The sequence below is a fragment of the Dama dama genome, chromosome 21 (genome assembly GCF_033118175.1).
Source record: "Dama dama isolate Ldn47 chromosome 21, ASM3311817v1, whole genome shotgun sequence".
Taxonomy (NCBI): domain Eukaryota; kingdom Metazoa; phylum Chordata; class Mammalia; order Artiodactyla; family Cervidae; genus Dama; species Dama dama.
Genome location: NC_083701.1, coordinates 3,806,625 through 3,927,275, shown reverse-complemented (window position 1 = coordinate 3,927,275; position 120,651 = coordinate 3,806,625). Strand labels below are relative to the sequence as shown.

The window sequence follows — 120,651 nt, the reverse complement described above, 5'->3', positions numbered from 1 at the left end:
ATATTTTCCATTTCCATGCTAATTCTCAGTGATCCAGAGCAGGAGTTTGGGAAAGCTACCTGAAGTAAAAGATCAGCTTTTTTTTCCTTCCAATCCATGTGAACTGATACTTTTGTAAAATGCAACAAAAATAAATTATTAGAAATAAGTGATTAACAGATAAATGTGTGTACATGCTCAGTCGTATCTGGCTCTTTGCAACCCCATGGACTGTATAGCCCACCAGGCTCCTCTGTCCATGGGATTCTTCAGGCAAGAATACTGGAGTGGGCTGCCATTTCTTACTCCAGGGGATCATCCTGACCAAGGGATTGAACCCACATCTCTTATGTCTCCTGCATTGGCAGGCAAATTCTTTTCTACTGTGCCACCTAGGAAGCCCAATTAATAGATATATACTACTGTATGTAAAATAAACAAGACCTACTGTATAGCACCAAGAACTATATTCAATATCTTGTAATAATGTGTAATGGCAAAGAATCCAAGAAAGAATATGTACATTTTTCCTGTTCTTCCAGTCACCAGTATAAACAATTGGTATCTCTTTTGATATGTAGTGCTTCTGCATCCGTACAACATATGTGATATCTGCATATACTCACATCTACACATTTAGGGTAACAAAAATGATGGAATATGGCAAAATAGTCTTCAACCTCTCTGTGAATCATTGTGAATACCACGCTGAGATGGGGAGATGATCGCACAACTCTGAAGGCACTAAAAGACATTGAATTATACTTTTTCAGGAAAAAAAGAGGGACCCGACTCACTTCAGGTCCTGAAACTGCAGATTCAGGCTGACGAGGCCTGACTCCACCTTGCAGCTCCAGGTTCTGGCCTCACATAGTTTTTTCGTTGTAATAGCAAAGTGGTCCCCCCCCCCCCCCCGTCCCCTCAGCAAACTCTGGAAAAGAGTCAGCCCCTTTTCCTGTAGTTTCAACCCAAGTCTCAATGGCTCTGGCTGGCCAGGCTTTGCCAGGTCCCATGCCCACCATGGAACTGAGAGCAAGCAGCCTCGCTCAAACCAGACCTAGAGGTGGTGCGAAGGGAGAGGCTGTGAGCTGGCAGAACAACGACTGTGTCCTCCTCTCCCCTCTCCTCCGATTATAGGACCCCGCTTGCCCCCCAGGACGTGCACTGCCCACATTTCACATGGTCCAGGGACTGTGGTACCCCCTTCCCGGGAAGGTGTCTGTCTCCCAGGATATAGCCCTGGCGTCCAACAGAGAGGGAAGTAGGCCCAGCCTAGGAGACAGTTCACTGCTGACCAGCCTGCTGCTCCTCTTTCAGTTTTGCAGATGTGCTGCTCACGCCTCCCTGACGTGAGCCAGAGTCAGCATATAAAATTATGGACACACAGCAAGCCCTCAATTAAAAATAAATACTAACACTACTGTCTCTTCCCAAAATGTCTTTTGACGTTATTTCCTCTTTGGGTCTGATTTTTAGAACAGTTTTAGATTTACAGAACAATAGTACAGAGTTCCCATATGCCCTGCACCCAGTTTCCCCTGTTATTAGCACCTTACATTAGTATATTTGCATAAATCATTAATCAACGTTGATGCATTGTTATTAACTGAAGTCCATAATTCATTCAGATTTCCTTTATTTTCTCCATTTTTCTGTTCCAGGGTCCCCTGTGGGAACCCACGTTGCATTTCGTTATCATCTCCTGACACTACACTGGAAACTTGAACTCAGCCGTGGTGGGAATAGTTCAGTTCAGTGGCTCAGTCGTGTCCGACTCTTTGTGACCCCATGAATCGCAGCACGCCAGGCCTCCCTGTCCATCACCAACTCCCGGAGTTTACTCAAACTCATGTCCATCGACTCGGTGATGCCATCCAGCCATCTCATCCTCTGTCGTCCCCTTCTCCTCGTGCCCCCAATCTCTCCCAGCATCAGGATCTTTTCCAATGAGTCAACTCTCAACATGAGGTGGCCAAAGTATTGGAGTTTCAGCTTCAGTGTCAGTCCTTCCAATGAACACCCAGGACTGATCTCCTTTAGGATGGACTGGCACCGTGAAAATTAGCAAATTCTACCAGTCAGGGTTCTCCCCTTCCCAAGAGCCTGTAATTGAACACTTAGAAGCACACCACTCTCTGTGTGTACGCTGTTTCATTTGATGAGATGATATTGTCAGGATTTGGAAACAAATAAGACAGGATGTAAGAAACAAATAAGACAAGGATGTAAAAAACAAAGCTGCTTTTTAGTCCAACAAAACAAAATTCATTCTAAGCACCTATACCTACTTTTTGCTTGCTCTTAGTGAGCCTCTTAATAATCATGCTACAATTTTGAGCATCTGTTAGATACTAGGCATATGAATCCATATCTCTTATCATCACTTTCAAGTTAGATGTTATTATCATCCCAGTTTATGGATGAGAGAACAGGCACAGAGAGGTTATGAAACTGCCCAAGGTCAAATCTGCTCCCTGCCACAGGGCCTCCCATCTGGCTTGGCGTGTACCTGCCTCTTTCTAGCCTGAAACAACCCAAAAGTCGGCAATGAAGTCATCGGACATGTTGACGCTCTGAATTACAATGGATCTTCATACCTACCTCTTCTGCTTTTCCTGAAATGTCATTTATCCTTTGGTTGGGGCTCTTTTCCTTTTTGTCAGCTCCAGCTTTGTGCTCTTGCATTTAACTGTGACAGTGATAACGGCCTTTTCTGTAAAGTTATCAAGCCAAAGTCAGTGGTATTCTCTAACCTTCAATGGATAATGAATGTGTGTGACAATTCACAGGCCCTGCACACACTTCAGCAGCGGGGTTGGAAGGCATTCACAAGCATCAGAGTGAAAACTAAGGAACAGGAGAAAGGCCTGCCCCCACCCTCGGAAGACATGCTCCACAGACGTCATCCCCTGGTTCTTACAGCCTCCTTGTCAACAGTATAGGTAGGTAGTGAGGTCACTCTGAGCAGAGGCCAAAGGCCGGGCAAGGTCCATGGCTCCCTGAGGGCATCAGCGCATTAGCACCAGAGACACAAGGGGGATGAGAGAAATGGGCAAAACCCAACCAAGAACGGGGATCACTTCATGCTGAACCCAGTCTTTCCTGAATGACCGAATGAAGGCTTCCCTAACTACTCCCTTCTCCCGTGATTATGGACACGGTTGTTGCCTTTGATGCTCTTTGTATTTCTCAACTTGCCTAAGCTGTAAACGGCTTAGCAGAAGAGACAAAGTGACTTGAGCTTCCTAAAAAGAAAATAGAGTTCCTCTGTCTTCACAATGCAGACCATTGTCCCAGCTGCCTCCGAGGGTTGTTGTAACGAGTGGACCACATGTGCACAGGAAAGAACTCCTGGCTTCCTCATGGTACCTCTCGCTTGCATGACATCCTCTGATAGGTGGTGGTTTAGTCGCTAAGTCGTGTCTGACTCTTGCGACCCCATGGACTGTAGCCCGCCAGGCTACTCTGTCCATGGGATTTTCCAGGCAAGGATACTGGAGTGGGTTGCCATTTCCTTCTCCAGGGGATCTTCCCCCTGGGTTGATCTTCCCAACCCAAGAATCGAACCCGGGGCTCCTGAATTGCAGGCAGATTCTTTACCGACTGAGCTATGAGGGAAGCCCTCTGATAGGAGGCACCTAAAATACCTGTTGGGTGGACACAGGATTGCTCAGTGTTAGCAATCATCATTTTTGCTTTACTGTGTCCATAGTTTGTAATTCATCCACAGCACCCAGGACTCTGACCACCTTCTACAAATGGGCTCTGAGGATACGTTTTGACATGGAGAGACTCATTTGGCAACCCAGAGATGCCTCCACTAGAGGCTGAGGAAATCCAGGCTCGCCCAAGGTTGGTAATTGCCATCTCCACCTGGAAAAAACCCTGGTGACTCAGCTGGGTGGAGATGCCACCTATGCCTCGGGGACAGGAAGAGAGCTGGGACCTTGGCCAGCTCCGGGTGGAGGAGGCAGCGCCCTGGGGATGTCAACGAGGGTTCCCCGTGCCTTGCAGGAAAGAGCACAGCATGGGAGCTGCCAGCTGCTTCTCCCGCCTGGTGGTCTCTCAGCCCCCGTCTGTCCGTGGACTTCCATGAGCTCCAGGGCGCTGGGGGGGGGGGGGGCAGGCCTTGAGCTCTGCAATCCTGTGAATTCACAAAAGGGTGACATTTAGTCTGTGACAGGCATTAGCAGTCCCCCACAGGGAGCTCTCCGGGGGCAAGGACAGCCTTGTTCTCACACAAATCACAAAGCCGGCAGTGAGTGCTCCATAAATAAGCCATTTTGCCTGCTTGAAAACAATGCTCTAAGAAAATTCCCACACCTCCAGCGGACTGACTTGTGGCAGCGGGCAGATTTCGAGGACAAACAAATCACGAGGCACTTGATGTTACAAACCAGCTGAGGTCTTATGTAGATTAGACCAGAGCCCCAAATCAGTCAACGAGAAGGCAGCCTTGACATGGGCATCTGGAACAAAGGATGCCGAATTAGGACTGTGGCAGGCCAGCGAGGCCATGAATGAGGGATTGTGGGAAGGACTTTGATGTAAACCCAGGCAGAACCGTGTGTACTTATCTCCCAGGGGATCCACCCACTTTGATGCAAGTGGGTGGCCTGTATTTAAATATGGGGATTTGTTTGTATTTCTCAAGAGAGAGAGCTTTGAGAGATGGAGGGATGTGTCATCCAGTATCTTCTCTCTGGGCACCAATATGCCAGGTCGAGGGTTCCCGTTCACATCAGCTTGGTTGTTTGCCTTGGAGGGTTGGGACGCAGAAACTGTGACCTCAGAAGACCCCAGGCACCACTGAGACATCGCCTTCTGTGTCATCCTTGAGGTCTGTCAAACCTGGAGCAACTTCTGCTTCCAGCTCTCCTTCCAACTGTTAAATCGAGCCACAAACATTCATTGAGCACCTGCTAGGTGTGAAACGCTAGGCTGAGTGCCGTGGAAGGACAAGGAAGTCAGATGCCAGCAGTGCCCAAGGCCTATGCAGACCACAGAGGTACCAGCTGGTGGGATGGGGGCAGGCAGGAGCTGCTTCTAGCGGTGTGGTCCTAGGCCCAGCCCCTCCCCCTTCATTCTGTGGTCCCTTGTGGATTCTCACTCAGCCTCCATGGTCACCCTGGATGGATGAACCTCATATCGACACCTTGGTCTAGGCTTTTGCCCAGAATGCCTAGCTGGGGGTCCAAGGGGCATATCAAACTTGACATACCCCAAAAGGAAGCCCTCTTCTTGTACCAGGTGGTCCTTGCTCCTGGAACAGCCTCTCTTCACAGCCTCTGTGCTGCATCCCCACCTCCTCCCTCCGCCCCAGTTCCCTCCACCCAGCCCATTACCAGTCTCTTTCTCTTTTGCCCCCCAAATCTCTTCTCATCCATCCTGCTGTTTTCATCCCTAGGTGGTCAGCCACCTGGTCCCCAGGACCAGTGTGTTTCCTGGCCTGGGTCTTTGCATCTTCCCCTGACATGAGGGCTAATCTGTATCCATCCGCTACACTCCTTTTGCACTAAAATCACCCAGAGTCCCTTTCTGTTGCCTGTGCCCAGATGCCCAGAATCGGCTGCCTCTCAGGCCCCCTGCACAGCGAGCCCTCCCCAAGCCTGGCCACCCAGCAAGTCGCCGTGTCTCCTGGCAGATTCAGGGTTCCCACTCTTTGCCTCACTCTTCCTCCTGCTTCCTTAGGACAGCTACAGTCACTCCGTGTCCATGTCTCAAAGGCAGAAAGGCTCCTGGAACTCAGTCTGATCGACTCAATGGGGGACTCTGCCTCCCAGGAGCCCCGCAGGGCCCTCCAAGGACCTCTCCCGTCTGTGCGCAGACATGCCGAAGGCGCGATGGCAGCAGATAAACACCGTCACCTGCACCCACCTCGTGCCTCACAGAGCATCAGTGCCCAGGCAGATTCTCCCAAGGAAACGGACAGTCCTTGCTGCTGGGTACCAGTTACTGAAGCCACTGCCTCCCCCAGAACCATAGCTAACCGGCCCTGCGCAACTGTCCATGGAGCCAGAGTCAGCCTGGCAAAGGGGAAGAGTGCATCTTGACTCCGTTGCTTCTTAAATGTGTGACTTTAAACAGTCACCTAAGGTTTCTGAGTCCCGTGAAAAATTAGTGGCACTTCCTTGCAAGGCAGTTATGAGGAGGGAGCAAGGAAAGTCATATGAGGTGCACAGTAGGTGTTTGATAAATGACAGCCGTGAGTGGTCCTTGGCAGATGGGAAAAGTTCCCCATCGTCTGCCTCCTACCCCTTGCCCTTCATCTGGGCATTTGAAAGAAGGGCTGGGGCAACTCTGGCCTCTCTACAGCCTTTCCCAGAGTGGGGAGCGAGGAGACTGGCCTCTGCATTGAGCAGGCTTGGTTCCCACTCTCCTCGGCCTGGCCCACCCTGCTCTCTGGTCACAGGAGACAGAGGAGTGGACAATGCAGGGTTATAGGACAGGCCCTGGCAAGCCTGGGGAGTGGTCAAGTGTAATTTGTACCGGGGTTTATGATGGTGGCTGTGAGTCAAGCCTTCTTCTCAACGTTCAGTCTTATTCACAATAAACCTGCTATTTGAATCTCCAGTGTCTTTCTCACTTGGTCTTGAACTCAGGAGGGAAAGAGGAAAGCGTCCCTGATTTAGCAACTACTTGGATAGCGTTAATGTGTACCAGGCCCTATTCCAAACACTTTACCAATCTTAACCCATTTTTGGCCTATGAGGTATTAATGCTGCTGCTGCTGCTGCTAAGTCACTTCAGTCGTGTCTGACTCTGTGCAACCCCATAGACGGAAGCCCACCAGGTTCCCCCGACCCTGGGATTCTCTAGGCAAGAACACTGGAGTGGGTTGCCATTTCCTTCTCCAGTGCATGAAAGTGAAAAGTGAAAGTGAAGTCACTCAGCTGTGTCCGACTATTAACGACCCCGTGGACTGCAGCCTACCAGGCTCCTCCATCCATGGGATTTTCCAGGCAAGAGTACTGGAGTGGGGTGCCATTGCCTTCTCCAATGAGGTATTAATAGTACTATAACCCCCATTTTACAGATGAGGATGCTGAGGACCAGAGAGGGCAGCTGGCTGCAGGGCCCAGAGCTCATAAGTGCCTGAGCCAGGGTTTGAACCCAGACAGTTGTGAAATGGAGTTATTTCCTGTCATATCAGTAAACAAGGATGTCACAATCATCAGTGATTCCAAATGTGAATTCCTGAGCCCGGAGGGCACTCTGGAAGAATACCTGCACTATCTGACAGCCAGCCCTCGGGCTGCAGCCACTTCCTACGGTGAACCCCGGGGAACTCAGGATGTGAAAACACACAGGATACTACCTCGGATACAGGTAGCCGAGACGCATATGCTTGTATGAATGTTAGCCACTCATTCATGTCCAACTCTTTGTGCTCACATGGACTGTAGCCCGCCAGGCTCCTCTACCCATGGAATTCTCCAGGCAAGAATACTGGAGAGGGTTGCCATTTCCTCCTCCAGGGGATGTTCCCAACCCAGGGATTGAACCTGGGTCTCCTGCATTATAGGCAGATTCTTTGCCACCTGGGCCATCAGAGAAGATGCATATGAGATGACCAATTTCACTAAGTCTAGACTCTTGCATCTTCCCATACATAGAAAAGCACTAAATTCCTCAACTTGAGATATCTGGTTTTCTTTAATTCACAAAATACTTTTGATGTTCAGACTACCTGCCCTTTGTTGCAAACTTCTACGTAAACTGACTCCTCCCCCGCCTCCTCTGAGCAGTTCTCTCAGGGCCACTTGAGATGCTATCTCCCAGACTTGAAGTCCTAAAAATTCTCACCAAATAAAACATAACTCTCAACTTTTGTTAGCTGCTCAATCATGTCCGACTCTTTGTGACCCCATGGACTGTATGTAGCCCACCACGCTCCTCTGTCCTTGGGATTCTCCAGAAAAGAATACTGGAGTGGGTTGCCATTTTCTTCTCCAGGGGATCTTCCCGACCCAGGGATCAAACCTGGGTCTCCCACATTGCGGGCAGATTCTTTACATTCTGAGCCACGAAGGAAGCCTACGACTTTTAGTTTGTGACTATTCTTTTAGTTGCCAGGCCCAGCTCCCAAGTCCACTCTCTTTGCCGCAGCTTCTCTAACATTGATTCAATCCACCAGGCACTTTGACCTGTAGAATACATTAGTCTTATATATATCCCTCTTTTAAGACAAAGCAGAGGCTGGGAGGAAAGAGATAAGGAACACGTGTTTCCTGGAGTTCTGGGTCTGGCAGACTCTGCCATCAGCGAGGATCAGGGTAACTCTGAGCAGGAGACGGTAGGCCCCGAGAGAGGGGTCACAGGAGCATGCGGGTGTCCTCCTTTGTCTGCACCCCTGGAGGCGGAAATGACGGACCGGACATCATAATACAAGCGCCACTGTGAACAAATTTAATAAACACGTGGAAGTACAGCAGAATAGGAAAGGGGGGAAACGTCACTGCAAGCCAAAGGCTGGCAGCAGCGTGAGCAGGGGCCCGGGACCCCGCGGTCCTGGGAGGAAGCACCTCGGAAACCCTGATGCCGCGGAGACAGGTGCGCTATTCAGAAGTGTGTGCTCCTTTTCCTCTCAAACAATTAATGTAAATCGAGCAGCCAGGTGCACAGGCCCAGGGAGGACTAGCAGCAGCCTCTGCAGCGAGAAGAAGCTGTGCTGTGACCTCACCAGCCAGGAGCCGGGTGGGCCTGGAGCGCAGAGATGGGCAGGTCTGACGGCTTTGCCGCTCCCGGCTTCATGACCAGGAACCTCAAGTGTCTCCATCTGGGGGAAAGGGCCCTCTAGACCGTGGTCCACATCGCCTGTCATTGTGGCCTCACCGTTCCTGCAGGTCTGGAGGGTGTGGTTCGTGGGGCGGGATAGAATCCGGTCAGACTTGGTGGAGATATGAGAAGTGTTTCCAGCAGGACCTCAGACTCCCTGGTTGTTCCCCTGGAGCCAGAGAGGCCCAAGCAAACAGTGACCATCTTGAGCATGTGGACGAGCCCTCACAGAGCGCTGCGGGGGCCTGGCCACTGGCCTGCTGCTGCCACGCTGACCGATGGGCAGGGCCACGGCCCCGGGAGGCGGGCGGCCCGGCCCAGGCCCACCCTGTCTGGGCAGAAGGCTGGTTGGAGGGCTGGCTTCCCGGGCGTGGGACCGGAGCAGTCCCAGAGGGCCTCACTGAAGGGGCACTCATGCCTGGGGTTCAAAGCTCTGCAGTCACCGTGCTGAAATTCTTAGTAATTTTATCTTTGAACCTGTGTTTTGTGAATGATGTCCAGGGATAACGAAGCAGGCCCCAGGGGAGAGGCTCACACAGCCAAACCCCCCCCCCGCCCCGCGCCCCGGGCCCCACACTTCCCCAGTCACCTCCCTGCCTCTTAGTACTCAGGGCCCAGTCCAGCCGCATCCTTCCTGCCTGCCCCCCCCGCCCCCGAGTATGGGGCACTGTGGTGGCTGTCCCTGCCCTCAGCTGGCAGTACCATAGTGTCCCCCTCTGCTCCAAGTACCAAACGTGTCCCCGTGCTGAGGGTACCTCCTGTGAGGGTTGGGGTGATGGTCCATGGGATGATCAGAGAGGTTTCCTGACTTCATTTTGCCCTGGGCCCTGCAAATTACTTAGCTGGCCCAGTGTGGCTGGGGCGAGACAGAGGAGTCACCACCTTAAAGGCGGCTCGGTGCTGTCCCCCGCAGGAGGGACGGCTCGCCCTCTGCCCCTCCACAGGGCAACAGCGTGGCTCATCCCATAAAATTCTCAGCCTCCTCTTGTAGCCACCATTGGCTGATGTCTACATGCAGAAGGACGCTTCCTAGGGCCTATGCAGACTACATTACAGCTTCCAGGAGGAGTGCCTGGCTGGGCTGAGAAAGGTGCTCTCCAGGCTGAAGAAGCACTTGCTATGATTCTTAAGCTTGGCACCTTCCTGGTGTTTAGGGGATCCAGTGCTGGGCTGGACCAGACTGAGGCTACATGGCAGGGGAAACTGCTGACGGGGCGGAGGAGGACAGGCCCAGACTGCGTGGCCTTACACAAGAGGCACAGAAGTTTGGATTTTATCTTTTTGGCCAGTTCTCAAACTTCATCAGCCGCCCAGGAGCAGAGGCCAAAGTGGCTTTATTGAAACAAGACATTTCCTTGAAGTTTCATAACGTTTCCTGACAAATATGTGAGTGGTATTGCATAAGAGCACCAAGCTTTGTTTTATTATAAAAATATCTGGAGGGACAGAGTGATGCAGGTGCTCCAAAGGAGAAAAATCTTCCTCTCCTTTAGGAAACACTTCCTCTGTTGGGGGAAGCCCAGGGAAGTATAGAGAGAGGATGATGGATGGATGATCGGCATAGTCAAGAAATGGTGGATCAGTGCAGTCATAAGTAGGTGTTTTAAAATAAGTCTGTGGATGTGCAAAGATGTATAAGACACAGTCTCTCCATAAGATGCTGCCATTCTAGTAAAGGAACAATCCCACGTGTGCTAATTATATTCTTTTCCTACAGCTGCCGTAACAAAGGACCATACATTTAGTGGCCGAGAGCATCACAAATTTATTCTCTTACAGGCCTGGAGGTCAGATGTCTGATATGAGTCCCATGGGGCTAAAATCAAGATGCTCGTTCCTTCTAAAGATGCTGGTTCATTCCAAAGGCTGCAGAGGAGACTCTGATTCCTTGGCTTTCCGGCTTCCAGAGGCTCCTGCAGTCCTTGACTCGTGGACCCTTCTTCCATCTTCCAAATGCATCGCTCCAGACTCTGCTTCTGATCACATCTCCTTTGCTGACTGACCCTCTCACCTCCCTCTTATAAAGACCCTTGTGACGACACTGGGCCATCTGGATAATCCAGGGTGATCTTCCCTTCTCATGGTCTGTAGCTTACTCTCATCAGCAGAGGCACTTTGTTCATGTAAGGCCACATCTCCACATGCCCAGGGATTAGGACATGGACCTCTTTGGAGGATTATTACTGTCTACTGCACTCAGGATGACAAACAAGTCAAAGTATCAATGTGGGACAAAGGGATTTAGTGGTCCAAAACGGGAGCCATGACATTTGACTGTGGCGATCTGGGAGGACTCTGTGGAGGAGGTGGTCTCCAAGCTGAGATGACAGAGTGGCGAGCCTTCTGGGCAGGAGGCAGCCCACGAGCCGAGGTGCGTGCGGAGGCAGGGAGGGCAAGGCGCTGACTGCATCGGGAGAGTAGAGAGGATTCGCAGGCACGCCCATCATGGTACCTGTCAAAGCCCCAGCTGGCGAGAGCAGGACAGGGTGGGCAGTTCACGTTTGGGGACAAGCCCGTGGGCTGGCCATGCCGCCAGCCTGATGTACCTAGAGCTGTCCCAGCAGGCCGGCTGATCTGTCCCAGGAGCTTAGGCTGGAGATATGGAAACAACGCTGGTGCTGGTGGTAGGAGCAGAGTTCAAAGGCTCCACAGCAAGCAACCCTGAGGCAGGAAGGGCGGATAAACCATGAGGAAGGAGCAGGTGTAGGAAACCTGGGGTGAGAAGGCCAAAGCTCCTGCTGCTTTTGGCAGCAGGAGCCCTGGAAGGAGACAGAGGGACCCTGAGTGCCCCTGAGAGGGTGGGTGGTCAATGGAGGGCCTGCTGACTGCTCTGGAGAAGCCAGACCCAAAGGCTCTGTGCTCTCCTCAGCCTCCTGGTGTTCCTGTGTCCTGTCCTGGCCCCAGTCTCTTGTCAGCCAGAGTAGGGCGCTCGTCCTGGCGACCCGAGACACCCAGTGAGCAGAGCAGGCCAGGAGGGAGAGCAGGGGGCCCACAGGGCAGGCTCGTCCTGACAGCCTCCCCGCCCCCCCCGACTGACAAAGCTGTCCCTGCTGCCTGCAGGGACCACCAAGTCCCTCACCTCTCACGCCCTTGGCTCCACGCTCTGCTCCATCCCTGGGCGTGTGCGTGGTACCTCTGGAGCTGAGCCATGCTGGAGCCCGTTCCTCCAGACAAGGCGAGGGGGCTGGTGAGCGCTGTGCGGGGGCCTCCGTGGGTGCTTTAAAGCTGCCTTACTGAGTAGTTACACTGTCCCCGGTTTACGGGCTAGGAAATCAGCTAGGTGACTCTCCCAGGGCCACGTGACCATAGGGAAATCTCTTTCTGAGGGACCTGCCCGGAAACCTGCTAACTGTGATTTCAGAACATGCCAGTTCACTACTCTCTATTCATCCAATGTTATTAGTGCCTACGACGAGCTAGTCATGGAGATAGCTACACACATGCTACACAGGAGCTTATGTTTCAGATACTACAAAGTGCTATAAGAAATGGCAAAGGACCCTGGTGGGGACTGACAGGCGGTCAGGAAAGCCTTCTCTCAAATGATAAGTCTTTTGAGCAAAGTCCAGAATATTGAGAACAAGCCAGCCATGTAAAACTCAGAGACAGGAGTATCGCAGGCAGCTCGTTAAATGTTTATTCGTTTATTTATTAGGGGCACATGTTAAATCAGTGGTATTTAATTCCTGGGCTGCATTTACAGTGACTTTGGGACAATAGTCGGAAGTGGCTGTTGAGGGAAGGACCGCAGAGAACCGCAGAAGCCAGAGAGGGGACCTGGGCCTGGCTTCCCAGCCCCACCGGCCTGTGTGGCAGAAGCTCCCAGCGTGCCTTGCAGCCCCCCCTGCCCAGGGCACCCTCCGCCTCCATGCGTCTCTCCTGGTTCCGAGGCATCACCCCTCCTTCCGCAGCTCCGGTAACACAGGTGCAGGGCCCAGATCGACTCCCTCCCACACTGCACGCCTCCTTCTTTCTCTCTGCACACAGACTTCCCACCACCTGACTCAAGGCTCGGGATGAGTGTTCCAGAAGCTGGCGGGATGCGGAGTTGTCTCCTGCACACACAGACACCATGGCAACCACAACTCCGTGACAACAGCAGAGGAAGCCAGGCTGGAATTTGCCAGCCCAGAGAGCGGACCATCTGGGAGGCCAAGCCCTCCACATGCTGCCCCATCTCGGTGCTCACGTCCAGGGAACTTCTGCACAAAGCAGAGGTGACATTTCAGCGACATAAGAATAAACAGTGGGCGTCTGTGAAATCCCTTGAAAGTGTATTTACTGTCCCAGAGTGACAGAAAAGGAAGCAACAGGGACGAGATTTGCACTGATAGGCAAGGTAGGTTTTAGTGATGGAATTTTGTGTCATCTACAAGGGGAGGGATTGATACCATACAAAAATATCGGTCCAGTTCGTTTATCTCCAAGATTCCATTTTCAAGCCCATCAGCCCCCTACTTTCATCTACTTTCCACAGAGGCGAAAAAAATCTGTGTATATTTGAATCAAAGGCCCCAATATATTCAAACTTCTGGGGCTCCATAGGCCTGCCCTTCATTCTAACAATGAGAATCATTTTCCTACAGAATATATAGCATGTTCCGGAAACTCCAAGAGGCCCTTCACATGTATTATCTCACTCTTTGCAATGGACTTATGAGGAGGAACCACAATTATTTTCTTTTTAAAGATGAGAAAGGGTGCTGCTGCTAAGCTGCTAGGGTGCTAAGAGATGTTAAATCCCCAGGCTCATCCAGCTGGAAGGAAAGGGAAGAAGGAGCTGAGGCAAGCCCACCCTGCTCTAGAGCGTGAGCCCTTGACCGACACTAAGGGGTCAAAGCAATCTGACTGATGTACTGGTACAAACGCACCTCTGAAGTTCTCTTGTGTGTTGGGAGGACTTCCTGAACCACGTGCTGCTAGGGGGCCCTGCTGCGGATGGGAATGCTGAAGTCCAGCCTGGCAGACCCCGAGGCTGTAGCACACACTGTAAGGGGATGGAGAGAGAATGCTAGGGTGGGAGTCAGCTGGACGGCACTGTGGACGCGATGCCCCGAAGCAGTGACTTGCTCTGCATCAGGTTGCCTGCCCCTTCACACGTGGCTCTCCTGGAGCCCACGGGCCAGCCCAGGCCCTACTCGGCAGTCTCCCCCTTCACCCTTCTCCAAGCCTGAGTCCTGCTTGAGCTGCCAGAGCGAGATGAGACAGAGGCTGGGGGAAGGTGCAGGCTCCCAGGGCTCAGTCAGCTCCTTGTGCAAAAACGGGTGAGTGAACGTGGGAAAAGAGAACCCCACTTCTGTGTGCGTGACCTGTGACCCCATCTGCTGGGAAACGTGGCCCCCAAGCATATGCAACCCAAACCTGAGAAGCACCCCACAGGCCCCTTCCACAGCACCTGGAGACTGATTGGATAGCAAGGTCTGGAGCAGGGGGTTGAGAATGACCCTGAAGTTGGAGCCCAAGGGCCTGCAAGTGTCCACATCCCTCCCCTTGGCTGCCCCACCTGACCCAGAGACAGGCCAGGGGCAAGGGTGGGGAAAGGTCTTGGGAGGAACTGGAAGAGGGTCTGGTGAGGACCACCTCCGGGCACCAAGAGTGGGTGGGGCAGCCAGCCGGAGCCTCCTGGACTCCAGGACCCAGCAGCGGGGAGCCCACAGCCAAGTCCAAGCCCAGGGATTGAAAGGTTCTCACTCAGCACTCAGAACTTTCTGGAAGCAGGACAGAGGGAGACATCCAGCAAGGACTGTCTTCTCTTTGTGCGTGTTCAGTCGCTTCAGTTGTGTCCAACTCTTTGCAACCCTATGAAACTGTAGCCCACCGGGCTCCTCTGTCCATGGGAACCTGCTCCGAACACCCTCGCTTTGGAGATGACACTGGGACCAGTCATAGTGAGCCCCGGGGGCAAGGCAGCAAGTTCCCCTCTGTTGGCAGAAGCTTAGTTGTGGGTTTAGGTGCAAAGAGACACGCCCTGCAGGGCTGCGAGGCCCAGGTCATCTCCCCACTTCCTCCTGGCTCTGACCGCGACCGCAGACAGCACTTTCACCAAGATTGCTTCCCTTCGGGGTGGGCAGGTCTGCAGAGGTGAGGAAGCGGGGGCAGTCCAGCTCAAGGCTCTCTTAGCTGCAGCTGCACCAGCCTGAGCCAGCTTCTGTTCCGTGCAAGGAAGGGAGCTGAAAGCGGGGTCAGGAACCTGCATTCTGTCACTTGTTCGCAGCCTGGTGACACAGGAGTATCCATCCCCAAAGCTGCTGTAACAAACCCTGAGAACTGTGTCCTGCCGCTGACCTAGAGGCCAGAATCTGAGACCAAGTGTGGGCAGCACGCTCGGGCTCGGGACTCAGGCTCCAGGGTGGGCTCCTGGCCTGCATCACCTCAGCCTCTTCCCCGTCTTCACAGGTCTTCCTCCCTCTGGGTCTGCATCCTGCCTCTTCCCACAGGGACACCCATCGCTGAATCGAAGTTTCACCCTAAATCCAGGACCGTCTCAAGATCCTTAACGGACACAGGCTTTTTCCTGCACAGGCTTTTTCCATGTTCATGGGGACTGGGGGGTGGTTAGGACTTGAACGTATCTGTGGGGAGATGCACTTCAGCCCACTGCACGTGGGGACAATGATCTGATGCCTGGAGAATCCCACGGACAGAGGAGCCTGGCAGGCTACAGACACGACTTAGTGACTAAACCACCACCACGACCGAGGATGGGGAGGGGGCAGGGCGGGAGAGGTGAGGCCGAGAAGCAAGAGGACTGCTTTGTACTTACGGGAGGGAGGGGCTCAGCGTCTCCCTCCCCCAACAGCAACTCCCCCCACCCCCAACCCAGGGTCGTGCACGGATCTGCCTGCCCTGCTTCTCTTCTGCCTGTCTCTCTGCACAGAAGGCGAGCTCCTGGGGGGTGGGGGGTGAGGGTGCATCTCCAGGCAGGTCTGTGCAGGGGGTGGGGGGTGCGGCTGTGCAGGGGCTCCAGCCCCACGTCTCCCTGCTCCACGCTGTCCGCCTTCCTTTGTAAATTCCCGGCTGTTTCCCTCCTCCCTTCCTCGCACCCCCGCCCTCTCTCAGCTCCCCTTCCTGGCCTCTCCCCTTTTTCTTACTCCAGGCAGAAGGTGAAGGCTGTCCGCTGGGCGCACTCTTGGGAGGACCCCAGTGGTAGTGAAGGGCAGAGGGAAGGTCAACCTGTCCTGAGCTTCCAGCCACAGCCACCCACGGTCCCCAGGATGCTGTGGGCTGGGCTGGCCTCGACCTCACCGAGGCGCCTCCTCCCTCCATCGGTGCACCCCCAGCAGCTCCCTGCCAGCTCAGTGACCCTCTCCTCCTGCCTCAGCCCCCACTTCAGACCTCAGCCCCTGCCAAACGCTCCCACTCCTTCCTTGCACCTGTTACCCAAGCAGCCTCTCCCCTCCAAGCGGTCTGTGGAGGCCGGTGACTCCACTCTTGGGGTGTGACTCCACCCCGCTTCTGCCCCTCCAGGCAGGACCCATGGCTCCTTCCCGGGGGGCTACCTGGAACGCAGGGACCCATCTGGTTCTGAGTCAGAACTTCCACTTTCCAACAACAGAATCAGTCCCTCTCTGCCTCCTGACTCAGGCTCTCAATTGAGTCAGAACGCTGAGGGGAGGCGGGGGGAGTATTCACCTCCATCAGCCACCCCACGTTGGGGTTCACTGCTGTTTCTTTTTCTGTCTCTGTTTATTTTTGTCTGTTTTCGGCGTGGAGAAGGAAGAGGTGCAAGAGGGTAGGCCTGGATCTGGGCGATTTGGGGTGGCAGCGCCTAGATGCACAGTGATCGCGGGGTGACGCCTGTCCCCTTCAAGGGGAGGTAGGGTGCAGCCAGGGCCGCGGGGCCACACAGCCCTCAACAGGGGACTGCGCATGTCCCCCACCCTCCTGTGCTGACTCTGACCTCCAGGCTCAAAAGAGTCAACGCTCCACAGGACGAGGGTGTCCTTAGAGCCCTGGGGAGGGGGCCGCCCGCTGTGGCCTTTGGTGCTCAGGGCCAGGGGTAGTGGGCATCCAGGATTCCCCACCCTTCTGCCTGTCCTTCCGGGCCCCTCTCCAGCTCGCTCCAGCGGAAGCCCGCACTCCCCTTCCTCGGGTATCACTTCCTATGGAGGAAGCCTGCTTTGTCCGCGGAGGTGCACATCCGGCTGGCTGCAGGGAGGCCTCTTGGGGGCTATTGTTTGGCACTTCCTTTTCGGCAGGGGGCCTGGCTTGCAGAACTGCCCAGGGTCTGGACCCTCCCAGAGGCGCCCAGGCGGGGAGTGCACTGTGGAACCAGCCAGTCGGTTAGTCAGTCAACACACAGGCTGGGCACCCTGAGATAACTCTGACTCAGTTCCTGCCCCCATGGAGATAAGGCTGTGATGGAAGACCCTGGAGCGAGATCACTTGGAACCAGTCCAGAACTACTCAGGGGCCTCTTCCCATGTCCACGTCCACAGACTCTCCACACCCACAGAGACCACCAGGGCTGTTGTTGCTTTAATTGTGATAAAATACAAATGACATAGAATTTGCCACTTTAACCATTTTATTTTATTTATTTATTTATTTTCATGGTAAAGGCTGCTTTATTGGTGGCAACTAGTACAAGTCAATAAATATTGATCCCCAAAGAACTCAGTTATGTATCAGATTACTGGTCCACAGGGAGTTGAATGGAATTGAACCAACTGATTGCTGGGAGGATAAACTGAAGTCAGTCCTGCTTCTTGGGAAATGAAGCCACAGCCAGTTCATACATGGCATATGCCGTCCCACCAACTGTAAGAATTATGGTGGCTCTATACAGGAGGGCATCAGCTATCCCACCCTTCAGAAGCACTGGATTCCATCATCCTCCTGAAACAGCTTTTGTTCCTCCGGAACCTTATTTTCAAACTGTCTGCATGAAGCAGTACTTATGGTCCTCTTAGCAATCTGACGGAGAGCCAGAAGATTCCATAGCATCTTGGCTCAGTTACTTCCCACCAACCGCGACAACTGACCGCCAGCAATGAGAACTCCACACGCCGGAACCGGAACTACCCATTTTAACCATTTTGAGTGCCCAGCTCCGCGGCACTGAGCGGGCTCACCTCATGCATCGTCACCAGCCTCCACCTCCAGAACTCTTCCATTTTCCCAAACCGAAGCTCTGTCTCCGTTAAACACTGGCTCCCCACCTTCCACCAACGCCCAGTACCCCCATCCCCTTTCCTGATTCCACGAATTTGTCTGCTCTAGGCACCTCACAGAAGTGGGATCACAAGTATCAGTCCTTGGGTGACTGACTTATCTCACTGAGCATAGTGACCTCAGGGTTCGTCCATTGTTGTAGCAGGCAGCAGAATTTCCCTGCTTTTAAAGGCTGAGTAACATTCCTTTGTATGGACCACCTCTGTTGAGCCCTGGGCACGTGTGTTGTTTCTACCTTTTGGTTATTTTGGATAATGCTGCTGTGAACAAAGGGGTGCATGTAGCTTTGAGACTCTGCTTTCACTTCTCTTAAGTCTGTACCGAGAAGTGGGATTGTTGGAATGGATTGGGAGACAATGACACAGACAAAGATGGAGAAAGACAGACAGACAGACAGACAGATGATGGCCTTTCTGTTGGTCTGGGAGGTGCTGGTGAGAGAATAATTTGAATATTAAAAATAGCTTTGTTTTTACCTTAAGCTGGTAGATTTGGTTGAACCTATTTAAGTAAGTAAATACCTCTTGGGCTTCTCTGCTGGCTCAGATGGTATAGAATCTGCCTGCAATGCATAAGACCTGGGTTCGATCCCTGGGTTGGGAAGAATTCCCTGGAAAAGAGAATGGCAACTCACTCCAGTATTCTTGCCTGGAGAATTCCAGGGACAGAGGAGCTTGGCAGGCCACAGTCTTGGCAGGTCACAAAGAGTTGGACATGACTGAGCAACTAACACTCTACCTCTCTACTTTTAAATACCCCACAGGCTGGTGCAGGAATTAAGTCAAATGTTGACAGCAACATCACAGTGCCTGGCCCGAGAGGGCACCCAACACACTTTTTCTCTTTAATGTTTATTTATTTGGTTGTGTTGGGTCTTAGGATCTAGTTCCCTGACCAGGGATCGAACCTGAGCCCCCTGCATGGGAGCACAGAGTCCCAGCCACTGGGTCACCAGGGGAGTCCCCACATTTGTTTTTTTTCCATTTCTTTCTTGGGCTTCCACTACCTTGAGCATCCAGTCTGTGCCCCCAGGGCCGAGCCAGGGCTGACACACAGTAGGTGCTCAGGCAGTGTCTGTTAAATGAACAGCCAGACCGGCTCCGCTCACGAGGGAGAACAGAGGGGCCCTGGCTGGTCACCTGGAGCGGCCCTGAGCCGGGCCTGGCTTTCCAGCTCTTGCAAGTGCAGCTGCAGAGAGAGGAGAGACAGACAGATGGAGAGAGACAGAGATGGAGAGAGCGGGAAGGAGACGGAGTGAGAAGGGAGGGAAGGAGGGAGGGAGGGAGAGACGGACAGAGGGTGCCCCGTCCCTGTCCCTCCGGACTGCAGGCAGCGGACCAGCGCGTGTCCTCCCAAGCCCCCCTTAGGCAGCCTCGGTGGAAGTTTCCTTGTTTTCCACTCCCTCACCTGTTGAGCCCTGTAAAGGCCTCCTTTAAGTCTTGGGGTGGAAGCAAGCGCCAAATGCTGACATACAAGGTGATGATAACCACGTTTGGTTCAAAGAAAACAACCTAGAGGAGCCTGGCTAGTCCTCAAACCAGCACCAAGTCACTGGGTGTGGACTGGCTTGTGCTTCAGGTTGGTTTGGGCAGCTTCCAAGGGCAGTTCAAGTTGCTTTGGCTTAAGAGACCTGCTCATGCCTCTGTGCGTGTGCATGTGTGTACGTGTGTGTGTACTACGTGTATATACACGCGACAGGTGCATCGTGCGCATGTGTGCTGTGTGTATGTATGTGACGTGTGTGTTGTGTGTGTGTGCTGTGTGAATGTGTGTGGGTTGTGTGTGTATATGTGATGTGTGTGTGTTGCTGTTTGTTCAGAATAATCGACAAGGCTCTGGCCCCACAGCCCTACGGGGACACTGACAATTACTATGTGTCCGGCAGCTTTTTGTCTCCAAATCTTTCCATATTGATTGCCTCATCTGAGCCTCAGAACCCCCACGAGATGTTTTGTAGATGGAGAAACAACTGCTTACAGAGGGAACTCAAGGTCATAGCCCTGGGACAGGGAGGCCGGGACTAGAACGCAGGCTCTAGGAGTCCAAGTCCTTGGCTCCTTCTTCCTCACCCATGCAAACATCCCACCAGCACTCAGCTAAGAAATAAGGGGGCTACCCATGCCGGCAGGATGGGCCTGCCCCTTGAGGGTGGTGGGTAATGTGCACCAGATTCTCTGAAAGGCAATGTACGTTAACTGCGATGGGGTCAGAGCCAACTCCATGTGAGAAGGACACAGAACACAGGATGGGATCTGCCAGGGGAGTCTGGGAAGACTTGCTGGAGGAGGTGTCCCATGAACTGTCTTTGTGCCAACTAAGCGCTTCATCAGCTACATGTACCAGCAACTGACCATAGTGGCTTAAATCAGCAGGGGTTTATCTTTCCTCACAAAACAAGCAGCCTGGAAGGAGGGAGCTCTGGACTGGAGCCGCCCCCACCCAGGATGGCCACGGACGTGGGGCCCCTTGCTTCACACCCTACCATCTTTACAGCATGGCGCTTGTCCACACAACTGCAAGGCAGCAGCTCAGGCTTTGGGTTTGCAGTCCAGGAAGGAAGAAGGGGAGAGGTGAAGGTCAAAAAGCAAAAGGTCAACCAAGTCAGCGCCTCCGAAGCCCCACCGAGCGGCGGCAAGGAGTTTTCCCCCAGGAGGTGGTCCCCAGGAGAGTGTCACTGCTCTCAGTGAGATGGTCAGACGGGGCAGGGGCAGGGGAGGGAGGGAGGGCCCGGAGCAGAGTCTGCAGCCTCCGCTGGCTGCTGGCTGCTGGCCGAGGAGGGCCGGTGCAGGTGGAACAGGTCCCCTGTGGTCGGGGGAGTGAGCATTGCTGTGTAGGCACGTGCACGTGCATGTGTGTCTGGACACACAGTCACACTTGAGTGTGTGAGTGTGAACACGGTTGCCCGCCTGTGAGGATGCGGTGACCGTGACAGGGTGAAAAATGAGCTCCATCGTGGAGTCCTTGTGAGGTTCAGATCCATGTCTTTGGGAGAGCCTCTGACCTCTGTGGGGGTGGCTGGTCTGGGTCTCAGCAGACCAGTCCTCTCTCTGGATGAGAGGAGCCTGAGAGAGAGAGCACGGAGACACTGGGGCGGGGCTGTTAGGATGGGCAGGGAGGAGCCACAGGGTCAGGGCCAACAGTATTCTCAGCCACGTGGCCCCAGGAGGGAGGACCAGGAGCCTTCTCTGCAGGTGGGCTGGGACAGGGAGGCCAACCTGGGACCATCACTGCCTCCTCTGTGCCTGGTTCTCCTAGTGTGTAGAGCACATGCAGAGAAGAAAAAAGACAGAAGGAGGAACGAAGGAAGGATGGGAAGGAAGGAAAGGAGGGAGGAAAGGAGGGAGGGAGGAAAAGTAGTTAAAATAATATCAGACAGGGAATTTCCTGGTGGTCCAGCGGTTAAGACTCCTCACTGACAATGCAGGGGACTAAAGTTTGATCCCTGGTCCGGGAACTAAGATCCCACATGCTGTGTGGTGTGGCCAAAAGATTAAATAATAATAATAATATCAGACAAAAGTTGTGCAGACTTGATTATGTTATCAATATTGGCCTTAAGAGATAACGAGGGGCATTTCAAAATAATACTGGGGTTATTCCATGACCCAAGATTAAGATGTAAAATCTTACATTTTCACTCACTTGATAACATAGCCTCAAGAGACATAAAGAAAAAACTGGCACCCTAAGCTTAAGGATTAGGATATAGGATTAGAGGAGCCAGCAACTAATTGCCAGGAGGTTAACAGAGGCTTCACTGAGGAGGAGGGGTTTCAGCTGGGTCCTCAAGGCTGAGCAGGAGTTTTCTAGGTGGACTTACAGCAGGAGTAATAAGGACTATGTCCTGAATCCTTTACTTACACAACTTCGCTCAACTCCTACGACAATGCTATGATGTGGGCTTGTTAAATTCCCAGCATTTAAATGAGGATGCTGAGGTAGTTTGACTAAGATGATGAAGCCAGTGAGTGATGAATCCAGGGTTTGGACTGAGATCCGTCTGCTTCCAGAGCTGGGTGCTTTACCTGGAGGCCACCCTGTCTCATGCGTAAGAAGCGGCATGTTTGCTTGTTTTAATCACTTGTTTGACTTGTGTCTGAAGTATTTATTTGAGGAAGACAATTGAGCGGCCTCGATTGGGTTATCAACTGTAAAGAAATTCTCCAAAACTTCGAGCTGTAATAGATAACTTCTTACCCGAGACAGGGGCAAAACACACACCTCCCAAAATACGGATATGCCTAACGCCAACTAGTGGCAGCATATATAATTGCAAGGAAAGCGCGTGAGAACAGTTTTTCCCCCGTGTAGTAACCACAAACCTCAATAGAGAGACGGTAGACGTTGGAACCTGGCATCAAGTTGTTCAGTAAATATGAAGAGATCATTGACAAGTTGTCTGCCACTGGTCTTGTTTCACAGTCCCCATGATTTCTTTTTTCCTTATTTTAAAAGTAAGTTGTTTTCTTTTAGAAATTAAAGGAGGGGGGAAAAAAAGAAATAGCAATCATCCATCATCTCAGTACTCAGTTTCCACTATTAATTCTGGTTGACAAGTTTGACAAGTTTCCTTCCCATCTCTCTTTTTAAGGAAAAAAAAGTCACATTAAAAAATAAGTGACAGCTGTTCATTATAAAGAAATTAAAACACACTGTAAATCCCAAAGACAAATAAAAAACCAACCCAAATCCAACCAGCTGAAAGTAACCATTAGAAGGGACTTCCCTGGGGGTCCAGTGCCTAAGACTCCTTGTTTCCACTGCAAGCGGCACGGCTTTGACCCCTTGTCAGGGAGCTAGTACCCTGAGTGCTGCGTGGCATGGGCAAAAAAAAAAAACCCATTAACATTAGATGAACATCATTTTGAACAACTCCACAAATACACAAAAACCAGAAGGGTGAGTAAGGGAGAGATGGGTGGAAATGACTTTATAAAACCAGAAGACTCATATCTTGGGTTCTATTTTTAATCTAATTTTACTTCACTTGAACAGAAGAAAAAGAAAAGGGAGTTCATAGAATTGCTGAATTCATATAAATATTCCTTCTATAGAAGAGATATTTTCCCTTAAACATCCCTCTGAATTTAAGAAAGGAAATTGTGGAGTTATTAAAAGGTTGAAGTCCTTTATGACATCTTTCAAGGTCATATTTCTATTTCTATTTGTATAGACTCACTGCTTGCTGTAAAAGATGAGCTAACTGGGCCAGGCACATGGGTACCAGCACGCAGTTCTGAAGATCATGAAGTCCTTGTGTGTGCCAGTTGGGAGACGTGGGTGGTGGACTCTCTCCCCAGCGCTCTCCCTCTGTCCTGGCCACCCTGATCCCACCCCCAGGACCAGTCCCAACCCCCGTCTCCCCAGGATCCAGAGCTACAGAGCAAGTGGGCCTCTGGATCCTTCTCCCAGAGCCCCTTCCACACTCCCACCCCAACCCAAATACCTTGGTTTTCATCTGTTTCAAGGGGGTTGAAAGCAGTTGGAAAACCACTCCTCTGGGCTAGCACACAGGCCTTGCAGCTTTGCGTGGTCCCTGAGTTTCAGACAGCAGAGACCTTTCTGCCTAAGCCCACGTAGCTCATTAAGAAGTGGAAGAGTATGTCTGTAATCACGGTGTAATTACCTTGCCTCCTAATTGGTAGCAGACACAGGCCTGCGGGTATGGAAACTCCCCAGTGAGCTGGCTCCAAGCAGATGAGGCAGAAGGTGCAGGTGGCCAGGAGAGTGTGGAGGCTGAAGGAAGGGGGCGAGCTTTGCTGGGGCTCCTCTCAAGGTCTGGAGCGGGACATGTCCCTCCGCTCAAGGTCTTGAGCCCAGGTCCTTACGCTCAAGATCTCTGGTTCCGTGGGAGGTGTCCGCTCAAAGCTGTCTCTGCTGTGAAGCCCTCCCTGACTACCCCCACAGGCACATCTTGCACCGCGTTCTTCGTCAGAACCAGTTGCCTTATTTTGTGGTTTGTGGTCCTCGTGCTTGTCTCTCCATTAGACCAGTGACTTCTAGGGGGCGGAGGCCTAACACAGAATCGTGAAAGAATAAATGGTGGAAGGAATAAATGCATGGCCGCCTTTGAGTCTGGGGCCTAGCTTGGGGGATGCACTTCCACGAGAGGTGGAGGGTGGGGGGAAGGCAGCCTCTCTGGGGCTTTGTCATGACTGTCTCAAGACGCAGAAGCTTTCAGGAGAGGCAGACACCTTGGGGTCATCGGATGTTCATTTTCTTCTCATCCCTGGTGGCTCAGACGGTAAAGAATCTGCCTGCAATGCAGGAGACCGGGGTTCAATCCCTGGGTGGGGAAGATCCCCTGGAGAAGGGAATAGCAACCCACTTCAGTATCCTTGCCCAGAGAATCCCATAGACATAGAAGCTTGGCGGGCTACAGTCCATGAGGTCGCAAAGGGTCAGACATGACTGAGTGACTAACACTTTCACTTTTTCTTTTCAATAATAATAGTAATAATGATATATTCTTGGTAAAATTCAGATAGTCATAGAACTGTGCAAAGTGAGTACTATATACTGTCCTTTCCTCCCAACCCTGGTTCCAGTTCTGTCTTCAGAGGCGACCTCTGCTGGACCTATTTGTCTTCAGTGGAAAGTCTGGGGAGACTGATGGGTCTGACCAGTTCTGCTCCCCACTTGAGATGGGCCCAGCTTGCAAGAGGGGCTCCAAGGTGCACACATAACACTGTTTGCCTTGGCCCACGTGTCCCTCTTAGCGCTGGCCGGTGCCACGGCCAAGGGCTTCTGCACATAACCTGCTCCTCCTCTCCAGGTGGCTGGCGCAGAGTCTGCTCGTGGCCAGGGACCTTGCCTCCCTGACCCTTGGTCTCGTCATCTGTAACTCCTCAAACTAACTGCCGGGGTGGTTGTGGGGGCTGAGAGGCACTGGGTATTAACACTCAGCTCAGACCTTGATAAATATCCACCTTTTACTCCCTTTTTCCACCTCAAGCCCGCCTGCGACCTATGATGGGCTTGGGAGTAGCAGGCCTGCTTGTGCTTCAAGTCTCGAGGTATTGACGAATGCATGCCTTTACAGAAGCCTTCCGAACCCAGCAACGGTCTCAGTTCAGTTCAGTTCAGTGGTTCAGTCCTGTCAGGCTCTTTGCAACCCCATGGACTGCAGCACACCAGGCCTCCCTGTCCATCACCAACTCCCGGAGCTTGCTCAGACTTGGGTCCATCGAGTCGGTGATGCCATCCAACCATGGCAACAGTCTACCACCTGTTGATTCCACCCTGGACCTTCAGGGAGCAGAGCCCAATGAGCTGGGACCAGGGAGGAAGCTGTCGTCGGACACAGAGGGGTGAGATCTGTGCTGGGAAGTGTGAGGGGCAAAGGTGAGCAGAAGCAGCCTGCCTGGGTGAGCCCGTGTGAACGTGGGAGGGTGACCTGATGGACTTACACCTCCCCGTCTCCCCTGCCTCTTTCCTGCCTCCCTCCCTCCCTCCCTCCCTTCTTTCCCAGCTTGTGCCTTCACTGAGCATCTGCCTGGCCCAGGGGCTGGAGGTTCAGGAAAAGGCCGACTTGGAAGTTTGTATCCCTAAGACCTCCCAGCCCCAGGGGAGCGTCAGGTCCATGTGCAACAGGGAAATGGCTGTGATGAAGGCGGGTGTGGCAGGCAGGAGCCCCGAGACTCAGGGAAGCCAGGATGAGGAAGGGCGTTGCAGGTGGAGGGAACTGCAGGCACAGAGGCCGGATCAAGCCCGCCTGGCCTGCAAACTGCCCACGGCTCTTCCCTGTGAGCGGGGGTGGGGAGTCCGGCCAGTCTGGTGGGGGCGGTTAGGGGGCTTGTCTGGAGCCCTTGGTCCGGGAAGGGCTGGGCGGGAGTCCTGTGACTCACGTCCGGGACCCTCCGCTTCCTTGACCTCCCGTGCTCCCTGGCTGCTTGGGGAGGAAGTAGCCAGGCCTCAGCTGACAGAAGGAGGCTTTGATGTTGGAGAAGGGAATGAGGAAGGAGGGGCTGGGGTGAAGTTCTGGAAGCGTTTCAGGAATCTGCTCCTCCTCTGACACCATGGCAACCAGGCGCAGCTGGGGGAGCTGCCTGCGGGGCTGGGAGCCTTGGAGCTGCTTGGATGGGGGAGAGCTGGGCTTGGGGGGCGAAGACCTCTTGCTCTCACTCCTGGCCCACCCAGCCCAGGGAGAGGGAGAGGGCAGCTCTTGGGGCTGGGCATGGCGCTCCCCTTGTCTGAGCCTCAGTTTGGGGGTCTGTAATATGGGGGTAACAATGCAGTATCCAGCCCAGGTCCTCTGGGAAGCAGACACCCCAGCCGGGTTAATTAGGGGAGCACCCCGAGCGGCCCTTCCCCTCCCTGAATCTCAATGTTGGGGGGGGGCGCATCGCCATCAGGGAGACGTGGTCACACAGAGGTGGCCAGGGCTGCCCGGTCTCCACACCAGCTGGGCTCATCTCTGAGGACCAGGAGCCCAGGGGAGACGGGGCCGTGGCTTGAAGGGAGCGCTGGGGTTCAGAGAGGGCAGGCGGGTCCCGGTCATCCACCCACAGTTGGAGGTCTGAGTGGGGGTCTCCTGGCTGCCCCACTGCCCAGATCCGCCCCCCTGGCCAGAGTACCAGGACTTGCTGTTTCCAGAACTCAGGCAAAGTGGCTGAGGAGATGGGAGAGGGGTGAGCCCTGTGTCTGTCCCAGGGCTGCTGAACGAATGCCTGAGACTGACTTGAAAACCCAGAAACTCCTCCTTTGGAGGCTGGAATCTGAACTCAAGGTGCCAGCAGGACCCAGTTCTCTCCAGAAGCTCCCAGGGGACGGTCCTTCCCGCCCCTCCCTGCTCTGGTAGCTCCCCAGGTCCCCGTGGCTGAGGCCGCCTCACTCGAGTCGCCGCCTCCGTCCTCACGTCCTCATGTCCTCACGTGGCCTCCTCCCGCATCTCTGTCCCTCCCCTTTTTACAAGGACACCGGTCCCTGCATCCGGCTCCCGCCCAACCCCATCTGACCTCACCTTAACCACTGACATCTGCCAAGGCTGTTTCCAAGTACAGTCACATGATCATGAATTGTGGGGGCACACTCTTCAACCCACTACAAGCCTCATTTGGGCAGCATGGATGGGAGCCCCAGGCCAGTGTGAAGCCAGGGTCCTGAGGAGGGGCCTTCGGGGTGATGATCAGGGGTCCCAGAAGGTGGGCTGGAGTCTGCTTTTTCAGGTGTCAGTGAGTCAATGTGTTTATGAGTGGAAAGAACTGGCAGACAGAAGGTGGGACTGAGCCAGGAGGGTCCCTGTCCCCACCTCTCCCCACCTCCCCACCCTGCCACACACACTCGCACACACTCACGCACACATGCACACACATACACATGCACACACATGTACACACACACACGAGGCACACAGGGCAGTGTCATTTCCCATTTTGCCCGCTGTGGCCTAGGACCTCCCTCCTGCTGTCCCTGGAGGCTCCTCCCAGGCCCCAGTGAGTGACCCTGAGGCCCAGCGTGACCCTGGGCCCCAGAAATGCAGGTGCCTCCGCTGGACAGGGGGTGGGTGACAAGGGGTGTTGCCTCCTCAGTGAGAAAGGGTAACACTGTGAGGGGTTGGAGGCTCCGCAGGGGCACTGGGGGCGACTCCAGTCCCGGAGCAGCGCTGCTCCAGGAGGGATGAGGGACGCGTGAAGAAGCTGGGCCCCCTGAAGGCTGAGCAGGCAGAGCCCCGGGTGCAGCCCCTGGCCCTGAGGCGCCCCGGGGCCCCTCTGTGAGCCTGGCTCAGGGGAATCTGGCTTCCTGGTCCCCACCAGCTCTGCACACACACTTACTCACACACTCACCTGCACATGTAGATGCCCTCTTACACTTACGCTCACATATAACGCTTACACATGCAACCACACACATTCACACTGACCACTCCCTGGGGTCATTCAGCCAGACCTGCCGGCAGCAAGTACCGAAAAAGCCCCTTCTCAGAGGCCCAGCCTCCCCTCCACTGCCCCTCCCCTCCCCCTCCTACTGCCCTTCCCCTCCCCCACAGCCCCCCAGTCCCTCCCCAGCCCTACCCCGCAACCCCTCCCCTCCCCTCCCCTCCCCTCCCCTCCCCTCCCCCAGCCCCTTCCCTAGCCCCTCCTGCTCTCCTCCCCTTCTGCATCCGGGCCTCTCCTGCCCTCCCGCCCTCCTCCTGCCCCAGTTTCCGGGTCTTCCCAGTGGAACTCTGAGAACAGGCAGCTCCCGGCCCACCCCACTGCCTCCTTTCCTCCTCCTTTTCCAGGAAGGTCTGGGAAGGAGGCGGAATGAGGCAGGTAGGGCCCCCGTGAAGCCGGGCGGACGTGGGCTGCACACAGTAGGACCACAGGAGTCCAGCTCCCGGCTGCCAGGCCCCTCCCAGACCAAGTTCATTTGGGGAGGTCTGGGGCACCCCAGGTTGTCACCTGGCTTCCCACAGCCTCCCCACACCCAGCGCCCCCTGCACAGCGGGCCCTCCCCTGGCCCCGGGCCCCCATCCCCGTCAGCGCTATTCTGACAGCAGCCCCTACCAGGGCCCACCGCTCAGCCCCCAGCGCTCCGTCTGGGTCCTGAGACGCTCTCCTTGGTTCCTGTGCAGGAAGGCGGTGGCCAGGGCTGGGCGGCCTACGAAATCCAGACCAGGGTACCGCTCCCCACCCACCCGGAGCTGCACTGTCCTAGCAAAGGGGTACTCCGGCCCCTGACCGCCGGAGCAGGGGGCCTGTGTGTAGGCCTTAACCACTGACAGTTTGGCGATATTGGGGTGCTGGGTCAGAGCAGGCCTCGGCCTGGGCCCGGCAAGGGGAGCCCCTCCCTCACCCTGGCACCTAGGAGTCTGCCCTATGTCCCGCCCTGTCCCCCCAGCTGGTGGCCTTGGTGGGGCCAAACTCTGGTGAGGTGGGGGCCTCGCGTGGAGACCGCCCCCCTTCCCTCTCCATCTGTGGCTCAGATGAGGAAGGACCATTATTTATTCTTTGGCTTCCGCTTGCCTGCTGCTCTGGCAGATTTTTTTTTTTTTTTTACCTTGAAAAGAAGATCGATGCTGGATCCTGCACAAACCACCCAGCTGATGTCCTGCACTGACTGAGCAGAGCTGGCGCGCGGTGGGGCTGACAGCCGGCTCCCTGGAGGAGCCACAGCTCCTGCGGGGAGGGAGAGGGCGGGATCCGCAGACGAGAGGGTCCCCATGCCTTCTGCTCCCCGATCTCATTCCCAGGGCCGGCTGCCTCCTACCCCTGGAGGTCCCCCTGCGGCCTCTCACTAAGTTGCCCTTGGCCGACCTCTGTCTCTGGTCACCAAGAGAGGCCTGACCAAGGAGCCTGCCGACGGCAGCTGGAGGGTCCAGCGGCTTCTCTGTCCCCCACCTGGACGGCACTGGCCTTTTCACTGGTCCTCCTGTCTCCTCTCTGGCCCCCTCCAGTCCCTCTCTACCCCGAGGCCACAGGGAAGGTTCCAAGCCCAGCCCTGACCTCTTCACCCCGCTGTGTTCAGCCCTCCAGCGGTTCTCTGTGACTGGCAGCCTCTGCATGCCCCCTCCGGAGCCTCCCCCTGGGGCAGCAATTCTGAATGACGTGCCCCTCTGCCCACGCTTTCATGCCTCTGCGCCTCCGTTCATGCGGTTCCCTCTGATGGAACACCTTTCCTGTCCTCCTCACCTCCTTGCCTGTCATCAGCGCCTGTCCGAGAAGCCGGGGCCACTCCTACAGGGTATAAGGCAGGACGGTGAGCGTGTGGGTGCCGCCACACCACCTGTGTGCTCACCCCAGCTCTGTCCCTTACTGCGTGATCTCAGGCAAGCTCCTACACCTGCGTCTTGGCTCCTCATGGATACGTGCGAGGATGACTGCTCCCACGGGCTGCCAGGCGGCTGCAGTGAGAGGCGTGTGTCGGCATGTGGGCAGCTCTGCAGAGCACCAGGTGTTGTTACCATCAGAGCCTGTGGCCTGATGCCCCTGGGAGATGATGGCCCCAACAGCGACCCCCTGGAGGCAGACCCTCGCCTCCCCCAGCACTGTACTCAGAGCCTGGACCTGAGGCCAGCAGCACCCCAGAGCTCAACTGGGACCTGTCCACACGTGGCAAGGCGGGACGGGCCTCCCAGGGCAGCGCAGTGACCGCCTGACTCCAAACCAGTTTTCAGCCTCCCATCCCCTCCCCACCCCCAACGGTAATGTTGCGGTTTCCACCCCCACAGCCCACCCGGCTCCAGTCTCTCCTGCTGCAGCAGGGACCGGCGCCCCCTGGTGGCCAGTGCTCCTTACTGCAGAAGGTTTTCACAAATGAATAAGGACTTCGGCCAGATACCCTCATTTCACAGGTAAGAACCAGGCTTTAGAGCGGCCAGCTCACTCAGTTGGAAAGTGGCAGAGCCTGGGTTTGGAATCAGGACTGATGCCTCAGCTGATATGCAGGGTTCCTGTTTTTGCTTCTCCAGGAGGCTCTGAGTCCCTCTGCCTTCCCTGTGTGCTAAGTCTCTCCAGTCGTGTCTGACTCTCTGCGACCCTATGGACTGTAGCCCACCAGGCTCCTCTGTCCATGGGATTCTCCAGGCAAGAATACTGGAGTTCACTGCCATTTCTTCCTTCAGGTATCTTCCTGACCCAGGGATTGAAGCTGCATCTCTTACGTCTCCTGCATTGGCAGGCAGATTCTTTACCGCTAGTGCTGCCTGGGGAACCCTCTGGCCACCCTTCCTCTTGCCAAATGTGCCCATCCCCAAGGCCCCACCTGAGTCACACCCCTGGGCTGGCTGTGCACAAACTCAGGCCGATCCAGGGCTGCTAGGAGCTCCTGGGGAGTGGGGGTCAGTGCAGCCAGAGATAAATGAGGTGCTGTCCTGCTTCTGAGGCCACACTCTGGTGAACAAGTTGGGGCAAAAGTCACTCAATATGCTGGCCGAATGAATACATGGCTAAGTAAGTGTACTCAGCGACTGGCACACAGCTGCCGTTTTTTCAGTTAGAAAACTCTTACTCATCTGTCAAATCCCTGTTCAGGGTTAGCTCTTCCAGGAAGGAAGCCTCTTCTGAAACCCTTCGTGTAGGTCACCGAGCGCACTTCACTCTAGGGGAAGACACTGCAAACAAAGTGCTATGGGGGACAGTCACTTGCAGAAACAGCAGTGGAGGAGGAGGGCTGAGGATGCTCAGGGGAGGCTTCTTGGAGGAGGAGGTGGGTTTTGGAACTAACCTGGAAGGGGGAGTACTGGGAAGGGGGACATATTGGAGGGTGGAGATGCTGTGGAGGGGACTGGGTAAGGGTACTGCTTACCTCGGGTTGCCCTCAAAATGCCACAAACCAGGTGGCTTAGGACAACAGCAATATTGAGTCTGAAACCAAGGTGTTGGCTGTTTTCTCTCTGAAGGCTCTGGGAGAGGATCCTTCCTTGCCTCCTCTCAGCTCCTGCCTGCTGCCAGCGACCCTTGGTGTTCCTGCCTTGGAGACATCACTCCACCTTCTCTCTCCTCCCTGCGTGCCTGTGTCCAAATCCCCCTTATAAGGACAAATCCACCTCCTAGGGTCCACCTAATTCCAGTCTGTGTGTGTGCTCAGTCACTCCATCATGTCAGACTCTCTGTGGCCCCATGGACTGTAACCCACCATCTGCAAAGACCCTACTTCCAAAGAAGGTCACATTCAAGGTACCAGGGGTAGGACTTGAATGTATCTTTTGGGGGGAGGGGACACAATTGGACCCGTTACAGTAAGTGAAGATGTCGAGGTTGGGGAGACTAGTTGACATGTGAGAAGAGTGGGGGTCAGATTGGGGAGTAGGTGAGTGAAGATGCTGGAGATGTTTGGGGGTCATCACAGAGGGCCTGATGCCCTGGGGCTGAGGCACTGGGGGGATGGGGTCAGCTAGGAGCCTGGAGAGGTCAGACGGGGTTGGAGCAGCCCCAGGGCTTAAGCCCTGACTCTGGCGGGCTTCAAGCTCATCGGTCACTTGTGTCTCCTCATTTAACCCTCATGACGGCCCCCTAGGTGGCTGTTGTTAGGCTCCAGTTTACAGAGAATGGGGCTTCTCCAGTGGCTCAGTGGTAAAGAAGCCACTTGCAGTGCAGGAACCACAGGAGACCTGGGTTCAATCTCTGGGTCAGGAAGATCCCCTGGAGAAGGAAATGGCAACCAATGCCAGTCTTCTTGCCAGGAAAATCCCATGGACAGAGGAGCCTGGAAGGCTACATACAGTCCATAGGGCTGCAAAGAATCGGACATGACTGCAGTGATTTGGCATGCACGCATGTACAGAGGAGGAAAGCTCACGGGCCCGCACCTAGAAGTGCTAAACTAGGTTTGAACGCGCCGAAACTCCAGGCCAGTGTGCTGTGTCATACAACTGCCCGGAAAAGGTTAGGATTTCACTTTTGATTTGAGGACCTGTATCCTTCCACAGCCTTTGCTTCTCCTTGGTTCACGGACCTGAAGATGTCGTTGGAGACAATGGCCTCTTTGAGTTCATATCCCATGACTTGGTTTATACACCTCAGAGGTGTCCCACGTGGTCGGTTTATTGTAAGCCTGCTTTGTGGGCATTGGTTTTGTCTGGCTGACTGAATTTTGAAGGAGATTCAACAAAATCAGCAGCAGCTCTGGTCCTTGGCAGTGAGGGAGCCGGCTGGGCCCCTGCACACACCAACTCGTTTAAACCTCCCAGAGCTGCCCAAGGTCGGAGGACCAGCTCCTGGTTCCAGGTGACAGAGCTGTGCGCCAGGGTCGGTGTGATGCCAGGTCCATGCTCATGGTCCGCATCCCTACAGACGACCTCTGACCAGCTGAGCCCGGCCGGGCAGAGGACAGTCCCAATCCCCTCCTGCGAGGATCCAGGAGAGCTGCTCTGTCTGTGAAGCCCTCCATATCCCTCGACTTCACCGTGGAAAGCGGTATGGGAATTCTTCAAAAAATTAAATGTAGATCTACAGACCCCCCTTCTGAATATACACCCAAAATCATTAAAAGCGGGGACTCAATCAGATGCCTGTACACCTGTTGATAGCATCGTTATTCACGATGGCCCACAGGTGGAGACAACCTGTGTATCCATGGAGCAATGAATGGATAAACACAGGGGATCCACACACACTAGGAGATGTTACTAATATTCAGTCTTTAAAAGACAAGTTCTGGCACATGCTACAGCCTGGATGAACCTTGAGGGCAGTATGCTCAGTGAGATAAGCCGGTCACAAAAGGCCAAATGCTGCAGGATCCCACTCACATGAGGGACCTAGTGTGGTTGTTCATGGAGACAGAAAGCAGGCTGGCGGGGGCCGGGGGTGGGATGCGGTGGGGCTGGGGAGCTAGTGCTTTACAGGGACAGAGTTCCAGTTTGGGAAGAGGGAAAGTTTCTGGAGCAGGATATGATGAGGGTTGCAGAGCATGTGGATATCCTTTTTAAAGTAACAATAAGAATATACTTAATGCCATTGAGATGGATACTTAGACATGGTTAAAATAGTACAGTTTGTGTTATGTGGGCTTCCCTTGTGGCTCAGCTGGTAAAGAATCCACCTGCAGTGAGGGAGACCTGGGTTCGATCCCTGGGTTGGGAAGATCCCCTGGAGAAGAGAAAGGCTACCCACTCCAGTATTCTGGCCTAGAGAATTCCATGGGCTGTATAGTCCATGGGGTTGCAAAGAGTCAGACATGACTGAGCGACTCTCATTTTTTTGTGTTATGTATATTTTGCTGCAATCATAATGAAAAAAAGATCCACGGGTTTCAAAACCCCATCTGAGGCTGACTTTTCCTGAGGCTTGCAACGGTGAACCAAGCCTCTCACCTGCAGAGTGGGAAGGTCCCCAGGGCCGACCTGGGCCATTACTTGGAGCCCTGACCTTGGGGTAATGACCGAGAGGTAAAGGAGATCAAAGCCTTCCTCCCAGGCCTTGGTGGGAGGCGGGGGGCGGATGTAACTCACCCCCAGGGTTATGAGCATCATTCACCTTCTGGAGTCCCCTCCTGGGACCTCCCCTGAGAGCACTCTGCCTGGCCCCACCCCCTGGCTGTTGGCCCCCACGCCCGCATCCAGGGGGCACTGCTGGGTACAGGAGCCAAGACCTCCAGCGCAGCTGCTTGGCATGACGTTATTTCCATTGTGCTGACCTGACTCTGCTTATTCATTCGATGAAAACCGTGCACACATGTCATCTCCATCACGCGGCCCGTGTGCCTGTGTACATGCTTTCCTAGAAGCGGGATGGCAGGGTCAGAGGGGACTGAAAGTTGGGCTGTGGGGCTCAGAGCTGAACGACCCCCAGATTCACGCAGCCGGGCTCTTCTCCCCAATCCCACCAGGGGGCGCAGCCTCCCACCGTAGGAACGGTGGGGGGGGGGCGGGGGGGGGCGGGGGGAGCGGGGGCTGGGCGGGGAGGTGGGCCGGGCTTCTCAGAGCTGGAGAGACGCGCTTGGTCCCATTCTTTTGTGCGCGCCTGTCTTGGGGCGACAGGTCTCGGTACAAGGTTCGAGTCCAAGAGCTGTCCCTCCTCAACACCCTTCCGACCTGGACCCTCCCCTGGTCTACTGGGCAAGATGGGGGCCGAGTCCTCCCGCCACCCCAGGAGGGCCAAACCCAGGGTCTGGGCTCTCTGGGTAGTCCTCATCCCATCCCTTTTATTCCTCCTGACTTGTCGGCCTGTTTTAAATTTGCTATTTAGTGCTGCTCTAAGTAAAGAAAAGTTAAAAACTTACATCGTTGGCATTTTGAATAAATACCAATAAAATCAATGATGCCAGTAACACAAAGTCTGGAATTTTTTGCTGTTCGTCTGTGGTGTGCTGTGCGCACTGTGTAGTGCAAAGTGTTTGACTTGTACATGGGCTCGTCAGAGTCACACCGTTTGTGCTGGTCTGTGTGCAGATGTACTTCATTTTCACCAGAAGTGCACAGAACTCACTCCACCGCTTCTCTTGGCAGGTACAGGTCCTACTCCCAGGTGGATGGATGGAAGGTGGTCAGGTGGGTGCATGGATGGATGGATGCTGGAGACGAGCGGATGGATGGGCAGATGGTGAGTGCACCAGAACTCTGCTCAGACACCAAACGCACACAGGGAAGGAGGCACCGGAAATAAGCGTCCTGCTGGGGCATCGCCTGCTCCTGTGCCCCTTGCATCGTCCCATCAGACTTCACTCATGAAACACCAGGTGCGGGGTGTGGGGCCAGTGTGACTGGGCACACTACTGCATCTCCATGAGACTGGTCCTGTCCCGAAATGTCCAAGAGGAGAAACTAAACATATCCTTATACAGAGGGTGCTGGGACTCAGTGGAGGGGTCCACAGAGGGATAAACATGTGGGAGTTGATGACGTAGATTCAGTGACAGACTCCAGAGAAGTAGGAAGGGTCTGCGCTTGAAGTCAGACCCTTGCCAGCTCTGCCACTGACAAGCTCATAGAGGCAACTCTCAGCTGTCCATTCATCTACCCTCCATCAACCAAGTCACCCTTCCCTACCTATCCGTCTACCGACTCATCCGTCACCCTTCCATCCACCTGTCTATCTACCTTTGCGTCCATCTTCTCTCCACCCACCTGTTCACCCACCCATCCACCCATCTGCCCACTTATCTATCCACCCATCCATTCATCACCCATCCATCCACCTGAATATCCACTCATCCATCCCCCCACCTATTCACCACCCATCTAGCCACTCATCCACTCACCTTTCATCCACTCATCTATCCATCCATCCACATTTCTGTCCATCCATCATCCATCATTCATCCATCTACCAATTCAACAAATATTTTTCAAAGTCTGTTAGGAGCCAGACACTGTGCTGACCGTGTGATAAACCTGGTCTCTTCTGTAAGGTGAGAACGGCTTACCTACAATGATATCACAGCAAGGTCATGCTGTAGGATATCTGCCACAGAAAAGGCTCAGAGTGGGAGTTTAACGTGTAGATGGGCCCTGACTCTCCAAGGTACTGCCTCACAGTTACTCTTTTCTCCTAAATCGCTAAGCAGTAACACAGATGCTCCCATGATTCAGGCCTTTGATTTCAGCTTTGAGAGAAGAGCACAGCCCCAGCCTCGCTCCGGGCCAGCTCAGGGCCTTCTGGAAAGGGGTGGGGGACAGGTGGGCAGGGCTGCAGAGGCAAAGGTTGGAGGCAGAGCTGCTGGCTCTGCGTGGGAGGGAAGGAGTGGGGACAGACGGTCCTCTGGGCACAGCCACATGTCGGAAGAGTGAGCCCTGTCAAAGCCCTGGGAGGCAGGCCCTGCTGCGGCCACTTTCAGAGGGCGCAGTACCCACTGCTAAGTGACAGAGCTGAGACCCGGCCCCAGGCTGAGGGGTGAGCCCCGTTCCTGGCCGAGGGCCCTCGCTCCCTGGGATGCCCTTCTCCTCTGCTCATAGGGCCAGCTTCAGTGCTGGCCTGTTTCAGGTGCCATCTTGCAGCCGGTAAACAAGCACCAGCAAAGTCTTGCTCAACCCTGTGAGCAGCGAGGCAGGAAAAAGGGAAGGAAACGGGGCCGGCCTGAAGACACGGTGAGTACTAAGCCCAGGAGGGGAGCCATCACTTCTCATAAAAGCCAGAGGTCCGTGCCTTCACCCCATTCTACAGGTGGGAAAACTGAGGAGGCTCCTGGAGTTAAAATGAGCTGCCTGGACCCCTGCATCTCTTGCACCCCCATAGCCCAACACCGCTGTGACCAGCTGCACCACCATCCTGTTCTCCTTCCTGAGTTGAACTGATTGCCCAGCGATGAGATAACTAGAGAGGAAATGGGAGAGAGAGAGACGAGAGAAGAGAAGCTCCACCCCAGTTCCCCGCTGCTTGGTTCTTTCCGGGCCCTGTCCACATCCAAGCCACGTGTGGAGGTCACATTAGTCATTGTGACCGTAGGTTGCAGGACTGCTTTCAGCCAAAAGCCCCTTCATTTCCCTGTGGCCTCACCAGCTGTGTAGGTTTTGCAATAACTGCATTTTTTCTCACATTAGAAATTCTATATAATTTTTGCAAAAAAATACTTTAAAGCAAAAATAGTAATAATAATAATCGCTTATAATCCCACTGCCACCCAGTGGTAAAAATCCTTTGTTCATTTACTTATCCATTCAGAGTTTATCCACATTTATTGAGGACCTACTATGTGCCGGGCATTGTCAAGTCTGGAGGAGATGGCAATAGAAAAAACAAGCATTCATTTACAGAGAGGGGCTCTGGGATGAAATCACCTCATCCAACAACATGTTGTGGTGTGCCGCCTGTATGCATGCGTGCTCAGTCGTGTCTGACTCTTTGTGACCCCACAGACTGTGGCCCGCCAGGTTCCTCTGTCCGTGGGATTTCCCAAGCAAGAATTCTGGAGTGGGTTGCCATTTTCTCTTCCAGGGGAATCTTCCTGACCCAGGGATCGAACCCGCGTCTCCTGCATCTCCTGCATTGGCACATGGATTCTCTACTGTTAAGACACCTAGGAAGCCTGTGGTTGCCTTGCCTGCTGCTGCCACTAAGTGGCTTCAGTCGTGTCCGACTCTGTGCGACCCCATGGACGGCAGCCCGCCAGGCTCCCCCGTCCCTGGGGTTCTCCAGGCGAGAACACTGGCGTGGGTTGCCATCTCCTAGGGTATCTCAAAGTGGAAGGGCCCCAGGCACCTCCCTGGGTGGGTGTTGTTTAGACAGGGCCAGGAGGGGCTACCACGTGGCAGATTTCCCGGCCCAGTGCACCGAGGCGCAGTCCCATCTGCCCCGGAGCGAAGCCCAGCTGTCAGGGTGAGTCTGGGGTGTGTGGGTGACACACTGCCCTCCTCTGGGCTCTGGTTCCCCATTCTGAGGCCCTCCCAACTTTGGCCACCCGAGGGTACCTGCTTCTGTGGTCAGGGATCTCATCTTCAGAGGCGGTGGGCTGCCCCCCGCCCAGGCCTGCAGGGAGGGTGAGGGGTGGCCCAAGACTCCCCTGCAGACCCAGGACAGGAGGGAGGGGTCAAGGCCTTTGCCCAGGCCGTGAAAGGTGGCCAGCTGGGGGCTGTGTGGTTATGATCGCGCCGGGGGAAGGGGAGGACCGGTGTGGCCCCAGCCCCCGGGGCAGCTTTCCCAGGGGGTGTTCTGGGCTCGCAGTCACAGATGCAGAAGCGGGCCTGGGGTCCGACTGTGTCCTGGCGATACTGTCTGCTCCCTCTGGGCTCAGGGTGCGCCCCTCAGGAGAATGCATGGGTGAATGAATGAAGGAGTGGGCTCCCTGCGGGCCTGGCTCTTGTGCCACAGCAGGAAGGTGGCCGGGTGCCAGGTCCGCATGCCCAGGTCTGGGAGGGGTGGCCGCTGAGCGGAAACCTGCTCTCTGCGACCTCGGTCACGTTACCCCACTTCCCCATCTGGCAGGCCGCCGGGTTCTCAGGATGATTGAATGAGACGCCCCCAAGGCCCCAGGCACAGCGCTCCTGAGCGGCGGGTGCCCTACTGATGCTCATCTGCACCGTGTCGGGGGCCGTCCACGCAGCCCCTCCAGCACGAGGCTGATGGAAAGCTTGTGCGACGCCCTCGTCAGGCATGGAGGAGCCCAGAGTGAGTAAGGTGCAGACCAGGGGCATGAGGGAGCATCCCCGGAGGGCCAGTGCCAGCCCTGAGATCAAGTTCCTGAATCCCGCAACCAAGCTTGCCAACACGTCTGTGAAAATGCATGTGTGCACACGCACACATGTGCACACAGGCAGCCACATATGTATACACACACACAAGAAATAAACGCACACACATAGACACACATGCACACACACTGCCAGATACACACAGGTGTACATACAGGCACACACATAGGCAGACACATACGTATACACACACAGACACATATACATATACACACAGATACAAATATGTACACACTTACATGTGCACACACAGATACACTCCTCTCTCCTGCTTTACTTTTCTGCTCTGCACGTGTCACCATCTAACACACTGTTATTTTACGTATTTTTCACAGACTCTGGTTCACACCTCCTGGGTTCATAGGCTGGCTCGGGCACTGCTGCTGTAACAGAATGCCACAGACCTGGTGGCTTAAGCAACAATGTTTGTTTCTCCCGGTCCTGGGTAGGAGCAATCTGCAGTCAGGGTGCCCTCATGTCTGGGTTTGATGAGCCCCTTCCAGGCGTGCGGACAGGCTGGCGCCTCCTCTTCTTTGGTAGAGGCCCCACCTTCCTGACCTATGACCTCCCCAAATTCCCACGTCCTCATACCATTCCATGGGGGCAAGGGTTTGGCACAGAACTTAGGGGACACAAAACTTTTGGCACATATTTTTGGCACAGACTTTAGGGGCTTCTCTGGTGACTCAGCTGGTGAAGAATCCACCTGCAACGCGGGAGACCTGGGTTCTATCCCTGGGTGGGGAAGATCCCCTGGAGAAAGGAATGGCTACCCACTCCAGTATTCTGCAAAATTCCATGGACTGTATAGCCCATGGGGTCACAAAGAGTCAGACATGACAGCGACGTTCACTTTAGGGGACACAGCAGGCAGGACATAAGAGCCATGTACCAGCCGTCCTGGGCGCTCCCACGCTCCGGGGCCTCATCCCCCAGCTGCTGAGTGGGGACAGGAGTGCACCCACTTACTGTGCTGTGGCAGCCACAAGTCTTGGTATAAACATCCTCCCGCTGTGAGCGCTAATGCCGAGTCTCTCCAGTCGTCTGTCTCCCCCACCAGGGCGGGACCCTCAGCCTGCTCTCCGCGGCCCCCTCACCCTGGGAAGGCCCCCTCACAGTTGATGCAAACGCAGAATTTGTGGAATGAATGGGTCACCCCTGGCAGCCTCTTGGGCTTGAATTTAGAGTGTGAGGGGCCCAGGTAGCCCTAGGTCCCCTCCCGTCCAGCAGGAAGTCAAACCTGGCTCAGCCTGGCTCAGGCTGCGAGTGTCAAGCTGGGTCAGGCCAGACCCTGGGGAACTGGTTTGAGAGGCTCTTCCTGTTCCAGGTCCCTAGGGAGGTTCTCTCCCCTAAACTCTGGAAGCTGAGCCCTGCGGCCCGCAGCCTCAGTTCCACCTTGCTCCCTCCGTAAGTGGCAGCAGGCACCTTGTTCTGACCCCAGTGCCCCCGTGGCCTGCCCAGACCATGAGACCACATCTGGACCAGCCAGGAGGCAGGCTGGGCCGGGGGACGGGGCTCAGCGGACACATGGGGGAAGCTCCTGGCTCAGAGAATCCCCAGGTCAGACCTCAGCGCCCCCGCTTTCTTGCTGGGTGATTGGGCAAGTCGCCAGGCTCCCCGATCTGTCAGACAGAGGCAGCCCATCCTCCGTGGTCGTTAGGGGGGTTTCCAGTTCTGCAGACATTTCTGGGGAAAGCTCTGGGGCTGGACGCCACGTGGGTGGTTCCTGACTTTGGCGCTTGTCTCAATCCCTCTGGGGTCACTGCTGTGTCCTAGACTCTGCCCCAGGGGCAGGCCATGGGGTCTGCTCAGACGTCTCGCCTGTCTGGGTCTCACCTGTCCTGGCTGACAAATGTGGAGATGGCCCTGTCCTGGTCACCTCTGGGCACACGTCTGCATGGGGAATGACTGTGTGCTCTGGGTGGGACGTCGAGGCCCCTGTAGGCTTGCTGTACCCCTCCTGAGTCCACGGGGACCTGTGCTCTGTCATGGTGATGTTGTTCAGTCACTCAGTTGTGTCAGACTCTCTGTGACCCCATCGACCACAGCCCAGTAGTTTCTTCTGTCATAGGACTGACTCTCCAGGCAAGAATTCTGGAGTGGGTAGCCATCTCCTCCTCCAGGGGATCTTCCTGACGCAGGGATGGAACCTGGGTCTCCTGCATTGGCAGGTGGATTCTTTCCCACCTGAGCCGCCTGGGAAGGCCCCAGATACAGACGTGACTCAGGCCTGGAGTGAAGGCCCTGCTTCCCATCCGCCCTTAGTTTCCTCCGGATTCTCTGCTGTGCTGTCACCAGGGACTTGGCTGGGGGCGGGGCGGGGCTGGCCCTGCCTCTGCTGGAGCATCCCGGGGATGGGTGTGGAGTCTGGCACACACAGGTCTCATCCATGGGTCCCTGCTGAGCCTGCAGGTGAGAAGTGGCCCTGATTCAACTCTTCCTCTCCCTGTGAGTTGCTCTGTCATGCCTTCCCCAGGCCGGGAGCCTTGAACTCTCACCCCAGCTGTAGCAGATCCGGGAAGGCTCGTGGGTGCAGGAAGTCTGGGGAAACCCGTGGTGGTTAATATCTCAAGAACATCAGCCCATTTATAGCACCGACTCAGAAGTGGCCAGAGAGATGGGGTGACAAGGCTCAGCCCAGGCACTGCTCCTGAGGGGCCCGATCCCTCAGTAGGGGTCCTATTCTCATTGAGCGTGGGAAGCCCGTGTGGATTCTGAATGGGCGTGGGGTGCTTTGCTGGTCCAAGGAGAGAGGGCGCAGAGCCTAACTTGGGCAGTGGCTGGGGGATGGGGTGTCTGAGTGCACACTCAGTAGGGAGGGGCCGTACAGTCTGAGTTACTGGGAGAATCGGGTGCCTCCCCCACCTCCATCCTGGCACAGCGCCAGGCACATAGTAGGAGCTCAGTAAGTGAGGGACGCCTGCTGGCTCAGTCGGTGTCAGGCGTGGTGCAGGTGCTTTCACAGCCCACAATGTCATCTCTGGAGGCAGAGTCCACCTGGCTTCACGCAGCTGAGGGTCCATGGCAAGTTGCTCCACCTCTCTGAGCCATCCCTGCAGAGCGATCAGGGGGAATAAATGGCAGAGGCATCTGAACTGGACAAGTAATTAGCTAGCAAAACCCAAAAAAGAATAGTGTTTATGAAGAGACTTGGCCAAAGACTTCCTCGTGAGCCCCAGATTACAAGTAGGTCGGAATAAGTGTAGGGTTTTTAGGTTCTACCCAGGAAGGGAGGTTCTGGTCCCTCTGATCTCAGTTTACCTAAATCTGTCTGCGGTTTCACCACCCACCCCAGCCTGGGGCAGCCTGGGAGGTGAGTTGACCGGGTTTTTCCAAAGGAGACCAGGTCTGCATGTCAGGTATTTACATCCATGTGGTAGGAAGGAGGAGGACACGAGTGGGCAGCTGACGGGCCTGAGAGCGGGTGAGCCCCAAACGACCGCCTGCAGTGCACGTGGTCGCGAAGGGACCCATCTGAGGACAGCCGCTGGAAGCTCAAGGGGCCTTACCCGTCTGAAGGCAGGTGGAAGGGACTGCAGGGAGGTATGAGGGCTGGGCCCCCGCAAGCCCCCAGAACTGCCGGGGCGCCCTCCAGGTCAGGGTCCATACTGACAAGAAGCTGCTGAGACAAAGTCAGATTGAGCAGGACAGGGACCAGAGACATGAAGGAGGAGGAACAGTAAAGGAGGGAGGGGAGCAAAGCTCAGCAATCTCAGAGAGTGGGGGGCCACGTTTCCAGATGCCAGCTGACATGTCTTGAAGACTCCAGGCTGGAGAGGGAGCTGCCCTGGGCCACAAAGATTAAAAGCTTAACAAACAACTAACATCACACAAGTATGAGCAAGACGAAAGCACTAAGATAAATCCCACACAGAGTTTAACCTTTTTTTTAAATTATTATTATTTTTTGGCCTCGAGGTGTGGGATTTTAGTTTCCCATCCAGGGATCAAGCCTGCACTTCCAGGAAGTCTCTAGAGTTATTTTTTAAAAAGGTAATTAAGGACAGAATAATATCCCTAGTAAATAATGATAGAATTCCAGGAAGACACAATAGATGAAAATTGTACAAAGTTTGCAGAATCTGAAAATACTCTACATAACATGAGGAAAGCAAAAAAGTAGCCATCTCTCGAAAATGAGCTAAAAGATGTTAAGGAAATAAGAAAAGGCAGGAAGGAACAATGTAAATCAGAAATGGGAAAAACCAAGACACAAAGAGAATTCAGGGAAGACTTAAAGGAAATGGAGAAATAAAGACAACACCAGAAAGAACACAGTAGATAAAGCCTTAAGAGAAATTTAAAAGGTGAACGGGAGGAACATTTTTACAAAGAGAGAGACACAAAGACACAGACGAGAAGAGAAAGCTAACCCCTTGCCTATTGAAGTTTGGCAGAAAAGATCAAACACTTGAATATTAGAAGTCCCCAGGGAAGACAGTCGTGGAGAGGGATAGACAGACACTCACCACCGTAATTCCAGAAAACCTTCCTTAACTAGGAAGGTTTGGAACTATGTGTTTAAAGAGCTCACCATGTATTTGAGAATCTCCAGCCAGAGTAACCAACACCAAGCTATGCTCTAGTAAAATTGCCAAGCTTTAAAGAAAAAGAATCCTTCTGGAATCTAGGTAAAGAGAGCAAAGAACTTATGAAAAAATAAAAATTCAGTTGTCCTTAGACTTTGCCATAGCAATGCTTTCTGCCAGAAGATGTAGAGAAACATTGAACACTCAAGAAGGAAAACATGAGCTGAATACTGTATAGCTGGCAAAACAGACTTTCAAGCATGAGTCACAGGCAATGGGCAGCCTGTAAGAAATCAGGAAATATTATTGTAGGGTAAGGGAGTTAAAGAAGGCGAGGTTCGGCACTTTACAGGAACAGATCACCTTTAATGAGGCGAGAAGGGGCAGCAGTCAGATTAGTGAGCTGCTGCCCTAACCCAAGAAAAGGAGTGAGTATATACAGGCTTGTATGTGGAAAGCTACTGTCTTAACCGGGCCTGTTCTTCTCCAAAGTTGTTCGGAGTAGTTATCTCTTAAACAGCTGGGGCAAGGAATTCTGGAGATCACCAGAGGCTGGACTGGCTGGAATCTGGGCCTAATCAACCTTAATGTTTTGCATAGAATGGTGGGGAGCACCCGGAGGGGAGTTTTAACTCCAGGCTATTTTGAGCCGTATAACTTTCCTTCAATTATAACCATAATCCCAGGGTACTGAGGATTCCATCAGAGGCTGAGTTTCAGGCAGTGGATGTAGACCCGAGGCTGGGTGAACAGAGAGCAGCGCCTGACAATGTCAACTCAGACGAGACATGGAAAGTGGAGGGAGGAGGGAGAGAAGGGAGAACACGGGGGGAAATGTCATCGTTTCAGCAACCGTATTTGTGCTGGTGATATTAGTATCATCATCGAAGACTGTTGAGTGTGTGGGTGTGGGATAGAACAGATGAATAATTGTGAGATAGCGTATATTTGTATATTTGATTTTATATTTGTATTTATTGTATCCTAAGGGCCAGAATTCTAAATGTAGAAGATAAATGATAGGGGTATAATGTAGATGACTTTAAGTCAAAACGCTGCAGTCCTCAGTTTTCCACTGGAAGTATCAGTTTGTTCCCTGCATGCAAGGCAGATTCTTAACTGCCGGACCAGCAGGGAAGTCTGGCACTTTATATTTAAAAGAAATATTGATATATTTCCTAACTCTGTCTATGAAAAAAAAAGCCTAAAATAAAAAAACTAAACTAAGTCAGCAGAAATTAGAATCCCGGGAATCTACATTGTGGTCTTGAAATATAATTTCCTACAAAACTAATAATAATTTCCAGGGCTTTTTGGAGAAATGGTTGGTTCCAGGGCTAGGGTAGGAAATATACAAGATGAGCCTGGACCATCTTGACACACCAGAGAGAGAAAAAACTGCCAAAGACTAGGGTCCCGTAGGAAGGATTCAACCTACAGGGCTGTCCACTGGCCAAAGATGGGTCAGGGTGAGCCTGGAAAAGGGCAGTAATTGCAATCGATTAAAATTTTCAGATGTGCTTAAATCCATGTGTTCATAGTAATATTAAACAAAAACCCTGATTGGTAAGCTGTGGAAGTTGAAAGGCAGAAAATTAATTATCCTAAAAACCAGTCAATAAAAGGAAAGACAAGTATTTTAAAAAAGCAGGATTAAAATATATTGCCTAGAGATGGATATGGGTGATGAGAATCACCCATCACCGTAAAACAAGATCCATTGTGAAGCTATTTCTGTGAAAGTTAGGATGGTGGTGACTAAGGGCAGGCGGAGCTATTGTTATGTGGCCTGTAGGGCAGCTCGGGGGGGACGAAGGTCTCTCTGTGAACAGGATTTGGTTGAGACCATTGGGTTTAGACTTCTCAACCTTGGTGCTACTGAAATTTGGAGCTGGAGAATTCTTTGTTGTGGAGGGGCCGTCATGTACCTTGTAGAATATCCAGCATCACCCCTGGCCTCTTGGATACCAGAAGCACCCCTACTTCCCAGTTGTGACATCAAAAGCGTTTCCAGAAATTACCAAACATCCCCTGGGGACAAAATTTCCCCAATTGAGAACCACTGGTTTAGAGAACCATAAGCAGATGAGACATGACTTAGAAACCAGGAACTTCTTGGAGGGTCTCTGCTTATAGGAGCCTCTCTCCTTTCTTTAGATTTTGGGCCTGTGAGAGGCCAGAGTGGCTGCTGGCCCAGGCCTCACAGGAGGCTGTTTCCTGCTCGACCTTGGGCCTTCCTGCAGGCGTGTCTGGAGTCCGGACCAGGGCCCCATCCCCTCGAGAGCCCTGTGACCTTGGCTGTGGCCAGAGTCAGGATGAAGGCTGGTCACCGACATGCACCGGTGTCAGAGCACGTGACCGCCCCTCCCCAGGCTGAGGAGGAAGCTGGGCTGGGCAGGGAAGGGCCCTGCCCGCATCACCCAGAGGTCAGTGGAACCAGCGCCTCTGGCCGCGGCCACCAGCTTCAGGATCAGCAAGGCCCTATGTGACGGCAGGCGCCGCGGTGTCATTCTCTGTGGGGAGGCTGAGACCTGGGGGCACCTGCAGACACAGCCCGGGTGGAACTGGGGTGTCCTGATTCCCAAGGAACATGTGACTTCCGAATCTTCATTACGCACCTGGGCTTCCCTGGGTGCTCAGTGGTTAAGAATCGCCTGCCAGTGCAGCAGACACGGGTTTGATCCCTGGGTTGGGAAGGTCCCCTGGGGGAGGAAGTGGCAACCCACTCCAGTATTCTTGCCTGGAGAATTCCACGGGCAGAGGAGCCTGGTGGGCTACACCAGGGGTTGCAAAAGCGTTTTTGGGGTTGCAAAAGCGTTGTTCAACATAACTGAGTAACTGAGCACACATTAAGCACCTATTGTGTCCTGAGAACTTTCTTTTGTTTGGCCCCATTGAGTCCCTCCTGCGTGCTTAGGCCTAGGCTCAACCCACCCTCTACACCACTTCCCTGAATTCTAGAAAACCCCATGAGTGGGTTCCTTGTGGGCAAATAACCAGAGGAGTAGATGGCTGGGCCAGCCTGTGTCCTGGGACACCTGGGACAGATTGCAAACCAGAGGCTGGGCAGGAAATAGTAGACAGCTGCCACTACCATGATGACTCTGGCTGTTGTCATCAGCTATTTCAGGAGAGACGTGAGCGGTCCCATGGGCCCAGACCAGGGAGACCTGTGTTCTTGGGGCCCCCCAGTCCCCCTGCTGTCCCAGGGTCTGAGAAGCAAGACAGGACAAGGGAAGTTTGCTTTGGCCTCCCCACCTGAGCTCCACTGGGATTTACCTGAGCTTTCATTTGAAACAAAGAATTGTACTGTTTAGAAACAAGTTATCAAACCACAAATCTAGATCATTTATGATTAAGCCAAAATGAGTACTAAAGGTAGCTCCTGTGGGTGCTCACAGGAAGATGGATTGGGCCGGGGAGGCCTGGAGATGACGGGGTGGGGAGTAGCTGATGCAGCCACAGTACATGGCTGTGTGTGCAGAAAGCCACCCCAACCCACCGCCACGTTCTGGTCCTCTTGGAGCCTAGGGGTTGAGACTTTGGACAGAGCTCCCGGGGACGGCTTGTCTCTGCTCCACGAAGCCCAGGGCCTCAGCTGGGGCTTTGGCTGGGACGACTCCAGTGACCGGGGTGACTGGGGTGACTCCGGTGACTAGGGTGACCCAGGCGGCTGTAGGCTGGTCCGTGCCGGCTTGGGTGACCCAGAGACTAGACTCAGCTGGGACTGTCCTCTCCCGTGGCTCCCCTTGGAGCTTGGGCTGGGTTCCAAGGGGGAGCGGCCTGAGGGGAAGCAGGTGATGGGCTCTGGGATACTCAAGAACTGGACAGAAGCCGCAGGGCCCCTCGTGACCCGGCCTCAGGGGTCACGCACTGTGACCTCTGCTGCATCGGTCAGAGTACTTGCCAAATGGCTAGATTTAAGAGGGGGTGCACGCCCCCCAACGGGAGGAGTGTCAAAGGTTTTTCAGTCATTTAAATAAACAGCCACGCTGACATTTATCAAGCCCTTATTCTGGAGGCCCTGTGCACACTCATGAGCTTACACAGCTGTCCACACATTCCTCCCAGGAATGACTGCTAAAGGCTTGTGAAGCAGTGATGAAGATCGGTCTCCTCTTACAAAAGAGGAAACGGAGGTGCAGAGAGGTTAAGGAGAGCCCAGCCCAGGACCAGCAGCTGGAAGAGGCCGTGACCAGACCCATGTTGCTCTGCTGGCTGAGAACCACCCATTTTTTCAGCTGCACTCAGATTAAACTTAGCCTCCCCACCCTGCCTGGAAAGACCTTGAATCACCTGGTCCCATTGTCCATGCTTACTGCCCTGTTCGGCCATGCAGGACCCAGCAACCCCCACCCCACCCTCCCAGCCCCGTCAGGGTCTTTGCCCAGCAGTTGCCTCCTCCAATAGCCCTCTTCTCAGGTCTTCTCCTGGCTGCCCTCTTCTCATCGTCTGCATTTCTGCTCAAGGGTCCCCTGCTCAGGGGTCCCCTCCCACTTTCCACTGCATCCCAGCCCTTGGTACAAACTGAGACTATTCCATTGCTGTGTTTGTCTTATTGTTGGCTTCCAGCAGCTAGGAAGTAAGGTCCGTGAGGGAGGAGACTGTATCCTTCTCATTTGTTGCTGTTCTCTCAAGTGCCTAGGCAGGCCTGGCATACAATACGCGCCCAGCACAGAGCGGGCGCCCAGTGAGTAGAGATGAGCGAACATCTGACTCAGCGCCCAGCCTCCCATCCACTTTGGAATTCTGCATTTGCCCTGCCTGCCTCCATTCACTACCTGTCAACGTGTCTTTGCAGACTACTGATTTTTATCTATTTTTGATACTATTTTAGACAGATAGAGCATGTACACTTATAGAACTTCAAGTTCATAGTGTCCAGTTTTCACCATGGTCCAAGCTGGTCCAACCTGCTCATTAGACAGATGGAGAAACTGAGGCTGTGACTTGCCCGAGGCTATGTGGCTGATCAGTGGTGGCCCCAAGACCATCACTGGAGCCCCCTGGGGTTCCTCGGGTCCACGCACTTCACCACTATCTCCTGTTTCCACATCCTGGTGGGAAGGGCAGGTCTAAGAAGCCAGTGACCTGAGTGGGGTCCCTCGGGTTGTAACTGCAAAGCTGGGGCCAGGACCTGTCCCTTCTGTGTTCCTCCAAGGCCTCCCAGACCCTTCCCTCCAGACTCGGTCCCCCTGACTGTACTAAGAGCCAGCCTGTGAGAGGCCCAGGTTAATGGGGCCTGAACTCCAGGAATTGTCCCCAAGAGCAGCCAGAATTGCTTTAAAGAGAAAAGAACTCCACAAGAGGACCTTCGGCCCCACACTAGTGTTTCCTGTTTCTGGAGCAGCGCAGGCCAGCGCTGTGTGTGAGCCCCTTTGGAGCAGCAGCTGAGCGAGGTGCTCTCAGGGGATGGGCAGGTCCCTGGCCGGCAGGTTCTGCAACAAAGCAAGGAAACGTGATGTCACCAGAGGGAGATAAACAGAGGGGCGCTTCCTCTTTCACTTCCAAGGGCTCCTGTCTGACCCAGAAGGTTCTCAAACTACAGAAAAATTTTCCTCCCTGCCTGGACAGGGTTTCAGTTAGCATTTCTGGAGTTGTCCCTTTGTGGAAAGGGGAGGGTTCAAACCAAACCAAACCAGCGGGAAGTCTCGGATTGTGCTGGAATCCCAGAGGTGGAAGCCAGGAGGGTGTCTGACACCGGCCCCACCCCCAGTCCCACTTTAAAGGTGGAGAAGCTGAGTTCCAAAGGGTTCAAGTGAATTCTGAAAGAGGATTCAAGACCATGGTGAACAGACAAGCCCTCAATACTGTGGCTTTGCAGGGGAGGGGTCAGAAAACTACTCATCCCAAATGGATCTGGGCCAGAGTGGGAAGGGACCAGGGCTGGAGAGCTTCAGCTCTGCCCTGGCTCTCTATTAGCCAGTCCTCTTACCTCTCTGAGCTCAGACTCTGTGCCTATCCACTGGGATAGTGGTACCTGCCTCGTTGAATGACTGTGAGAATGAATGAGACAATAGATGTCACGATCCCAGCTACCTACTCCAGTATTCTTGCCTGGAGAATTCCATGGACAAACCTGACAGGCTATAGTCTATGGGGTTTGCCAAGAGCCGGACACGACTGAATGACTAGCACTTCAATTTTGCACACACATCCCAGCTTGGAGACTGGCCCATACTAGGTCCTCAGTACTGTTTTCTATAAAATAAAGACAAGAGTGATAGCTTCCATAGCCATTAGGAATAGATTAGGCAACACATGTCAGAAAATCTCAAATAACAATAGTTGAAGCAAGATAAAAGCTCTCTCATGTTAGAAAGATCTGGAACTACACAGTCCGGGGTTGGTGTAGAATGCCACAGTTATCAGGTACCCAGGTGCCTTCTAGCTTTCTGCTCTGCCATTTTCTCACCTCGTAATGCAAAGTGGCTGCTAGAGATCCAGCCACCACATCCCAGCTCTGGGGGAGCAGGAAGAAACAGGGTAGTGCATAAGAACTTTCCTAGAAGCTGTACCCAATGGCGCCTCACTCACTCTTTTCAAAGAAGGCTGGGAAGTTTCCTTTTTCTGGCTGGGCACTTTGCCATCCCCAGTAATTGTGACTCACTGTAGTGTACACTTGTAAAGGTTCTGCTAGTAAGGAAGTAGGGGAAAGGAATATTAGAATGATCAACAGCGTCTTATGTACCCTCCTTACTGAGTGGTTTTGTGAAATAGACATTATTGTCAAAATGGCACTTTATTACCTGTACTCATGAGTCAAATATAAGGAATAGTTATCTGAATATCAGAAAAAAATTAAAATAGGTTTTTTAAATGACCCCTTTTTCATGAAGATGGCTCTGAAAAGCAAAGAAGGAAGTGCCTCACTGCCCCAAAACCACAGCAAAGGCTTGGAAGGCCCAGGACGCAGAGCAGAAGGGCTGCTCGGCCACAAAGAGAAGAAAGGTCTGCAGGACACCCACCTTCGCAGCCCAAACCTCTCTGCAAAAGTGCACCCAGGAGCCACACCTTTGAGCCCTGGGTGGCGAAGGAGGGCTGGAACGATGGCTTATAAGGACCTGGAGAATTAGCTGCTACTGAAGCCACTCAAATTCAGTGGGAGGTGGGGGTGGGCAGGAGCTGGGACTGAAAGGCCAGTCTGCAGGGGGGAGCTGGAGCGCCTTGCTAAAGGGGCTGCAGCAGCAAATCCCCCTGAGCAGGGTGGTGAATGACAACCCCGTTGTGTGCTGCCCCAGGGAAAGCGACCGGGGGGGGGCTGGGGCAGAGGAGGGGCGGAGAAAGACCAAGGGGCTGGAGGGCCACCGCCCCCCCGACTCCGGCCTCCTGCTTTGCCGGATCGGCCCTGAGGACCCTTCCCACAGGATGCGGGGGGCTGGCCCATCTGCCCGTGCAAGGCTGTGTGTGGAGAAACCGCACTAGGGGCCCGCCTGGCTCCCTGGGGCTACAGTGTTGGCTCGGGATGGCAGGTGAGGTCAGGCCAAGGCCCCTAAGCTGGTTGCCCAGGGGGCTCCACCCGGCCAGGCTGGGCAAGGAGGGCAGCCTGGGGGTGGTTACCGGTAACCATGGACGGGGGCAGGTGGGGCCCCTGCCCAAAGGCCAGGTAAACACAGATGTTCTGAGCTGAGGTGGTGGTGGGCCGGAGACATCAGGTTTTGGTGGTAGCAGATTATCTCTTCATTCTGCTGCACTGGAGGGTTCCCTGGGCCTCCAGTGGACTCCCAGCTCCACCGCCTGTGGGGCTCCTCCATGCCTGAGTTTTATCAAGTAGGCCTGGTGAGGATCTTGGCCCACAGCACCATGTGGGGTCTACAGAAGGAGGTGAACTAAGATCCCACACGCCATAGGGCATGGCCAAAAAAAAAAAAAACCCAACAAAAGGGACATTCGCTCTTATCTGGCAGAGTGTGGTGTGGATTCAGTGATAAAGGACGGAGATAATTCTAAAATGACAAGGGGTACGGTTATCGACCTGCAGATATCACTTCAAACACCAGTGTTTAAAAAACAGCTCTGTGAGCAGCTTGTGGCTGCCAAGAGGGAGGGAGGGAGACGGGTGGACTCGGAGCCTGGGGTTAGCAGATGCAAACTATTACACAGAGAATGGATAGGCAGCAAGGTCCTACTGCACAGTGCGGGGAGCTATGTTCAACAGACTGATAAGCCATAGCGGAAAAGACTATGAAAAAGAATGGATATATATATAACTCAGTCACTTATCAACTAAGTTAAACAAAATTAAAATTTTGTTTTACTTCAATTAAACAAAAATAGGAGCTCTGCTGTTTTGCAAGTTGTGGTACCTTGTGTATCTCATATATATGATAAACATATTGCTTATGTGTATATATATTAATAAATGCTCAGCCATGTCTGTCCAACTTTTTGCGACCTTATGAACTGTAGTCCACCAGGCTCCTCTGTCCATGGGATTCCCCAGGCAAGAATGCTGGAGTGGGCTGCTATTTCCTCCTCCAGGGGATCTTCCCCACCCGGGGATCAAACCCACGTCTCTTGAATCTGGTGGATACTTTACCATTGAGCCACCTGGGAAGCCTATATATATATATATAAAATTTACATGTTTCTCTCTAATTTTTCCCAATTAGAATACAGTTGAGCATCTGTCAGGCCTGAACGAGCCAGGAAGTGTAACCAGGGCATGGATGCTCTACTTTCATGATAAGGTGACAAAAATCAGAGTATAAATGAGACGGCTTTCCTTTCCGAAAAACCATCCCCCAGGACTCGGGATCTCTCGCCAATGGCAGCCAGCATGGTGATGCGACAAGATGGCCTTTCTGACTGGCTTGGGTATTAAACAGACTTGGGGAGACATCATGGCATGAGAGGAACTTGGTCTATTCAAGAAAAGCTTATTTTTCATAAACGGATTTTAGTCTAAATAAAGATTTCACCTTAAGGGAAAGAGCAGAATTGCATGTTGACTCGGCACCTTCATTTACATGTCTTTATAAAGCGCTCAATAAAAATAGGTTCGAAATGATTGTAAGAAAACCGCCACAGTGCACGCTGAACTATAGGCGCCATCTTTAGAATTCCTCCTCCCGCTTCTATGTTTGGTGGGATGAGGTTCCGGTCCATGGCCCAAGGTGCTGTTGGGTGCTGGCCCTGGGAACGTGCATCACCCACCCCAGCTCAGGGTCCCCGTCAGCCACTGAGATGGCCACCCTGTTGGACTTGAAGAGAAACACAGAGGCACAAGACAGCCACTCAGGAAGGGAGAGGCATAGAGGGACTTTGCCCTGTGCCAGCCCGTCTCCAAGAAGGAAAAGCAGACATCCACACTGAACAAGACTTCAGCACGCTTGGGGGCAAGCATGTGGAGCAGCCCCCGAGATTTGAGTCTGAGTCCTGGGCCCCCACTGTTTTGGAGCGTGGCCTCGGTTAGGTACCTGGCCCTCTAGGGAGGTTCTGGAGGGTAGGAACCCAGCTGGCTGGTGTCTGCGTTTCTGACACATAGTAGGTGGTCAATTAGTATCAGTGTTATGTGCATGGATGAATTCACCTTCCGAATTTCCAGGGATCATTACAGATTAGGGCTGTGCAAGAGAAACAGAATGCCAGCCACAGACAATCCTACAGCCGCGTTAAACACAGTGAAAGGACACAGGTGACATTCATTTTAATAGTTCGTTTATTTAACTCAACTTATCTAAGGTATTACCATTTCAACTGGGATCAATGTACAGATTAGTAAGGAGGTGCTTGATATTCTTCTGCCGTGCTGACTTTGAACTCGGGAGCAGCTCCCTTCACCTCTGCCCGAGGCAGTGCTGGCCCGCGTGTGGCTGGTGTCCTTTAAGCTGGGCAGCGCAGTACTAGAAAAACCCAGCACCAAGTACCAGCGAGCGTGGGCAGAGGGGCAAGGGCAGGGCCGTGTGTGGGTACCTCATCGGCACAGAGCAGCAGGAGGCAGACCTGCCAGGCGGGGCCCCCTCCTGACCCCCCGGAGCTCCACGCCCTGGCCTGGAGGCCTCTGCTCCTCTCTGGTTCCAGGACCTGGTCCAGGGCCTGGCTTGGGGCAGGAAGCAGCTGCTGAGGCATTTTTGCAGCGAGAACAGCAGGACCAGCTTAAAGGACCCTTCTGGGGCCAGAGGTGGGTGAGGGGCGGGCGGCTGGGTACTGCAGCCATGCCCCCCTCTGTCTCCAGGGCCTGGCACAGGAAGGAGCTCCCCAAACGGAACCCACCGTGGGGCAAGGGTTGCGTCTCAGACAGTGACATTTTAAATGAACCCACCCTCGGCTGACTCTCCCCAGGCCATCATCTGAGGCCGATGTCACATCCGGCCCTCCCCGACTCTCCAGTGGGGAGCATTCCTAGATGTGGGAGCGGCTCTTTCCTTCCGTGAAGACCTGTGTGTATTTCCTTGAAGGGCTCCAGGTGCTTGGAAAGGATGTCTCAGCGGGCCACCCTGGTGGGTGGGGGCCGGGGCCAGGGAGACTCAGGTCCAGGGTCCTCCCTCGCCCTGGCCACCCTCCACCAGGTAGCTGTCAACACCCCCAAGCTCACACACACACCCACAGACACGCACACACACCCAGAGACATGCACGCATGCACAAACACCAGGGAATGGGTGCCGGTGGCTCCATGGGTGGCCAGCTGAGACGGAAGTGAGGCAGCAGCTGGGCCTCGGGCCACTGCCCCTCCCGCCCGTGGGCTCAGCCTGGCTTGGGGTTTGGAGGTGAAGTGGGACGGAGCTCGGAGCTGACCCGAGCTTCCCCGGGAAGACGGAGGCATCTGTGATGAGGCTAGAACTGCCCCAAGAGGCCGGGCAAGCTGGGCACCCTTGGAGAAGGCGTCCTTCCCTCTAGTGGGCACAGGACCAACCTCCGGCCCCGTGCAGGACTGGCCTCCACAGGCTCCTTAAGAGCCTCCCTGGACTAACTCCTCTCTCGGGAATCTGTCTTGTGATGGGAAGTGGGTGCTTCCAGGTTTGAACTCTCACTGCCCTGGGAGGTAAGAGTTGAGTGGGTTTGGCCAAATGGTCTGAAAACCCTAATGACAACACTCCAGCGTGTGAGGCCCTAATAACTTCCAAGCAAGCACCACCTGCTGAGGGGCCTGCGTAGGGCAGGTCTGCCCCCGGCAGGGGCCTGGGCTCTAACAGCTGATCCACCCAGGGACATCTGCCTCCCCACGAGGACTGCTGTGTGCTCGGGAGTGAGGGGTTTACCTTGCCGGGCCGTGGGTCCTTCTGCCAAATGAGGTGACACCTGGTCATGGGCAGTAGGAGTGATGGATAAGAAAACACACTTGTGCACATAAAGCATCAATTAGGTCTGTAATCAGCGGGGCCATTGGTGCACCATTGCTGTGGGTGGTCTCTCGCCTCCCTGTGACCTGGCCACGCTCTGCAACGTGCTGGGGTTCCCAAGGAGGGGAGAATCTGGGGCAAAGTGGGGCGGGGTATCAGCATTTCCCAAGGGTTCCCTTTGCCCTCACCCCAGCCTCTCGGGGTTGGCTTGCCATCACCCTCACAGATAGGGAAGGATGGAAGCTGAGGCTGGTCATGGGTCTTTCTGCATCCAGTGCAGGTAACATTTCAGTCTGATGGGTGCTGGGCAGGACCCTGTCTCAGGAGAAGTTCCCTCGTGAGGGGGCTGACCTGGGGCTCTGGAGCCGGAATCAACCAAGAGGTCAGGCTGGTTCCAAGGTTGGAGCCCAAGGGCAGTCACAGGGCATATAAGCCTCATGGTCAGAGGAACCTGATGAGATTTCTCAAGAAGTAACAGGGTGGGGAGGGCCGTCGCCCCAGCCTGGGTGCAGGGAGCAGGGAGGAAGGGCTTCCTGGAAGACGAGGCATCTGAGCCAATGAAAGGTAAGTCAGAGTTATCAGAGAGGAAGGAGGGGCCATGCATTCCAGGGCAGTGGGAGCAGCAGGTGCAGTGGGAGACAACCTTGAGTGACCTTGGGCTTCCCTCTGGGGCCCCGAGTGGGCTGGTACCTGACTTCTCTTTTCCCACCCGTTTACTGTCAGCTGTCTATTTTTATTTGTCTTGATTCCTAGTCCGGATGAGTTAAGACAGCTCTCACATCTGCCACCTTCCTCTCGCCCGAGCACACAGAGGCAGCCGGACCGCAGCTTCCTGTCTGTCTTCGCGCAGAGGACGAGTGCTGTCACCCAGCCGTGCAGGCCCGGAGCCCCCGGGCGGCTCTGCACAGCGGCTTCGGCTCTGCAGCCGCAGGCGTCGACGCAGGCTCCTGGCACCCGGGCGTCAGGTTCCTGGGTCTTCCTTCTACCATCCTTTCCTGCCTAGAATTTTCTTTAAGGGAGACCCTTCTTGGGGGGCGGTCTAGTTTCAGAGTGGACATCCCCTGGGCCACCATCCTGCTGGGGCCCTGAGACAGCCCAGGAGGCAGCGGACTATCTTCCCTGTGTCCTTTAGAAGTCACTCGTTTCGTCTTCCTTCTGTCCTCTCTCAGCCTTTCCCTAGCTCCAGGCCACCTCCTCAGGGACCGGGGGCTGGGGTAGTTTCTTGGTGATTGAATTTAGGGCAGTATCTTTACTGCAGTTGTATTTTGTTAAACACAACAGAGTTCCAGAAATAGATGAAACCATCGACTTTCTGTTTCTTTTCCTGATGAGCTGTTTACTAAGGACACGTCCATCCATCCTCATGCAGACACCCCCAGCGCCACCCGCTGTAGGAGCGCAGACCCAGCCTGTCCCTGCGCTGAGTCTGCTGTCAGCATACCCTGCCCTCCAGGGTTTCCTGACGTGTGTGTGTGTTTTGTCCACGCTCATTAAATGACATCATAGTGTATATTTTCCTGTGACTGTTCTTTCTACTCACTATTGGGTCAGTGAGTCACTGCTAAGCATCACCCCACTGACCAGGTGGACCCTGATCAACGGTCAGCGGAACTTCATTCTTTTATTTGTCAAATACTCCTTGGGCACCTAGTACTTTGTGCCAGACACAGAGCTGGGCACCGGGAACTGACATGCCAGGGTGAGAACAGTGTGCTGGGGTCATGCGGCCGTGAGCGCTGGGCAGGACCCATGTCAGGGCAGATTCTGAGTCAGCACTTGGTCGTTGTTCAGTCCCTGAGTCCTGTTTGACTCTTTGTGACCCCATGAACTGCAGCGCTCCAGGCTCCTCTGTCCTCCATTATCTCCCAGAGTTTGCTCAGATTCATATCCTTTGAGTCTGTGATGCCATCCAACCATCTCATTCTTTGTTGCCCCCTTATTCTCCTACCCTTAATCCTTCCCAGCATCAGAGTCTTTCAATGAGTCAGCTCTTTGCCTCAGGTGGCCAAAGTATTGGAGCTTCAATATCAGTCCTTCCAATGAATATTTAGGGTTGATTTTCTTTAAGATTGACTGGTTTGATCTCCTTGCAGTCCGAGGGAATCTTCAGCTTTGCTACTAGCCAAAGTTGTTGCGCATGGCAGTGGTCAGCATATGGTTGGCACAAATGTTTGTTGAGCAGAGCTAAAGGTTTTTATTTGTAGGAGGGAAGTCTGTTACTTCCATTTTGCAACTGACAAAATGTAGCATCAGCCCAGTGATTTTGAAGCCTGGCTTAGGTCGCTCAGGGTGCCTGTAGGGCGACAGCTGCCTGGGTTGGGCCAATGCCTGGTCCTCCACAGCTCAGGGAAGGGCCTGGCAGAAGGCTTTGTTGAAACGTTCCATGGAATCCTTTCCTGCAGCCAACATGAAGAGACTGTTTGCACTCTGCAAAATCCCACAAGATGCTGAGGGCAAACTGGGCAGTCTCCACGTGGGCCTGGGCGGTCTGCATTCCCAACACACGGCTTCCTCTTATTCATTAGTTTTTAAAGAGGAAGCAAAGTTTAATAATGGGGTATGGCTGGTTGGGGCAGGAGTGCGCTGTCTGGGCAGGGCAGGGTCACTGGGCGAGGGGGCCCTTCCTGCAGTGTGGTTACCCTGACGACCAGCAGCGCCTGCGCTGTCTGCTGTGACCCCATCACCCCACATCTCTCCGTGATGTGGGCATCACCTGACACCCCCTGTCCAGAGCCTACGTGCCGTCTGTCATAACTGCCCTCTCTGGCTGTCTTATATTCTCCTATCCTATCTTCCACAGGAGAGGGAAGAAAGGGCCCAGACCCAAACACACACACACACACACACACACACACACACACACACACACACACACACACAAGCGGCCTGCAGGGAGTCCCATTTGATGTCCACAGGCCTGCCAAAGTCTCCTGTCCCAGAGGCTCCTCCCGCCGCCTGCCTGTTCCTCGTGTGGTCTTCCTACACGAGTGGGAGGAAGTGGGGTAGGGCAGGGGCAGGTCAGGTAGCCTGCAGGGAAGCCTGAAAGTACTACGCATCTGGGGGGATGCAGGCAAATCTGTGGGAATGCAGACAAATCTGGGGAGCACAGGAGGGGCACAGTCAGAGGCAGGGCTGGAGCAGGCCCCCAGGGTGGATGTTTCATCCAGGGGTGAGAGATGGCTGGCCTGCCTGAACAGTTTCAATGCCCACATGCTGTCATGTGACAAGACCCTTCCTACTGATGACCAGATCACTGATTACCTATTTTCTCCCTTCTTCAAGGGATAGAGGGATGTTGCTTTGAGAATGCTGAGCATCTCACACATTTGTCCCCTATGTTTGTGGTTGTTACGGCAAGGTTTTTTCATTGGAGACCATTTCACTTTCATATCAACCACCAAGTCCTCATAAACTGGTTGCATTTGCATATTTATATCTACATAAGAAGATATTACATCCTATTACATATGGCTCTGAAGCAGCAAAGGAAAAAGTAGAGAAAGCTGTGTATCTGGGCACTAAACCAGCTGGGGAGACGTGTGAAATAGAGTGAGGTCACAGCTTTTTTACCGAAAGTAAAAGAATATCTGTTTATCCATCCATCCATTGATGGACGTTTGGGTTATTTCCACCTTTTGGCTATTCTAAAAATGCTGCTAAAGACATGGGAGCACAAATACTTGAGTCCCTGCTTTGAGTTATTTTGCACAGCTATCCAGGAGTTGAACTGCTGGATCAAATGGCAGTTCTATGTTTAATTTTTTGAGAAACAGCCATATCATTTTCCACAGTGACTGTACTATTTTACATTCCTACCAACAATGTACAAGGGTTCCAGTTTATCCACATCCTGGCCGAGAGCAGTCCTTTTTTATTTTATATTTTTATAGTAGCTATCCTAGTGTGTGTGAGGTGGGGTTTGATTTGCATTTCTCTAGTGCTTAGTGAACACATTTTCCTATACTTTTTGCATATCTTCTTTGGTGAAACATCTATTCAATGCTTTATAAATTTTAAAAAATTGGGTTGTTTTGCTGTTGAGCTATGGACTATTAATCCCTTATCAGATACATGATTTGCAAACATCTTCTCTTATTCTGTGGATTGCCTTTTTGCTTTTTCCACATTGCCCTCTGTTGCACCAAAACTGTTTAGTTTTGATGAAATCATCTACTTTTCTTTCATTGCCTGTGTTTCTGATGTCAGATGCAAATCACTGCTAAATCCAATGCTATGAAGCTCCCCCATCATTCCTTATATTTTTTCAAAAGAATTGTAGTTAACACCAAACCCTTGCTAAAATGCCCAAAGAAGTGTTGATAGACTGCAGTCCTTATAAATGCTATTAAAAAAATAACTTATGGAAGCCAAATTCCATTACAGAAAATTAACCATTTCAAGGTAAACAACTTAGTGTCATTTAATAAATTCACAACGGTGTGCGTGCCCCCTATTTCTGCATTAGTACTTTACGGTTCAGAAACATTTTTATACCTATTTTCCCACTTGATCTGCACAGTAATCCTGAGAGCTGGACCGAATAGTAAACAAACTACACAGACTGGAGGGGAAGGAGGGGAAACTGTTTGTGAAAGACTGTTGCCAGGCAGGTACTGTGCCAGCAAGTTCTTTAACTCATCAAGTTAAAGAACTCAAGTTCTTACCCTGACTCCGATGTGATACCCACCCCGGCGGTGGGCTTGTCAGCTAGGCTCAGCTCTTCCCTTCCTCCCTCATCTGCATGTCAGCCTCTAAGTGATGCTTACACGCGCTGGTGATTTTGATTGCTGGCTACATCCACTTCTATCTCCAGTCCATCAGCACTCTCAAGAATGGGGCAAATCTTACTGCAGGCACTAGGAAATCCCTAGGGAATGAGCTCATCAAAAAGCAAGAGTGAGGTGCTAGGAGCCCCTTCAAGGTCACCTGGTCCCTTCTCCAGGGCTAAGGATGAGGAAAGGAAGGCCCTAGAAAAGGGGGAATTGCATAGCCCTGTCTACAGACCGGCAGGACTTTCCAATTCTGGAGCTCCCTTCCTTAAACCCTTCCACCTGTGGGAGGAAAAGGGACACCGGCGCCTGTGTGAACCTTACCGGGTCCCCACCGAGATCGCTGCCTCGTGTTTACCTCCTGAGTCCTGGCCACACCGGACAGCGTTTGAACAGACAGGAAGCTGAGGTCAGGGCGGCGAGGAACGCAACTGTCACACAGCTTACTTGGGGCAGACGCCGGCCCGGGTCCCTGCAAGCCCACAGCTCTGCTGTGCACACCTCCAGCAGCGTCTGTGAGCCTCCTGAGCTCTGAGGTGACAGACTCCACCCTGCCCTCCACCAAGGCCGCCAACAACCCGGACATAGTGGAGAGAGCCAGACCAGTGTGAGCAAACTCTGTCTTTCTTTTCAAGTCAGTGGTTGCCACTACCGGTCATGGCTTACCGAGGAAGGCCAGGGATGTCGGGCAGCTGCCAGACCTGACTCACGATCTTAGATGACTTAACAGTGAAACACAAATCCCATGTGAGTCACGCTGCAGCTGGTGGGGCCTCACCAGGCTGGAAAGGTTGAAGGAATCCTTTGGCGTCCGGATCCACCCCACCCCCCAACCCTGTTTTGATTTTGACCTTGCTTTGTCGTTATTGTTTGACATTATTATTAAGTATTTCAGATTTTTTTTTTTTTTAAAAAGAATCATATATTATTAGAACTAGAAAAGTTCCTTTGCAACCATTTTCCACCCGGTTTTACAGATGCTGCCCAAGGTCTGCTGGGAGGCAGAGATAGGACTGGGGCCTGTGTCCCCTCCGAGTTCTGTGCCAGTGACCAGGCCCCGAAACCAGCCTCTTGGTCCTGCCTATGGCTGGGGAGGATCACGGTCCACTGGGAACAAGCCAGGCCTGCAGCAGGTCGTGGAAGAGCTCTGTCCATCCCCGACCCTCCTCAGTCCCCGCGCTCCCCAGGTTCTATTCTAGCACCGCCCACCCTGCCCCCTTTCCTGCTGAATTTTACTCAATCTCATAGCAGACTTGGGCAGCCTTAGGTTAACCGGGCAAAGTTATTAACCGGGCGCCCTTGGCTCGCTGGCCTTTCCTGCCCTCCAACGCCCGGCCAGGCCAACTCCACGGCCCTGCTTGCAGGAGGGCTTCCTGGAGTCGGCGGCGGCACGAGGTGGCCCTGGCCTTTTAGTCCTTCCCGGGTTGGGCTCAGGGACTTGCAGGAGACTCCCGCACCCGCGGAGCTGGTGGGCTGCTCCGAGCCCACCTGGCGACCCTGCCCACCTCTTCCCGGTTTCCCGGGAGCGGAGGCGGCCGGCTGGGAGAGGAGAGGCTGGCGGATTGGGGCGCTGGGCTCGCAGACGTCGCGCACGCGCCGGAGGCAGCGGAGCCGGTGAGGAAATGACGAGCTCGCGCGCCAGGCCTGGGGGGCCGACAGGCCCCGCCCCTCATAAGGGCCCGCCCCCAGCCCCGCCTCTCAAGACCCCGCCCCCACATCTGGCCCCGCCCCGCGGACAGCGCTGTCGGAGGACCAGCCGGCTGCCGCTCGCGCTGGTGCTGGGTAGGGCGGCGGGCGGGGTTGCGGCCCGAAGTCCGGGCCGGGTGGCCCGAGGCGCCCGAGCCCGGTGTGCCCAGTCGGCCGCGGCCGCGGGGCAGCCATGGCGGAGGCCGCGCCGCATCACCCGGCGCTGCCCTCGGGGCTGCTGGAGCTGTGCGCGCTGCTGGGGGCCCCCCGGGACAGCCTCCCCAGCCCGGAGCAGGTGAGGGCGCGGCGCGGTCACGGCGCAGGAGGGGCGGGGCGGCGGGGTCGGGCCCGTGCACTTGGAGCCCCAGGCGTCCGCGGGGCGGGGGCGCTGCGCCCAGGTCCGGCTCTGCGGCCGCCTTCAGCCGCCGGTGCGGTAGCAACTGCCGGCCGGCCAGCTTGCCGCGGTGGAGTCGCGAGCGACTGCGGCCTGGGGGCTCCCGCCCGCTCCCCTCCTTCCGGAAGACCGCTCCGGCGGGGACCCGGTGCAGGCGTACGGCGGAGAGAGGGCTGGAGACCGCGCGCCTCCGTCGGCCTGTTTCTTAAACGCTTCGGCCGCTAGGCTTCTCCGTCCCAGGACGCCCACCTGGGTCAGGTGGAGACGCGGCCGGGACGCCTGCACTTCCGAGGCCTCCAGGACCAAATGTTTGTCCGCTGTTACGTGATTTCACTCATTCCACAGATTTTGTGTCTCCTAGGTGCCGGGGTTGTTCTAGGCAGGGCATAAGGATGTTTTTGGTAGACTTAAGGGCTGCCTTTATGTATTTTGCATTTAGACGGTAAGCGATGAAAGGAGCTGTTTTTCGCTGTAAAACACTTTACAAGCTGCCTTCCCTTGTTCTCCACTCTGCACCCTGGTAGCCGAAGTGGCAAGCTCCTATCCCTTTCTCTGGGACAGCAGCTTGGGACGTTCTTGTTTCTTCCCTGTGTTCTCACTTTTTCTTAGTTCCGGAGCCCTGGCTCTGTCTGGGGTGGGTCTGCGGCCCTGTCCCTTGTCCCAGATGCCTGTGACGCTGTCATTTTTCTCTGACATCGCCGGTTAGTGGCGATGCCTGGTGTGTTCAGAGTCCCTTGCCCTGCTGCCCAGTTAGCCTGGCAGGTCCTTTCCTCTGGTTCCAGATGACATTTAGGAAAGGCAGAGAAAGGCATTTGAGTATTTAAGGTTGCCGGGTTGGATGGACATTACCCAGAGGAGCTAAATGTAAAGTGATCCTGATATATGTGTGGTAATGGCTTAGTGGTCTCTACTCCTTGGCTTTAGTATAAGGCCAGTTCCCACGATTTCTGCATTTCCCTCTTCCTCTCTCAGTCAGCCCTCTCAGTCTGGGTCCCTCTTTGGTCTCTTGTGTCCTCTGACCCTTGTGGATTGAGTCGAGCCATCTCTCTGCCTCTCAGTGCCAAGTGGCGTTCCCCTCTTTTTCTTCTGACGGGAAATGACCTGGTTTCGGTTGTGGTCTCTGCAGTTAGGCTGTCTTGTGTCTCCAGCGATTACAACACTGTCTCTTAGTTGCCATGATGTGAGGGGATGAATCAACTGGAATATTTACAGTGGTACTTTCCTAAACTAAATAGACTACAGTGTTTGCCAAGGCAAGTGGGCAGTCGGCCATTCTGCATTTGAGCCTTCATCCTCTTTTCTATACCTCGCTTCTCTTAGGGCTTGGGCAGAGGGTGGAAGGAACAGTGGTTAAAGGAGCAGGAGAAAAAGCAGTGTTGTGGGGTGGAGTAACATCCTCCTTCTAAGACCAACATTAATGTTACAGGTAACCAAACATAGGATATCATTCATTCAGGTCTATTTTCAGCTGTTATATTATTTTGAATGTACAAGTCTTTTCAGTTCAGTTCAGTCGCTTAGTCTTGTCTGACTCTTTGTGACCCCATGGACTGCAGCACGCCAGGCCAACTCCCGGAGCTTACTCCAACTCATGTCCATTGAGTCAGTGATGCCATACAACCATTTCATCCTCTGTCATCCCCTTCTCCTCCCACCTTCAATCTATCCCGGTATCAGGGTCTTTTCAAATGAGTCAGCTCTTCGCATCAGGTGGCCAAAGTATTGGAGTTTCAGCTTCAACATCAGTCCTTCCAATGAATATTCATAACTGATTTCCTTTAGGATGGACTGGTTGAATCTCGTTTCAGTCCAAGGGACTCTCAAGAATCTTCTCCAGCCACCGCAGTTCAAAAGCATCAATTCTTCAGTTGTCAGCTTTCTTTCTTTTTTTTTTTTTTCAGCTTTCTTTATAGTCCAAATCGCACATCCATACGTGACTACTGGAAAAACCACAGCTTTGACTAGATGGACCTTTGCTGGCAAAGTAATGTCTCTGCTTTTTAATATGCTGTCTGGGTTGGTCATAACTTTCCTTCCAAGGAGTGTCTTTTAATATCATGGCTGCAGTCACCATCTGCAGTGATTTTGGAGCCCAAAAAAACAAAGTCTGCCACTGTTTCCACTGTTTTCCAAGTCTTTTAAATGAAGTTTAGCTTTTACTTCTTAAAAATCATTTGTCTCTGATTCAGTCATCCCTATTTGGTGACACATGAAAACAGAAGCCCAGAGATATGAGGCATATCCAGCTTGATGTTAGGATAGTGTAGTGTCCTAACCTTCTGTTTTATTTATTCCTTAGATGGGGTGGTGTTGGTTTTATTGAGGTTAGTGACAAAGAATTCAAGCATACCGTTCAATCCCTAGTGAGTTATTGTGGTCAGTTACATTTCCCTCCACTCCTTGGTTGCTATGGAGACTAGACACAGAGATGCGAGGGCATCCATCATAAATCTGTCACAGGATGATGGAAAAGTGCTCAGAGCCCCTTTCATAGTGTAGGTTACTGACATAGATCTTGTGTATGGAAGCACATTTTTATTTATTTATTTATTTTAGTGGAAAGCCTCCTGGCTTTCAATTTCTAGAGTAGCACTCTCCAACAGAACTTCCCAGATGATGACAACCAGTATTGTTCACCTTCACCACGCAGTGTGGTAGCAGCTGGTCACAGGGGGCTGCTGGCTGCTTGAAGTGTGGCTGGTGCCCCTGAGGAACTAAATTTTATATTTCATTTAATTTTAATTAATTTAAGTAGTCAGATGTGGCTACTGGTGACTGTGTTGGACTTTCCTAGAGCATTTAAAAAAAAAATCTATTTCTGTTTTATTTCACAAATGACAGCCAGTCCCATAGTGAAGATCAATGCCATTATATCATCTAACGAATTTAGAGTGTTGTGGTTTTTACTTTTTAGTAAGTTCTTGTCTGAGAGAGGAGAGCAGGAAACTACCCTGGGTGGAGTTTGTGAAAAAGGACCTCGTCTTCCTCCTGGGGGTGGGGCGGGTGAGGGGTGGTTGCAGTCTGTATCAGAGAGTAATATGAACCCTTTGGGGTCAAGGGTTGCACTTTCAGGAGTTTAGTCTGATTACAGAGTCAGAGATGCTCAAGCATGTACACGTAACTGCCCGTTGTTTAGCGTGATGAAGACTTGAGAACAACCCAGCTGTCTGTCAGAAGGGGATTGGGCAAAAGTAGTGCTGAACTGTGCACAGTGGGACACCTTGAAGGGTCCCCATGGGCTTCGGGTGGCGCTAGTGGTAAAGAACTCACCTGCCAGTGCAGATGTGGGTTTGATCCCCGGGTCGAGCAGATTCCCTGGAGGAGGGCTTGGCCACCCACTCCAGTGCTCTTGCCTGGACGCCCATGCACAGAGGAGCCTGGTAGGCTACAGTCCATGGGGTCGCACAGAGTCAGACAGGACTGGAGTGACTTAGCACAAAGTGTCAACAGAGGAGTCAGCACACTGTATGGTTACATGGGGAAAGGCTCATGAAATCATTTAAATATGGTGATTGTGTTTATGAAAAAGTCATTTATACATTTGGGAAAGATCAGCCGGTGTCCCATGCTATGTAGAGCATTGCTTTAGAGTCATGGGATTATGGGGGAGGCATTCCCTTCCTATTATTATTTCTATATTATTGTTATTATTTTTTTTAAATGAGACTGTACTGCTTATCTAATCAGAAAAGACAACAGGGATTTCCATTTTGGGGGAAAAACAGACAGCTGTGTGATGAACTGCTAAATACCGGGTTGGCGGTACTGTGGCCACGTCAGTTGCACTGCCTGAAGGTAACTAGTGGGAGTTGTAGCATTCACGGGCATTAGCGTAATGACCAACTTTCCGTGCGGACTGAGCACGCCTCCAGAGATCACGGGCACCAGGGTGGGACTGGATGAACAGCACCCCCACAGGGCCAGAAAGAGGAGGGCAGCACAGCCCCGCTCCCCACCCCACCTTTCTGAGGGTGATCCAGGACCACTGTGTCGGCAGAGACCCTCTAGGAGTGCTGTGAGAGGGGAGGTGGACTCTGGATGGTGACATTCCCGGAGGTGACAAGCCAGGCGTGATGGCCGGACGGGGCGTGTGGCCCTGGCTGCAGGGTGAGGAAAGCCCCCCTCCAGTGAGTGTGAGAGAGGAGGGGGTCTCTGGTGAGGAGGGGCTGAGGCATGAGCTGGGCACTGTCCCGCAGAGCAAAGAGCAGGAAGAAGCACAGCATTGTGACAGGGGTGCGTGTATCGAGGTGACCGAGGACTTCAGGCATGAGCAGCTTGGGCGCCCTGGCTCTGGAAGCGGGCCGGCTGTTGGCCAGGTGCACAAGCAGTGCAGGGGTCGGTCTGACCCAGGACACATGCACTGTGGGATCCCTGCATGGGAGTACGCAGTGAGGATGATAATGAGTAGAAACAAAGGCGTTTTTTTAGGTCTGGCTTCCCAGGCCGTGCCAGTGGTAAAGAACCCGCTTGCCAATGCACAAGACTTGAGAGATGCAGGTTCGATCCCTGGATTGGGACGATCCCCTGGAGAAGGGCATGGCAACCCACTCCAGTGTTCTTGACTGGAGAATCCCGTGGACGGAGAAGCCTGGTGGGCTATGGTCCTTGGGGTTGCACGACAGAAGTGACTCAGCACACATGCACAAGGGACAGAGATTGGTCTGCGGGGCTGGTTCACTGGGGTAAGAGGCTGGCCCCAGGCAGCTGGAGCCCCTGCTGTTGGGGCCGGGGGGTGATGAGTAATGTGAGCTCTTTAGACAGGGGACCCCCTTTGGGAGAGTGGAAGTAGGGCCAGGTGGGTGGGAGGGGTCATTCTCATGGCCAAAACCATGATTAGTTCCTGGTGAACCTGTAAGGGCCTGCTCTGAGCCCTGGCTTTGCAAACGTGCGTGGTACAGATGGAGCAGCAGCTGGTGGTTTGTAGAGACCTTTCTGTGCCCTCCTGACCGGAGGGAGGGGCCACAGTGCCAGCCCAGCTCTGAAGACCCAAGTGATGTCATCCCATCTCAGAGGACCACAGAGGTGGATGATCAGGGTTTTGGACATGAGCCTGAGCTAAACTTTTGAAACTAGGTTTAAGGGATCCACTGAATGTATTCGGAGGCAGTCAGGTTCTGCTGGGATGGGACAGGGGCCCCAGCTCTGGGAGTTGGACCCTGGGAGCTGTCCCCATGCATGTAGATGGAACCACGGGGGTGTGGAGATGGCCCCGCAGGCTGGTGTGCAAGGAGGGACTGGGGCCAAGGATCAGCCTGAGGGTCACAGCGGGGAGAAGGGGTCTGCAGGGGGCCGCCAGGGGGCAGCCAGATAAGTGATTTGCAGAAGGGAGGTAGCCTCAGGAAGTTTCAGGAAAAAGAGCTTATCAGCTGTTTGATACGGGCTTCCCAGGTGGCTCAGTGGTAAAGTATCCACCTGCCAATGTGCAGGAGCCGCAGGTTCGATCCCTGGGTTGGGAAGATCCCCTGGAGGAGGAAATGGCAGCCCACTCCAGTATTCTAGCCTGGAGAATCCATGAACAGAGGAGCCTGAGGGGTCCTTAGGGTCGAAAAAGAGCTGGGCACGACTTAGCAGTACGGGAGACCTGGGTTCGATCCCTGGGTTGGGAAGGTCCCCTGGAGAAGGGAACGGCTACCAACTCCAGTATCCTGGCCTGGAAAATTCCATGGACTGTATAGTCCATGGGGTCGCAAAGAGTCAGACAGGACTGAGCGACTTTCACTTTCACTTTTCTAGCGACTGAACAACAACAAAAGCTGTCTCATGCTGTGTGGAGAGGGCTTGTTTGCTCCTCTGACCGTGGACTGTGATCTGTTCCAGGAGCTGTTTCACCGTGAGGTGAGGTGCTGCCCAGTCTCTCTGGATGTAACATCTCACATGAGGAGGAAATAGACCAGCATGTTTTCATAGTGAATTGGTCCAAACTGCTGGAGTTTGAGAGGAAAGTTTTAGAGAAGATTTCATACGTGTGAAGACATGGTTTCTTTTCATACACGAAGATTTTAAATTATACGATAGGGGTTTCCCATGTTTGATCTTGGTTCCTACTGACCAAGGACCTGCTGGTCCTTGGCATTAACTTTTCCCCCTAAGAATAAGGAAACTGTTATCTGAATTCAGATTACATCTCATGAAAATGAGCATGTTGAGCTTCGAGTGTATTACAGACTGAAAATGCTGTCATTATAGAAGTCCTTTGAAGGCTAGGTGTACCCTGTTATACCTCTGGTTCTTATTGAAATGTTGTTGCTAGCTGTCCCTTCTCTGCCAATCACGGTCACATTTTTCTGGGGAAGTGGTGTTCTTCCTCATGCCATTTCTAGGCTCCCTCAAAGGCTCTAGGATACCCATCCCCACCATGGGGCCCAGGCCACCTCTTTCCTTCCCTACCTTTTATACCCAGAGGATCCTGCTTTAAACTTGTCTATCTTTAGCTGGTTTGGCACCTCTTCCTTCTCACTCACAGACTGAGGTTCATATACCTTCCTTGGAAGATCTGACGTCAACCTGGCGCCAATGTGTTTAGTCCTAACTCACCGGAAAGAACTCCCTCAGGTATTTAGTTTGATAGGAAAGAGTTAGAAGATGCCTTATGTTATTTGGGGGAAGAGTGAAAAGATAAAAGCTTAAAAAAATCTTGGACCAAGTTAGAGCTGAAAAAGAATCGAGTCTAAAAGAGCCCCTTTTATGGCTCCTGGGATGGTCGTGTGGATGGAGGGAGGAGGCTGCTCCTCTATGTGAGTGGGGCCTCCTCACCCCTCTTTGTGTCCCTCCACGTCAGAGGTGACACAGGCAACGTGCGTGGTGGCCCGGCTGGCATGGCAGTCTTGTTGTTCAGCTGCTACGTCGTGTCCGACTCTTTGTGACCCCATGGACTGTAGCACGCCAGGCTTCCCTGTCCTTCACTAACTCCTGGACTTTGCTCAGACTCATGTCCATTGAGTCAGTGATGCCATCCAACCATCTCATCCTCTGTCGTCCCCTTCTGCTCCTGCCCTCAATGTTTCCCAGCATCAGGGTCTTTTCAAATGAGTCGGCTCTTCACATCAAGTGGCCAAAGGATTGGAGCTTCAGCATCATTCCTTGCAATGAACATTCAGGGTTTATTTCCTTTAGGATGGACTGGTTGGATCTCCTTGCAGTCCAAGGGACTCTCAAGAGTCTTCTCCAGCACCACAGTTTGAAAGCCTCAGTTCTCTGGCACTCAGCCTTCTTTATGGTCAAACTCTCACATCCATACATGACTACTGGAAAAAGCATAGCTTTGACTCTACGGACCTTGGTCAGCAAAGTGATGTCTCTGCTTTCTAATATGCTGTCTAGGTTTGTCACAGCTTTTCTTCCAAGAAGCAGGCATCGGGCACGTGTCAGCAAATGTGTCTGTGTGGATCTGAGAAGACGCAGAGCCCTTCTCGGGGCCCACCCTCCACACAAGCCTCTTCGGGGGCTCAGGAGCTTCCTGGGGGCCCACAGGGGTTGAGCACTTGAACTGGGTCCCCTCTCTTAGTCCCTGAACTCTCGTCTTAAAAGGGAAGCTCAGAGGGGCCAAGTAATCTGCTGTGGTTCCCGCGGCGCTAGGATCTGAACTCAGGTCTCTATCGCGGTGCTGGAGCCTTGGAGCTGAGGGGCCAGTTTAATGTCCGTGTCAGCGGCTGAATGACCAGGCTCTGGGAGGGTCTGTCGCTCATGGAGCAAGGGCCTGAGAGTCCCTAAAAGCAGGTCTTGTCATCTCCAGCTGCTGGTGGGAAAAGCCAGGCCAACGCTGCTGAACTCGCCTGGGGTTTGGGGGCTGGAGAGGCCAGGAGACAGGCTGTGGATGCTCCCACGAGGGCTGGACAGCGTAGGGCCTCGGTGCTGACTCTCGTTTCCTCCTGCCTAAGGTCGCCCAGAGGAAGGGCGTCAAGGGCCCGTCTTCTCTGGATCCGGCGGTGCTGTCAGTCTTCGTGCCTCCTTTTGTCATGAAGGAGGACAGTCAGCTGGCCGGCATGAACTGCATGACTCTGGGTAAGAACAGGAAGCGCTCCTTCCGGAAGAAGAGAGAGAGGCCCAGAGTGGAGCTGGGGAAGGGTGTCCCCGGCGGCCCCAGGGGCCCGGACCCTGAGGACGTGAGCATCCCCAACGGCGTGGACCTGCTGGCTCTGCCGCAGCTCTGCTTCCCAGGTGCGCACGGGCCGGCCTTTTCCTCCATGGGCCAGTTCCCGCTGATGAGCGGGCTTCTGTTCTGGCTTCACTTTCTCCCTGGTTTGCGAGAGAGGTGCAGGTGTAGAAAACCTGGGCCAAAGGACTCAACAGAAGGGCCTGTCTGGAGGCTCCACTGAGAAATTGATGGGGTTTCCTGGTGTTGGGGATTAAAACCTGCAAAGGCTGGACACCCCTCCCCCGCTGGGCTCGGGACCCAGCCCCTACTCCAGGTGCAGCCTGAAGGTTCTGCCTGGGGGCCTGTCCCCCTGACCCTTCACGAAGGCTTCAGAGCACAGAGCGCCGGCAGAGACACTGCTGCTGGGGGGAGTGGGGGGGAATGAGGGAGGTGCTGCGCGGCCCGAGGAGTGCTGCCTGGCCGTCAAAGAGCCACAAGTGACCACGGGGTGGGGGGACGTGTCCTGTCGCTTATGGTTAGCCCAGGCCTCAGGGCGGACCCCACGTGACTGGACTGAGGCTCCTTCTTTCTTTTCTCTTCCTACAGGGGGATTGTGTGTGGCCTCTGAGCCCAGAGAGGACTGCGTCCACTTTCTGGTGCTGACCGACGTCTGCGGCAACAGAACCTATGGCGTGGTGGCGCAGTACTACCGACCCCTGCACGTGCGTGGTTCGCACAGCTTCCTTCTGAGACTGGGTCTAGGTTGTGGGGTTATTTTGCAGTGAAATACACACTACATGGCAATCACCGTTTTAACCATTAAAAAATGTGTAGTTCAGTGGCATTAAGTATGTTCACAGGGCCGAGCTACCATCCCCACCGTCTAGTTCCAGGACATGTTTATCACCCCAGAAGGCAGTGGGGTCTCATTAGCAGTACTCCCCAGTCCCCACTGCCCCCAGCCCTGGGCCCCTGCTTGTCTGCTGTCTGCCTCTGTAGCTTTGCCTGTGCCGGACATTTCGTGTCGGTGGAATCATATGACACGTGTCCTCCTGTAGCTGGCTTTTCCCCACTTGGTGTGATGTCTTCAGAGCTCATCCATGTTGGAGCACGTGTCAGGGCTTCACTGCTTTTCATGGCTGCGTGATACCCCACGGTGTGTATAAACCATGTCCTGCGTCTGCATTCCTCAGCGGAGGGAACGGGGATTGTTTTCATGTGCGTCCGGTCCCTGGGCTTAGGTTTGGAGAAGATGACTCAGTCATCAAGCATTTAGGAAGTGTTTTCTGAGCAGGGCTGCTGTGTGTGACCCAGCTGGCCTGGGGGAGTTTGTAGGGACGATGATGGACCGGAAGGTACAGGGTAATCGGCTGTCTATTTCCAACCCCGAGGAATAGTCCCCTAGGGCCCAGATGGGGATCCCTTATATTTTTTACATAGTTTAAAAATTTTTTTAAATTGAAATGTAGTTGATTTACAATATTGTATTAGTTTCAGTGTGTGGCAAGGTGACTCAGTTATGCATATATATACATAGACTTTTTAAGATCCTTTCCTTTATAGGTTATTATAAGATACTGAATATAGTTCCCTGTGCTATACAGTAGGTCCTTGCCGTTTATTTTATATGTAGAAGTATATATATATATATATATATATTTTTTTTTTTTTATGTAGAAGTATATATATTTTAATCCCCAAATCCTAATTTATCCCTCTCCCTTTATTCTTTTGGTCACCATAAAGTTGTTTTCTGTGAATTTATTTTTGTTTTGTAAATGAGTTCACTGTCTCATCGTTTTAGATTCTGCATATAAGCAATGTCATATGAAATTTGTCTTTCTCTGGCTTACTTCGCTTAGTACGATAATCTCTAGGTCCATCCATGTTACTGCAGATGCCATTATTTCTTTCTTTTTTATGGCTGAGTAATACTCCATTGTGTATATTCACCACGTCTTCCATTCATCTGTGGAGGGACGCTTAGGTTGCTTCCATGTCTTGGCTCTTGTGAACAGTGCTGCTGTGGACCTTGGGGGCATGTGTCTTTTGGAATTATGTTCTCTCCACACACATGGGGGGCCCTCCGGTATTGTGCCCTTTGTGAGCTGTGCAGAGAGCTGTGTCTTTTGGAATTATGTTTTCTCCACACACATGGGGGGCCCTCCGATATTGTGCCCTTTGTGAGCTGTGCAGAGAACTGTCCCACTGCTATGTTCTTTTCTGGTGGACATCCCCCCATCATGGGCTGAGGCCCCTTCCTGCCCCCTCCTCAGTCCCCGATGCCCACCTGGCTCCCAGCCCTCTTGAATATTGCCTTTTGCCTAAGTGGGGCCCCCTTCTCATGTCTCACTGTATTCTTAACTGTGCACCCCTCTCACTGAAGGCAGCAAGCTTCTCCCAGGCAGGGTCCAGTCTTACTGTCTGTAACCCCAGCACCTCACTCAGAGCGAGCTCCCCACGGGCTCCATCCTTGCTGGTGGAGAGGCTGGTGCTCTCTCTCGTGAGGCGGTGGCACAGGCGGGACCGGCCAGATGTGCAAGACGGCTGTCCAGCCCCCGTCTAGGCGCCTCTCTGGAGAGGCCTGCACCACTGAAGATGGAGCCCGGGGTTTGCCAGGATTTGACGGGAAGTGATGGTGCTGTTGCTCTTCTCCAGGACGAGTACTGCTTCTACAACGGCAAGACGCATTGGGAGGCATCGGGGCTGGGCGGGAGTGCGGCCGGCTGCTTCGTGCCCTTCGCGGTGTGCGTGGTCTCCAGGTTCCCCTATTACAATGCCCTCAAGGACTGTCTCTCCTGGTGAGTCTGCACCCGCTCCCCAGAAAGCCTGCCTGCGCCCTGGGCAGCCAGGCTTCTGGGCTCCCACACCCGAGTACTCCCCTGGTGGTGAGAAGTCCTGGAACTCCTGGAGCAGAGATTTCAGCTCTGATTAGCAATGCAGATGATGATTGGATGCTCGTATTTATTTTGTGATTTGATTTTTCTTTCAATTCCAGTTTATTGACTCATCTGAAGTTCTGTAAAGATTTCGAAGTTGACAATCACATAAAAGATTTTGCTGCAAAGCTGTGTTTAATACCTAGCCCGCCACCTGGACCACTCCATTTGGTAATGAAATCCGAATTATCTTGTTTTTTTTTTTTTCTTTGCAAATAGTAAAAGTAATATGATGAAGATGGTTTATTTATTTTTAATTGACATACAGTTGATTTACAATGTGTTAATTTCTGCTATATAGCAAAGTGATTCAGTTATACATATATATGCATTCTTTATATTCTTTTCCATTCTGATTTATCATAGGATATTGAATATAGTTCTCTATGCTGTACTGTTGGACCCTGTTTATCCATTCTGTATATGATAGTTAGCATCTGATAGTCCCAAACTCCCAGTCCAGCCCTCCCCACGCACTCCCCTTTTGCATCCGCCAGTCTGTTCTTACATCCCTGAGTCTGTTTCTGTCAGGAATAGCTTCATTTGTGTCATATTTTATATTTCACATGTAAGTGACACCATACGGTATTTGTCTTTCTCTTTCTTAGTCTGATAATTTCTAGTTGCATTCATGTTGCTGCAGATCACATTCTTTCTTTCTTTTTTATGGCTGAGTAGTAGTCCATTGTGTATAGGTACCACATCAGTGAAGATGGCTTAATTCTTTTAAATGATTTTAAGTTCTAGCTTTGCTTAAATTTTGCTTCTCAAGTTCCTCACAGAAGCATTTTATGCATTGTGTCCAAAGGTTAGGAAACTAGAAATAAATTAGAAAATTTGTCTTCTAAAAATTTAAAAATAAAATTTCAGTCTGAAAGTCAAATATTTAGGCCTGAGTTTTGCTGAGTGGTGCATGATTAACAGATATTGAGCTAGTAATAGGCCCCTTTGATGGTTAACATGTTAATTCATTACTGGCTATTCAGAAAACACATCAAATTTACTTACATTACAAATAACCCCCCTTTTTTAATATTGAATATGAGGTTTATATTTAACTTATTGATGTTTTTTCTTGTCCAGTGTAGTTAGTAAAATACAAGTGGTTTGGTTTTTTTGTTATTCATAGTGCCCTTGTGTTATTTAATTGCTAGACAAGGGTTCCCAAACTGGGTTCGGTGAAACACTGGTTGAGATGTTATTGGCTCTTTCATGGTGGGAGGTTTCCGGGTTAAAGAAAGTTGGAGAAAGACAGACTTATTCCCCTTTTGGTGAGTAACATGCCAGACTGCTAAGCTGTGTGATGAAACCTGTTTGAGTCAATGATTTCCAAACTAATTTAACTGTGGGATGCTTCCTTTTTTTGAAAACAAACATCTATTAAATAAATTGTCTTGAAGTACATAGTAAATGTTAATTTCACTCTGGTAGTTCCTTCTGGAAGATTTTACATATACATCTTGTTTTTTCTATGTTTTTGATTATTATGAACAGTTGAGAAATTATTAGGATATTTGTGGTATTATTTATTATTAAAGTATATACACCTAGCAGTCTGCTCGGGAGGGACATCCCACCAAGTACATCCCTGGCTCAAGGTTGGGCAGGATGTTTGTCTCTCTGGGTTCCAGTCTCAGAACCCTTTGTGGGGAATGTTTGTTGGATTTCCGTGTCAGGCAGTCATCTTTACTGTGTGGATACCTGGTACTTTCGTGCAGTGAAATCATCACAGTTTATGTTCTTAGGCCAGAAACTCAACCCCTGCTCACTGAGGCCCTGCTACAGCAGTGAACCAAGCTCCCTGAGTTCAGAACAGTGTTGCTGTGGCTACTGCTAAGTCACTTCAGTCGTGTCCGACCCTGTGCGACCCCATACACGGCCGCCCACCAGGCTCCCCCGTCCCTGGGGTTCTCCAGGCAAGAACACTGGAGTGGGTTGCCGTTTCCTTCTCCAGTGTGTGAAAGTGAAAAGTGAAAGTGAAGTCGCTCAGTCACGTCCGACTCGTAGCGACCCCATGGACTGCAGCCTACCAGGCTCCTCCGTCCATGGGATTTTCCAGGCAAGACTACTGGAGTGGGGTGCCATTGCCTTCTCCTCAGAACAGTGTTAGGGTTACCTATAATTTGCAGCAGTCTGCCTCTGAGCGTAGGTCATGTGTAAATAGTACTTAACACCAGTTTTCTGTATCTTAGACTCTTGGAGTAACTAATACTTTGTTCCTACATTTCTACCACCTGGAGTGGGAAAGCTTACTGAGGAAATTTTTTGGGGCGGGCTAGCGGGCATCTTCTTGATGGCTCTTTGCCCCACATGCACCCTCTCAAGTCACACCTGGGTCCACCTCCAGCAGCTCTTTCCAGTTCCCCTGCTTCCACTGCCACCACGGCTCTGGGCCACCAGCTTCTCCTACCTGCATGACTTAGGGAACCACTGGTCTGTCCACTTCCATTCGTTTTTTAAGTTTTTATTTATGTATGTATCTGTTTTTGGTTGTGCTGGGTCTCCGTTGCTGCAAGCGGGCTTTAGCTGCGGTCAGCAGAGTCGCAGGGCACGGCCTTCTCTCGTTGTGGAGCGTGGGCTCATGGCGCTCAGGTTCGGTAGTTGTGGCTTCTGGGCTCCAGAGCACAGGCTTGGTAGTTGTGATGCATGGGTTTTAGTTGCCCCGTGGCATATGGAATCTTCTTAGACCAGGGACTGAACCCATGTCCCATTGACAGTGGATTCTTAACCACTGAACCACCGGCGAAGCCCTCCACTTCCAGTCTTGACCTTGCATTCAGTTTATCCTTTGCACAGTGGATAGAGAGATCCTTAAACTCTATACTTTCCTTTTGGACTTAAGACCCCTCACCGGTTTCTCCCTGGTCCCTCCACCCAGACCTGCCTCCCCTGTGTCACCATCCGGCTCCATCCGCCCCACTCAGTCCTGGCTCACTATCATCCAGCCGCACTGGGCCACTGTCGTCCCTTGCACAGGACCTTTGCACGTGCTGGTCCTCCTTCAGATCCTGCCACTCTCTGAGGCCTGGCTCAGGTGCCGGGTCTCCGGAGCAGCCCCTCTCACACTGTCCAGCACGGCCTCTCGCTCTCCTGCGGAGCTCAGCGCAGCGGCAGTGTGGGCTTGAGTGTGCCTGGAGGAATGTCCAGTTCCTCCCTCGGACTCTGGGCCACAGCAGCACAGAGGCTGCGCTCAGAGCTGCATTTCCAGCACTTAGCCGCTGCCCCCCGCAGAGCACTGTTCAGTCAATGAATGAAACAATGTTCCGGCATCACCAGCAGGGCCAGCCTGCCAGGGCTCGTGGTTTGTCATGGGCTACATTTGGATCAGACCTGTCCCTGAGCTCCTCCACTAACTAATTGGCTGTGGGGCCCCAGTTGGTATGGTGGTCATGTCTGTCGTAATGCGTGTTGTAGAATTGTGGCTGTTGACTGTTCTGAAGAAACCTAAGAGGTCAGTTTCATCTGATGCAGGAGCTGATTAAGCAGTGTTTCCCAGAACCCACTGCAAACCAGTGTCAGACACCCCATCTGCCTTGCTGAGTGTGCCTGACACCAGGACAGGCTTAACCCTGCTGTTCCCAGCTCTCCACCTCTTCAGAGGGACCCCGTCTTCCTCCTTCACGTCTGCCTTCTGCTTCAGCCTTTAACACGTAAAATAAGCATCTTGTGAATGTGGGATTTGGTTTTGAAGTGTCTTTTTAAAATAATATCATTTAGAAAAATAAAGTGTCCTTAAAATTTTTTCGAATTCCGTATCTTTAAGGAGCTTTGGGGTGTCCCTGGCGGCTCAGGGGTAAAGAACCCACCTGCGGTGCAGGAGCCACGGGACACTCAGGTTGAATCCCTGGGTTGGGAAGACCCCCTGGAGGAGAGCTTGGCAACTCACTCCAGTACTCTTACCTGGGAAATCCCATGGATAGAAGAGCCTGGTGGGCTACAGTTCATGGGGTCACAAAGAGTTGGACATGACTGAAGCGACTTAGCACGCTCGTAAGGAACTTTGACTGTTAAATTGAAAATATAGACAAATACATAGTAAGTAGTAACCACGAATAATGTATACTGGTTAAGATTGGTTTGAACATGCTTGATCAAGAATTTGTGCTAATCAAACTGGATATTTGGGAGGTAGTTTAGCTTTGTTTTGTCAATGAACAATTTGCTGTTTAATTAAAGAGTTTAAGGGAGTCTGGCTGAAAAAGCCATTCAGTTCAGCCGCTCAGTCGTGTCTGACTCTTTGGACCCCATGGACTGCAGCACGCCAGACCTCCCTGTCCATCACCAACTCCAGAGCTTCCTCAAACTCATGTCCATTGAGTTGGTGATGCCATCCAACCATCTCATCCTCTGTTGTCCCCTTCTCCCGCCTTCAATCTTTCCTAGCAACAGGGTCTTTTCAAATGAGTTAGTTCTTCACATCAGGTGGCCAAAGTATTGGACTTTCAGCTTCAGCATCAGTCCTTCTAATGAATATTCAGGACTGATCTCCTTTAAAATGGACTGGTTGGATCTCCCTGTAGTCCAAGGGACTCTCAAGAGTCTTCTCCAACACCACAGTTCAAAAGCATCAGTTCTTCGGCGCTCAGCTTTCTTTATAATCCAACCCTCACACCCATAAATGACTATTGGGAAAACCACAGCTTTGACTAGACAGACCTTTGTTGGCAAAGTAATGTCTCTTCTTTTTAATACGCTGTCTAGGTTGGTCATTGATTTTCTTCCAAGGAGCAAGCGTCTCTCAATTTCATGGCTGCAGTCACCATCTGCAGTGATTTTGGAGCTCCAAAAAATAAAGTCTGACACTGTTTCCACTGTTTCCCCATCTATTTGCCATGAAGTGATGGGACCAGATTTCATGATCTTAGTTTTCTGAATGTTGAGTTTTAAGTCAACTTTTTCACTCTCCTCTTTCACTTTCATCAAGAGGCTCTTTAGTGTAGGGAATATGCTATGCATAGGCCTGTACTATAATTAACAGGGCTTCTTTGAAGAAAAAGAACAACTTTCTTATAGCCCCCAAGCGAAGGGCTGGGAGCAATAAAAAGTTCATCGTAGAAAAAACATCTTGAAAACAAGATGTTGAAGTACTGATGTGACTGATGGAAAACCATTAGTGACTCTTTTCCTGACCAGAGCCTTGAGGTAGTTGCTGAGAAAGGTTGTCACTAGCTGAAGGGCTAAACAGAATCATGAAAGGCCTGAAGGTTTGACATTGAGGACTGTGCATTGTATATCTTTATCCCCGATATGAAACTGTAAAAAACAGATATCTCTAGAGCACCTACAAGGAAGAAGTAGATGTTAGCAATAAAAAGCATGCAGGTATCAGGATCTGGGCTTTTGCCTGCGAGTGGCATCAGCCCCTGATCTCCACCTTATTTCTGAGTCTTATTTTTCCTTATTCTTCTGCAGCACTGCTCCCTCAGGTCGGTTCGTTGTTGGGCTGGTCCCAACACTTTAGTTCTTCACTCTCTGCCATAAGGGTGGTGTCATCTGCATATCTGAGGTTATTGATATTTCTCCCAGAAATCTTGATTCCAGCTTGTGCTTCATCCAGTCCAGCATTTCTCAAGATGTACTCTGCATATAAGTTAAATAAGCAGAGTGACAATATACAGCCTTGACGTACTCCTTTCCTATTTGGAACCAGGCTGTTGTTCCATGTCCAGTTCTAACTGTTGCTTCTTGACCTGCATACAGGTTTCTCAGGAGGCAGGTCAGGTGCTCTGGTATTCCCATCTGATATTCCCAAAAGACATTAGGTCCTCAATTTGTCATGAAACGTTCCTGGGAGTTCTGTTTATCTCTGGATGGTTTTATTTCTGTGACATTGAAGGTGACAACATGAGTCTTTAAAAGTGTATGCTAACTCAGATGCTTTCTGAGCCCAAATGGTGAATTTCAGTGCCTTTCAGCCTCTGCTGGAAGCAGCTCTCTGAGCCAATGATGGAAATTGGTTGTTGCAGATATTTAACATGAAACCACTACAGATCGTGTTTCCCTCGAGAGCGGACCCCGAGAGCCCCCTCATCGACCTGGACCTTCACCTGCCCCTGCTGTGCTTCAGACCTGAGAAGGTGCTACAGGTACGTGTCCCTCCACACCTGTGAGCGTCTCACGCTGACTGACTTAACGGAACATCAAAGAGAGGTTCTTCCTTTTTTGCTTAAAACCAGCTTTCACCGCAGAGTACACTGTTGGGGTCAGGGTGGTCTGGGTTCTGGCAGATGGACCGGGGGAGCCGGAGGAGAGGTGCGCTGCGTCCGGCCTCGCTGGGCGGCACCCTCACGATGCTTCAGGCTTGTGTTGTCCCCGCCTGTCCCCCAGATCCTCGCCTGCCTCCTGACGGAGCAGCGCGTCGTGTTCTTCTCGTCCAGCTGGGCTCTGCTGACACTCGTGGCCGAGTGCTTCATGGCCTACCTGCACCCCCTGCAGTGGCAGCACACCTTCGTGCCCATCCTGTCCGGGCAGATGCTGGACTTCCTCATGGCGCCCACCTCCTTCCTCATGGGCTGCCACCTCGACCACTTTGAGGAGGTCAGCAAGGTGAGCACCCACTGCTGGGTTCAGGGCGCTGAGTCACGCGGGCACTTTGGGAGGATGCCTGGGGAGCTGCTGGCCGGCGAGGGCGGGTGCAGAGGACTGGGGCGGCTCCCCACAGGGCACCAGCATACCCTCCTTGTCCTCAGGGTGTGCCCAGGGCCCACTCCGAGCGTCACACCTGACACCACTTCTCAGGTTTTCAGGGAGGCGAGGGCAGGCGTCGGAGTTGAGGGAGCTGATTTCGAGTGTTGCCTCTGCTGCGTACTAGTTCTGTGACCCTGAGTGGCTTACTGGCCTTTGCTAAGCCTCAGTCTCCTCACCTGTGAAATGGGCACGGCCGTGGCCTCCTGGCCAGGAGGGGATGTCCCCCGTCCCTCCTGGCAGAGGCCTGGGCTTGGTGGATGGGAGCCACCATGATACCTTTCCGTATTTTCCATTTTCACTTTTATTGATTAAGCCTCTGCTGTTCATTAGTACCGTGAACCTACTTCCTAGATGAATGCAGGTGCATGCTTGGTGTCCAATGGGTCTGTGGGTCTTGCCGAATCCAGTGGCCATTTACTTGCTCGGGGGCAGACCTGAGTCCTGACAGGACGCTGGGGGCTGCAGCATCAGGCAGTGTCGGAGCACACAGTAGGTGCTTCATATGGGCAGCTCTTTTTGCTGCTGTGCTGACGGGGTGCATTTCGAAGGGGAGTTCAGGCCGTGGACATCGCCAGCAGCAAGAGCAGATTGGGTTTTCTTAAAAGAGCTTTTTTTTTCAGATACCATTTACATACCACAGAGTTTGCTGGACTAACACGTACAACTCAATGGCTTTTAGTAACTTGGTGGAGCTGTGCTGCCTAATTTTAGACATCTTGGTCAGCCCGCAGAGAAACCCCGCCTGTGTTAGCAGTCACTCCACCTCCACCACACCCCCCCAGGCCCTGGCCACCCTGCCTGCCCTGTGGGTCTGCCGGTTCTGTATACGGGAATTTTACATAAATGGAATCGTTCCGTGCGTGGTCTTTTATAACTGGCTTCTTTCACCTAGTGATGTGTTTTTGAGGTTCATCCGTGTAGCAGCACTTTATTTGTATTGCCCAGTAGGGTTGCCCTGAATGAAGAGACCACAGTTGTTTATCCATTCATGAGTTGAGGACGTTTGTGGTTGTTTCTGTGTTTTGACTGTTGTGGACGGAAGCTGTGAACACTCACGTACTGGTCTCTGTGTGGACATGCGTTCATTTATTTACCTCGGTACACAGCTTGGTACACGCCTAGGGGAGAAATTGCCGGGTCCAGTGCTAGTATTGTGATTAACCATTGGCGAGATGTCCAGGCTGCTGCCCTCCGCAGCTACCCGGCTCACGGTCCTCCCCCACCAGGAGGGCTCCGGGTTCCTGCCTCCTCCCAGCACGTGTCACCGGTCTTTCTGCTTTCAGCCCTCTTGCTGGCCAGTTTGGATGACTGGCATCGTGGAGGTCTTTTTCTTGTGCTTATTGGTAGTTGGCCCAGGGTGGGTTCTCATGTAACTTTTTCGTTTTAATTTTAATTAACATGTAGTTGATTTTACAGTGTTGTGTTCGTTATTTCAAAAATCTCTCAGTGTGAGCAGAACCCGAGAGGAGTGGGAGGTTGCCTCGCGGCCCGCTCTGTCCTCGGGAGTCGCCCGGTTTTTCCCGGGGGGTTTGCAGCACAGCCCGGCTGGGCCGGTGCCCCTCCTTGTGGCGGAGCCGGCATGTCTGTGTTCTTGGCAGACTCGCTGACTCACTCACCAGGGGACAAACACGCTTTGGGAAAAGGCCATTCAGACCTCCTGGAAGGAAGGGAAAAACGTCACTCTTGGAAATGAGGAAAAAATAGGCATGCTCCGGAGTTAAAGCTGGGTTTCTTTTTTTAGTCGTCAGGGGAAAAACCGCCTTCGTTCGGTCCCTTCAGGAGGGACAAAAGGCCCAGGCGCTTGACTCTGGTCCACAGTCGTGAAGGAAGTCCTCCTAGCGGCTACCTGCTCTGGGAGGCGTCCGGGGCGAGGCAGCGGGTCTTGGCTGAACGCCTTTGGGGTGTGGATGTTTTCTTGATGGTGCTGGGCACGTGGACGGGGTCCTTGTGAAAGCTGGGCACTCACGTGCTGAGGGTGCCTGCCCCTCCGGTGTAGCTCTCTGCGCTGGGGCCCGTGTTTGTGATACTCCATGTGTCACTGAGAGCCCGGCCCGCCAGGAAAGCCAGGGCGAGTTTGGCGTCGTGTTGCTGGGACAGTTGAAGTGCAGAACTCAGGTGTGTGACTCAGTGTTTGTGTGTTCCGTCACAGATAAGACTTCACAAGTAAGCCATACACACGTCTCAAGAACGCTTGAGTGTGTTGGCTCCCTGAGCCCAGGGCACACCTGTGTTCTGGTCCTTGGGGGTGGGGAGCTAGCCGGGCAGCCTATCGGGCACCCTGAGTGTCGCATGTCAGGGTGCTCTGGCTGGAGTGCTGGAATGTCCTCTCCAGGCTCCCTGAAGTGGTCCACGGAGTGTTTGTACCGGCGCGGGGGGAGGCCTGACCACGTGTGTTGGAATCTTGACTCAAGGTGTTTAATCACTTTAGCTTTTCATGGTATGCATTGCATTTTGGAGCAGACAGTATAAGGCTTTGTGTGCATATTAAATGTACAATAATTTAATTAATGATGACTTGATCTTAGTGAATGCAAAATGTAGCTTGGTGTTTTCAAAGAAGTGTACAAATGCAGATTCCTACTTTGATCTTTACAAACTTGTTTTATAGGAAGCTGATGGTTTAATTTTGATAAACATCGACAGTGGGAACATCACCTACTCTAACGATGAGGAGGTTGATGTTCCTGACGTCCCTCTCCTGGCTGCACAGACGTTTATTCAGAGGTAAGGGGAGAGAGCATGTGTGTTTGGGAAAGTCTTGCTCAGGTTTGTACTTGCCACATCTGGGTGTCTTTTCCAATCTTATATTAACAGACGGTTTATGTATTTAATGGGGCTTCCCTGCTGTCTCAGACAGTAAAGAATCTGCCTGCCAAAAAAAAAAAAAAAAGAATTTGCCTGCAGTGCTCAAGACTTAGGCTCCATCCTTGGGTAGGAAAGACCCCCTGGAGAAGGGAATGACTTCCTACTCCAGTATTCTTGCCTGGAGAATTTCATGGACAGAGGAACCTGGCGGGCTACAGTCCAAGGGGTTGCAAAGAGTCAGACACGACTGAGCGACTAACACTTCTACTTTTTTTGAAAAGTATATTTAATAGATTGGAAATTATTTGTCAATGCTTGAATATAAAAGTTAGTTGTCTTCATTCTGATCCTGTCTAAATACTAAGTGGCCCCGGACCAGGGGACAGTCACACCCCCGGACACCTCCCAGCCCCTCCCAGTGATTTCTGAAGTCCTTTCTCCTTCATTCATTCCTTCACCTATTCACTCATCAGATATGTGTCCAGTGCATCGGGCACGGTATGTGTGTACTGAGCAAGCACACGTGGCCCTCGCCCCGTGGCACTGTCGGCTGGGACACCCTGACGACCGTGGCCCCCCACCCTTCCCTGGGCGGGCAGCTGTCTTCCCCTTTCGCCCCCGCCCCTCCCCCCCACAGAGCTCTCTCTCAGCGCTGTTTTTTCCATAACTGTGTCGTGGCCATCTCTATGACTAAACTTTACTGGCCGAGCTCAGGCCTGACACGCTTTTCCCAAAGAGGGCAGGTGATAACTGGTGAGGCTCGCAGGTCCCACGGCCTCTGTTGTGGGAGAGACGTGGCAGTGAGGGGCGGCCCCACAAGCATCTTTGGGGGCAAGAGAGAGGAGGTATGGTCATACTTAGGCCAGGATGAAGGTGCATCCAGGGTGGGCAGTGGCAGAGCCGGGCCCCCAGGGGGTCCTGCAAAGAGATGGTCCCCTCTTTGGAACCTAACAAGGTGGTGGTGGGAGAGATCCTGCTTTTAGTCTTCCAGCCCAGGTATGGACCGCAGGCAGGCCTGGTGTGGAACTCATGGGGCCCCTTGCAGGGCGAGGGGCGGGGGTGAGTGTAGCAGCCGCTGCTGGCCGTCTCCCATCCGTGCCGACTGTCCCCCTTTATCTTGTCTGCTGTTGGGAGGTCAGACACAGGCCGAGGCCTGAGAGCAGGGGAAGGAGCGGGTGGTCCTCTGTTGGCTCCCTGGCGTGGCTGTTCTCACCTGTGCCTCTTAGCAGTCAGGGCAGGCTGCTATAACAAACACCTCCTAAGCAACCGATATCTACTGCTTTCCAGTCCTGGAGGCTGGAAGTTCAAGGTCAAGATGCCAGTAGGGCTGGTTCCTCCCTGTGTCCTCACGTGGTCGTGCCCCTGTGGGTGTTGTGTTCTATCTCTTATAAGGACACCATCATATTGGAGTAGGTGCAGCCTCATGACCTCATCTTAACTTAATTGCCTCTTTGAAGGCCTCAACTCCAAACACAGTCACACTGTGAGGTACTGGGGGTCAGGACTCCGACCTGGGAATTTAGGGAACAAACAGTTCAGCCTGTCACATCTTGGTGTTGACTATTCCCTCTCCCTGGATGGTTGCTAGAGTCGATGGGCGTGCCACCTTAACAATGGTCCTTCCATCGTAAACAATCTTACAGCGCCCAGACCTGGGCGGCGGGCGTGGAGGCCTGCGTGGCTGGTGGGCCGTGCTCATGGGGCCCAGCCAGGGACCCTGCTGGAGTGTCGCCCTGTGTGAACTCAGAAGGCGGAACCCACATTCCTCACCGTCTGGGCACTTTCTGATAAGCAGAGTCCGCATTCCCCGATTTTTGAGGACTGGTGTTGGCCAGCATTTGGCGAAGCTTCTCAAGTGTTTGCTTGGATGGAGCATATCCAATAAGATGAAATCTCGCCTCTGCCCCCGTGTCACTGTGAGAATTCTAGAACATTCCCAGGGTTCTCGCTTGGTCAGACCCCCAGAGGTGGGGTGCGGCATGTCAGGCTCACCACGAGGGTCTGTTTATAAACATGAACTAACCTGTGCACGGCTGGTGGCATGTCTGTGAAGGGCCCTGGGTCCGTGATCCGAGCCATGGCCGTGGGTGTCCTCTTGGGGACCGGGGTGCGTGAGCACCCACCCACCGTATTTGGTGGGAAGGCCACCCTCTACCATGCTGTCTTCCTCACCTTGAGCAGAGTGTGTTTGCCGTGTCCCCCGGCCCCGCTGGATCTCTAGGCATGTGTCATGTGGGTTTATTTGCATATTTAAAGCCTCCGACTCTCTCCTTGGTGTCCAAAGTCGCGTCTAAAAGTGCAGCCGTGGGTGATGCTGGGGAGGCGGGGGTCCTGTGTGATGAAGACCTCTGGGAGCCCCTGTCCCCAAGAACCCCCCCGACGAGTGGCCATACCTCAAGCACCCGCACCTGCCGGGGCAGGGCCTTCCCACCCAGACCCGCTGGAAACCCTTTGGCCGTTGTGGAAGAGGGGGTGTTGAAAAGAGGGATGGGATGACTCAGCTTGCACAAAAACACCTGTGGTCCAAAGACAAGGCCTTTGTGGGTTCCGCACTAGTGAGCTGTTTGTGTTGGGACGTGAATAGACTCCCAACCGGAATGTGTTTTTAATGACACCCCCTCTCCACCCGCTGCCCCGGTATTGATAGGTGTTCTGAGCATCCTAAGAAGGTCAGTTTAGCTCTCCCTGGAGGATTCTCTCTCCTGCCTGTGAGCAGTGGTCATGTGCTGTGGCCTGAGCTGTGGTCACTGTTCCTCTGTTCCTTTCCAGGGTCCAGAGCCTTCAGCTGCACCACGAGCTGGACCTGGCTCACCTCTGCACCAGCACGGACGTGAACGAGGGCCGGGCCTCCAGGCGGGCCTGGCAGCAGCAGCTCAACTGCCAGATCCAGCAGATGACCCTGCAGCTGCTCGTCAGCATCTTCAGGTATTTCAGGTCCCTCCCGGCTCGTCAGCCGGTCCCCAGCCCGCTCCCAGTTCCACGCCGGCCGCGGCCCCAGAGCTCAGGGACTGAAATCCAGGAGTGACGTGGGAGAGGCCCCTGCACCCAGGAGGATCCCTGGGAGTGTGTCGGCCCTGCCCGGGGCCTTCCCACCCCGTCCTCTCTCCTGCAGAGGACCACTATGGGCGGTCAGCCCGGGGTCGAGGGACAGATGGATTGTTTCGGGATTGCAGCCCATCCGAAGGAGAGCCCAGGCTGGTTAGCACTCAGGACTGGCCCCCGTGAGGAGCTTTTCTTCTTTCTCCCGTCGCCGTCACCTTCAGCGTCGGGGTCTGTTGTGTGTTGTTGGGAGCCAGCTCTTGGGCCCAGTCGGTCAAGCGGACAGTGCAGTGTGTTTGCTGCATGGGGATGTAGTGTGGGGTGCAGTGGTTGTTCTGGCCTAAATGTGCAGTCCTTTAAGGAGTGTCCGATAGATCCATGCCGACATTCATGTTAACTCTCTGGCGAAGTTATCGGTAGGAAAGCCTTCAGGCCTTTTTTTCCTTCCAACTCTCTCTTCTCCCCTTTGTCTTGAGGCCTCTTTCCCCTGCCTCACCCCCCGGCTTCTCCTCCCGCCCTCGGGTCGTGTGTGGCAGGGAAGGTGGCGACTCCAGGTCCTCTTCTGATCTGGACGGACCCAGCCTGGGAAGGGTTTAGACCAGAGCTGGCCGACTTGACGACACTGTGTGATTCAGCATTTTAATGGTTGTATTTTTTAGCTGTCTTTCCTTACATAAAGCAAATAATCTATTAGGGAAAAATGGGATGTTACATTATAGATGAGTTGCATTAGCTCTCTGCTTAAGGCACTATAATTTGTGTGGTCGTAGAAATGTTGTTTTCCTTTTGTTCTTTTAATATGGAATCTTTTACGAATGATTTCCCAGGTGGCGCTAGTGGTAAAGAACCTGCCTGCAATGCAGGAGACAGAAGAGACACATAAGGGTTTGATCCCTGGGTCGGGAAGATCCCTTGGAGTAGGAAACAGCAACCCACTCCAGTTTTCTTGCCCGGAGAATCCCCATGGACAGGGGAGCCTGGTGGGCTATAGTTCATGGGGTCACAGAGAGTTGGACACAATTGAGCATAAGCATGCGAGCTTGATGAGTTTAGTTCATTAAAAAGCAGACAGTATGATTCTAAAAGTTGATTTCCCCTAGGTGAAGTCATGTCTCTCCTCACAGGAGAGGGAAAACATTGAACATGCTACGTCCTGAATATGTCCTGTACGGTTATTGATTCTGTTGGTAGCTATCACATGAGATCTGGGGCGTCGTGTGGCCAAGTCCCCATGGAATGCAGATTTGGAGGTAGCCGGTAGGGGTCCAGCTGGCAGCCAAGCTGGGCTAATACCCAGTCTGTCTGCCCTTCCTCTGTCACCACCCTGAACTCAGGCTTTTTAGTATGAACAATTACGGGCGATTGCATCTTCTTCTTTTGAATAAGGAGCTAAGGAGCTCAAGACAGAGCCCCTTCCCTGCTGCCTGCCTCCCAGAGCTTCATTCCAGTTGGAGGAAAGCTATATTGAAGTGACAGGACAGCCTGACCACAGGTTACACCCAAACCCTCGGGGCTCAGAATAATCCTTGTGTAGACAGGGCTTTTCAAACTGTGTATTTCTTGACATCAGTTTTCTGCTAACAGCAATATGTTTTTCATGTGTTTAAAAACATTTCAACACTTAGACTGTCTTTCTTCATCAGGGAAGTGAAGAATCACTTGAATTATGAACACAGAGTGTTCAATAGTGAAGAGTTTCTCAAAACAAGAGCTCTAGGGGACCAGCAGTTTTATAAGCAGGTGAGAGGCGTATGGGGTTTGTGTGCGTGTATATATTCCATCCTTTGCACTTTTCTCTGCTTAAAATGCTTTTCACATCCAGGGTTTCCAGCATCTGTTAATACTTTATTCTGTGTTTTAGCTTTCCTAGAAGTTTGTTTGAGCGTGGGTCCTGCTGATCCTTTGCCCAGCTCTTATCTTCTTACTTGGCTTTTTAGAGTGATGCACATGTAACTCAGTGTATCCGTCTTAAGTGTAGAGTGTGCTGAGTTGTGCCCAAGGGCCGTGCCTGGTAGCCCCTTCTTCAGCCTGGATCTGGACGCTTCCTATCAGCTTGCACAATTCCATGCCCTTCCCACCACCGCCTCCTTCCCTGGGCTGGGCCACGTCCCCTCTCCCTGGGAGCTGACTTGGAGGTTGTTCTGCCAGACTCTGTGGATGGGTGGGCTGGCTGTGAAGTGGGCGTATGGGGGAGGCCGCCGTCCCCAGGAGATCCCAGAATTGATGACTCAGCTGCTGTTGTCCTGGGGGGCAGGGTGATTTGGGCTTTTGAATTTTTTGTGACTTTTCAAATGTAAAGAGTGTCTGATTCTTTGAGGTTGGCTGGTGAGGGATTGAGGAGGATCTTAGTTTAGATTCTGATGAGCTAAGAACGCTGCCTGTGCTGGGAACTTGGGTCTAGAGGAGCTGGTGAGAGGCCGTGGTGGGCCGGGGAAGGGCCCTCGTGCAGCGGCTGCAGGGGCCCTGGCGGCTCAGGACAGGGGAGCAGGTGCAGTGACCGCCCTCGGCATCTCTTCCAGGTCCTGGATACATACATGTTTCACGCCTTCCTCAAGGCCCGGCTCAGCAGAAGGATGGACGCCTTTGCCCAGATGGACCTCCACACGCAGTCCGAGGAGGACAGGTGTGCATGTTAGGTTCTGAAGGATGCGCTGCTCTCCGGGGGCCTGGACGCTCAAGCAGCAGTTATCTCTGGACAGATGAATGATAAATCAGATCAGGGGAGTCTCACATTTAGATGTGCATGAGCTGGCTAGCAGGCCCGGCTCCTCCCGTGCAGCTGTTTCCTGGGGCTGGGGGGACACTGAAGTGCCCGCAGTGCAGCTCTGGGTCTGCGTTCGTGCTGTTCTCTCCCCGTCTTCCTTCTCTTGCTCTCCCTACATCTTCGCTGTTTCCTGCCTCCTCTGTGTTGCTTTTCCTGAACTCCTCAAACATGCATCACCGTCAACAATGCCCTCGTTTATCCTGTGTGTTGTGACCTCTCCTGGGGGGTGTAGCCTGCTCTCAGCCTTCACTACATTCGGGAGAGCCAGGCAAGCTCCGGCCATTTCTCCCTCAGCACGGGGATACTGGACACTGGGCACCACACTTGCGAAAATGCCCAGTTGAACCTGTTGAATCGTTATCGTACATGTAAGATGTTGGGATTTTCCACCCAGGATAAACGGGATGCTCCTGAGTCCGAGGAGACCCACGATCGAGAAGATGGCCAGCCGGAAGTCCTCAGCCCCGCACGCAGCCCACCGGCGCATGGTGGTCAGCATGCCCAACCTGCAGGACATCACGGTGCCCGAGCTGCCGCCCCGGAACTCGTCGCTTCGGAAGATACAGACCATGGAGTGTGGGAGCAGCCGCGCAGGTGGGCCAGCCACGCCCCTTCCGTGGCTTTTCCTAGTCACGTGATTCTAACACTGCCAGTTGCTGAAAGAAGTCAGAGCTCATTTCAGGAGAAGGGAATGGGCTTTTTTTTTTTTTTCAGGGGGGTGGTGGTAGTTCTAGTAGTTTGATTATTTGAAACATTTTTAGAATATTTATTTTGCAAACTATGTTCATTATAGCAAATGATCTCTTGTCTGTATTTTCCATCACTTGGTTCCCAACTGCTGAAGACCACAACTATTCACGATTTTCATGTCTGTCATACATGTGTGGTTATGTGCGTGTATATGCACATGTACCTAGGAGACAGATGTTTACGTGTATCACTAATGAGGTGCAGCGACTCTTAAGCCTCCAGCGATTCTTGGGCCCTTCCTAGGTGTTGGGGTACACAGGAAGCCAGTGCCCCCGCCCCCATGGACGGGGATGAAGGCAGACGATAGAAATGTGTAACACTAGTGGGGGCTTAGTTGAGGTGTTCAGTGTCGTGACACGGTCAGGGGTGGTGATGGGCACGACTGTGCCGTGGGGGTGGGGAGCAGCGCTGTGGTCTCGGGAGGTGGATGAGGGGGGAGCGGCGTGCCGTGGGAGGCAGCGGCTGGGTCTCCACCTGCGTGCAGAGCGTCTGCTTGGGGTCCCCTCGCTGGTGAGTTGCTGTAAAGCCCGTTTGGACGTGTGTGAGCCCATGTGTTTTTCCCACGTGAGCCGCAGCGAAGCCGGTCACGTGTGATGCCGCTTGTGGGTGTTTGGGGCTTCTCCTCGTAGCCCCAGGGGGGGTCTCCACCCGTCCTCCGTGGATGGAGAAGCGGTGGGGAGACGGTGCTGTGGGTGGAGCACCAGGTACCAGCCGGGTCTCCTGTGCGTTGGCCGGAGAGCCAGAGGCTGAGGGAAGAGCATGCCCTCGAGGCCGGGAGGGGCTGTGTGTTCAAACAGCAACCTTCTGGAGGCCCCTGGTGGGTCTGAGTCCGGCTCTGTGACCCTGGGCAGTTGCTCCGCCTCTCTGGGCCTGCACGCCCTCTCATTAGAGCACCGAGGGGCCTTGCACTCTGCACTGGGCCCGCTCGCTGCAGGAAGGTGTTCCACTCCCCCTGCCCCTGCCCCGGGCTCCTCCGCCATCCTCCAGGCTTTGTTATTGAGGCCCCACCTCCTTGGGGTGCGCTACTTCCTGCGGCCTGGCCTTGTCCACTGGCGCTGCCTGGGAGCCGTGGGGGTGAGGTTGTGGAAGGCACTGGTGTGACACACAGCTGGTTATGCGTGACATGCGGCAGCTGTGTGCCGGGGACCAGTGGAAGCTGCAGCCCCCACACCTGTGAGATGAGTGTGGCAACAATACCCGTGCCCCGAGCTGCTGCTGAGGTAAAAGAAACGGCTGTTTGACGGGGCTTGCCTGCCTGGCAGGTACGTCTCAGCCTAGGTTATCCGCTTAATCCTCCAGTCTCGGCATGACGTGTTTCAATTTAGCCACCAGCAGTTTTAGCAAATAAAATAATGCCGTACGCTCGGGGTGCCATGGGAGGCCGCTGGGGGCCCCCCTCAGCGTGGGGTATGTGGGGCTTCCTGGAAGATGTATACGGTTCTGGTTCCATGCTGTACCCAGGGCCCAGAAACAGCAGGGTGCTGGGGCGGGAACGCGTGTCTGCCTCTAAGGTCTGCGCTTACTGCTCACTTCCCCTTCACCCCCAGTTCTGGACGTGCCCCCTAAGTCGACACACACCTTCAAGATCCCGGAAATCCACTTCCCGCTGATGGCCCAGTGCGTGCAGGCGTTCTACGCGGACTGCGTGGCCCAGCTGAGCAAGGCAATGGGCTCGCTGGCCCCCGAGAACTCGGTGCTGCTGGCCAGGTACTTCTACCTCCGGGGGCTGGTGCAGCTGATGCAGGGCCACCTGCTGGGCGCCCTGCTGGACTTCCAGAGCCTGTACAAGACCGACATGCGCATCTTCCCTGCTGACCTCGTCCAGACGACCGTGGAGTCCCTGTCGGCGCCCGAGCGCACGCAGGCTGAGCGCACGCCCGAGCTGCGCCGGCTCATCAGCGAGGTCATGGACAGGCCCGTGGACACCCCCAAGGCCGACGACCGTGTCAAGAACTTCGAGCTGCCCAAGAAGCACATGCAGCTGGACGACTTCGTGAAGAGGGTGCAGGAGTCAGGCATCGTGAAGGACGCTGGCGTCATACACCGGCTGTTTGAGGCGCTGACTGTAGGTAGGAGGATCCCCGCGGCTGGGGGCGCCCTGGATGGCAGGTTGGCCCAGCCAGGGAGAACCTCGTGTGTCTGTGAGTCACTCAGTCATGTCTGACTCTTTGTGACCCCGTGGACTGTAGCCCGCCAGGCTCCTCTGTCCATGGGATTCTCCAGGCCAGAATACTGGAGTGGGTTGCCATACCCTCCTGCAGGGGATCTTCCCGACCCAGGGATCAAACCTGGGTCTCCTACACTGCAGGTGGATTCTTCACCGTCTGAGCCAACTTTGCCTTCCAGAAAGCCTCATGGGTGGGGGCTTTTCCTACTGACGGACCCAGCAGCTGGCCGAGAGAGGCGGAGGGTCTGGGGAAGCTTGGTGACATCAGTCCTGGGGGACCTGCTCACGGTGTGATGACCCCTCCCTCCCACAGGGGGACCCACAGCTGGGACGGGAAGGTTCCTGCATTTGGAGCAGGCGCCTAGTGGGTAATACAGACCCACAAACACACAGAGCAGCACAGGGTCGGTGGGGCCGTCTGCCTGGCACCTGCCCACCAGCCGGCAGGGCTTTTCCTTCCAGGCCTCAGTCTCCCTGTGACCGAGCATCCCTTGGTGGCTGGGCCTGTGTGGAGGGTGAAGCACAGGAAGTGTTATTAGATGCCACCAGGGAAGAGCATGCCAGCTCAGGGGGTGTCCAGGATGACCGCCTTGTCCGGGAAGGTTGCCTGTGGGCCCTCTATCTGGGTTTTGAAGGATGGGTAGGAGTTTTCTGGTCTGAGCACTGCAGACCAGCGTGTACAGAGGCATGTTACCACATGTCACTGTGCTGGGAGGCTGGAGTGTGACTGGAGGAGGGGCCTGACCTTGGAGGAGTCAGCCTCATGAACACGGGGAGACTCACCCTGGGTGTGAAGTGAAGCAGGCTTGCTTGGGGGTGTGAGGGGCCCACTGAGGATGGAGGGCAGACGGATCCATGACGCAAATGGAGCCACAGGAGCCAGACATGGGGAAGCGTCAGGATTAGGATGAGCCATTTCTCGCAGCAGCTGAGTGGGAGTTGGGGGTGGTCCCTGCTCCGTGTTACAGATAGGGAAGCAGGTTCGCTTCGTATCTTGCCTTTGGTCACACTGCTGAAGAGCAGTGAAGCTGGACTTCGGATTTTGGTCTCTTTCTAGCTCTAGAGCCCCTGAATACTGGACATTTGGGAAGGTTACTGAATCGATTAAGATCATCATGCGTACAAATAATGATGTATTTGTTCACGTAACCAAAGAGTAAGGCTTGATGCAGTGCTGTGGGAGTGTCCGAGGATCTGTTAGTGTTAGCTGCACCCTTGGACTGGCCCCAGGATGGCTGCCCACCAGTTCCAGAGGTGGCGCAGGACTTCATCCTTGTCCCAGGGTCCCCACCTGGTGCCCTGAGAGGCACTGTGACTGCCAGCCTAGGGAGGGACTGGAGAGGACAGATGGACTCAGCCCAGATCACGTGCCCCCCTGCACACCTGGGGAAACTGGGTCAGAAGGGCACTCTTTGCCAGGTGGTTCCCGTCCAGGTAGACTTAGGTGCTGGCGCCACCTGCTGCCTCCTGTGGGTAATGCGCAGCGTCCTGGTGTCCGTGGCTTTAAGAACCTCTTTTTTTCTTTATAAAACTAAGGACACCAGAAACAGATTGACCCAGAAACGTTCAAAGATTTCTACAACTGCTGGAAGGAGGCAGAAGCAGAGGCGCAGGAGGTCAGCCTGCCTTTGTCGGTGATGGAGCAGCTGGACAAAAACGAGTGTGTGTACAAGCTGTCGCGCTCTGTCAAGACGAATCGCGGGGTGGGCAAGATCGCCATGACCCAGAAGCGCCTGTTCCTCCTCACGGAGGGGTGGCCGGGCTACGTGGAGATCTCCACCTTCAGGAACATAGAGGTGAGGACAGGCCTGTGGCTGCCAGCCGTGGGCCCGCCCCTATACCCAGCTCCTGTTAACCCCAGCGCCCCCCGCCCAGACCGTTGTTTCACTTACCCGCGTCTCTTTCTGCCTCTGCAGGATGTCAGAAGCACCATGGCCACTTTTCTGCTCCTGAGAATTCCCACTTTAAAAATCAAAACAGCGTCCAAGAAAGAAGTCTTTGAGGCTAACCTCAAGACGGAGTGTGACCTCTGGCACCTGATGGTGAAGGAGATGTGGGCCGGGAGGAAGCTGGCCGATGACCACAAGGTCTGTTCCCACCCGGGGCTCCAGTCTCTTAGCGATGCTCGGCTTAAAGCCTGGGCGACTCGGGCCTGGGCCTGGGCGCAGCATCTCGTCAGAAGGCACTGGTGATGCTGTGGTCCGTATGACTCGGCACCAGGCCCTGGGGTGATGGGGGTGGCCTTGGGGGCAAACACAGAGGCCAGCCCGCAGGGCGGTATGCGTGGACCTGGGCTTGGCCTCTGCATTCTGCCTCCTCTGCTCCAGGCGACGCCCGGGGAGGGCAGCATCGGGGCTGCACCCTTGCAGATGTGAGCTCAACTCTCAACTCTTTCTCTTCACGGGATTAGGGTTCTGGTTGGGGGTGTATTAGGTTCCTTCCACAGGGCTACATTTAAAATCCTAGGGCATTTTGTAGCTTCACTTACTTTGGGCCAGACTGATGGCTTTGGTTACAGCAAGTTAAGACTTCCTAGTCATGAAGGGTACCCTGGACGGAGGTAAGACATGGGGACACACCAGGGCGATGTTTGTCTTGTCAGAAAGGCGAGATGAGACAGGAAATCCACAACAGAGTGAGCAAAGGGTCCAAACTGGGAACTCACACGGGGAGCAGTTTGTAAGGTTCTTGAGAGCTGCAGCTCACTGGTCATCGGGGAGATGCAGGTGGGGGCGGCAGCCACCCAGTGGCAAACTTCAATAGGAACGTACGCCCAGTGGTGGAAGAGCTGCCCTCTGTGATGGACCTTCCATCCCTGGAGGAGCTTAAGGTCAAGGAAATGGAAGGAGGCTTCTGTTTAAAATAAGGGAGGACTAGGTCCTAAGATTCCAATGTTCTGTGACTTTTGGACTCTCTGATTTTACGTCCACTTATTTAGCACAACCCAGGTGGCTCCATTTTTAAAACTCTGCCTGCCAATGCAGGAGATGTGGGTTTGATCCCTGGGCCGGGAAGATCCCTTGGAGAAGAAAATGGTAAGCCACTGCAGTATTCTTGCCTGGAAAATTCCATGGACAGAGGAGCCTGGTGGGCTGCAGTCCACAGGGTCGCGAAGAGTCGGACACAACTCAGAGACTAAACAACAACAACAAAGCGCATCAAAGCTGGTGGGCTGGCAGGCGCCTAAGGACAGTCGTGCAGGCTCACATCCGGCCCACCCTTCACAGGGGCTGCAGCTGCCTTTGCCAAACACGGTGGAGCTGGTCATTGTGAGACACTGTGCGGCTTACAGACCCTGAAGTGTTCACCACCTGGATGTTTATAGGAGCTTAGTGACACCTGGGATCAGTTCAGTTCACTTCAGTTGCTCAGTTGTGTCTGACTCTTTGCGACCCCAGGGACTGCAGCACGCCAGGCTTCCCTCTCCATCACCAGCTCCTGGAATTTACTCAAACTCATGTCCATCGAGTCAGTGATGCCATCCAACCATCTCATCCTCTGTCATCCCCTTCTCCTGCCTTCAATCTTTCCTAGCATCAGGGTCTTTTCAAATGAGTCAGTTCTTCATATCAGGTGGCCAAAGTATTGGAGCTTCAGCTTCAACATCAGTCCTTCCAATGAATATTCAGTACTGATTTCCTTTAGGATGGACTGGCTGGATCTCCTTGTTGTCCAAGGGACTCTCAAGAATCTTCTCCAACGCCATAGTTCAGAAGCATCAAGTCTTTGGCGTTCAGCTTTCTTTATGGTCCAACTCTCACATCCATACATGACCACTGGTAAAACCATAGCTTTGACTAGATGGACCTTTGTCAGCAAAGTAATGTCTCTGCTTTTTAATATGCTGTCTAGGTTGGTCATAACTTTTCTTCCAAGGAGCAAGCATGTCTCAATTTCATGGCTGCAGTCACCATCTACAGTGATTTTGGAGCCCCCCAAAATAAAAGTCTGTCACCATTTCCATTGTTTTCCCATCTATTTGCCATGAAGTGATGGGACCAGATGCCATGATCTTAGTTTTCTGAATGTTGAGTTTTAAGCCAACTTTTTCACTCTCCTCTTTCACTTTCATCAAGAAGCTTTTTAGTTCTTCACTTTCTGCCATAAGGGTGGTGTCATCTGCCTATCTGAGGTTATTGATATTTCTCCTGGCAATCTTGATTCCAGCTTGTACTTCATCCAGCCCAGCATTTCTCATGATGTACTCTGAATATAAGTTAAATAAGCAGGGTGACAATGTACAACCTTGATGTACTCCTTTCCCGATTTGGAACCAATCTGTTGTTCCATGTCCAGTTCTAACTGTTGCTTCTTGACCTGCATACAGATTTCTCAAGAGGCAGGTCAGGTGGTTTGGTCTTCCCATCCCTTTAAGAATTTCCCATAGTTTGTTGTGATCTACACAGTCAAAGGCTTTGGCATAATCAATAAAGTATGTTTTTCTGGAACTCTCTTGCTTTTTTGATGATCCAACAGATGTTAACAATTTGATCTCTGATTCCTCTGGCTTTTCTAAATCCAGCTTGAACCTCTGGAAGTTCATGGTTCACGTACTGTTGAAGCCTGGCTTGGAGAATTTTGAGCATTACTTTGCTAGCGTGTGAAATGAGTGTAATTTTGCAGTATTTTGAGCATTCTTTGGCATTGCCTTTCTTTGGGCTTGGAATGAAAACTGACATTTTCCAGTCCTGTGGTCATTGCTGAGTTTTCCATATTTGCTGGCATATTGAGTGTGGCACTTTCACAGCATCATCTTTCAGGATTTGAAATAGCTCAGCTGGAATTCCATCACCTCCACTAGCTTTGTTGGTAGTAAGTTGTTGTTGTTCAGTTGCTAAGTTGTGTCTGACTCTTCATGACCCCATGGACTGCAGCAAGCCAGGCTTCCCTGTCCATCATCGTCTCCTGGAGTTTGCTCAAACTCATGTGCATTGAGTCAAATGATGCCATCCAATCACCTCATCCTCTGTTACCCCCTTCTCCCGCCTTCAATCTTTCCCAGCATTAGGGTCTTTTCCAGTGAGCTGGCTCTTCACATCAGGTGACCAAAGTATTGGCACTTTAGCTTCAGCATCAGTCCTTCCAATGAATATTCAGGATTGATTTCCTTGAGGATTGACTGGTTTGATCTCCTTGCGGTCCAAGGGACTCTCAAAAGTCTTCTCCAACACCACAGTTCAAGAGCATCAGTTCTTCGGTTGTTAGCTTTTATGGACTGGGTAATTTCATAGGCTAGTGAGTGGGAGGATTATTCCAACTATTTTGGGGAAGGGGTGGAGACAACCAGTATTTGTCTCAACTAAGAGAACATAAGTACATGACATGAAATCCAAATTTAAACTCTGCAGGTGGCTTTGAAAACCACACATTTTTAAAAGTATTGCTGTGTGTAATGGGATAAAGTCTTAGCAGGACGTGATTTCAGAGACTCTGTGCTGAGATGACCGTGCCTCCCACAGGACCCCCAGTACGTACAGCAGGCGCTGACCCACATTCTCTTGATGGATGCAGTCGTCGGCACGCTGCAGTCACCGGGAGCCATCTATGCGGCCTCCAAGTTGTCCTACTTTGATAGGATGAAGAATGAAAGTAAGGTTTTTATCTGGTTGCCTTTTGTCTTACCAGTTGGAACCAACCCAAACGTCTCAAACTTCTTTCTTCTGCACTTTTCCCTTTTGAACACCACTCCTCCCTCTGCGTCTTTCCTTTTCTCACTTAGCAATCCCTTGGAGCTCTCTGCTCCTTAGGACACGCTGAGGCACCTCACCATTTCAGTGTCTGAGTAGCAGTACACTTTACCCCGTACGGTGTTGGTCCTGAATCTGAATTACCAATGACACGACAACAGGGTTTCCGTTGAGTGGCTCACAGAGTCGCCGTCGCAGTCTCTGAGATCTGTGGTCGGACACACGCCCACTGCAGAGCCGCAGGGACCTCTGTGCATGGTTGCCCATGACTGCCTGACCTCACTGCTCGGGCGTGGGGAGACCCCTGATGGCCGTCTCACTTTTTTCCCTTGATTCGGTCAGTTCCCCACCCCTAGGAATTCTCTGGTCTCCTGCCTGTAGGTTTAGATCTGGCTCTCACATTCTGGAAGCCATAGAGGTCAGTGGTTAGCTCAGTTTTTTATTTTTAGAAGATTTTTCAAGTCCAGGAAATAGGGAGAAGATAAGAATAGGTTTATGCAACATTTTTAGCTACTTCTGTTTTGTGTCCACTTTTTTTTTTTTTTTGTTACATCTATGTTTATTAAAAACTGCTACAAACAAACAAAGCCTGTACAAAAAAGCTCCAGGTACATTATCGCTTAGGACCTCCAATTCCTCTGCCACAGCCACATAGTCTTCCTCTGTCATGGATTAGTCTTCCTTCCCCACCTGCCATAAACAAAACTACTTTGAAATAGTAGTCTTGAGAGACATTATCGTCTAGGACCCCCTCTTCCTCTGCCTCGGCCTCGGCCACGTCCTCTTCCTCGGCCTCTTCCTGCAACAGCTTCCCTTTTCTTAGACTTCACCTTCGGTTCCACATCCACGAGCAGGGTGTCCAGAGGTAAGCTGTCCGACAGAATGAAATACCGGATGTTATTTTCTCGGATACTCAGTGTCTCCAGCTGTACCGGCTCTCTGTTCTTCAGGGTCATTTTCACTGCTTTAAGATGCGTATTCATACTGACATCTACACCTGTGATTGTTCCATGGACCTGTGTTCCATTCTTTAATTCAATGGTTACAGTTTCGTGACTCAGTTTCATCAAAAATCTCACGAGCTTCATCCTAGCGGTGCTGTCACCCTTTCGGCCCGATAGTACACAAAATCCGACCACCGACAGCTGAGGTCGGGCGTATGAATGGCCGGAAACACTTACTCTCGGGGCTCCGACGTAGAGACCGCGCCAAGCGCAGGGACGCACTGTTTTGTGTCCACTTTTAAATGATCTGCTAAAACCAGCTGTCCTATGCTTTGCATAAAGAAGCAGAGACTATAGAGGACCACTTACTCTATCAGCCTTACTACGTGCTGGAAGTCACATGTGCTCCGTTAAACCCACCACGTGAAGTTAATTCATGAAACACAGATGAGCAGGTTGTAGGGATTTTAAAAAAATTATTTTGGCTGTGCTGGGTCTTTGTCGCGGAGTGGGCGTTCTCTAGTTGTGGCGAGCAGAGCAGGGACTACTCTTTGCTGCGGTGTGCGGGCTTCTCACTGTGGTGGTGTCTCTGGCTGTGGGCGTGCGGGCTTCAATAGCTGCAATATGCGGGCTCAGCAGTTGCGGCTCCCAGGCTTAGGTGCTCTGGGGCGCGTGGGATAGTCCTGACCAGCGGCTGAACCCATGACCCCTGCTTTCCTATCCACTGTACCACCAGGGAAGTCCTGTAGGGATGTTTTTCAGATGACAACTAGTTCTGCTTGTATGCACTTTAAAAAACGTAGCCGTTTTATTGAGATATAATTCACACACCGTTCCCTTGCACAGTGTACACCTTTCTGGTTTGAGTGTATTCAGAGCTCTACAGCTGTGAGCACAGTGGGTTTCAAACGTTTTCCTCACCCCAGTAAGAAGCCCCATATGTTTAGCAGCTGCCCCTCAGCTGCTGAGCAACCGCTGACCGACTTTCTGTCGCTGGGGATATGCCCGTTTTTGCCTAATCTGAGCACTTCCTACGTGTGAACTCACAGCAGTGCGTGTCCTGTGTGTCTGGCGTCCTCACGTGGAGTCACACTCCTGGGTTCATCCATGTGGCAGGGGTCACTGCTTCATCCCTTCTGAGGCTGAATGGACTCCGCTGGGTGAATACAGTATAGTTTATCCCTCCCTCCGTTTACTGTTTGAGGTTTCCTGCTTCCTGCCTGTTGCAAACAGTGCGTCTGTGAATGTTTCCTGTACGAGTTTTTGTTTGGACATGTTTTTATTCCTCTTGAGTCAATAGCCAGGACGAGTCCATTTAAAATGTCACCCCAGAATAAGGGGAAACAAGCCCTGGTTTTGTGTTCGTTCCCCTCGGGGTGGTTTGCTCTTTGCCGTGTCTGTCACTAACCATGACATCACTAGTGCTTCCTGGTTCCAGGAACCCTTCTCCTGTACCCCGGACCCTCCCCCCACGCCTCCACATCCCAGGACCCCACTCTTGGGGAGCAGCCAGGATGCTCCAGTTGCTGGAGGGACTTGGAGGAGCTCTTGTCAACAGTCCTGGAGCCAGATGTTGACAGCAGGGTTTTTTCTAGCGCTTAATTAGGAACCAAATCAAATACACACTCCACTTGAGCTGTGGAGACCACTCCATGCTCAAGCCTGATCTTTGTCAAGAGTTTGCAGGAAAGCCTTCTCACTCTGGACCCCGCGTTCGCAGTCTCCACGGAGGGACCCAGCACGTGACACTCACCCTTGATCCCATCCTGCAGGGGCGGTCCCCCAAGCTCAGGGTCCCAGGTCCCTGTTCCCAACCAAGGACCGTTTGCCCTTGTGTGAAGCGTGATGAGGCAGCGATACGTGATCCCGGGCTTCAGTGATAGCTTGTGGTCCATTCGTGATGGAAGGTCTGAAAATGAAACTTTCTGAGGTTTGCACCTCATCCCTGGAGGGAGCCACTTGGCAGTCACTGGAGAAATTTGTCGTGTGTGTGTGTTATAGCCACGCTTTCCGGGAAACAAACTCACTCAGAAGGACAATGCAGATAGTGGAGGGCAGTTTATTACACCGGCGGGCCCAAGGCAGAGTCTCCTCTTAGCCAAGGACCCCGACCAGCATTTGTGAAAATCTTTTATACCCCATGTGTACGTGTCCAAACCCACCACCCCAGTCCCTTGATGCTTACAAAGGAAGGGTAAATACAATCCAATCACAATAACCCCATCATTCACGTGTTATGTGTTCAAACAGTTAATAATCAATAAGCCCACAGTTACATTCCAACCAGTTAATAACCAATAAGCCCGTGCTTACATTCTGATAGATAGTGTCCGGAGGCAGGGGTGATTAGTGTCTGTTTTCTCTTAGGTGATGAGTAACCTGGATATGATCTTCAAGGTTCCCCTGTCCAGAGGGGGTCTTATCCTTCCATTGTCGTTCCCACAGGCACTAAGCAGAGAGTTCAGAGTCCACTGGAGAGGTGGCCGAGCACGATCAGCACAGACAGGCCTGAGATGGAGTCCAGGCCCTATGAATTCCTTCTTCATGTGTGTGGGGGGTAGGGGGCAGTCATTGTTACTGGCATTGACCAGGTGAGGCCACGGATGCTGCTAAAGGTTTTGCAGTGCACAGACACCCACACAGCCATGCCACGTGCCCGGGTGAGAAGCTGCTCGTGGGCTCGACTGATGGAGAAGTATTCAAAGTCTTCTCTCTGCTGGGCCATCCCTAACAGTTGAGTGTTGATCATTTAGCTTGACAGCTGTGTTTAGATGCCAAGCAGTGTGAGACCTTGGCAGACACCCTCTGGCCGGAAACGCTTGGCTTTACTTATGTCCAGTTTAAAGAGAGATTCATCTTGGCAAATCCTGGCTCTACCCCAGGACTAATATCCTGAGGGAAGCAGAGTGTGCGAGAGTGTCCTGGAGTCTGGGGACCTGACCCCCACGTGTCTGCTTTTCAGTGCCCATGGCAGTTCCGAAGACGACCTTGGAAACCCTGAAACACAAGATCAACCCCTCGGCGGGGGAGACTGCCCCACAGGCCATCGATGTGCTGCTCTACACCCCAGGTGAGGCCTGACCCCGGCTGTGTCACTGCTGGGTTTGTAGCTTTATTGACGTCTACTTGATTTACAGCGTTGTGTTCATTTTTGCTGTACAGCAAGGTGATCCGGTTAATGCCCGTACACACATTCTTCTTCATGTTCTTTCCCGTTATGGTTTATCACGGGACATTGATTATGGCTCCCTGTGCTGTCCAGTTGGGCCATGCTGTCTGTGTCACCGCTGTTCTTCTCAACAGTCTGAGAGCTGAGACTTGTGCTCACAGTCAGCACTGCCGTGGAGGGGCAGCGGCAGGGTGAGGGTGGACAGGGCCCAGGTGGTTTTCCGCCGTTGGAGGCAGAACTCTGGGTGACCAGGGGCAGCTGCTCTGCGGACTCGGAGGCCACAAGGGCCGTGCGTGGCTGAGTCCCCATCCAGCCTCGCCATCCTCACGTCCAGCGGATGTAGCCCCTGCACGCACATCTTTGGTTGGGGTGAGCCTGTTGTCGCTGGGATGGGGTGACGGCCCCTCCTGCGCTGATGCGCACGTCTGATGACACAGCTGGCCGTTCCCCACCCCCGCCCCCTGGTCAGGGACCAGGGGAGCGTCAGTCAAGCCCTCCGCGAACGCTGGGAACCAAGGAGCCAGGCCCCGGGCACTGAGCCTGGCTTTGGAGCATCTCAGACTCTGGGGGACTACAGACTGCGTCTCAGTGGGCAGATCACCCCAACAGGGCCAGGAGACCAAGGCATGAATATCCTGGAAAGACTGGCAGATTCACACTTCCTGGACTAGGACCGAGAAGGTACTACAGAGCAGGGGTGGGGGAAAGACTGTCTCTATCGTAGGAGGTGCTGGGATGCTGTGGGTCCATGCGGGGAGATGGAGCTCAAGCACACCTCAGATCACACACGGCCATGGGCTCCAAGGATGGAGAGCTGAAAGGCAAAAGCAAACATAAGCGAGTGAAGCTTGGAGATGATAATACAGACAACAATCGTGATCCTAAGATAAAGAAACGAGTCAGTCACAAGACACATGAAAACCACGAGCCGTAAAGGAGCAGGTTGGTGACTTTGACCATATAAAGGATTTTTTAAAGAAACTTTCAAGTGAGTGAAAGTGATAGTCACAGACTTGGAAAGGATGTTCGTAAGAGGATAGACTCCACACGGGGTATTTGAAGTCGGTGGTACTTAAAGAGCGGCTACAAGTCAAGGAGAGTAAGAGCCTGATTCAGAAGCAGGCAGGAGGCGTAAACACTTCCCCATGGAGGAGATCCAGACACCCGACTAAAGCCATCAGCCTCGTGAGCGCCAGGGAAATGCAAACAAACCACAAGTGAAAAAACAAAATCTTCACGGTGTCAGAGTGGCCACGATGGGAAAGACTGATGGTGCGAAGTGTGGGTGGCCACGTGGGGACAGTGGGAGCCCGGCTGTGCTCGGGGTAGGGGGGCGAGGGGGGGCGCGGCAGCTGCAGACCCTTCTTCTGTCCCTGAGCCCCCTTCCCGCTGCCTGAAGCGCTGCCCGCAAGAGAATGCTCAGGCCTCCTGCCGTCCTGCCTGGCGGAGGGCTCTGTGTGTGTACTTCTCTGGCTGAACCAGCCGGTTCGAGACTCTGAACTCCAAGGAGCTTGGCGGTTCAGGCTGTGCTCACCTTTGGGGCCTGGGCACCCAGGGTGGCACCTGGCACTGAGCAGGACCTGAGTCTTGGCATGAATCACAAATCCCGAGCTGATGCAGCAGAGGGTTTTCTTTCAACACGTCGGGTTGCTTTCCTCTTCAGGGCATCTTGACCCAGCGGAAAAAGTGGAGGATGCTCACCCCAAATTATGGTGCGCGCTGAACGAGGGCAAGGTGATCGTATTTGATGCTTCCTCCTGGACAATTCACCAGCACTGCTTTAGAGTGGGCACGTCTAGGCTGGTGAGTAAATGGTGTGCTGTCCAGTGTGGACAGTTTTCATTGGCTTCCGAGTCAGGCTGCGGTTTTGGAGAGCGAGCGTGTCCACCTGCACAGGCAGCGGATGCTTGGACTCCACGGCATCCTGCTTAGTTGGGGTTAGGGCTTCATTTTTTTAAGACCTTTATATTTTTGCTTGTTTATTTTTGGCTGTGCTGTGTCCTTGTTGCTGTGTGGGCTTTTCTGTAGTTGTGGTGAGCAGGGGCCCCTCTCCAGCCGCAGTGCTTCTCACTGCAGTGGCTTCTCTGGTTGCGGAGCACGGGTTCTAGAACGTTTAGGCTTCAGTAGCTGTGATTCCCAGGCACCAGAGCACAGGCTCAGCAGTTGTGGCACACGGGCCTAGCCACTCCACAGCATGTGGGATCTTCCCGGATCCGGGATCGATCCCATGTCTCCTGCATTCGCAGGCAGAGTCTTTTATCACTGAGCCACCAGGGAAGCCTGAAGGGTTTTCACTTTTATCTCGAGCTTTTAAATTGAATGTAAACTTGTTCTGTCTTTCACTTAAATATTCTCATTTAAGTGAGCAGATAATGGCTTTAACCACCCCTGCACTCTGAAAACTATTATAAAACTGGATTTCAGTCCTGTGAAGGGCAGGGCAGTATTCTCACATTTACATTTCCAGTCACCAAAAGCGGACACTGGAATTATTTTAACATATTTGGGGTTGAGACTGAGAACCACTTAAATAAAATTTGCATGATATCATAGTTATCGTGTGGTTGAGAAACCTCAATTGTTTGAGTTTTTAGACTGATAACTTAGTCAACTTTGGTAAAAGAAAGTTCAGTTCAGTTCAGTTGCTCAGTTGAGTCCGACTCTTTGTGACCCCATGGACTGCAGCACACCAGGCTTCCTGGTCCATCACCAACTCCGGAGTTTACTCAAACTCATGTCCGTTGAGTTGGTGATACCATCCAACCATCTCATCCTCTGTTGTCCCCTTCTCCTCCCACCTTCAATCTTTCCCAGCATCAGGGTCTTTACAGATGAGTCAGTTCTTCACATCAGGTGGCCAAAGTATTGGAGCTTCAGCTTCAGCATCAGTCCTTCCAATGAATATTCAGGACTGATCTCCTTTAGGATGGACTGGTTGGATCTCCTTGCAGTCCAAGGGGCTCTCAAGAGTCTTCTCCAACACCACAGTTCAAAAGCATCAATTCTTCAGTGCTCAGCTTTCCTCACAGTCCCAACTCTAACATCCATACATGACCACTGGAAAAACCATAGCCTTGACTAGATGGACCTTTGTTGACAAAGTAGCATCTCTGCTTTTTAATATACTATCTAGGTTGGTCATAACTTTCCTTCCAAGGAGCAAGCGTCTTTTAATTTTGTGCAAAAACCACCTCACCCCACCCCCTAGAAACCCAGGATCAAGTGTTAGGTCTGTAGCTGTTAGTGCTGCCAGGATCAGCCCACTGGTTTTTGGAGGTCTCTCAAGGCCCCTCGTGGCTCTTTGAAAATCATTTGTTTCTGTGTGATGTCACCCTCATGCCCCAGGGCCTAACACAGCCACACCTGGAAGGGGCCTTGTGAATTCTGGCGTTTCCAGGAGAGGGGCGGTCGGTGCTATCTTTCTGGTGGGGTTCGCGTGTCTTCAGCGACGCTACCCTGCTGTTCAAAATGCTGTCACACCTCCTCTCTGGTGGGCTTCATCCTGTTCAAGACCCTCAGGGTACAAAAGAAGCCACTGTCCCAAGGGGTCTTACTAGGAAAATTTTCATGCCAACTCCTTTAACATGAAACAACATTTTTTTCCCCTGTGAAAAGCAAGGTGAAGTGAAGTTTGCATACCTAAGTGTTCAGCTTATATCCACTTTGATAGTCATGTTCCATCATCTAAAAGCAAGGGGACAATCTATGGCACTTTCTGTGCTTCCAAAACTGGGCTGAAACAGAAGCACTGTGATTCAAATCCATGTTGCCAAAGGGTGGGGATCATTCTTAAAGTTGCTAAAAACCATCCCCCTCCACATTCAAATAATGAGCTTCAGATGAGAAAGGAACAGGATCCAAGACACATTAGAGCAAAATATTTATAGAAGTCTAGTAACGCTTTAGATCAAACAAAAAACAAGAAGGAAAAATTAAGGACATCATTCTTACTCTAAAATTTAATTTTTTCCTGTTGCTTCTTAGTTACAAGCGTTTCAAAGACTGTTTAGTAACAGAATAACTTTAAAATCCTCCTGAAAATGAAATCAAATGGCTGCATTTTGTATCAATCTCTATTGATTGGCAGTTAGGCCAGGTAACATTTAATTAAAGCAGAAAGTTAACAAATTATGTGAAAATATCTTCCCACTAGTTTCACAGGAGCAGTTTGTATCATTTGACAAGGCAGAAAGTTGGGCAATTATCTCTAGAAAATGCTGCCTCCTCTGAAATTTGAAGTTCAAAGTGGTTTATCTGAGATATCCTTGGGCCACTAAAGAAAGACATTTAACTAAAATTATAATAATTCTTTGGTAGATGCCACAAAAGAAAGAGCTTTTTAAAATAATTAATTTTGAAATTAGCAAAGTAGCATCTTTCGAGAATACGTATTGGTAAAATCGAAACTATCAGTTCTTATAAGCTCTTTCATGTGGTAATGATAAGTAGAAGTAACCACCAGATAAGTAATGGTAACCACCAGATAAAGTAACAGTAACCACCATCGATAGTGATTTACTGTATTAGGTCTAGCCTCAGCCCCTCCAACATGATGTAACTGTTATTCTTGTATTTGAAAACCTGAGACATCTGTTAACAGTTTCAGTAAAATATTGCTAGTGTCATGGATGAAGGCTGACACCAGCTCAGGAAATTTTTAGGGATGCAGTCGGGTTGGTTGAGATGTACCAGCAGACACACTTATGGTTCACACGTTTACGTGGCTTGTATAACTCTTCAGTGTTTTAGCCCTTAATTTCTAATTTCGGAAACTCTACAGATAATCACTGTTGTCGGTTCTTGCCATGCCAGAATCCCTGAGAGCTGTCTCCAGCTGCAGGAGCACTGGGAGTTTTGTTTGTTGCTAGTACTCTTTGGAAGGAAAGTTATAACCAACCTAGACAGCATATTAAAAAGCAGAGACATTACTTTGCCAACAGAGGTCCATCTAGTCAAGGCTATGGTTTTTCCAGTGGTCATGTATGGATGTGAGAGTTGGACTGTGAAGAAAGCTGAGCGCCGAAAAATGGATGCTTTTGAACTGTGGTGTTGGAGAAGACTCTTGAGAGTCCCTTGGACTGCAAGGAGATCCAACCAGTCCATCCTGAAGGAGATCAGTCCTGAATATCCATTGGAAGGACTGATGCTGAAGCTGAAGCTCCAATACTTTGGCCACCTCATGTGAAGAGGTGACTCATTGGAAAAGACCCTGATGCTGGGAGGGATTGGGGGCAGGAGGAGAAGGGGGACGACAGAGGATGAGATGGCTGGATGGCATCACTGACTCGATGGCATCACTGACTCGATGGATATGAGTTTGAGTAAACTCTGGGAGTTCGTAATGGACAGGGAGGCCTGGTGTGCTGCAGTTCATGGGGTCGCAAAGAGTCGGACACGACTGAGTGACTGAACTGAACTGAACTGAGTGTGCCGATTTGCCTCATCGCTCATTGATTTGTGGCCCCAGAACAAACACTAATGGAGCTTTCGTGGTTGTCCAGTTGTGCTCGTGGACAGGGCCTGGTAGCTGAGTGCACGTTTTATCCAAGGTCGGGCAAGGCGACTCTGCCTCTGGGGTCAGCTCAAACTGTGCACAGGTATCCTTTTCACGGCCTACTTAGTGCCACGTCTTTCACATTTTTGTGCTTTGTGTGTGTGTGATTTTGCTGTTTAAAATGCTACCCTAGCGTAGAGCTGAAGAGCCTTATGGAGAAGGTGCAGACACAGTTCGGACCTGTGTTGTTCAAGGATCAAAGGTGTCCTTAAACAGAAATGCACATCAGTGATGACGTGTTGATCGCGTGACAGTGATGTGACCCGAGGCCAAGCAGGAACCTGAGCCTGTGAGTTCCCGGGAGTGGCGGCTCGGCGCGGGACACACGGGCCGTTGACCGTGCTGCCGTCTCCTTGGCCCGACAGAACTGCATGGTGATGGCGGAGCAGAGCCAGGTGTGGGTCGGCTCGGAGGACTCGGTCATCTATATCATCAACATCCACAGCATGTCCTGCAACAAGCAGCTCACTGACCACCGCTCCAGCGTCACGGGCCTGGCTGTGCAGGACGGCGTGCAGGCGACCAGGTGCGGTGGGCTTCACTGGGTGGGGGGCCGCCTGGCTCGTGGGCGGGTCAGGGTCCCAGAGGGCAGGGTCCCAGTGGCTGGGCAGGGGGAGTGAAGCAGGTCTGGGAGGCGAGCCAGGGGACGTCCCTGCATGGCTCTGGTCATGCGTACAGAGAAGTGGTCTGAGGACGTGGTCAGAGAAGACCCCCTCTGGGGTGAGCATGGTGGGCACGCGGCAGGCCCTTGGCCTCCCCGCCCGTTCCCTGGCTCTGGGCTTGGCCTGCTGTCCTTGGCCTGTGGACGCATCACTGAAGTCCCTGTCTTCACATGGGACCCCCGTGTGCCTCTGTCCAGCTGTGCACTTATCAGGACACTATTCAGTACTGGATTAGAGTCCACCCTGTTAGCGTCACTTAACTACTTCTCTGAAGACGCTGCTGTGAACTAAGGTGGCATTTGAAGTGCTGGAGGTTAAGGGCATCAACATATCTTTCTTCGGACCGCAGTTCAACCCGTTGGCTGTCGAACCTCACCTCATTCCTCTGTCCTTACTTCATTAAGACGGTCAGGTCCTGAGGGCAGCCCCCATCTGTTCCCTCGCTGGGGCCTGGGCCTGGATCGGGGCCTGGCACACCGCAGGTGAGGGGTGGGGGGCGCTGAGCTCCCGGCGGAGCCCGCTTCCCGCTGTGGCCTGGAAGCAAGTGGGCACAAGTGGCCACGGCTCCTTTTTGGTTGCTCCCCTGGTGTCACCCCCACCTCTTGTCCCCCGAGGGCCAGGGGTGCCGGGTGTTCTCAGTCTGGGGGACTTGGGTCCTCAGTTGAAGGTCACACGCCACCAGGAGGTGCAGGGCACACAGCACTAGCTGAGCCCGCCCCCCTGCAGCTGCAGTCCCAGAGCCCCTCGGACCCTTGGCCTCGCGCGTGCGGGGTGCCGGGAGCACTGGTTTCTGGCCCCTGCTGGGGGAGGTAGATTTTAGTGAGTGGTTCTGCTCACAGTCCCTGACGGAGGGGGCGGCGACCCGCGGTGGGAGGTGCCGGGCTGGCGTGGGTGCTGAGCGGACCCCACCACCCTGGTGTCCGCGGCGGCCCCTCCGGCGGGGCCTGGGTGCTGAGCCAGCTGGCAGCGTTGTTCTCTCTGGATGGAAGGGCCGTCTTTCCATCATCCGCGTCGTCACCACCATCGCGTGGTCCTCTCGGGCCGCAGTTAAGTGTGCGCGTCTGTTCGCCCCAGCACCGTGTACTCATGCAGCACTGACGGGACGGTCCTGGCCTGGAACGCAAGCTCCCTGAGGGTGACCGGCAGGTTCCAGGTGCCCGGTGGAGGGCTCTCGGCGATCAGACTGCACGGCGGCCGCCTCTGGTGCTGTAAGTGCCCCGGCCCTGGCCCCTGCCCCCGCTAGGCCAGGAAGAGGCCAGGCCCTTTCCTCTGCCTCACATTCCAACTGGGGCTTCAGAACGCAGGCTCCTTCTTTGTGCTCCTGCTCCCCACATCCCTCCTGGGTGTGCGGCTGCCCGCTGCCCCACCCCCTGCCGTGCCCCTCCCCCTCCTGCTGCCCTCCCCCCCTCCGCCCCTCCCCCTCTCGCCGCCCCTCCCCCATGCCCTCTCCCCTAATGTGCCCCTCCCCTCCCACTGCCCCGCCCATCAATGCCCCGCCCCTCACATGCCCCGCCCCCTCCCGTGCCCCGCCCCCCCCGTGCCCCTCCTCTCCCGGTGCTCCTCCCCCCTGCTCTCGCTGCGCCCCCGGGGGCCATGGCCGTTCCTCCCGCAACCCCCTGGCCCCATCCTCTGTGTGCTGACGTGAGTGGTCCTAAGCCGGCACTTGGCCGAGCGGGGCGGGTTGTGATGGGGAGGTGCAGACGCCTGAGGCGTGGCTTCTGTATTCATGAGCATTACAGCGCAAAGGTGGCCTGCACTTTGAAGGCTTCGCTAGCGTGTGCCAGATACCACGGACGATGGTCATGGATACTTTTTAAATCGAAGCATGTTTTACCTGTGATGAGATGCACAGTGTGTGTGTGGTTCGCTGTGTGTTGAAAGTGCACACCACATAACGCCTGACAGGGCAGACACAAGGTTTCCCTCGGGGCCTGGCCCCGCTGTGCCCCTCTGCAGGGAAACGCCTGTTCTGAATTCTCCCTGGGTTTGTTCGCCTGGCTCCTGAACTGTCTGTAGATGGGCTCTGCAGCCTGCACTCTTTTCATCTGGCTCAGGACAGGCAACATGATGTTTTTAGGGTTCATCATCCACAGTGTTTGCGGAGCGACAGCACGATCGTTCCACTGTGTGGATGCTACAGCCCGGTTACTGGTTCCCCTGTGGGTGGACCTGGGTTAACCATGTTTCACCATCTGAGAAACTGTCATCTTCTCTGAAGCTGCCACATGGTTTTATGTCCCCACCAGTGGTACATGAGGCTTCTAGTTCCTCCCCGTCCTCACCAAACCTATCATCTATTTTTTATTCTAACTGTCCTGGTGGGTGTGAAGTGGTATCTCACTGTGACTTTGGTTGTGTTTCCCCCGATGACTTATGGACTGTTTGCCATCTCTGTTTTCTTCAGAGACATGTTTATTCAGACCCTGTGCTCATAGGTCTTCTCACTTTCAAGGCGGTTAATGACATGGCTGGGTGTAAACCTTTTTTTCCCCTCCATTTTCCCATCTGTACTTCTTTTGTTCCTCCCTTCCTGCCTCCTTTTGGGCTTTTTTTTTTTTTTTTTTTAAATATTCAATTTAATCTTCTTTATTGTCTCTCTAGTTCTTTGGGCTTTGTTCTACTTTTTAGCAACGGCTCTAAGGATTTCAATATGCAAGCTTAACTTCTCACTACATACCTTCAATAACTATTACACCACTTCATGTATAATGGACACAGTGCACAGTAGTAGAATTAATTTCATTTACCTTTCTTTCCCCTCCTATTGTTGTTAAATGCCATTGTGATAAACTTCATATTTTAGAAAATTTTGCCTAAGTACTCAATGGTCTTGCAAAGAAATTAAGAAAAGAATTTATTTTTGCCCATATATTTATTTCTGGTGACCTCCGTCCCTTCTTAAAATTCAGGTTTCTGCCTTGCATCACTGCCTCTTAGCCTTAGGATTTCCAATGACCTGTGTCTGCTGTAAACTCCAGGCTGACATGTAGTTCCCCAGCATGTTAGAAATGTCATTCCATTGTCTCGCAGCTCTTCTTGTTCCTGATGAGCAGTCAGCCGTCTTTCCCACTGTTCTGCTGAACAGAATGTGTCTGGGGTCAGTGGCTGCTTTTAGGGTCCTGTCTCTGGTTTGCATGAGCTGGGTGTGAAGGGCTTTGTGTTGATCTTGCTTGCGGTTTACTTTCTTGAATTGAGGGGGACCCCGGGAACTGTGCTGCTCACCGAGTTTCATTCTTCCCAAGACTATATCCTTCAGCTTTGGTTGGTCTCTGGTGACTGTCAGATATGTGTGTGTCCATTCATGGGTGCATTTGGGACTAAAAATCCCTGTTAAATATGGGGAGGGATATAACAGATTAGAATGAGGGTAGATAACCTTGTTTTCCGGGTAGAATTCCTCATATTTTTCAAGTTAATGAGTATAGTAAGTAGTTTTCCTATTTAACAATGAGAAAAGCACAAGAGTAAAGAACAATCTTTCCCGTGAAGTGCTGTTCCAAGTCTTTAAGCAAGGATAACAAGCTAAAACCTTAGTCACTCAGCTGATGGGGTCTGTGGGCACCGAGGTATAGCCTAGAAGGATGTGAGTGTGGAGGGGCAGGGTGATGCCTCTGACTCCCCCACAGGCCCTTGGTGAGGTGAGCCTGGGGGTTCCCTCTCCAGTCTGGTCAGTGTTTCAGACCCTCTGTACCTTCCCCTAAGTCTGCGTCTGCTGCAGCACCACAACCCCCCCCAGCCCCAGGCCTGAGCGCCCCTCACAGGACGCGGCTCCAGTGGTTACTGGGAGGGAGCGGAGCTCGTCCTGCTCCCCGCGGTTGTAGGTGGGCACTGGGAGGCGCATGTGTGGTCCAGGCTGCGGCCTCTGTGTGTTCAGTGTCAGATCCAGGGTCGTCACAGACGACTGGTCACTTTGGGTTGGTCCCTGGCACCTCAGTCTCTCTGCTCATCTGAAAAATAAGGTGGAAATGCCATCTCTCCCACTGGACAGCAGGCCGACAGCTGGGAGATGCGAGAGGCAGAATGTGGGCCTCAGAGTGTCAGTGGCTGTGAGGGTCACTGACCGTTACCCCAGAAGGCGGCCCTGACGGGCTGGGCACCTCGAGGCCAGTGATTGGTTCACCCACATCTGTGGCCCCACTCCATGCTCTGTGTGCAGCAGGACCCCTGCACGCTCACACAGGCTGGGTGGCTCTGAAATCCGCCTGCCGCCCTCTGCAGTGTTCGTGGGCAGTGAGCGTGCTGGTCGGCACTAAGGAGGGGGTCCCTGGGGGCATTAGTGCCTCTTGGCAGGACCTCCTGCTGCCCAGGTATTCCTAACAAGTATAAGCATCTGAAAGGACCTTCTTAATTAGGGCAAGTGGATGATGGCATCTCGGGATGAAAGCCTTCCTGGAGGGATGCTGGGGTTTCTATTAGGTCTCAGGCAGGAAGGAGAGGCTCTCGCCTCCTGTGACTGAGAACCCAGCTGAGCTCCCAAGTCCCAAGTATGGCCAAGGGTCATTTCTTGGTGGGCTTGGAGTCCAACCACCGTGACAGGAAGCTGGAGCCCTTCTGGGGGGCTTGCACCTCCTCCCTCTGCAACCAGACGGTGCTGCCCGCAGGGCGGGGCTGCATCCTCCTGTCCCTGTGGCTTCATGCAGGGTGGGAGGCGGAGGGAGCAGGCAATAAAAGCCCCGAGAGGACAGCCCTGTGGCTCCTCACCTTATCTTGAACCTGACTCCGTCTCCCCTGGAAACCTGATCTGATGACCTCGCTGTTGGATAATTGTGGTGACTTGTAGCTCTCATGATGTGGAGACTTGGTTTGCTTGAGTGATTAATAGAAGCAGACAGAGAGGAGCTTTGATAGAGAGATGTGTCCCACAAGGCTGGGAACCATCACCTAGAGCTCTAATCTTTACCCATGGGGGTATCACATGGCCTGGCTGCAAATAACCATGGCAGGAAGGATTCCACCGGCTTCCTCATCGGTAAAGATGGTACTTAGCGCCCAAGGGTGTCTGAGGGAAGATGTGAAAGCACCACGTGGAGGTTCAGTTCAGTCACTCAGTCGTGTCCAACTCTTTGTGACCCCATGGACTGCAGCCCGCCAGGCCTCCCTGTCCATCACCAACTCCTGGAGTTTACTCAAACTCATGTCCATCGAGTCAGTGATGCCATCCAACCATCTCATCCTCTGTCGTCCTCCCGCCTTCAATCTTTCCCAGCATCAGGGTCTTTTCCAGTGAGTCAGTTCTTTGCATCAGGTGGCCAAAGTATTGGAATTTCAGCTTCAGCATCAGTCCTTCCAATGAATATTCATGACTGATTTCCTTTAAGATGGACTGGTTGGATCTCCTTGCAGTCCAAGGGACTCTCAAGAGTCTTCTCCAACACCACAGTTCAAAAGCATCAATTCTTCTGTGCTCAGCTTTCTTTATAGTCCAACTCTCACATCCATACATGACTACTGGAAAAACCATAGCTTTGACTAGATGAACCTGTGTCAGCAAAGTAATGTCTCTGCTTTTTAATATGCTATCTAGGCCTGTAACACGGAGGCTACAGTTAAGAGTGTCTCACGCCGCACTCAGATGTGGGGAAGGGGCCGTGGCCTGCTGGTCACCCTGAGCCCCCATGGCCCTTTCGTCCCTGCGCTTCACGTTCACTCTGCCCACCCTCATCCTGCTCTTCGGTCCTGCAGGCACTGGAGACAGCATCCTGGTGGTGAACATGAGTGGATCTCCTTGTCAAGAGCTGAAGATCGACGGGAGCTTTAAAGAGACAGGCACCTCCTTCCTGGGATTCCAGCTCATGCCCGAGGTACCCCAGCACATTGGGTTGGGCTGGCACCCCCAAGCCGCGGGACTGCCGCCGCGATTGCCCTGACCCGTTTCACTTTAGCAGGAGCAGCTCTGGGCGGCCTGTGCCGGGTACCCCGACGTCTACGTCTGGAGCCTGCAGGACCTAGCCCAGCCCCCGCAGAGGATCCATCTCCAGGACTGCTCTGAGATCAACTGCATGATCAAGGTGAAGAAGCAGGTGAGAGGACATGGGCCTGGGGGTGCCCCTTGCTGCCCGACTGGGGGCCCCACGTGCCTCCCAGCTGGGCTACACATGTGATGCCCGCTTCTCCTGGCAGATCTGGGTGGGCGCCACGGGGCTGTCACAGGGGCGGCTGAAGGGGAAGATCTATGTGATGGACGCGGAGAGGAGGACGGTGGAGAAGGAGCTGGCGGCCCACGCGGACACGGTGAAGACGCTGTGCTCCGCGGAGGACAGATACGTGCTGAGCGGCGCCGGCCGTGAAGAGGGGAAGATCGCCATCTGGACGGTCGAGTGACCGAGGGGGCGTGTGCACTGCGAGCCAGGGATGCACCTTCTGACAGCTGCTGGCGCTTCGCGAGGGGAGGCGGTCCGAGCCGGCCGGGGCCATCTGCCCGGCGTTGGGGCAGGTCCACTGCAGGGCCTCCTGGGCTCTCTGACCGCTGGGCTCTCTGACCTCCTGGACGTTAGCTGATGAAACTGGACCGTTATCGGGGGTGGGGGGGCTGTTTCTCAGGCAGCCTCTGCCGAGAAGCCCTCCCGTGCTGTCTGGATGGTTCCAGGACCTACACCCTGGGCCAGTGCCAGGCTAGCCGAGAGCCGTCGAGCTAAAGCACCCGTGAGCTGCAGACTGCCGGTCTCTGGCCATGCTTGCCCACCCACTTCCCTCACTCACTCACTCACCAGATACCAGGCGCTGGGCTTACAGGAGCCCGGCACCAGTACACTGACCTCTTGTTTCCAGTAAAGCTCATGAGAAGGGCTGCTTCTAAATGACCACGTTGTGGTTGAGTAGGTTTGCACCTGCCCTTGCTGTCGCCCGTCAGAGCAGGGGACAGAGCCTGCCCAGGGAGGGGACAGCACTGGGGCGAGGCTGTCTGCACGGGGGCTGAGATAGGCTCTGTGTTTTTTCTTTTTAACAAATGCAGTGTTTTTGTTTTTTTTTTTTTTCATTTATTTTTATTAGTTGGAGGCTAATTACTTTACAATATTGTAGTGGTTTTTGTCATACATTGACATGAATCATGAGACAAGTGCTCGGGCCTGGTGCACTGGGAAGACCCAGGGGAATCAGGGGAATCGGGTGGAGAGGGAGGTGGGAGGAGGGATCAGGATGGGGAATACATGTAAATCCATGGCTGATTCATGTCAATGTTTAACAAATGCAGTGTTTTTATAATGAAAAGAGACATTTTTTATACCAAAGATCAGCATTTTATCTAAAACAGCACAAACAAACCCTTACTGGACATGCCTGTCCATTTCCACTGCATCTGGATCCTGGCTGCACAGCGTGTAATGTATATGTAGACAGTGCCTTATTATTTAACTGAAGATAATCATACTAGCAAAAGACCTTTTGTACAATTTTACTGTAACACTGAGCTTTCGTCCCTGTTTTGGCTTGGCTGCTGGGCACGGAGGGAGCGCTGCGTCAGGGCCCCAGGCTGTCCCCCGTGGAGCCACAGCGTGCTACGCCACAGGAGGCTGGCTGCCACACCCTCTGTCCTGGGTTTGGGGAACCTGGTTAGACATCACGCCAGACCTTGTGAGCAAGGTCTCTGTCAGGCCCCCAGGACACAGCCAGGCTTCCGAGGTGTCTGCAGTGACTCCCGGTTGAGAGCTGTAGCCTGGCCTCTGGCCGGGTCTATAGAACCTAAGCATTCTGGAAGGTCTGATCATGTTCTGGGATGTCCTGAGACTGTGGTGCAGAGAAGAGCCAGGCGGCTGAATCCCCCCAGTCCGTCCTTCTGGGGAAGGTGTGTTCCCCTGACTTCTAGAGGGAAGACTGGTCTCCCAGCAGCAGAGGGCAGAAGGTGGAATTCTGCTTTTGTACACACATGAAAAACCAGAGTAAAAGCCCATCAGAAATCCACATAAATTATTGAATTCCCATCCATGTGCAACCAGGTATCTTCACCTCATCAGGAATAAATTCTCATGTGCTAACACTGCTGTCCAGTTTCTTTACTTTAGCCAGTGTTAACTTGTGGGGGCGTCTTTAAAATAGTACAGGACTGCTCAACATCACTGACTATCAGAGAAATGCAAATCAGAGTGACAGTGAGGTGGCACCTTATAGCAGTCAGAATGGACATCATTCAAAAGTCTACAGATAACAAATGCTGGAGAGGGTGTGGAGGAAGAGGAACCCTCCTACACTGCTGGTGGGAGTGTAAGTTGGTGTAGCCACTACGGAAAACAGTATGAAGGTTCCTTAAAGAACCAAATGTAGAATCACCATATGATCCAACCATCGCACTCCTGGGCATATTTCCAGAGAAAACTATAATTCAAAAGGATACATGCAGGACTTCCCTGGTGGTCTACTGGTTAAGAATCCACTTTGCAATGCAGGGGATATGGGCTTGATCCCTGGTCGGGGAACTAAGATCCCACATGCCACAGCTGAGACCCGACGCAGCCAAATATTAAAAAAAAAAAAAAAAAAAAGATGCATCCCAGTGTTTACAGTGGCACTATATACAACAGCCGAACATGGAAGCAACTGAATGTCCCTCAACAGAGTGGGTAAAGATGTGGTCCGTATACACGATGGAATACCATCCAGCCATAAAAAGAGCGAAATGATGCCATTTACAGCAACATGGGTGCAAATAGAGATTACCATACTGAGTCCAGTAAGTCAGAAAGAGAAAGACCATATGATATGACTTGTGGACTCTAAAATATGGCAAATGAACCTATCCATGAGATAGAAACACACTCAAGGAACAGAGAACAGGCTGCTGGTAGGTAAGGGGGCTGGGGGGGGAATGGGGTGGGAGGCTGGGCTTAGCAGAGGTAAGCTTTCATAGACAGAATGGATATACAAGGGCCGACTACAGCACAGGGAACTACAGTCAATATCCTATGATAAACCGTAATAGAAACTATAAAAATATGTATGCATGTAACTCAGTCACTTTGCTGTGTGGCAGAAATTAACACATTATAAACCAATTGTACTTCAATTTTAAAAATATTAAAATATCTTTAAATATATTAAAATATCTTTAAAAATATTAAAATATCTTTGGTATAGACAAAGATTTTAAGAAACAATACAAAAAGTGCTAAATACAAAAGAAGAAATTAGTGTATTAGACTTCATCAAAATACGCCATTAAGTGAAAAGAGAAACCACAGATGAGGTGAAACTATTGACACTGCTATGCGACAAAGACTTGCATCCAAAATAAATAAAGAGCTCCTACAAATCAATAAAAAGAAAAACAATTTAAAAAATGGGCAAAAGATTCTTCACTAAAGAAGGTATATCGATGGCCAGTTTGAAAAGAGGCTTAAAATCATGAGTCATCAGGAGTGTCAAACCACAGTGAAATAACACTTGTACACTTGAGAATGGCTAATGTTGTCTACGGCCATACCACCCTGAACGCGCCCGATCTCGTCTGATCTCTGAAGCTAAGCAGGGTCGGGCCTGGTTAGTACTTGGATGGGAGAATGGCTAATGTTAAAGATTCACAACAGCAAATAAAGATGAGGATATGGAGCAGATGGAGTGTCCATACACCACTGGATAGAAACAGCATAACCACTGGGCGAGCGGTCAGCTTCTTTTAGACACATACCCACCCTACAACTCCACAGTGCCACAGTTAGCTTTTTACCCAAGATAAAGCAGAACATATGTCTACGAAGAGACATGAGAATCTCCGTAGCATCTTTATTTGTGATAGCCCTATGCTGGAAACACCCATCAGCTGGAGAATGGACGTGATACAGCTGCACAAGGGAATTCTATACAGCAGTAAAAAAAAAAAAAAGGAACAGCCATGTGTTTGGCTCTCCAAAGCAGGCTGGGCAAAGTTGACACAAAGGCTGCTATTTCCATTCACACGAAGTTCAAACCAGACAAAAACAATCATGATAACTGAATTCATGGGGATCGGGGGTAAGCTGGAAGGCATCAAGAAAGAATTATCTGAAGAAACCGTTTCATGCAGATTGAGTGTTAGTTACTCAGGTGTAGGCATATATCAGAATGTTCATAGAACATTGCACCTGTTCGTGTCACTGTGTAAATTCACCCACTTAAAAAAAAAATCACTACGGATTCTACAGATGTTAAAGAATTAGGGAATATTTTGAATTTGATGCCAGTAAATTTGGCATCAAACTTAGATGGAATGGGAAACTTATGTAAAAGATATAAACAACCATGACTAAGAAGAAATAGATACCTGAACAGACTTATTTACAATAAAGAAATTTAATCCATAATTTAAAAAGATGACAGGAAAAAAATGACAAAGAATTCACTGATAAATTCTTCCAAATATATAAGGAATAAATAATACAAATTTGATAATACTTTTCCTGAAAACAGGAGAGTTGAATGCTTCCTATCACATTTATAAGACTAACATTACCTTGCTACAAAAAACAGATATTACAAAGAAAAAAATACCAATTCCCCTCTTAAACATTAAAATCTTTTTTAAAAGTTTAGAAAATAAAATCTAGCAATACATAAAGAGGACATTACCTTATCATTAAGGAAATTCACCACAGAAATGCAAAGTTAGCTTAATATTCAAGACCAATTGATGTAATTCACCATTTTAACAAATGCAAAAAGAGAAAACACAAGTTCATCTCAATAGATTCAGAAAGAATATCTGACATAATTCAATATCCATTCATGTTAAGAACTCTCAGCAAACTAGGAATAGAAGGAAACTTCTTCAACTGGATAAAGAGCAGCTAAAACCCACAAACATTGTACTTAATGGTGAAGAGAGTGTTTTCACTCTGAAATCAGAAATAAGGCAGACTTCTTCCTCTTACAGATTGGAAGAAAATTTTTATGAAATATAGGTCAGATAAAGGAATTCTATTCTGAGAAGTCAAAAGTAACAAGGAAAACAACCAAAAAATAGGACAAAAAACTAGGTTAGAGATTTCACCAAAGAAGATATATAAATTGCAAACACAGGAAAAGATGCTTAACATCCAAAGAAACAGATGAAAGCCACAAAGAGACAGCACTACATACCCTTCCTTCCAGGATCCCTCATGGTTTACGGACCTCTGGAAGAACCCTGCCTTGTCTTTGAGTGTGTCTGTGTGTGTCATTTCTGAGCACCTGGGAAAGACACCGTGTGCCCACCGTCTAGTATGTCAGAGCTCAGTTTCCTGATCTAAAAATTATACAGGGACTTCCTGGCGATCCAGTGATTAGGACTCTGTGCTTCTACTGCTGGGGTCACAGGTTTAATCCCCAGTGGAGGAATTAAGATCTCACATGCTGTGCTGTGCAGCCAGATATATATACAATTATTATATAATTACATATGTATATAATTATGTAATATATATAATTATACAGTCTCTCAATTTTGTTGGCAGAACCAAGCATGTCAAAACAGAATGATGCAAAAAGAACTGTGCAAAAACAACAACAAAAAAGAACTGTGCAAATGGGAAGTAGATAAAAGGTTTACAATTAATGCCAGTGTGTTCTCTGTACTGAGTTTGAAGCCAATGTGAGATTTCCCACTAAGAATTCAACTCTTTTCACTAATAATTTTTTCTTCCCCTACTCCTAGGAAAATCCTAAGGCATACCTACCAGAAACACTAATTAGTGAATTTTTACAATGACAGATGAAGTATAGACAGACAGGTGATAATAGACAAGATGAACAAGATATAAATACAATTTTCTCTGATTTTCCAATAAAAATTAAAACAACACCCCCGAAACTTCTGTTCATATTGTTAAAGGAATGTAGTAGACCAATCCGTGCTAATAAGATGATCAAATAGTTTGCTAAACAAAAAATGTAGATTGCAAACTCTACGTGGGGTGGTTCAATTGTAAAACCCAAACAAAACATAGATGCTGCACTAACAGCGGTGGGACAGATGCGGAGGCTTGCGGGTTGAGGCGGGGTCCGGGGCGCTCGCTTCCGGCGACCTGCCCCTCGAGCCTGCGCACCCTCCTGCCTGGCGCGTCCCCGGGGCGGGAGGCCGGGTGAGGATGTGCGGTGCCGCCCCCGGCCCGCCCCCGTCTCGCCGGCCCTGCGCTCCCCGGGCGGACGCCAGAGGGCGCTGCCAACTCGCTCGGCCGCGAAGGGGACGAAGGCGGTGCCCGGACTCCAAGCTCCGCCCCGCAGGGAGGGCCCGCCTCTAGCGGCCGGCGCAGCCGCAGGAGGCGCGATGCGCGGTCCCCTCTAGTCCCCAGGAGCCCCTTGGTCCCTCCGACCGGGAGGTGTGCGCAGGGTCCGTCCGCGGGGCGCTCATGGCACAGCGCAGGACTAGGCCCCGGGGCCTCCCAGCCTCCATCCCCTTGATGACCAGGATGGACCGCCCTGATAGGCCCCTTGGTGACCGCACCCCCTCCCCGACGCGCGCGAGCCGACCCCTTTCTCCCATCCCCCATCCTGGGGCCGGCTTCTGCTGGACCCCAATTAAGGGCAATCCTGCTCCTCACTAGCTAGCGGTAAAGAACCCACCTGCCAATGCAGGAGAAATGAGAGATGCAGGTTTGATCCCTGGGGTGGGAAGATCCCCTGGAGAAGGGAATGGCAACCCACTCGAGTCTTCTTAGCCTGGAGAATTCCATGGACAGAGGAGCCTGGTGAGTTGCACAGGTCCAGAGGGTTACAAAGAGTCAGACACGACTGAGCGACTTAGTACGCATGCACACTGTCCTCCCCAGCGCAGGTCAAGCAGACCCTTTTGATCAAATCAACCCCTCCGGCATCACATCTCACCACCTGTGTGACCTCGGGCAAGCCCCTCCCACTTCACTAAAGCCAATGCCAAGTCAGGGTGGCGGTGACTGGCAGCTGCCCGCAGCCCCAGCCAGGCTGTGGCACCCATCTCATGCCTGATGGCAGCCTGGCCCCTCTGTCTGGCGGGTGGTAACCAGGGTGGCACCCGAGTTCCCCTCTTTCCTAGAAGGCTCGCTTACCAGTAGTCAGGACCCCACCACCCACCCACCAGGACAGTCCTTGGGAAGGAAGGGGGACGTTTGCCCACACGGCCTGGGGCCCCAGCCCGGGGTCTGACCTAAAAAGGCTGGACCAGGTCACTGGATGCTTGGTGAGCCTCATCTCCTGCTGGCTCAGCCTAAGCCCACACCTGAGCCAGGTGAGGCAGGGGTCCCGGGGGTGCTGGGGGCTCAGATATGGGCCCCAGGTTGGGAGCTGGGAGGGCCTCTGAGCACCACCCCAGGAGCCCACACCCACGGGCAGGCCCTCCCCGCAATGGGCCCTCAGGCTCCAGGGAGGCAGGGGCGAAGGTAGGAGCTCTGGGGACCTGGCAGAGACACACCCACACTGGGGTCTGGCAGGGAAAGGTTTATTAAGCTTCAGCCACAGAGTAACAGAGCGCAACAGACGCGGGGAGCCCGGTCTCCACCGGGAGGTGAGCGCATTACAGACAGGACCTTGTGTGCGGGGAGGGGCAGACAGCGCCATGCAGCCACAGCCCCCAGAGCAGCCGGGAGAGCGGGGGCTCGGCGCTCAGGCACACACACCAGGCTGCGTGTGCCCACCTGATACAAAATTCAGTAATGTGCGGTATTACTCTTTATAATCCCTTTTCCTCATAAAACGTTATGTGTTTAACACACACTTATATCACTGCTAAAATCAGCAAGAGCTATTATAGTGCTCCAACTTAATAAGTTGATAAAAAAATGTTGTCCTGTGGCCAGTTCACAATGGAACTAAATAAGTCCTGTTCCGAGACACCTGGGGAGTTCCTCTGGTAACAAGAGGCATTTCCAATAATCGGGTCATTCCGCCACCGAGACACAGTCCTGGCCCACAGCACATGGAGCCTTGCCCCTGGCCCCCCGGGGACAGGCTGGGTGAGGGGCCAGGATGGCGGGGGCCGGCTCCCCAGGAGGAGGTAGTGATGGAGGCCCCGACGTGCCGCGTGCTGAGGGCCACAGAGTGGACACCAAGTCCTGGGCAGCTGCGCTCAGGAAGTGGCCCCCAGCAGCCCTGGCAGCAGGCAGAAGACGGATGGAGAGTCAGAAGCAGCTGCTTGCAGATGTAGCGTGAGCAGTCGCGCGTCTGTCACCAGTAGCAACATTCCTGGGAGGGTCCTCGCCTGTGCTCGGGGCGGGGGTGGCCAAAGGTAGACGGAGGCTCAGGTGTGAGCCCAACAGCTCGAAGGTACTCTGAGTCCAGTCAATGTGGTGTTTGACAAACTCACTCCAAGTGGCTGTCTCTGGCGCTGGCGGCTCACACCCTCGGCCACAGG

General features: G+C 52.7%; 1 protein-coding gene, 1 long non-coding RNA gene and 1 pseudogene across 8 annotated transcripts; 2 read left to right on the top strand and 1 right to left on the bottom strand.

Moving 5' to 3' along the window:
• Positions 1-17,306: 17,306 nt before the first annotated feature.
• LOC133042253 (cytochrome c oxidase subunit 7A2, mitochondrial-like) lies at positions 17,307-17,703 on the bottom strand (annotated as a pseudogene).
• Positions 17,704-37,561: 19,858 nt separating this feature from the next.
• Positions 37,562-51,898, top strand: LOC133042252 (uncharacterized). The gene is made up of 4 exons (XR_009689455.1): positions 37,562-37,607; positions 38,214-38,396; positions 45,166-45,434; positions 51,621-51,898. It is a non-coding gene; the product is annotated as an uncharacterized LOC133042252 (long non-coding RNA).
• Positions 51,899-60,910: 9,012 nt separating this feature from the next.
• Positions 60,911-114,355, top strand: DENND3 (DENN domain containing 3). Of its 7 annotated transcripts, XM_061123111.1 has the most exons (25): positions 60,934-61,042; positions 63,043-63,125; positions 66,875-66,976; positions 69,019-69,298; positions 69,822-69,937; positions 71,874-72,016; positions 72,214-72,325; positions 78,121-78,240; positions 78,482-78,700; positions 81,450-81,565; positions 84,416-84,571; positions 86,329-86,425; positions 87,205-87,308; positions 87,844-88,043; positions 89,747-90,268; positions 91,903-92,162; positions 92,283-92,453; positions 95,826-95,955; positions 99,960-100,067; positions 101,830-101,969; positions 106,086-106,246; positions 107,457-107,590; positions 112,065-112,183; positions 112,265-112,402; positions 112,503-114,355. In XM_061123111.1, exons 3-25 carry the CDS (start codon positions 66,902-66,904, stop codon positions 112,701-112,703), a joined length of 3,822 nt encoding a protein of 1,273 aa, XP_060979094.1. In that variant the 5' UTR covers positions 60,934-61,042; positions 63,043-63,125; positions 66,875-66,901; the 3' UTR covers positions 112,704-114,355. The 7 variants fall into 7 exon arrangements, with proteins under 7 accessions (XP_060979098.1, XP_060979096.1, XP_060979093.1 ...); XM_061123114.1 differs by lacking the exon at positions 66,875-66,976; XM_061123113.1 differs by lacking the exons at positions 63,043-63,125; positions 66,875-66,976 and having other exon boundaries at positions 60,912-61,042; positions 69,019-69,142.
• The last annotated feature ends 6,296 nt before the right edge of the window (positions 114,356-120,651 follow it).

What these genes read in the sequence shown, in the direction of transcription:
- DENND3 (XM_061123109.1), top strand. Translation starts at nt 60,941, where the DNA reads ATGGCGGAGGCCGCGCCGCATCACCCGGCGCTGCCCTCGGGGCTGCTG. An exon ending in ACCAGCAGTTTTATAAGCAG is followed by an intron (nt 86,426 to 87,204) that starts GTGAGAGGCGTA and finishes CATCTCTTCCAG; the next exon opens with GTCCTGGATACATACATGTT. An exon ending in GTTTGAGGCGCTGACTGTAG is followed by an intron (nt 90,269 to 91,902) that starts GTAGGAGGATCC and finishes TATAAAACTAAG; the next exon opens with GACACCAGAAACAGATTGAC.